Here is a 144,179-nt window from a genome sequence, read left to right on the forward strand (position 1 = left end):
AGGTAAAATTCAAGGACAACCAAAAGCTTAAGCTTGGGGATGCCCCGGAAGGCATCCCCTCTTTCGTCTTCGTCCATCGGTAACTTTACTTAGGGCTATATTTTTATTCACCACATGATATGTGTTTTGCTTGGAGCATCTTGTACGATTTGAGTATTTGCTTTTTAGATTACCACAATCATCCTTGCTGTACACACCTTTTGAGAGACACACACATGATTCAGAATTTATTAGAATACTCTATGTGCTTCACTTATATCTTTTGAGCTATATAGTTTTTGCTCTAGTGCTTCACTTATATCTTTTAGAGCACGGTGGTGGTTTTATTTTATAGAAATTATTGATCTCTCATGCTTCACATATATTCTTTTGAGAGTCTTAAACAACATGGTAATTTGCTTTAATTGTGGAATTAGTCCTAATATGATAGGCATCCAAGATGTGTATAATAAAAACTTCCATATTGAGTTCATTGAATATCGTGAGAAGTTTGATACTTGATAAGTGTTTTGAGATATAAAGGTGGTAATATTAGAGTGTGCTAGTTGAGTAATTGTGAAATTGAGAAATACTTGTGTTAAGGTTGGCAAGTCCCGTAGCATGCACGTATGGTAAAAGTTGTGTGACAAATTTGACGCATAAGGTGTTCTTTTATTGCTTTCCTTATGAGTGGCGGTCGGGGACGGGCGATGGTCTTTTCCTACCAACCTATCCCTCTAGGGGCATGCATAGTAGTACTTTGTTTCGAGGGCTGATAAACTTTTGCAATAAGTATATGAGTTCTTTATGACTAATGTGAGTCCATGGATTATACGCACTCTCACCCTTCCACAATTTTCTAGCCACTACGGTAGCGTGCATTGCCCTTTCTCACCTTGGGAGTTGGTGCAAACTTCGCCAGTGCATCCAAACCCCGTGATATGATACACTCTATCACACATAAACCTCCTTATATCTTCCTCAAAACAGCCACCATACCTACCTATCATGGCATTTCCATAGCAATTCCGAGATATATTACCATGCAACTTTCCACCGTTTCGTTTATTATGACACGCTCCATCATTGTAATATTGCTTTGCATGATCATGTAGTTGACATTGTATTTGTGGCAAAGCCACCATTCATAATTTTTCATACATGTCGCTCTTGATTCATTGCATATCCCGGTACACCGCCGGAGGCATTCACATAGAGTCATATTTTGTTCTAAGTATTGAGTTGTAAGAAATTAAAAGTGTGATGATCATCATTATTAGATCATTGTCCCATGTGAGGAAAGGATGATGGAGACTATGATTCCCCCACAAGTCGGGACGAGATTCTGGACTAAATAAAAAAAGAAAAGAAAAAAAGGAGGCCAAAAAGAAGAGAAGGCCAAAGAAAAAAATGAGAGAAAAAGAGAGAAGGGACAATGTTACTATCCTTTTTCCACACTTGTGCTTCAAAGTAGCACCGTGATCCTCATGATAGAGAGTCTCCTATGTTGTCACTTTCATATACTAGTGGGAATTTTTCATTATAGAACTTGGCTTGTACATTCCAATGATGGGCTTCCTCAAAATGCCCTAGGTCTTCGTGAGCAAGCAAGTTGGATGCACACCCACTTAGTTTCTTTTGTTGAGCTTCCATATATTTATAGCTCTAGTGCATCCGTTGCATGGCAATCCCTACTCCCCACATTGACATCAATTGATGGGCATCTCCATAGCCTATTGATTAGCCGCGTCAATGTGAGACTTTCTTCCTTTTTGTCTTCTCACATAACCCCCATCATTATACTTTATTCCACCCATAGTGCTATATCCATGGCTTGCGCTCATGTATTGCGTAAGGGTTGAAAAGTCTGAAGCGCGTTAAAAAGTATGAACCAATTGCTCGGCTTGTCATCGGGGTTATGCATGATGAGAACGTGTTGTGTGACGAAGTTGAAGCATGGCCTAACTATATGATTTTGTAGGGATAAGCTTTCTTTGGCTATGTTATTTTGATAACACATAATTGCTTGGTTAGCATGTTTGAAGTATTATTTTTTTATGTCAACATTAAACTTTTATCTTGAATCTTTCGGATCTAAATATTCATGCCACAATAAAAAGAATTACATTGAAAATTATGCTAAGTAGCATTCCACATCAAAAAAACTGTTTTTATCATTTACCTACTCGAGGACGAGCAGGAATTAAGCTTTGAGAGACCGAACTCGCCAAGGCTCATCAGAGCGCGGAGACGGCCCGGAATGAGGCCCAGGGCGCCCTCTAGGAGATCCATGAGGCCAGGAAGATCGCGGCGGGTAAGGCATTTAGTATGCAAAGCAAGTGTATGAAGAAGAAGTATTTCTTACTAACCCGGATTCGGAGTTCTCCAGGAGCCTACGCAAATTTGCCGCACAGTGTGTCCGACGCCGCGGAGTTCTTTCGAGACGAAGGAGGGAGCTCCACGGAGAAATTGTTCTAGTCACAGTATCTTGCGCCAGAGCAACCCGTGCCCTTCACCGATCAGCTGAAACAGCTGGTGGAGCTGCATAGGGTGGCCGAACTAGCCATGAAGGATTTGATAATCCGGCTATGGCCAGCCGAAGCTATGCCCGGCAGCTACTTCGGACTCGTGAAGCGACTGGTGAACGCCTCTCCTCGGCTGGACGTCGTCAAGCGGTCGGCCTGTATTGAAGGTGCGCGCATGGCCTTCGCCGGTTGCAAGATGTGGTGGGCGAAGATGGATGCCGTCGAGGTGGCCAGGGCCCCGCCATAGGGCAAGGAGCACCGCACACCCGAGCGCTATTTTGTGGACGTCCTAGAGGGGTCTCGCATTGTGGCAACGCAGTGTGGGCAAGACATTATTTTCGAATGAATATATTCGTGTGTCTTTGCCTTGTATGATGAGTCGGTTTGTAATATAATGCTTGTTATGTTTTAATTTTTTCCTCTTGTGCGGCCGTGTTGTATGAAATCTGAGGTTGGCCAGTCGTCGGCTTCTGCCCCACGTAGGTAGTACGGAGGTGTTCGGGATGGAATCTAAACAATCTTGATCCAATCATATGGTCCTTGAAGGAGTTGTTAGCGCAACGAACCAGGCAATCAGACTATGCGGCTTAAACACCCTCACTTAGCCATAGGAGTTTTATAATAAAACATGGGCGCAGCCCCTGGTATCCGAACCAGAGTGCTATGAGCGTTTGATCGGGAAGTACCGATCCTTCGCGTAATGCGGAAAAAATCTCCAACGATATGCAACCTCCGAACAGCTGACCGGCTCTCGCCGTATCATGACAGTCAGTTTCCGGCTTTCTCTACTGAGGTGCTCCTTTGGATAAACCAGGGCACAATCGCAGCAGTTCTCCCTTTACTACCTTAGCCGATATAGCGGAACGTAAGGTAGCAAGCACAGGAGACGGGCAACCCAACTATTGACCAAAGACATGATTCGGAGCCAATGCATATAATGCTAAATTCGGGGTGCCGAACTATACTGTAAAAGTGTTCGGACTTTTGTTGCCATGTTGTGGGGTGCTATGAAGCCCCTGGCAAGGTAGAACACACTGAGTGTACGGGTGTTATATGATAGAATTACCAGGAAGAAAAAGGCAAAAAGAAAGAAAGAGGAAGAACCGGTGGTAAGCGAAAGCCGTGGAAATTTAGGCCGCAAATTGTTTATACTATAATTTTATTGGTGCGTTAAAGCGTGTTCGTACAACTGGTGCAATAAGCAGAAAGGCTATTTACTATGCCTTCACCAAGAAAGAGCTGCGTATGGGTCCTGAAAAACAGGTAGAGTGATCGTTTAACGAAACCACGTAGAGAAGTCCCCCATATGTCTGCGGCTCTCCCGTGCCGAGCTTGTATAATACCATCCTACTGGGTCAACTGACCGCTCTGATTCTTGCCGTCTTGGTGTGCTTGTCCTTCGAGAGGATCCATGATCAGGCCATCGTATGGGATCTGCGGGATTGAGACCTGAAAGGAAAAAGTGAAAGTTAAAGTATGTGTGTATCCGGTGCGGTTGAGCCGCACCGTGGATCACAAGCTAGCTGTGCCTCTGTCGATGCCCATGGAATTTTGACTGCGTAGTTATGTACGTGCGGCACGAATGCCACCGCTTGATCGGGACTGAGACGGAGGCCGGATTGCTAATCGAGCTCCTAACGAGCCGCGCTGTCCTGCTGCGGGGTAGTTCGGACCCTCTTAACGGTGTCTGTGGGCTTGGCAGCCGCATTAGGGTTCTGCTTGAGAAGGCCGCTCTGTACTTCTGCTGCTAAGGCAGCTGTGTGCTCTTTTGTATGGAGGAAGCGTTCCGTATTTCCGTTAACCGTGATGACGCCGAGTGGACCGGGCATCTTGAGCTTAAGATAAGCATGGTGTGGCACTGCATTGAATCGAGCGAATGCGGTTCGTCCCAGCAGTGCGTATAGCCGCTGCGAAAGGGGACGATGTCGAAGATTAACTCCTCACTTCAGAAATTGTCCGGAGACCCGAAGACAACTTCCAGCATGATTGTGCCCGTACAGCGGGCCTCGACACCTGGTATGACTCCTTTGAAGGTAGTCTTTGTGGGCTTGATCTGTGATGGGTTAATGCCCATTTTGCACACTGTATCCTGATAGAGCAGATTGAGGCTGCTGCCACCGTCCATGAGGACTCGTGTTAGGTGGAATCCATCACTGATTGGGTCCAGGACTAGTGCGGCTGATCCGCCATGCCGGATACTGCTCGGATGATCCCGACGATCAAAAGTGATCGGGCACGATGACCATGGGTTCAATTTTGGGGCGACTGGCTCTATCGCATAAACGTCCCTTAGTGCGCGCTTGCGCTCCCTTTTGGGGATGTGTGTAGCATATATCAGGTTCACCGTTTTGACCTGAGGGGGAAACTTCTTCTGTCCCCCTATGTTTGTCTGTCGGGGCTCCTCATCGTCGTCCTCGCTTTGCGATCACTTTTCCCAGTTCTCGGCGTTTAATTTGCCGGCCTGTTTAAAAACCCAACAATCTCTGTTGGTGTGATTAGCTGGTTTGTCTGGGGTGCCATGTATCTGGCACGGGCGTCGTTACTGTTCTTAACCTCGGAGGGCCCTGCCTCGCTGGCTGTGTTTTTGCTACGTGCCAACCAACTATCCTCATCCGCGCAAAAGCGGGTCATGAGTGCCGTGAGGGCTGCCATAGATTTTGGCTTTTCTTGGCCGAGGTGGCGGGCGAGCCATTCGTCGCAGATGCTATGTTTAAAGGCCGCTAGGGCTTCGACATCCGGACAGTCGACAATCTGGTTCTTTTTAGTTAGGAACCTAGTCCAGAACTTCCCGGCTGACTCCCCGGGCTGTTGAACTATGTGACTTAAGTCATCGGCATCTCGTGGCCGAACATATGTACCTTGGAAGTTGTCGAGGAAAGATTCTTCAAGGTCCTCCTAGCTGCCAATAGAATTCTCGGGCAGACTGTTTAGCCAGTGCCGGGCTGGTCCTTTAAGTTTTAGTGGGAGGTATTTGATGGCGTGAAGATCATCCCCGCGGGCCATGTGGATGTGGAGAATAAAATCCTCGATCCATACCGCGGGATCGGTTGTTCCATCGTATGATTTGATGTTTACGGGTTTAAACCCTTCTAGGAATTTGTGGTCCATTACTTCGCCAGTGAAGCAAAGAGGGTGTGCGGTGCCTCTATACCGAGTCGCATCGCGACGTAGCTCTGATGGAGTCCGTCTGCGGTTTTCGGCCCGGGCGTGACTAGGTTTGTCACGTCTGAATAGGTAGCTGTCCTCGCGCGTTAAAGCACGTCCTCGCGATCTGTAGATAGATCTTGTATGTTCTGCTCTACTGTCCAGGTCTTGACGGAGGTCATATGTATAGCCCCGAGCTGTCTTATCCTTGCCTTTACGGCGGGGTGGGACAGTCTGGTTTTCGGCTCATGTTGCCGTTTTATCCCGACCACGCGGTGGCCGATCAACCGCATTGTGTGATGCTGGTGCAGGGTCTGGCGCCTCATCGTCGAACTGAGGTAGTAATCTGCGCTTCGGGTAACTTTTTGCTGGGCGTTTAAGGCCGTATTCCTCTGCTGCCAGGACATCGGTCCATCTGCCATTGAGCGGGTCTTGATCAGCTTGAAGCTGCTGCTGCTTCTTTTTCAGGCTCCTCGCGGTGGCTATTAGCTGAAGCTTAAAGCGCTCCTGCTCGAGAGGTTCCTCAGGCACAATGAAGTCTTCATTGCCGAGGCTCACCTCCTCCTCGGAGGGCGTACGGTAACTACCGTCCTCCGAGTCTTCTTCTATGGCCCGTTCGTCAGGGCTGACATGCCCTGATTCCCGATTGTCTTGTTCGGTAGTTTGTTCATCGGGTTCTGCTGTGTCTTCGGCACCATCCGGAGTGTTGTCGTCTCCTGTGCTGGTGTTGCTGTCCCAGCTGTGGCGGGATTTAGAGCGGCGCCGCTGACGCCGGCGCTTTGGTTGTGTTTTAGGAGGGTCCTCCTTTGCTGTGTTTTCCTTGTCATCGCCGCTATTATTTTCCGGCGTAATTACCATGTATACGTCATATGAGGAAGTGGTCGTCCATCGTCCAGTGAACGGCGGGTTTTGGGCCTCCTTGTCTTTGGCATCGTCGTCCATACCGTCGATGTCTTCGGAGTCATAGTCAAGCGTGTCGGTTAAGTCTTCGACAGTGGCTATGAAGTGGGTGGTGGGTGGGAAGCGAAATTCTCCCCCATCATCAGCCTCCAGCTCGAACCGGACATAATTCGGCTGTGAGTCCCCCGCCAAGGACAGATTTCTTAATGAATTTAGCACATCGCCCAAGGGCGAATGCTGGAAGATGTCTGCGGCGCTAAACTCAAAGATCGATAAGCGATCAAGTTCAGCATCCGCGGATACACATGGCTCGGAATTTATGACCAGAGACGAGTCCGGAGTTCTAGTGAAAAAGACGTCGTCTGACTTTAGGTCTATCTTCGGCTCCAACGCCGTGGAATCTGTGGCCTTCGCGGTGGGGTTGAGCCTCCCGTCCTTGGATGGCGCAGTATGCTCCGGATCTAGGGCCAGAGCAGTTACAGGAGCTATCTCCTGGATGCGGTCTGACGACAGATTTAGGTCATGTTCATCAAGGTGACGAGGAGTGGTTGCCGCGGTCTCGAATCCGGTGAAGATCAAATCTCCACGGATGTCCGCGACGTAGTTCAAGCTCCCAAATCTGACCTGATGGCCAGGGGCATAGCTATCGATCTGCTCCAGGTGGCCAAACGAGTTGGCCCGCAGCGCGAAGCCGCCGAACATGAAGATCTGTCCGGGGAGGAAGGTTTCTCCTTGGACAGCGTCATTGTTGATGATTGAACGGGCCATCCAACCTTTTGAGGACGGCACAGTGGAACTCTCAATGAAAGCACCAATGTCGGTGTCAAAACCAGCGAATCTCGGGTAGGGGCCCCGAACTGTGCGTCTAAGGTCGATGGTAACAGGAGACGGGGGACACAATGTTTACCCAGGTTCGGGTCCTCTCTATGGAGGTAATACCCTACTTCCTGCTTGATTGATCTTGATGAATATGAATATTACAAGAGTTGATCCACCACGAGATTGTAATGGCTAAACCCTAGAAGTCTAGCCTATATGACTATGGTAATGAGTATCTCTCCGGACTAAGTCCTCCGCCTTATATAGACACTGGGAGGATCTAGGGTTACACAAGGTCGGTTAGAAAGAAAGGAATCTACATATTCGGTCGCCAAGCTTGCCTTCCACGCCATGGTGAGTCCTATCCGGACACGGGTACGGTCTTCGGTCTTCGTATCTTCATAGCCCATCAGTCCGCCCCATGGCTAACAGGCCGGACGCCCGAGGACCCCTTAGTCCAGGACTCCCTCACTCATTGGTATCATGCTTGGGTGGAATAGATCTAAGTTTCAAAGCATCAACATCAAGAGAAATTATATCCACGTTCCTAGCCAAATCATCAATCTTAAGCAAATTTCTTCAATCAAAGCATTGAAATTCTTTTGCGAACTGATAAATTCTTTAACACTATTCTCGAAATCAGAGGGCATCTTATTATAATTTCCATAAGAATTGTTGTAGGAATTATCATAATTGTTAGAGGAATTACTAGGGAACGGCCTAGGATTAAAATTACCTCTATACGCGTTATTACCAAAATTGTTCCTACCAACAAAATTCACATCCATAGATTCATTATTATTCTCAATCAAAGTAGACCAAGGCATATCATTAGGATCAATAGGAGCACTCTTGCTAGCAAATAATTTCATAAGCTCATCCATCTTTCCACTCAAAACATTAATCTCTTCAATTGCATGCACTTTTTTACTAGTGAAAGATCTTGCGGTGTGCCATTGAGAATAATTAACCATAATATTATCTAGGAGTTTAGTAGCTTCTCCTAAAGTAATTTCCATTAAAGTACCTCCTGCGGCCGAATCTAAAAGATTTCTAGAAGCAAAATTCAATCCATCATAAATTTTTTGTATAATTATCCACAAATGCAAACCATGAGTAGGGCAATTTCTTATCATCAATTTCATCCTATCCCAAGATTGTGCAACATGTTCATGATCAGGTTGCTTAAAATTCATAATATCGTTCCTAAGGGAGATGATTTTCGCGGGAGGAAAATACTTAGAAATAAAAGCATCTTTACAATTATTACATGAATCAATACTATTTTTAGGCAAAGATGAAAACCAAGTTTTAGCACGATCTCGAAGCGAGAACGGAAATAGATTCAATTTAACAATATCATTATCCACATTTTTTTCTTTTGCATGAAGTGTTCCGAGCCTCGACCCGCCGCTGCCACGCCGCAAGCCGTTGCTCCGAGCGACGGCGTCCGCCTCAACCGAGGCCTCATGAGTCGCACCTGTCGTGGAGCTGCTCCCTTGAGCCGCCACTCCACCTCAGCTGTGGGTGAGCCACCCCCTGCTCCGTTGACTCGCCGTGACTCGCCACAGTTAAATCACCGTTGCTTGAGCCGCCGCTTCTGACTCACGCTGACGAGCGCCTCCCGCCGCTGCCTCCGCTAGGCGTCGCCCCTGCTATGAGCGTCGCCCACGTTATACCGCGTTGATCTGCCGATTTCTATGCGGCATTGCAAGTTGCAAAAAGATTAGGTCTTGAGGTTGCAAGTGAAAGCTTAAATCGCCAAGGCGTCTATTTGTGTTGCTGCTCTCCACGTTGTCACATAAGGGGTCAGTAGAGTTGCCGCTGGTTACTGATGCCAGTCATGAAGCGTTCGTCTGGAATCAATTGAGCGAAGCTGATTCAGTTACGGAGTAGTACTAGTTGAGTACTGTTTATGTAAAGGCCAGGTTGACAAGACAAGAGGAGAAGATTCCTCCTGATGACTTGGTGCAATCAAACAAAAGATGAGCATGCAATATTAAAATAATGATGGAGAATTAAGGCTGGGACTGCTTTGGTTGATTAAGCAGGACCCCCAAGTACCGCTCCTGGTGGTCGACACAAAGAGACAGTGCCAGGTGATATACATAAGTTCATACGCCGCTGCCTGGAAGTGCTACCAGCAAAACTACATGTGTTGCCACAACAAGATATCAGATCATGCCAATATAAAAGGGAAGCACGCCCTCAATCAAGCGCAAAGGGCAAAGCGATGCACGGTCCATGTTAAGATGACAGAATAAATTCATCGGGGACCGGAGTCCGCAAGAATGAGGGACACGACCCACTTAAAAACTGGATGGATGCGTGGTTATTTGTTTGGCTGTCAAGGCCATCACTGGGTCAAATTGCCGTGCAGTTGTTTCATCCGAAAAATATATCAGGTGATACCCATCCAATCTATTTCATCTGTATACAATAATCTGTCTGCGAACAGTTACTCTGTCTTCAATATTTTATGCGGGATGATTATTTATGACAAACGTGATGTTATACCACGGATATGGAGCGCGCACCAGCATTATTCTGCACTCGTGTTCGTCCATGCTGAACTGTTTAACAGATGTGCACAAGCCGCGGCCTCTGCGGCCCAGTCTACATCAACACGATGCGGCTGACTCGCCCGTCTATGCAGCTTACTGTGCATGTGATTGACTCACCCGTCCACGTGGCTTACCGCGGCTGCAATTGCATCGCCCGTCGGCGCTGGCTTACAACGCCGCGGCCGGCTCATCTGTCTGCTCCCGTGGCCGACTCGGCCGTGATTGATTTCAGCTTCACCGTGGTGATCATCAACTCCGCGGTGGATAATTTCTGGCCTGACATATCAGGTGAAATCCATCCAGTATGTTTTTATATTACATATTGCTTTCTTTAAAAGAGCAATTACTCCGGCTTGCAAGTTCTCTAATGCAGGACAAGTTGTCTACTGCAAAAGGGACCATTATGTCACTGAGTTGTTGAATGACTCATACCGGGAGTATATAACAGTCAAATATGGAGAATCTTAAGCCAACTCCTCGAGTACTCTTAAGACTCGGGGGCTACATGGACATGGCTCAGTAAATGTTGCCAGTTGAAGACGATTCAAGAACTCCGGGTCATTGGAGTAAATGTTGCCAGTTTAAGCAGATTCAAGAACTCCGGGTCATTGGCTACTGTTATATTGATGAAAACTTAAAGGCCATCAGAATATTTCCGGCTTAAAAAGAAGGATTCCGGTTTAATATCCGATTCAAGGGAAATTTGTCTCTCACAAAGCGGTGAAGCTCTCAATATCCGGTTTAAAAATTTGGTTCAAGGGAAATCTGTCTCCCAAAAAGCATTGAAGCTCTCAGTATCCGGTTTAAAATCTGGCTCAAGGGAAATCTGTATCTCATGAAGCTTTAAAGCTCTCAATATCCGGTTTAAAATTCTGGTTCAAAAAGTATTCATCTCTCGCAAGTTCGAGTTCTCAGAAAAATTAAAGGTTGCCAAAGAGAACTTGCTGCCATGATGCGCGGTTCAAACATGGGTATCTTGCCTTATGGGTTGATCTTATTATGATCACTTGGGGGCTTCCTGCTCATTGAGCATAGCTATGACTACCCTCTTGATCCGGCTTGTATGCCATGATTACCAAATACTTGGGGGCTTCCTGCTCATTGAGCATAGCTATGACTGCCCTATTGATCCGGCTTGTAAGCCTGGAATGAAATATTACTTGGGGGCTCTTTGTCAATGAACAAGAGCTTTGTTGACCCGTGTAATAGGCTCGGATGCCATGTGTATTCACCAAAAAATCTGGGTTATCCTACCTTTTTTAAGTCTGCCACTCCGCTCAGGTAATCCTGGAATGACTCGTCGTACTCTTGACAGTCAATATTATACAGACCTTGAACTTGTCAAAGTTAAAACAGGGATTGGTCATGTGAGGCCCGGCTTACAATGTTGAATGAAGGTTTAACTCAGTGGCTGTGCGGCCCTTGAAAAGCACTTGACTTGAAGGCTTGGCAGCCTGTGAAAGCTTTGTTTTGTTTTTTGATTTATATTTGATTTGAACATATTTTGAGGTTCATCTCTTGTGATATGTTAATACATGGTTGAAAACCGATGAGAGCTATGTTGCCTTATGGTTCATATATGAATCTATCCGAAGTTTATTAACCCGGCCTGGCTTTGGACGATAAGTCACTGGTGTGCTTTGATTATGTGCTTGGAGATTTTCACTCTAAGTATTTGGGATGTTACCCTTGCTGCATATGGCGTTGTAGGCCGACAGTATGAACTGATTTCACAGGCCATGTAGCCTTGATTATATGGCTCATCATTGAGCATCTTTGGGTTTGATAACCCGCCCTGATAGCAGACTATTAAGTCGCTAGGATATTTTGCCTTGAGCAATCAAAATGATGATATTTCATGATTCTGGGTTGATATTGGCCCCGGATTATAATTGTCAAGGCATCACCATGGTATTAATCTACAGGTATGTCCTTCAATAATGATATGAATATTTTGGGTTTGATAAACCGCCCTGGCTATGGACTTTAAGTCACCAGTATCATTTGGATTGTGCAATTGGGATTATGCACTTATAAATCATTGGATTAATACCCTCCCTGGATGTGGCGCTGTAAGCCGGCAATTTGAGCCAATCTTCCAGGTATATTTTTAAATTGTTGGATGAATATGCGAGGTTTGATAACCCGCCCTGGCTTTGGACGTTAAGTCGCCAGTATATTTTGGATTGCGCCATTGGAATCATGCACTTATAAATCATTGGATTATTGCCTTCATTGGATATGGCGATGTAAGCTGGCACTATGAGCCAATTCTACACGTATGTTTTCCTGGTTATATAAATATGCGAGGTTTGATAACCCACTCTGGCTATTGACTTTAAGTCGCCAGTATGTTTAGGCTTGAATGGCCTTAATTCAAGTCTTTTCCATAATTGCATAAGACTGTATTGTGTTTGGGTTGTTGCCCACCCTGGCTTTGACGTTAAGTCGCCAGGGCATATGTTGTTTAAACTTTGCGTAGGACATGCAGAGCTTTACACATAAGAATACTGCTATTGGTCATATGAATCATTGCGTTTAAACCCATCATCTGGCCAACTGAAGATATTGCCGGGTTATCCAGCTCCGGGTTATATTGTTCAATATTGAATTTATTGAGGCTATATAAGCCACCAAAGTGATCTTTTCAAAAATTGGACATGACTATGAGCCGCCATGGATGGGGTTATCAATTCCTGATTTTTTGGCGAAGGTTATAAGCCGCCAGGTTGCATCCCGGAGGACAATGGATGCGCATTAAGTCACTATTGGCCAAGAGACACCGGATTACATTATTTCAATCTTTAATAGCCAACTTGGCTGGATTTTCATTATGATATTGAATGATTGAGGTTTTCAAAGTCGCTTCAGCGCAATGGCTATTATTTCTTTTGAAGGAAATATGTCCTAGAGGCAATAATAAAGTTGTTTTTTATATTTCCTTATATCATGATAAATGTTTATTATTCATGCTAGAATTGTATTAACCAGAAACTTAGTACATGTGTGAATACATAGACAAAAACAGAGTGTCCCTAGTATGCCTCTACTTGACTAGCTCGTTAATCAAAGATGGTTAAGTTTCCTAACCATAGACATGTGTTGTCATTTGATGAACGGGATCACATCATTAGAGAATGATGTGATGGACAAGACCCATCCGTTAGCTTAGCATTAATGATCGTTTAGTTTTATTGCTATTTCTTTCATCATGACTTATACATGTTCCTATGACTATGAGATTATGCAACTCCCGAATACCGGAGGAACACTTAGTGTGCTATCAAACGTCACAACGTAACTGGGTGATTATAAAGATGCTCTACAGGTGTCTCTGATGGTTTTTGTTGAGTTGGCATAGATCGAGATTAGGATTTGTCACTCAAATTGTCGGAGAGGTATCTCTGGGCCCTCTCGGTAATGCTCATCACTATAAGCCTTGCAAGCAATGTGACTAATGAGTTAGTTACGGGATGATGCATTACGGAACGAGTAAAGAGACTTGCCAGTAACGAGATTGAACTAGGTATGGTGATACCGAAGATCGAATCTCAGGCAAGTAAGATACCGATGACAAAGGGAACAACGTATGTTGTTATGCGGATTGACCGATAAAGATCTTCGTAGAATATGTAGGAGCCAATATTAGCATCCAGGTTCCGCTATTGGTTATTGACCGGAGAGGTGTCTCGGTCATGTCTACATAGTTTTCGAACCCGTAGGGTTCGCACGCTTAACGTTCGATGACGATTTGTATTATGAGTTATGTGATTTGATGTACCGAAGGTTGTTCGGAGTCCCGAATGAGATCACGGACATGACGAGGAGTCTCAAAATGATCGATACATAAAGATTGGTATATTGGAAGGTTATATTCGGACACCGGAATGGTTCCGAAGTGTATCGGGTATTTTCCGAAGTACCGGGGGGTTACCGGAACCCCCCGGGGGGTTAATGGGCCTTCATGGGCCCTAGTGGAAGAGAGAAGGCAGCAGCCAGGTGGAGGCGCGCCCCCCCCCAAGCCCAAACCGAATTGGACTAGGGGTTGGGGCTGGCCCCCCATTTCCTTTCTCTTCTCCTCCTCTTTCCCCCTTCTCCTTGTAGGAATAGGAAAGGGGGGGGCGAATCCTACTTGGAGTAGGACTCCCCCTCTTTGGGCGCGCCACCCTTGGCAGGCCTCCTCCTCTCTCCCTCCTTGATATATGTGGGGAGGGGGCACCCTAGAACAGACAAGTTGATCTTTTAGCCGTGTGCGGTGCCCCCTTCACAGAAACACACCTCGGTCATATCGTCGTAGTGCTTAGGCGAAGCCCTGCACCGGTAACTTCATCATCACTGTCACCACGCCGTCGTGCTAACGAAACACTCCCTCGGCCTCAACTGGATCAAGAGTTCGAGGGACGTCACCGAGTTGAACGTGTGCAGATCGCGGAGGTGCCATGCGTTCGGTACTTGGATCGGTTGGATTGCGAAGACGTTCGACTACATCAACCGCGTTACTAAACGCTTCCACTTTCGGTCTACGAGGGCACGTGGACACACTCTCCCCGCTCATTTTATGCATCTCCTAGATAGATCTTGCATGATCGTAGGTAAATTTTTTGAAATACTATATTCCCCACCAGTGGCATCCGAGCCAGGTCTATGCGTAGATGTTATATGCATGAGTAGAACACAAAGAGTTGTGGGCGATAATAGTCATACTGCTTACCAGCATGTCATACTTTGATTCGGCGGTATTGTTGGATGAAGCGGCCCAGACGGACATTACATGACCGCGTTCATGAGACTGGTTCTACCGCCGTGCTCTGCACATAGGTAACTAGTGGTCTGTTTCTCCAGCTATAGTTGAATCGAGTTTGACTACGCCGGGTCCTTGTTGAAGGTTAAAACAACACACTTGATGAAAAATCGTTGTGGTTTTGATGCGTAGGTAAGAACGGTTCTTGCTAGAAGCCCGTAGCAGCCACGTAAAACTTTCAACAACAAAGTAGAGGACGTCTAACTTGTTTTTGCAGGGCTTGCTGTGATGTGATATGGTCAAGACGTGATAAGATATAAATTGTTGTATGAGATGATCATGTTTTGTAATAGTTATCGGCAACTGGCAGGAGCCATATGGTTGTCACTTTATTGTATGAAATGTAATCGCCATGTAATTGCTTTACTTTATCACTAAGGGGTAGTGATAATCGTAGAAGCAATAGTTGGCGAGACGACAACGATGCTACGATGGAGATCAAGGTGTCGCGCCGGTGACGATGGTGATCATGACGGTGCTTTGGAGATGGAGATCAAAGGCACAAGATGATGATGGCCATATCATATCACTTATTTTGATTGCATGTGATGTTTATCTTTTATGCATCTTATTTTGCTTAGTAAGGCGGTAGCATTATAAGATGATCTCTCACTAAATTTCAAGGTATAAGTGTTCTCCCTGAGTATGCACCATTGCTACAGTTCATCGTTCCGAGACACCACGTGATGATCGGGTGTGATAAGCTCTACGTTCACATACAACGGGTGCAAGCAAGTTTTGCACACACAGAATACTCGGGTTAAACTTGACGAGCCTAGCATATGTAGATATGGCCTCGGAGCACTGAGATCAAAAGATCGAACGTGAATCATATAGTAGATATGATCAACATAGTGATGTTCACCATTGAAAACTACTCCATCTCACGTGATGATCGAACATGGTTCAGTTAATATGGATCACGTGATCATTTAGATGACTCGAGGGATGTCTATCTAAGTGGGAGTTCTTAAGTAATATTATTGATTGAACTTAAATTTATCATGAACTTAGTCCTGATAGTATTTGCATATCTATGTTGTAGATCAATAGCTCGCGTATAGCTTCCCCGTTTTATTTATGATATGTTCCTAGAGAAAACTAAGTTGAAAGATGATAGTAGCAATGATGCGGACTTGGTCCATGATCTGAGGATTATCCTCATTGCTGCACAGAAGAATTATGTCCTTGATGCACCGCTAGGTGACGGACCTATTGCAGGAGCAGATGCAGATGTTATGAACGTTTGGCAAAGCTCGGTATGATGACTACTTGATAGTTTAGTGCACCATGCTTTACGACTTAGAACCGGGACTTCAAAAACCGTTTTGAACGCCACGGAGCATATATTATGTTCCAAGAGCTGAAATTTGTATTTCAGACTCATGCCCGAGTCGAGAGGTATGAGACCTCGGACAACTATTTTGCCTACAAGATGGAGGAGAATAGCTCAACCAGTGAGCATGTGCTCAGAATGTTTGAGTACTACAATCGCTTGAATCAAGTGGGAGTTAATCTTCTAGATAAGATAGTGATTGACAGAGTTCTCTAGTCACTATCACCAAGTTACTAGAACTTCACGATGAACTATAATATGTAAGGGATGACGAAAACGATTCCCGAGCTCTTCACGATGTTGAAATAAGCGAAGGTAGAAATCAAGAAAAGCATCAAGTGTTGATGGTTGACAAGACCACTAGTTTCAAGTAAAAGGGCAAGGAAAGAAAGGGAACTTCAAGAACAACGGCAAGCAAGTTGCCACTCCCATGAAGAAGCCCAAAGCTAGACCCAATCCAGAAACTGAGTGCTTCTACTGCAAAGGAAATGGTCACTGGAAGTGGAACTGCCCTAAATACTTGGCGGATAAGAAGGATGGCAAAGTGAACAAAGGTATATTTGATATACATGTTATTGATGTGTACTTTACTAGTGTTTATAGCAACCCCTCGGTATTTGATACTGGTTCAGTTGCTAAGAGTAGTAACTCGAAATAGGAGTTGCAAAATAAATAGAGACTAGTTAAGGATGAGGTGACGATGTGTGTTGGAAGTGATTCCAAGGTTGATAAGATCACCATCGCACGCTCCCTTTACCTTCAGGATTAGTGTTGAACCTAAAATAAATGTTATTTGGTGTTTGCGTTGAGCATGAATATGAATGGATCATGTTTCTTGCAGTACGGTTATTCATTTAAGTCAAAGAATAATTGTTGTTCTGTTTACATGAATAAAACCTTCTATGGTCATACACTTAATATAAATGGTTTATTGAATCTCGACCGTAGTGATACACATATTCATAATATTGATGCCAAAAGATGCAAAGTTGATAATGATAGTGCAACTTACTTGTGGCACTGCCGTTTAGGTCGTATTGGTGTAAAGCGCATGAAGAAACTCCATGCAGATGGACTTTTGGAATCACTTGATGCTTGTGAACCATGCCTCATGGGCAAGATGACTAAGACTCCATTCTCCGGAACAATGGAGCGAGCCACTGACTTATTGGAAACAATACATACCGATGTATGCGGTCCGATGAGTGTTGAGGCTCACGGCGGGTATCGTTATTTTCTAACCTTCACAGATGATTTGAGCAGATATGGGTATATCTACTTGATGAAACATAAGTCTGAAACATTTGAAAAGTTCAAAGGATTTCAGAGTGAAGTGGAAAGTCATCGTAACAAGAAAATAAAGTTTCTACGTTCTGATCGTGGAGGTGAATATTTGAGTTACGAGTTTGGTCTTCATGTGAAACAATGTGGAATAATTTCGCAACTCACGCCACCTGAAACAGCATAGCGTAATGGTGTGTCCGAACGTCGCAACCGCACTTTATTAGATATGGTGTGATCTATGATGTCTCTTACCAATTTACCACTATCATTTTGGGGTTATGCATTAGAGACAGCTGCATTCGCGTTAAATAGGGCACCATCTAAATCCGTTGAGACGACACCATATGAACTGTGGTTTGGCAAGAAACCAAATTTGTCGTTTCTTAAAGTTTGGGGCTGTGATGCTTGTGTGAAAAAGCTTCAACCTGATATGCTCGAACCCAAATCAGAGAAATGTGTCTTCATAGGGTACCCAAAAGAGACTGTTGGGTACACCTTCTATCACTGGTCCGAAGGCAAGATATTCATTGCTAAGAATGTATCCTTTGTAGAGAAGGAGTTTCCCTCGAAAGAAGTGAGTGGGAGGAAAGTAGAACTTGATGAGGTAATTGTACCTTCTCCCGAATTGGAAAATAGTACATCACAGAAATCAGTTCTAGTGATTTGTACACCAGTCAGTGAGGAAGCTAATGATGATGATCATGAAACTTCAGATCAAGTTACTACTGAACCTCGTAGGTCAACCAGATTATGGTCCGCACCAGAGTGGTACAGTAATCCTTTCTGGAAGTCATGTTACTAGACCATGACGAACCTACAAACTATGAAGAAGCGATGATCAGCCCAGATTCCGCAAAATGGCTTGGGGCCATGAAATCTGAGATGGGATCCATCTATGAGAACAAAGTATGGACTTTGGTTGACTTGCCCGATGATTGGCAAGCCATTGAGAATAAATGGATCTTCAAGAGGAAGACGGACGCTGATAGTAGTGTTTCTATCTACAAAGCTCGAATCGTCGCAAAAAGTTTTTGACAAGTTCAAGGTGTTGACTACGATGAGATTTTCTCACTCATAGCGATGCTTAAGTCTATCTGAATCATGTTAGCAATTGCCACATTTTATGAAATCTAGCAAATGGATGTCAAAACTGCATTCCTTAATGGATTTCTTAAAGAAGAGTTGTATATGATACAACAAGAAGGTTTTGTCAATCCTAAAGGTGCTAACAAAGTGTGCAAGCTCCAGCGATCCATCTATGGACTGGTGCAAGCACCTAGGAGTAGGAATATATGCTTTGATGAGTTGATCAAAGCATATAGTTTTATACAGACTTGCAGTGAAGCATGTATTTACAAGAAACTGAGTGGGAGCACTACTGCCTTTCCGATAAGTATATGTGAAAGACATATTGTTGATCGGAAATGATGTAGAATTTTCTGGAAAGCATAAAGGAGTGTTTGAAAGGAGTTTTTCAAAGAAAGACCTCGGTGAAGCTACTTACATATTGGGCATCAAGATCTATAGTGATAGATCAAGACGCTTGATAAGTTTTTTCAATGAGTACACACCTTGACAAGTTTTTGAAGTAGTTCAAAATGGTACAGTCAAAGAAGGAGTTCTTGCCTGTGTTGCAAGGTGTGAAATTGAGTAAAGACTCAAAACCCGACCACGGTAGAAAATAGATAGAGAATGAAAAGTCATTCCCTATGCCTCAGTCATAGGTTCTATACAGTATGTTATGCTGTGTACCAGACCTATTGTGTACCTCACCATGAGTTTGGCAAGAGGCTACAATAGTGATCCAAGAGTGGATCACTGGACAGCGGTCAAAATTATCCTTAGTGGAATAAGGATATGTTTCTCGGTTATGGAAGTGACAAAAAAGTTCGTCGTAAAGGGTTATGTCAATGCAAGCTTTGACACTGATCCAGATGACTCTAAGTCTCAATCTGGATACATATTGAAAGTGGGAGAAATTAGCTAGAGTAGCTCCGTGCAGAGCATTGTAGACATAGAAATTTGCAAAATACATACGGATCTGAATGTCGCAGACCCGTTGACTAAACTTCTCTCACAAGCAAAACATGATCACACCTTAGTACTCTTTGGGTGTTAATCACATGGCGATGTGAACTAGATTGTTGACTCTAGTAAACCTTTTGGGTATTGGTCACATGGCGATGTGAACTATAGAGTGTTAAATCACATGACAATGTGAACTATTGGTGTTAAATCACATGGCGATGTGAACTAGATTATTGACTCTAGTGCATGTCGGAGACTGAAGGAAATATGCCCTAGAGGCAATAATAAAGTTGTTATTTATATTTCCTTATATCATGATAAATGTTTATTATTCATGCTTGAATTGTATTAACCAGAAACTTAGTACATGTGTGAATACATAGGCAAAAACAGAGTGTCCCTAGTATGCCTCTACTTGACTAGCTCATTAATCAAAGATGGTTAAGTTTCCTAACCATAGACATGTGTTGTCATTTGATGAACAGGATCACATCATTAGAGAATGATGTGATGGACAAGACCCATCCGTTAGCTTAGCATTAATGATCATTTAGTTTTATTGCTATTGCTTTCATCATGACTTATACATGTTCCTCTGACTATGAGATTATGCAACTCCCGAATACTGGAGGAACACTTAGTGTGCTATCAAACGTCACAACGTAACTGGGTGATTATAAAGATGCTCTACAGGTGTCTCCGATGGTGTTTGTTGAGTTGGCATAGATCAAGATTAGGATTTGTCACTCCGATTGTCGGAGAGGTATCTCTGGGCCCTCTCGGTAATGCTCATCACTATAAGCCTTGCAAGTAATGTGACTAATGAGTTAGTTACGGGATGATGCATTACGGAACGAGTAAAGAGACTTGCCAGTAACGAGATTGAACTAGGTATGGTGATACCGAAGATCGAATCTCAGGCAAGTAACATACCGATGACAAAGGGAACAACGTATGTTGTTATGCGGATTGACCAATAAAGATCTTCGTAGAATATGTAGGAGCCAATAGAGCATCCAGGTTCCGCTATTGGTTATTGACCGGAGAGGTGTCTCGGTCATGTCTACATAGTTTTCGAACCCGTAGGGTCCGCACGCTTAACGTTCGGAGTCCCGGATGAGATCACGGACATGACGAGGAGTCTTGAAATTATTGAGACATAAATATTGATATATTGGAAGGTTATATTCGGACAGCGGAATGGTTCCGAAGTGTATCGGGTATTTTCCGAAGTACCGGGGGGTTGCCGGAACCCCCCGGGGGGTTAATGGGCCTTCATGGGCCCTACTGGAAGAGAGAAGGCAACAGCCAGGTGGAGGCGCGCGCCCCCCAAGCCCAAACCGAATTGGACTAGGGGTTGGGGGCGGCCCCCCATTTCCTTTCTCTTCTCCTCCTCTTTCCCCCTTCTCCTTGTAGGATAGGAAAGGGGGGGCGAATCCTACTTGGAGTAGGACTCCCCCCACCTTTGGGCGCGCCACCCTTTGCCGGCCTCCTCCTCTCTCCCTCCTTGATATACGTGGGGAGGGGGCACCCTAGAACAGACAAGTTGATCTTTTAGCCGTGTGCGGTGCCCCCCTTCACAGAAACACACCTCGGTCATATCGTCGTAGTGCTTAGGCGAAGCCCTGAGCCGGTAACTTCATCATCACTGTCACCACGCCGTCGTGCTAATAAAACACTCCCTCGCCCTCAACTGGATCAAGAGTTCGAGGGACGTCACCGAGTTGAACGTGTGCAGATCGCGGAGGTGCCATGCGTTCGGTACTTGGATCGGTTGGATCGCGAAGACGTTCGACTACATCAACCGCGTTACTAAACGCTTCCACTTTCGGTCTACGAGGGTACGTGGACACACTCTCCCCGCTCGTTGATATGCATCTCCTAGATAGATCTTGCGTGATTGTAGGCAATTTTTTTGAAATACTGCATTCCCCAACATCTTTATCAATGGATATGATTTATTCTGCAATGGAAGGAATTGTCCCGAGTCGCTGCAGGCTTACGACCCGGCACTTGGGGGCTACATTATTCAAATTGAGATCATGCCAAATATGGAAGTCCCATGTCGCTGCAAGCATGCACCATGACACTTGGGGGCTAATGCAAGGTCATTTTTTTACTTGCCTTATTGAAGATCCGACTCATCACATCGTAATGAGCCGGCCCTTGGGGGCTACCAATTTCTCCTGTCAAAAATTCAAAGTACACAAGCCTTAAACCATTATATTGAAAGGTCCATTGCTCAGTTGGTAGAGCACAAGGCTCTTAACCTTGTGGTCATGGGTTCAAGCCCTACGATGGAGGCTACATCATATGATGTTATTTTCAATGAAGTATATATAAAGTCCCAGCTCAGTATTGTCTTGCTGAGCCGGCCCTTAGGGGCTACACATTTCTGTTCAAGTCCCTTCTTATTATTGCATAATGACCCGGCCCTTGGGGGCAACACTGGTTGAAATTTTTTATGAGCATACGGCAATTACAAGTCCCAGGTTGCTGCAAGCATGACAACCCGGCACTTGGGGGCTACATATGTGGGATATTCAGTTTTGACTAGTGACTGAGATGAACAACCTGGATTTCTTCAAGGTTGAGACATTTATATCGAAGTAAGTCTTAAGTTCTTACTACGCTCCCTTCTTAATACTTGGGGGCTACAAGTGACATGCATATAAGGGAGGTACATTTTCAAGCTTGATATGACCCGGTGCCATCAATATTTACAAACCGGCAAGTTCTACATCTTCAAGCCGGCTGAAAATCAGATGAGTATTTCAAGACCAATATTTTTGTTAAGCATTGGGAGCTGAACCAAATGAATTATTCTTCACAATATTTTTCTGTGAGAAACCAATGTTAGCAAATTGATTATGAAGTTGGCCTATTGACCCGGACTTTTCAGAAGAAGTACCTGCATTTTTTGCATTGGCAAAGTTTAAACATATCTGCTAAAGAAGATTTGCTATGAGATCATGGACATGTATATATCAACAAGGAAATGACAAGGACTTAAGGATGATCAGGTGTCGGCTCAGAAGAACCTTCGACCCGGCGGATAATCTATCAAAGTTGGTCTTGTTTTGCAGGATAAGTTTACCATGGATAAATCCAAGCTAAACTGGGGGCTAATGTCGGGGATATACCCCGCGATATGACCCGGCCGGAGGTATGACCCGGCTGGGATTTGGCGTTTCATTGGTAAACCGCCCGGAGCTTGGCGACTCACTGGTGACTTGCCCAGAGCTTGGATACTTACTGGTCGTGGCGACTCACTGATGACCCTGATGGCGGGTCAGATGGATGACAAGGCCCAAGGCCCAGAAGGCCGGCTCATGTTATGGTGGGCCAGCTTAAGAGGAAAGGCATGAGGAATATTTCCCTTACAAGGAATCAAGACCCGGACTTGTATCTGTCTTGTAATAGAAGATAGACTAAGCCTAATCCTACTAGGAATCCATATGTAACCTGCCCCTCCAACTTATATAAGGAGGGCAGGGCACCCCAAGAGGGACAGGCTGAATAATCTCGAGGGCTAGACACAACTAGAGGAGAGCCGGTTTATGCGGCGGCTCCCTCATGAGCATACGGAATACAACCTAGCCACAAACAGCATGTAGGGTTATTACCGAATGATGTTTCCTGGGCCTGAAGCTGTCTAAATCTTGTCTCGTGTGTTAACTCACCTCGACGATCTCCTTGCATCTCTCGGTTCCGACCAACCCCTCTCAAGCTACTACGTAGATGCGTTGGCCTCACGACTAAGTCCTTTTCACGAGGACATCTGCCGTGACAAATCTGCGATAGTTGGCACCCACCGTGGGGCCTGCGCACGGTGGTGTTGAGTTCTTGGAGGGATCTCTCCTAGGGATCAAGAAGTTCACAATTTTTTCGGATGAAGAAAGGCTGGCGTGGGATAATTTCTTGGCAGAACCGGCAAATTCAATGTTTGTGGTCAAGTTATTTATCTTGGAGCTGGCAATATGAGTTTTGAGACCAAGGGAAATTAGGGTCTGACGTTCTTTTGTGCGATGCAACGCGATCTGTCGAATCCGAATAGAAGATCAAAATTTTAATGCCACAACCGCGTATTGCTGAGGCCGTTAGGAGTTTTTCTGTAGCTACCGTAGGCCGGGTCAGATCAATCCTTATCAACACGTGCGTGAGAAGGCAATACTACTTTTTTGCTGCTCCATCAAATACTTGAGTATTGTTCATGATTAAAGCTCAGATTTTGAGGAGGCAACCTGTCCAGAGAAGAAATAATATTTGTTGAAACTACTCCACGTGAGCATGCATGTTTGGGAAAAGGACTACAACACTAGATCGGACTGACGGATCAACAGGTCCAATCTCCAGCACCACACGCATAACGAAACTCGCTGTCAAAACTGCCCTGTCCTCCGAATCGCCCGCAGCACGCAAACTGCCGTCGCTACGCCTCCCCTCAGCGGGCCCAGCTTTGAGACGGCCGGCTTCTACCGTCGCTACCTTGGCCTCACTCTATGTCGCCAGGAGGGCTTTGTTCCGAATTGCTCCGAACCGCCGTCGCCAAGCCTCGGATGGTTTCCGCCGCTGTCGAGCCACCCCGGATGACGAGTTGACTCTGCCGCGGCGAACTGCTGCCTAGGCGGCCTGCACTGAGCTGCCATCTCCACCACCGTGCTTATGCTCCGCCTTCGAGTCGCCCTGTCAGGCCACCCCCGCAACCCTGTCGCACTCCGATCCGCTGCAGTCGCCACCGCGACCTTTGAATTGTCAAGCTGTTGTGAGCCTCCGCTTTCATCTCGTGCTCCCCTATGATCTCCGTCGGGGCCGGTTATTCATCACGGAGTCATGAAGTGTTCCGAGCCTCGACCCATCGCTACCGCACCGCAAGCCATTGCTCCGAGCCACGACGTCCGCCTCAACCGAGGCATCGCGAGTCGCACCTGTCCTGGAGCTGCTCCCTTGAGCCGCCACTCCACCTCTGCTGTGGGTGAGCCACCCCCTACTCCGTTGGCTCGCCGCGACTCGCCATGGTTAAATCACCGTTGCTTGAGCCGCCGCTTCCGACTCACGCTGACGAGCGCCTCCCGCCGCTGCCTCCGCTAGGTGTCGCCCCTGCTTTAAGCGTCGCCCGCATTGTACCGCGTTGAGCTGCCGATTTCTGTGCGGCATTGCAAGTTGCTAAAAGATCAGGTCCTGAGGTTGCAAGTGAAATCTTAAATCGCCAAGGCGTCTGTTTGTGCTTCTGCTCTCCACGTTGTCACATAAGGGCTCAGTAGAGTTGCTGCTGCTTACTGATGCCAGTCATGAAGTGTTCGTCTGGAATTAATTGAGCGAAGCAGATTCAGTTACGGAGTAGTACTAGTTGAGTACTGTTTATTTAAAGGCCAGGTTGACAAGACAAGAGGAGAAGATTCCTCCTGATGACTTGGTGCAATCAAACAAAAGATGAGCATGCAATATTAAAATAATGATGGAGAATTAAGGCTGGGACTGCTTTGGTTGACTAAGCAGGACACCCAAGTACTGCTCCTCGTGGTCGACGCAAAGAGACAGTGCTAGGTGATATACATAAGTTCCAACGCTGCTGCCTGGAAGTGCTACCAGCAAAACTACATGTGTTGCCACATCAAGATACCAGATCATGCCAATATAAAAGGGGAGCACGCCCTCAATCAAGTGCAAAGGGCAAATCGATTCATGGTCCATGTTAAGATGACAGAATAAATTCATCGGGGACCGGAGTCCGCGAGAATGAGGGACACGACCCACTTAAAACTGGATGGATGTGTGGTTATTTGCTTGGCTATCAAGGCCATCACTCGGTCAAATTGCCGTGCAGTTGTTTCATCAAAAAATATATCAGGTGATACCCATCCTTTCTATTTCATCTGTATACAATAATTTGTTTGCGAACAGTTACTCTGTCTTGCAATATTTTATGCAGGACTATTATTTATGACAAACGTGATGTTATACCACGGATATGGAGCACGCACCAGCATTATTCTGCACTCGTGTTCGTCCGTGCCGCAGTGTTTAATGGATGTGCACAAGCCGCGACCTCTACGGCCCAGTCTACATCAACACGATGCGGCTGACTCGCCCGTCTGCGCAGCTTACTGTGCCTGTGATTGACTCACCCGTCCGAGGCGGCTTACCGCGCCTGCGATTGCATCGCCCGTCCGCGCTTGCTTACAACACCGCGGCCGGCTCATCTGTCTGCTCCCACGGCCGACTCGGCCGTGATTGATGCTTCACCGTGGTGATCATCAACTCCGCGGTGGATAATTTCTGGCCTGACATATCAGGTGAAATCCATCCGGTATGCCTTTATATTTCATATTGCTTTCTTTAAAAGAGCAATTACTCTGGCTTGCAAGTTCTCTAATGCAGGACAAGTTGTCTACTACAAAAGGGACCATTATGTCACTGAGCTGTTGAATGACTCATACCAGGTGTATATAACAGTCAAATATGGAGAATCTTAAGCCAACTCCTCGAGTCATCTTAAGACTCGGGGGCTACATGGACATGGCTCGGTAAATGTTGCCAGTTTAAGCCGATTCAAGAACTCCGGGTCATTGGACTAAATGTTGCCAGTTTAAGCAGATTCAAGAACTCCGGGTCATTGGAGGGAAGATAACCTGGTCCCGGAGGTTACTGTTATATTGATGAAAATTTAAAGGCCGTCAGAATATTTCCGGCTTAAAAAGAAGGATTCCGGTTTAATATCCGATTCAAGGGAAATTTGTCTCTCACAAAGCGCTGAAGCTCGCAATATCCGGTTTAAAAATCCGGTTCAAGGGAAATTTGTCCCCCCCAAAGCATTGAAGCTCTCAGTATCCGGTTTAAAATCCGGCTCAAGGGAAATCTATCTCTCACGAAGCTTTGAAGATCTCAATATCCGGTTTAAAATTCCGGTTCAAAAAGAATTCATCTCTCGCAAGTTCGAGTTTTCAGAAAAATTAAAGGTTGCCAAAGAGAACTTGCTGCCATGATGCGCGGTTCAAACATGGGTATCCTGCCTTATGGGCTAATATTATTATGATCACTTGGGGGCTTCCTGCTTTAATTAACAAGAGCTTTGTTGACCCGTGTAATAGGCTTGGACGCCAGGTGTATTCACCAAAAAATCCGGGTTATCCAGCCATTTTTAAGTCTGCCACTCCGCCCAGGTAATCCTGGAATGACTCACCGTACTCTTGACAGTCAATCTTATACAGACCCTGAACTTATCAAAGTTAAAACGGCTATTGGTCATGTGAGGCCCGGCTTACAAGGTTGAATGAAGGTTTAACTCAGTGGCTGTGCGGCCCTTGAAAAGCACTTGACTTGAAGGCTTGGCAGCCTGTGAAAGCCTTGTTTTGTTTTTTGATTTATATTTGATTTGAACATTTTTTGAGGTTCATCTCTTGTGATATGTTAATACATGGTTGAAAACCGATGAGGGCTATGTTGCCTTATGGTTCATATATAAATCTATCCGGAGTTTATTAACCCGGCCTGGCTTTTGACGATAAGTCGCTAGTGTGCTTTGATTATGTGCTTGGAGATTTTCACTCTAAGTATTCCTCCAGTTATGTTGTGACGTTTGATAGCACACAAGGTGTTCCTCCGGTATTCGGAAGTTGCATAATCTCATAGTCAGAGGAATATGTATAAGTCATGAAGAAAGCAATAGCAATAAAACTTGACAATCATTATGCTAAGCTAACGGATGGGTCTTGTCCATCACATCATTCTCCTAATGATGTGATCCCATTCATCAAATGACAACACATGTCTATGGTCAGGAAACTTAACCATCTTTGATCAACGAGCTAGTCTAGTAGAGGCATACTAGGGACACTTTGTTTTGTCTATGTATTCACACATGTATCAAGTTTCCGGTTAATACAATTCTAGCATGAATAATAAAAAATTATCATGATATAAGGAAATATAAATAACAACTTTATTATTGCCTCTAGGGCATATTTCCTTCAGTCTCCCACTTGCACTAGAGTCAATAATCTAGATTACATTGTAATGATTCTAACACCCATGGAGTCTTGGTGATGATCATGTTTTGCTCGTGGAAGAGGCTTAGTCAACGTGTCTACAACATTCCGATCCATATGTATTTTGCAAATCTCTATGTCTCCCTCCTTGACTTGATGGCGGATGGAGTTGAAGCGTCTCTTGATGTGTTTGGTTCCCTTGTGAAAACTGGATTCCTTCGCTAAGCCAATTGCTCCAGTATTGTCACAAAATATTTTCATTGGACCCGATGCACTATGTATTACACCTAGATCGGATATGAATTCCTTCATCCAGACTCCTTCATTTGCTGCTTCCGAAGCAGCTATGTACTCCGCTTCACACGTAGATCCCGCCACGACGCTCTCCTTGGAACTGCACCAACTTATAGCTCCACCATTCAATATAAATACGTATCCGGTTTGCGACTTAGAGTCATCCGGATCAGTGTCAAAGCTTGCATCGACGTAAACATTTACGACAAGCCCTTTGTCACCTCCTTAAACGAGAAACATATCCTTAGTCCTTTTTAGGTATTTCAGGATGTTCTTGACCGCTATCCAGTGATCCACTCCTGGATTACTTTGGTACCTCTCTGCTAAACTTATAGCAAGGCACACATCAGGTCTGGTACACAGCATTGCATACATGATAGAACCTATGGCTGAGGCATAGGGAATGACTTTCATTTTCTCTCTATCTTCTGCAGTGGTTGGGCATTGATTCTGACTCAACTTCACACCTTGTAACACAGACAAGAACCCTTTCTTTGACTGATCCATTTTGAACTTCTTGAAAACTTTATCAAGGTATGTGCTTTGTGAAAGTCCAATTAAGCGTCTTGATCTATCTCTATAGATCGTGATGCCCAATATATAAGCACCTTCACCGAGGTCTTTCATTGGAAAATTCTTATTCAAGTATCCTTTTATGCTATCCAGAAATTTTGTATTATTTCCAATCAACAATAAGTCATCCACATATAATATTAGAAATGCTACAGAGCTCCCACTCACTTTCTTGTAAATACAGGCTTCTCCAAAAGTCTGTATAAAACCATATGCTTTGATCACACTATCAAAGCTTATATTCCAACTCCGAGATGCTTGCACCAGTCCATAAATGGATCGCTGGAGCTTACACACTTATTAGCACCTTTAGGATCGACAAAACCTTCTGGTTGCATCATATACAACTCTTCTTTAAGAAATCCATTAGGGAATGCAGTTTTGACATCCATTTCCAACTTTCATAATCATAAAATGCGGCAGTTGCTAACATGATTCGGACAGACTTAAGCATCGCTACGGGTGAGAAGGTCTCATCATGGTCAACTCCTTAAACTTGTCAAAAACCTATCGCAACGGGTCGAGCTTTGTAGACAGTAACATTACCGTCATCGCCAGTCTTCTTCTTGAAGATCCATTTATTCTCTATGGCTTGCCGATCATCGGGCAAGTCAAGCCAAGTCCAAACTTTGTTCTCATACATGGATCCCATCTCAGATTTCATGGCCTCAAGCCATTTCGCGGAATCTGGGCTCATCATCGCTTCCTCATAGTTCGTAGGTTCGTGATGGTCTAGTAACATGACTTCCAGAACAGGATTTCATACCACTCTGGTGCGGAACGTACTCTGGTTGACCTATGAGGTTCGGTAGTAACTTGATCTAAAGTTTCATGATCATCATCATTAACTTCCTCACTAGTTGGTGTAGGCATCACTAGAACTGATTTCTGTGATGAACTACTTTCCAATTCGAGAGAAGGTACAACTACCTCATCAAGTTCTACTTTCCTCCCACTCACTTCTTTCGAGAGAAACTCCTTCTCTAGAAAGGATCCATTCTTAGCAACGAATATCTTGCCTTCAGATCTGTGATAGAAGGTGTACCCAACAGTTTCCTTTAGGTATCCTATGAAGACGCATTTCTCCTATTTGGGTTCGAGCTTATCAGGTTGAAGCTTTTTCACATAAGCATCGCAACCCCAAACTTTAAGAAACGACAGCTTAGGTTTCTTGCCAAACCACAGTTCATATGGTGTCGTCTCAACGGATTTAGATGGTGCCCTATTTAACGTGAATGAAGCCGTCTCTAAAGCATAACCCCAAAATGATAGTGGTAAATGGGTAAGAGACATCATAGATCGCGCCATATCTAATAAAGTATAGTTACGACATGCGGACACACCGAGGGAGTCCTGGATTAAGGGGTCCTGGGATGGTCGAGTTATTTGACGTGGGCCGGACTAATGGGCCGTCAAGGTACAAGATAGAATGCCTCTCTTCGTGTCCGGATGGGGCTCTCCTTGGCGTGGATAGCAAGCTTGGTGGCTAGTCGTATAGTTTCCTTTCTCTGTAAACCAACTTTGTACAACCTTGGCCCTCTCCGGTGTCCGTATAAACCAGAGGGTTCAGTCCGTAGAGGCGATCACAATCATACAGACTAGACATCTAGGGTTTAGCCATTACGATCTCGAGGTAGATCAACTCTTGTAACCCCTATACTCATCAAAGTCAATCAAGCAGGAAGTAGGGTATTACCTCCATTAAGAGGGCCCGAACCTGGGTAAACATCGTGTCCCCCACCTCCTGTTACCTTCGATCCTCAGACGCACAGTTCGGGACCCCCTACCCGAGATCAGCCGGTTTTCACACTGACATTGGTGCTTTCATTGAGAGTTCCTCTGTGTTGTCGATAGAAGGATCAATTGCTCGCCTTGTCGTCAACGACAAGATCACCTCTGGAAGGGCCCTAGTTCCTGGGCAGATCCTCCAGATCGGCAGTTTCACCATGGGCGCCCGCCCGGCCGTTTAGCCCAAAGCGGTCCACCAGATTGCCAAAAACCATCTCTGCATCAACCCCGAAAGCGTCGATAAGATGGATCCGGCAGATATCTCATCTTTAAACAAGCTGCTAGATCACATCGCCGCCCTAGGGGTCGCAACAGATTATGATCTGATTGGGCTTAAACCCGATCAGAGGGAAATCAGGTCCCCACCTGTCACCCACCTGGTGACCATTGTGGAAGAGCAAGTTGAGGATACCACTCCTCCTACGCTAAAAACAAACTATGTTCGGATCTTCGAGTCCTGCGAGCCGGACACCCATCTTCGAGAAGAGGCCATCTGTCCTCCGAACATAGAATTAGGCGTTGAGCCTAAAAAACCCCAGGACACACCAGATCCTGGGCTAGTGCCTGAGAAATTTTTCAAAATCCGGATTCCACAGTGGGTCAGGGTTCGGATTTAGACCCACCCGCCCACCACAATCAATACTCTCCAAGCAATTCCGGTCCCCCGGACATATGTGACTTAATGTATATACGGCAGCAACCTCAGGAAATAGTCCATCACTTTTGGGCTGGATTCCTACTCGTTAAAAACAAGATTAAAGATTGCTGCGACGACGATGCGGTATCAGTATTTTTCCGCAACTGTATGGACAAGGGGATCCTTAATGCCCTCAACCGACGCTGCATACTGCACTTTGCGGATTTGACACACATAGTACAGAAGTATTGCGCAATGGAGAGCGCCTGGAAAGCCCAGACAGCTTGGTGGGAACCATCGGCCTTTAAGCCATCCACCGGCCAGGCAAAAAGGATGCACCCTCACGGGGCACCTGATCATCGCTTCACGGACAAGAAAATTAAGCCCTTAACAGGACATAGAACTATCCTTGATGAATGGCTCGACAAGCCTTGCTAGATACACACGATGCCGAATTCCAAACCAACACATAGCCTTCGGGCATGTTGGATACTCCGACAGGTGGCTAAAAGCGGTGAGGCCATCCTCACCAACACTACCCAAGTGAGGTACTCCTCTAAGGATAATGATTCAATGTATTTATGGTCTTCGGGACCTTTTCCTCAAATAATCGGCGTAAAAGGGTGCTCCGCGGCCTCTTCGAAGTTAACCAAGTAGCCGCAATGAACCCTTGGAACGAGATGGCGATAACTTTCAACGCCACTGACGAACCACGGGCCCGATCAGTCCGAGCACCAGCCGCTTTAGTTCTAAACCCAATTGTGGATGGCTTTCAGCTTACTAAAGTGCTCATGGACGGGGACAGCGGATTGAACCTCATGTACGAGGACACGCTCGACAAAATGTAAATAGACAAGAGCCGCATCGAGCAAAGCAGCACAACCTTTCAAGGTATTTTCCCCAGCTGAGAAGCGCTGTGTTCGGGAAAAATAAAACTTGATGTGGTATTCGGCACGCTTGAGAACTACAGGTCCGAAGAGTTAATCTTCCAGGTGGCACCTTTCAACAGCGGATATCATGCCCTGTTGGGGTGAGATGCATTCACACGCTTTCAAGCCATACCTCATTACGGGTACATGGACCTCAAAATGTCCGGGCCCAACGGAGTTATCACTATCGCCAGTAATCCGGATAGCACTCCGCGCCAAAAACAAAACCGCATCCCTGGCCCTCGAGGCACTATCCGAGGCCCTTGCGGCCGAGGAGCTCACCGATCTGCGTTCCACAGTGGATAGAGATGACGTAATCCTCGACAAAAGGCCAAAATTCACTTCTTTCAAACCGAGAGACGAAATAGTCAAATTCCAAGTTCACCCGACGGATCCTAATAAAATAGCAGCCATTGGAGCACAGCTGGATCCGACGATCGACACTGCTCTAAGAGCATTCCTGCGCGAGAATTGGGACATTTTTGCCTGGCACCCTTCGGATATGCCAGGAATCACATGCAGACTGGCCGAACACGGCCTTAACATAATAAAGGGGTTCAAGCCAGTTAAGCAAACGCTACGGCGATTTTCTGAACCCAAGCGACAAGCTATGGGGGAGGAGCTAGCCAAACTACTTGAAGCCGGGTTTATTCGAGAAATAAAACACCCGGATTGGCTAGCAAACCTGGTCATGGTGCCAAAGAAGGACAAATCCTGGCGCCTGTGTGTCGATTTTAAAGACCTCAATAAAGCCTTCCCTAAGGACCCCTTCCCACTGCCCGGCATTGACCAAATCATTGATGCAACTGCAGGACACGATTCACTGTGTTTCCTTGACGCATACTTAGGATACCACCAGATTAAGATGAAGGAATCCGATCAGGCCGCAACGGCATTCATTACCCCGTACGGGCCCTTCTGCTTCAACACTATGCCTTTCGGACTCAAAAACGTCGGCGCCACATACCAGCGCGTGATTCAAACATGCCTGGAAAAACAAATTGGCAAGACGGTGGAGGCATATGTAGATGATGTAGTCATCAAAACTAAACATGTCGAATCATTGGTGGAAGACTTACGCCTTACATTCGACAACCTTCGAACATATGACATACGGCTCAATTCGGAAAAAGTGTTCCGGCCGGAAAGCTACTCGGGTTCATTGTTTCCAATAGACGAATTGAAGCAAACCCAGCCACAATCCGAGCCTTGTTACAGTTGGCAATACCAACAAACCTAAAACAGGTCCAAAAACTAGTCGGGTGCGTGGCAGCCTTGAGCCGCTTTATCTCCAGACTGGGAGAGAAGGCGTTGCCGCTATATCGCCTACTTTGATGTACCGACCACTTTGAGTGGACGGACGCGGCAACAGCCGGGTTGGAAGAGATAAAAACTCTGCTCGCAAACAACCCAATCCTTGCCGCACCTAACATTGGCGAACCTATGCTACTGTATATATCTGCAACTCACCAGGTGGTGAGCGCAGTACTCATTGTCGAACGAGAGGAAGAGGGACATAAATTCCCACTCCAAAAACCCCGTATACTACATATCGGCGGTTCTCACACCATGCAAATCCCGATACCCGCACTATCAAAAGATAGCATATGCGGTTTTCATGGCATCTCGGAAGCCGCGACACTACTTTCAAGAGTGCTCGATCACGGTGGCCTTCGAGGTACCACTCAATGACATCATAAATATTCGAGACGCCACCGGCGCCCGTATTGCAAAATGGGCCATCGAGCTCCTACCATTTGAAATAACGTATAAACCACGCCGAGCCAATAAATCTCAGGTGCTGGCCAATTTCGTCGCCGAATGGACGGAAGCCGAACTCCCTAAAGTGTACGGCACATACTCCAACTAGGTGATGTACTTCGACGGCTCAAAAATGTTAGCAGGATTGGGGGCCGGTGTCATCCTAACATCCCCTACAGGGGACACAGTCCGTTGCGTGTTGCAAATCATGTATACGGACTCCAATAACGCAGCCGAATATGAGGCACTACTGCATGGTCTTCGGATGGCTGTTTCTATAGGCATACAACGCCTCGAGGTGCACGGGGATTCAAATCTCGCAATATCCCAAATAAACGGAGAATTCAATGCAAAAGATCCAAAGATGGTAGCTTACCGCAATGCCATGCTCAAAATATCAGCTCGGTTCGAGGGGCTCGAGTACCATCATGTGGCCCGAGACAGTAACCAAGCAGCGAACTTCCTTGCCCGAATGGGCACTAAACGTGACCTCGTCCCGCCTAACACCTTCGTGGAAAGGCTCTTCAAGCCATCCGTGGTATGGCAGGACGAGAGTGGAAACACCAGTCCAGCGCCGATCACGCCCCCAGATGCCGAACACGACTCGGACATCATAGGGGGCTCGGGCACAGAACCAACGCCTTCCGCACATGTAATCATGGCGGTAATCGCTTCATGGACCGAACCCTTCCTGGCCTACCTTAATACGCGGGAGTTCCCTGAGGACCAGAGTGAGGCTCATTGCATTGTTCGACGCTCGAAAGCCTACAAGGTTCATGAAGGAGAGCTCTACAAGAAAAGTACTACCGGAGTCCTTCAATGATGTATCTCCGAAGAGGAGGGGCGGCAGCTCTTGGCCGAAATCCATGCTAGTCTTGGTGGCCACCACGCCGCAGCTCGGGCCCTTGTAAGCAAGGCCTTCCGTACTGGTTTTTTCTGTCCTACGGCCCAAGCAGATGCACAGGACCTCGTCCAATGCTGTGTCGGATTCCAGCTTTTCGCTAATCAAAGCCATATGCCGCCTACCGCCCTACGAACAATGCCCATTACATGGCCTTTTGCGGTTTGGGGGCTGGACATGGTCGGACCCTGATAACCCACAAGTATAGGGGATCGCAACAGTTTCCGAGGGTAGAGTATTCAACCCAAATTTATTGATTCGACACAAGGGGGAGCGAAAGAATATTCTCAAGGCAGCTGAGTTGTCAATTCAACCACACCTGGATAACTTAGTATCTGCAGCAAAGTATTTAGTAGCAAAGTAATATGGAAGTAACGGTAGCGGTAGCAAAAGTAATATTTTTGGGTTTTGTGGTGATTGTAACAGTAGCAACGGGAAAGTAAATAAGCGGAGAACAATATGTGAAAAGCTCGTAGGCATTGGATCGGTGGTGGAGAATTATGCTAGATGCGGTTCATCATGTAACAATCATAACATAGGGTGACACAGAACTAGCTCCAATTCATCAATATAATGTAGGCATGTATTCCGAATATAGTTATACGTGTTTATGGAAAAGAACTTGCATGACATCTTTTGTGCTACCCTCCCGTGGCAGCGGGGTCCTAATGGAAACTAAGGGATATTAAGGCCTCCTTTTAATAGAGTGCCGGACCAAAGCATTAACACATAGTGAATACATGGACTCCTCAAACTATGGTCATCACCGGGAGTGGTCCCGATTATTGTCACTTCGGGGTTGCCGGATCATAACACATAGTAGGTGACTATAGACTTGCAAGATAGGATCAAGAACTCACATATATTCATGAAAACATAATAGGTTCAGATCTAAAATCATGGCACTCGGGCCCTAGTGACAAGCATTAAGCATAGCAAAGTCATAGCAACATCAATCTCAGAACATAGTGGATACTAGGGATCAAACCCTAACAAATCTAACTCGATTACATGATAAATCTCATCCAACCCATCACCGTCCAGCAAGCCTACGATGGAATTACTCACGCACGGCAGTGAGCATCATGAAATTAGTGATGGAGGATGGTTGATGATGACGACGGCGACGGATTCCCCTCTCCGGATCCCCGAACGGACTCCAGATCAGCCCTCCCGAGAGGTTTTAGGGCTTGGCGGCGGTTCCGTATCGTAAAATGTGATGAATCTTTCTATCTGATTTTTTTCTCCCCGAACATGAATATATGGAGTTGGAGTTGAGGTCGGTGGAGCAACATGGGGCCCATGAGGCAGGGGGCGCGCCCAGGGGGGCAGGTGCGCCCCCACCCTCGTGGACAGGTGGAGGCCCCCCTGACGTGGATTCTTCTTCCAGTATTTTTAATATTTTCCAAAAATAAGTTCCGTGGAGTTTCAGGTCATTCTGAGAACTTTTGTTTCTGCACACAAATAACACCATGGCAATTCTGCTGAAAATAGCCTCAGTTCAGGTTAGTTCCATTCAAATCATGCAAGTTAGAGTCCAAAACAAGGGCAAAAGTGTTTGGAAAAGTAGATACGACGGAGACGTATCAACTCCCCCAAGCTTAAACCTTTGCTTGTCCTCAAGCAATTCAGTTGATAAACTGAAAGTGATAAAGAAAAACTTTTACAAACTCTGTTTGCTCTTGTTGTTGTAAATATGTAAAGCCAGCATTCAAGTTTTCAGCAAAGATTATGACTAACCACATTCACAATAACACTTAGGTCTCTTGTTTACTCATATCAATGGCATAATCAACTAGCGAGCAATAATAATAAATCTCGGATGACAACACTTTCTCAAAATAATCATAATATGATATAACAAGATGGTATCTCGCTAGCCCTTTCTGAGACCGCAAAACATAAATGTAGAGCACCTTTAAAGATCAAGGACTCACTAAACATTGTAATTCATGGTAAAAGAGATCCAATCATAGTCATACCCAATATAAATTAATAGAAATGGATGCAAATGACAGCGGTGCTCTCCAGCTGGTGCTTATGATAAGAGGGTGATGACTCAACATAAAAGTAAATAGATAGGCCCTTCGTAGAGGGAAGCAGGGATTTGTAGAGGTGTCAGAGCTCGATTTTGAAATAGAGATAAATAATATTTTGAGCGGCATACTTTCATTGTCAACATAACAACCAAGAGATGGCGATATCTTCCATGCTACACACATTATAGGCGGTTCCCAAACAGAATGGTAAAGTTTATACTCCCCCTCCACCAACAAGCATCAATCCATGGCTTGCTCGAAACAAAGAGTGCCTCCAACTAACAACAGTCCCAGGGGGAGTTTTGTTTGCAATTATTTTGATTTAGTTTGCATAAAGCATGGGACTGGGCATCCCTATGACCAGCCATTTTCTCGTGAGTGAGGAGCAGAGTCCACTCCTCTTGAGAATAACCCGCCTAGCATGGAAGATACGGACAGCCCTAGTTGATACATGAGCTATTCGAGCATACAAAACAGAATTTCATTTGAAGGTTTAGAGTTTGGCACATACAAATTTACTTGGAACGGCAGGTAGATACCGCATATAGGAAAGTATAGTGGACTCATATGGAATAACTTTGGGGTTTAAGGTATTGGATGCACAAGCAGTATTCCCGCTTAGTACAAGTGAGGGCTAGCAAAAGACTGGGAAGCGACCAACTAGAGAGCGACAACAGTCATGAACATGCATTAAAATTAATAAACATTGAGTACAAGCATGAGTAGGATATAATCCACCATGAACATAAATATCGTGAAAGCTATGTTGATTTTGTTTCAACTACATGCGTGAACATGTGCCAAGTCAAGTCACTTGAATCATTCAAAGGAGGATACCACCCCACTATACCACATCACAACCATTTTAATAGCTTGTTGGCACGCGAGGTAAACCATTATAACTCGTAGCTAATCAAGCATGGCATGAGCAACTATAATCTCTAATTGTCATTGCAAACATGTTTATTCAGAATAGGCTGAATCAAGAACGATGAACTAATCATATTTACAAAAACAAGAGAGGTCGAGTTCATACCAGCTTCTCTCATATCAATCAGTCCATCATATATCGTCATAATTGTCTTTCACTTGCACGACCGAACGATGTGAATAATAATAATAGTGCACGTGCATTGGACTAAGCTGTAATCTGGGAGCATTCAATAAACAGGAGAAGACAAGGCAATATGGGCTCTTGGTTAAATCGACAATAATGCATATAAGAGCCACTTCAACAATTTAATTATGGTCTTCTCCTATCGACCCCCAAAGAAAAGAAAAGAAATAAAACTATTTACACGGGAAAGCTCCCAACAAGCAAAAGAAGATTGGGAAATCTTTTTGGGTTTTCTTTTAATTATTACTACAGCAAGAAAGGTAAACTAACTAAAAGCTACACTATTTTTTTTGGTTTTCTTAAGGTTTATTAAACACACAAGAAGAAAGCAAGAAAAAGGAAAATAAACTAGCATGGATATTACAGTGAAAGAGTATGAGCACCGACAACTAGCAATGAGTGTGTGAACATGAATGTAAGGTTGGTGAGAAATACGTACTCCCCCAAGCTTAGGCTTTTGGCCTAAGTTGGTTTATTGCCACGGATGGCCTGGCGGATATCCAAAGTTATAACCGGGGTCGTACTGAGATGCAGCGGTCATTGCATCGTGTGTTGCAGCTTGGAGGCGAGCTATCTCAGCCCTCCTCTTATACTCCTCTGCCTCATCTCTGGTTATGTAATGTCTCCCTTTTTCTTGAAAGTCAAAGAAAGCGGGAGCAGGGAGGACAATATTGACAGCGTGACGCCTGTCAAAGATTAGTGGGTACTGGGGAGGCGGTTCATTCCTCTCAACAAACTGATGGTGAACCATAGCATTAAAGACTATATAAGTAGGAGGCAATTCAATATCATCATCACGTATGGTTACACCAAGAAAATCAGCTAAGCGGGTTGCATAAATTCCTCCAAAGACATCTCCATTAATTTTATTATTATGCAACCTACGTGCAACAATAGCTCCCAAATTATAAGATTTATCTCCTAACACGGCACTCCTTAGAATACTGAGGTCAGGGACACACATGTGACATGCTTCATCCTTACCATTTATGCACCTACCTATGAAGAGAGCAAAATAATGTATAGCAGGAAAATGAATACTCCCTATTGTAGCTTGTGTTATGTCTCTAGATTCACCCACAGTTATACTGCCAAGAAAATCTCTAAATTCAGGTTTGCGAGGTTCATGAGGGCTACCCCATTGTGGAAGTTTGCAAGCAGTGGTAAAATCCTCTAAGTCCATAGTATAAGATTTTTCATAAAGATCAAACAGGACAGTTTGAGAATTGCGTGAAGATGAAAATTCAAACCTCCTCACAAAGGAACTAGTGAGATAGTGGTACTGGTGGCACTTTTCCTCCTTGAATCTCACAAGATCAGCGTTACGCAAATATGCGTTAAATTCTTCCTTGATTCCTGCTCGATCCATAAAGTCTTCTGAAGGCCATTCACAAGGCCGCACTGGAGCGTTCCTTGGTGGATCATCATCGGCATCGCGCATTGCGAGCCTGGGTCCTTGCTTCCTTGAAGGGTCACCTTTGTACATTTTCCTAAACATATTTCTTCCTCTGAAAAATTTCTGAAATTTTTAGTAACTTCAAATAAAAGTGAACCAAGCTCAACAAAATTGATAGCAACTACTCCTACAAGTGCCTAGAAACTTTATCATGCGTTAGAACTACTTGGAACCATATAAATTTGACATGCAAGCTCAAGAACATGGTCACTTAGGCAGCACAAATTTGCAATGAATAAAGCACTAGAACAAAAACAAATTGGACCATTGGAGGAGTCACATACCAAGGAACAACCTCCCAAAGCAGTTTTGTGAGAGGTGCTTTGAGCAAGGAGATTGAAAATCGCAGCAAAATGAGCTAGAACTCGTGCTTGAGCTGGATGGTGATTTTTTTGGGAGGAAGAAGAAGTGTGTGGGTGCAGGAATAAGTGGAGGGGAGCCGCCATGGGCCCACAACCTGTAGGGGTGGGCGTGCCCTGGACCCTCGTGGCCAGGTGCTTGCTCCCCCTGCTGTGTTCTCAGTGCCAGATATTCTCAAATATTCCAGAAAAAATCATATTAAATTGGCAGGGCATTTGGAGAACTTTTATTTTCGGGGTATCTTTATATTGCACAGATAATTCAGAAAACAGACAGAAAAATACTATTTTCACTTTATTTCAACTAAATAGCAGAAAGTACAAAGAGGGTACAGAAGGTTGTGCCTTCTAACTTCATCCATCTCATTCTCATCAAAAGGAATCCACTAACAAGGTTGATCAAGTCTTGTTAACAAAGTCATTCCGACTAAGATGGAAACCGGAGAAATTTCGAATAACACTATGTTACCTCAACGGGGATATGCACATCCCCAATAATAAGAATATCATATTTCTCCTTGACAGTAGGTAGAGGAAATTCAAAACCTCCAAAAATAATTGATGAAAATTTTCCAATAGAATTGATACTGTGGACTTGAGGTTGTTTCCTCGGAAAGTGTACCGTATGCTCATTACCATTAACGTGAAAAGTGACATTGCCTTTGTTGCAATCAATAACAGCCCCTGCAGTCTTCAAAAAGGGTCTTCCAAGAATAATAGACATACTATCGTCCTCGGGAATATCAAGAATAACAAACTCCGTTAAAATAGTAACGTTTGCAACCACAACAGGCACATCCTCACAAATACCGATAGGTATATCAGTTGATTTATCGGCCATTTGCAAAGATATTTCAGTGGGTGTCAACTTATTCAAATCAAGTCTACGATATAAAGAGAGAGGCATAACACTAACACCGGCTCCAAGATCACACAAAGCAGTTTTAACATAATTTCTCTTAATGGAGCATGGTATAGTTGGTACTCCTGGATCTCCAAGTTTCTTAGGTATTCCACCCTTAAAAGTATAATTAGCAAGCATGGTGGAAATCTCAGCTTCCGGTCTTTTTTTTCTTTTATTAGTAACAATTTCTTTCATGTACTTAGCATAAGGATTCATTTTGAGCATATCAGTTAATCGCATACGCAAAAAGATAGGTCTAATCGTTTTAGCAAAGCGCTCAAAATCCTCATCATCCTTTTTCTTGGATGGTTTGGGAGGATAAGGCATGGGTTTCTGAACCCATGGCTCTCTTTCTTTACTGTGTTTCCTAGCAACAAAGTCTCTCTTATCATAACGTTGATTCTTTGATTGTGGGTTATAAAGATGAACAGCAGGTTCAATTTCTACATCATTATCATTGCTAGGTTGAGCATCAACATGAACATCATCATTAATATTATCACTAGGTTCATGTTCGTTGCCAGATTGTGTTTCAGCATCAGAGATAGAAATATCATTTGGATTCTTAGGTGTTTCAGCAACAGGTTCACTAGAAGCATGCAAAGTCCTATCATTTTTCTTTTTCTTCTTTTTAGAAGGACTAGGTGCATCTAAATTATTTCTTTGAGAATCCTGCTCAATTCTCTTAGGGTGGCCTTCAGGATACAAAGGTTCCTGAGTCATTTTACCAGTTCTAGTAGCCACTCTAACAGCAAAACCATTTTTCTTACTATTCATTTCATTGAGCAAATCATTTTGAGCTTTAAGTACTTGTTCTAATTGAGTGGTAACCATAGAAGCATGTTTACTAATGAGTTTAAGTTCACCTTTAACTCTAGACATATAATCACCCAAGTGTTCAATCATATAAGCATTTTGTTTTAATTTTCTACCAAAATAAGCATTAAAATCTTCTTGCTTAACCATAAAGTTATCAAATTCATCCAAACATTGGCTGGCAAACCTAGTAGGAGGGATTTCAGCTTTATCATATCTATAGAGAGAATTTCCCTTTACTACCTGTGTCGGGTTATCAAGACCATGTGTTTCTTCAATAGGTAATGGATCAAGATCATATATTTCTTCAACAGGCGGTAAATTAAGACCATGTATTTCTTCAATAGGTGGTAAATTCTTAACATCTCCAGCATTAATACCCTTTTCTTTCATAGATTTCTTTGCCTCTTGCATATCTTCAGGACTGAGAATTAGAACACCTCTTTTCTTCAGAGTTGGTTTAGGAATAGGCTCAGGAAGCACTACAAAAAAAGAAACATCCGTGACATTTTGGGCCGAACGAAAAAAATTATGTCATGCATATGACACTTCTATGACGATAATTGTGACAAAACCCGGTATCATCATAGATGTGGTGGGCTCCTACTTCTATGACAAAAAATCATGACAGAAAATGGGCTTTTCGTCCTGGGCGGGCCGGAGACGCAGCTGCATGACATTCTTTGGGCCGTCCATGACGGAAAAAACAGTGGTAGAAGCGAGGGGGAGGAAAATTTCGGGGAGTTCCCGGTTACGGTGGGAGGTCGGGGGCCGAGCGATGCGCGTTTCTCTCGTACACGTACGCGCGTGTGTGCGAGGCGTTGGCTCTAACTGAACCCGAGCGAGGCGTTGGGCTCTAACTGAACCCGAGCGATTGCACTGCAGGCTACGCGTTACTGAACCCGAGCGATCGATCGATGGCTATTAACTGAACCCGATCGAGCGATTCCTTCGCTACTGCTGCTAACTGAAGCCAATCGATTGGATGAACAGTGAGTGTTGCGGGGGGGTTGGATGAACAGGACCCCGTGGTGTGGAGGGCTGGATGAACAGTAGACGGTGGAGGGGTGCCCGTGGAGGGGTGGTTGAACAGGACCCCGTGGTGTGGAGGGCTGGATGAACAGTAGACGGTGGAGGGGTGGTTGAACAGGACCCCGTGGTGTGGAGGGCTGGATGAACAGTAGACGGTGGAGGGGTGGTGGAACAGTAGCCGGTGGAGTAGCGCGGTGGAGGCTGGATGAACATGAGCCCGTGGAGGCTGGAGGAGGTCAACGGTAGCCCGTGGAGGCTGGAGGAGGTCGATGGTGGAGATGAACAGTATCCCGTGGAGTCCCGTTTTGCGGTACGCCACACCCCTCCCGATCAACAGGACCCCCGTTTCGACCGTAGCGCTCCAACACAAGTCCGTTTCCTCCGTTTTGCGGTACGCCACACCCCTCCCGATCAACAGGACCCCCGTTTCGACCGTAGGAGGTCCGTTTCCTCCGTTTTGCGGTACGCCAGACCCCTCCCGATGAACAGGCACTACAGGAAACAGCTATTTTGCCGTCTGCCACGGCGGACGGCAAAGGCTCGAACGGCGGACGGCAAAGGCCTTTGCCGTCAGCCGCGGACGGCAAAAGGCTCCGGCAAAGTAGGCTATGGTAAACAGGTCCTTTGCCGTCTGCTTTTTATGGCGGACGGCAAAGAGTCCTTTGCCTACAGCGGCGGACGGCAAAGAGGAGGGACGGCAAAAATACTGGACGTCCGCCAGCGTTAGTCCGTTAGGCGGCTAACGGCGGCCTTTGCCGTCCGCCAGCGGACGACAAATTTGAGCGCCTCTTTGCCGTCCGCCAGTTGACATCAGCAATGTGTCAGCGCCCGCTATTTTTTGCCGTCTCCCACGGCGGACGGCAAAGGCAAAGTCTTTGCCATCAGCTTAGCTTTGCCGTCCGCCACGGTAGGCAAATATGCGAAATGGCCCATCTCTCAGGAAGCACAGGTGGGCGCCACGTGCCCCCTTTGCTGTCTGCCACCGATGGCAAAGGTGTCTTTGCCGTCCGCGACGGACGGCAAAGAGCCTGCACTGCCTCTTTTTATTCTGTTTTTCTTATATCCAACAATTATCACAGGAAATATATCACAGCAAATATATCACAGGAGCCAGCACATATATATCCAACATAATAAATATCCAGCACATATATATCCATACATACATAGTAGGTTGCACATAGTTCCATCGATCCATACATATTACAATATGCAAAGTTTCATCATAGCAATCTAGTTTCATCATAGCAAGCGAGCAGAATACAAGAAGTGCATCAAAGGAAAAAAAAGCAATCCATCATAGAAAGCTGGCTTCCGTGAAGTGAACGAAACCTGCAAAATGACAAATAAGAAAGTTAGAAAAAGAAGACTAGAAGAAGAATTACACTAGAAGAAAAAGAATAGAAGAAGAAGAAGAAGAAGACTAGAAGAAGAAGTATATGCCATTTATTAGCTAACCTAGGTGAAATGGATCGTTTATGAGCTATCTTAGGTGAAATGGATCGTTTATGAGCTAAGTTCGGTGAAATGGATCGTTTATGAGCTAACCTAGGTGAAATGGATCGTTTATGAGCTAACCTAGGTGAAATGGGTCGTTTATGAGCTAACCTAGGTGAAATAGGTCGTTTATGAGCTAACCTAGGTGAAATGGGTCGTTTATGAGCTAACCTAGGTGAAATGGGTCGTTTATGAGTTAACCTAGGTGAAATGGGTCGTTTATGAGTTAACCTAGGTGAAATGGGTCGTTTATGAGCTAATTATGCAATTTTTGACATAAGTTAGCTAAGTACATATCGTTTTAGAGCTAACTTAGGTAAAATGGATGGTTTATGAGGTCAGTAAGCTTATTAAGTCATTTTGGAGGAAAAGAAGCTAACTCTAGGTCATTATGGTAAGCATATTGGAGGAAATAAAGCTAAGTCTAGGTCTTTATGCATTTGTTAAGCAAAACACTAGAGAAACTTACCGTGATCAGGGAGGTGTAGGAGCGGGGTGGCTAGTGCCGCTACCTGGAGAAGGATCGTGCGATGCATTTCTGGAGTTAAGCTGCACCAAAGATCATTTCCAATGTCTCGTTAGCATTATGACACTCAAATGTTAAGACTAGCAAGTAATGTCCATTCAAATTAAACTCACCGTGCTCCCAGGAGCAATCACTGGCATCAGCGGAGCGGGCTGACCGGACTTCTCGCACACAGACTGCACATTTGGTTTTCACAACAGAGTCATACTAGTTAGTAATGAGACTCAAATGTTAAGACTAGCAAGTAATCTGCAGAAGAAACTTACCACAAGGAGCTCGTACATGGCCCTTGCCTGCATGTCATTCCGTGCCCTCTCCTCCTCCATCATCTTTCTCGTCCTCTCCTCCATCTCCCGCTGCATCTCCGCCGCCTCCGCCAGAAGTTTCTCCGTTCTATCTCTCTCAGTCTGTATAGCAGCCTGCAACACCACTCACATGACCATTTGTAATCATTGATGGAAGCGCACACAATGTAATGGAGAAAGATAACTGAGTACGTATCACTAACCTTGATGGCGAGTTGCACTGGCCGTTCACGAGGCCTTATCTCAGGAGCGGAGCTCGACTGGCGCGCCTTGATCTCCGGAAGAGTGCTAGGACAACGGATAAGTCCATCTCCAATGGCTATGGAGCCATGGGACCTCCCTCCACCAGATATCATCACCAGCTCTGGATCAATGGGACCCTGGCTCGGGTTAAAGTCCTCCCCTTTCCTCGCCTTCCCCTCATCTCTATATCTCACGAGCTTGTTGTGGGAGGAGATGTTGGTGAAGTTGTTTGCATCATCGAGGTCAGACTGAGAGAAAGCCTTGACTTTCTTGAAAGAGCCAGTGTGGGCCATGGCATACAGGTCGTACACCTCTGGCACCTTATCTGCCTTATTGTAGCGTGCCTGAAAGAGAGAAACAATGAAAATTAGTAATTAAAGGGCTCAAGCTAGCATGATGAATGAATTGCATGAAGCATGAAGCAAACCACATACCCAGTTGCGCCCGAACTGATATAAGTTGGAGCTGCCTTGATGGTGTGGCACACCTTCCATTTGGGCTCCTTGGCCTCGTTGTGGAGGGCTAGCCATTCTTTTGAGCACCACTCATCGACCAACACCTCCCAACAATCCATCCGATCCGCACACCATCTCGGAGGCGCCTAAGTTAGCAAATAGAAACTTGAGCGCTACGGCTAAGAATTACTAAATGAAGGAACTTAAGTAGAAGGCCTTAAGAATTACCTTCATGTACCGCTCCTTACTCAAGAACTTATCGCGGCACGCCGGCTTGGTCTTCTTGATACCACGCAAGGCGTAGTAGTCTCGAACAGCCTGCACCCGAGCCTCGTGCCGTAAGTTCTGGAGTAGGCGCTTGCAGACGTTCTGGATAACATTTGCCGCGTCCTCCTCGTATCCCTCCTCACACCTGTAGAATGTCTGCAATCAAATGAGAAAATATTGATTAGTACAATTAATAACTAGCTAGTTGAAGATTTTGAAATGTGTAAAGGAGAAATTACCCAGAACGTCCTGATCACCATGTCTGCCCTCGTGTCGCACACGACACCGTCGATAATGACATCCGGCGGGGCCGGGGCAGCCACGTAGTGCTCCTAGCTCAACCCAAGCTCTGGAAGCCGACCCTCACCAGGCAACGTGACAAACCCCGGGAAGTTTTGCCGGCAAAGAACTCCAAGGACGGAGTTGGGCTGGCGGACACTATGATGGTGGTCCCAACCCCTGCAGCATGACAAGGCCAACGCATTAGTTATTTGAAGAAACGTGAATGCAGAAGGTACAAAAAAATTAAATGCACATACGTACCTCTCCCCATCAGGGAAAATCAACCACCTCTGCTCGCGGGTCGCCGGCACGGACGGGAGCCGTGTAGCACCACGCTGGTAGACGGTGCCACCCTCCTCCTCAAGATCAGTCGGCTCCCCGCCATCATCAGCATGGCCACTCGGCTCCTCTGGCTGATCCGGCCAGGTACCCCATCCGGACGTGTGCTCCTCCGGGGTCTCGTGGGCCGAACTCTTGTGGGCCGAAGGCCAGTCGACCCGAGGCTCGTGGGCCCAAGACCCGTGGACCGGAGGCTCATGGACCGGAGTCCGTGTAGCCTCCTCCTCGGACGAGTCCACCCTAGCAGTCACGTGCTCGGGTGAAACAGCTGGGGGTGGCGGCGAGGAAGGCGCCGTAGCAGTCACCCTACCTCCTCTCCCGCGACCACGTGCCCCACCTCCTCTCTTCCTACCTCGTCCCCTGCTGGGCACCGCGGTCAACGAAGAAGGGCCCGGCGGTGTGGACATACTGTCCAGCAACGCTCGGCGGAGAGGTACGTCTGGAATCGAAGACCTCATACCACGCGCCGACGAAGAAGGGGCCTTGGCGCGCTCCCGACCAGCGCCCACCATCTTTCAACACCTGCCATGACAAACAGTAAACGAAATTAGTACAACATAAAAAAAAGACCGACATGAATAATAATATGTGTATCACTTAAGTGTATCATCATCAAGTACAACATTAAAAAATTTAATACCTGACACTACTAATAATCTCGATCAATATCAACAATAAATGCATAATCATCATCATCACTATAATCAATGACGGGCTCATAGGGTTCAGTGGCATCAACATGTGCAAGGCCACCTTGACGTAATCGGTCAAGCAATGACAGGTCATCCGCAGCAGTAACCTCTTCTTGTTCCGGCTCTTCTTGTTCCTCCTCTGGGGTGATGTCGGATTCACTGTCGCTGTCTACTTCAATGTTTTGGGGTGAAGTATAGCGGTTCTTGAAACGCTTTTTGGAAAGACGTGTCTCTTGGAAGAATTCTCCTTCATATGTGTCTGGGTTAATGTGAGGTTCATAATCCTCTTCCTTTGGGGGAGATAGTCTAGCACGTGGCGGCACTTCATAAACGACATCCCAACCTTTCAGATTTGGATTAGTTTGGCAGGCCCACGGTAGATAGAATACTTGGGTCGCCTGTTGAGCCGTAATATAGACATCAGGAACATCTAAATGGGTGCTTTGGTTGATTTCAACTAGCCCTATATGTTCATGAGTCCTTCGAGTCTCCTTCGGCTGAAACCAATAACATTTGAAGACTACGACATTCGGTGGGTTTTCACCATAGAATAGAAGTTCATAAATTGCTTCAACTCTCCCATAATACTCGGTACCTCCTTCGCCGATAGCAGATACACAACAATTTGTAGACTTTCGGTCGGCCATAGATAGCTCTTTGCCATAGGTACGAAAGCGATACCCGTTGATGTCGTATTTGTCAAATGAACGGATCTTATAGTCAAAACCATTAGCGACTTGTCTCAATTCGGCGTCCATAGACTCTGAATTAGCCTACAAGTTTAATATGAAAGGATTGTTGCATTACGCACAAATTAGCGAATGAAACCGGGATAGCCGCCTACAAATTAGCCTACAAGTCTAATAAATTACCGTTTGTTTGAACCAAGAGATGAAACCGGGATAGCCGCTCCTTGCTTTGCGAGAAGCTCATACTCTTTGACAGAACCCTTTTGGATCGCCGCTCCATACGAGAATAAGGCGACGTATCGACTGTATGAAATATCTAGGAATAAGAGCAGTTCAAAGGAAATAGAAGTTGCGAAACTATGTACCGAGAACTTACTCGATGTACGGCCGCACTTCTATCAGGTTGTTGAAGATATACAACGAAATGGTCCGCCATTGTTCGTTATCCAAAGATACTGGATTTGAAACACTGGCTGGTGTGAGATTCCCTTTGAATAGGCTGAGGTTGGATCCACCCTTTTTAGGGTCGTCAGTATTGTACCGAGGCTTCGGATTATGCAAATGACGATTTTTGGCTTCGTAGTGTGCTGTCACGAAGTTTGCCGCCTCCTCAGTGATGAATGCCTCAGCCATCGATGCTTCAATTCTACGTTTATTTTTACATTTTTGTCGGAGCGTCTTCTGCATCCTCTCAGTTGGGTAGCACCAACGATTTTGCACGGGCCCCCCAATCTTGCCTCGGTCGGGAGATGCAAAATCAAATGTTGCATTGGATTAAAGAAGCCCGGTGGAAATATCTTCTCTAACTTGCAGATCAACTCCGGCGCCAACTCTTCCATTTCTTCTAGCACGCCAGGCGATAGTTCTTTCGCACAAAGAACACGGAAGAAATAGCTGAGTTCTGCCAGTACTAGCCATTCATCCTCAGGGATGAAGCCACGCAACATCACCGGCATTACCCGCTCAATCCATATGTGCCAATCATGACTCTTGAGACCAAATATCTTCAATTTATCAAGACTGGCTCCCCTCTGTAGATTCGCTGCATACCCATCGGGGAACATCAACTGCATTTTCACCCACAAGATAATTTCCCTCATAGCTGGCCTTCCAAGATTGAACCATGCCTTTGGCTTCGTCCAGTTCTGCTTTCCTTTCGGTTCTTTCATGTTTTGTAACGGCCTATCACATAGCGCCTCCAGATCGACTCTAGCCTTAGTATTATCCTTTGACTTCCCATCTATGCCAAACAATGTACCAAAAAGTGCCTCGGCGATATTCTTCTCAGTGTGCATCACGTCGATGTTGTGTGGGCAAAGGAGGTCTTTGAAGTAAGGCAGATCCCATAAGCATGTTTTGTGAGTCCAGGCGTGCTTAGCATTATACCCCTTGAAGTACCCTGGACGCTCTGGATCTGGCTCGAGAGTGTTTAACTGATCCAAGGTCTGTTGGCCTGTCAATGCAGGTGGTGCAGAGTTTTTGACAACTCTACCTCTGATGAAGTTCTTCTTGTCTTTCCTGAACTTATGGCGAGGATTCAGGAACTGTCTACGCATGTCGAAGCAAGAAAACTTGCGACCGGCCTGAAGCCAACGAAACTCAAGAGCTCCCTTGCATGTGGGGCACGGGAACCTTCCATGCACACACCAGCCAACGAATAGCGCATACGCCGGCAAGTCATGCGTCGAGTACATGTACCAGACACGCATTATGAAGTTCCGTTTGCTATAGGCATCGTATGTCTTGAACCCATTATCCCAGGCTTCTTGCAATTCGTCCTTAAGCGGTTGCATGTACACATTCATATTTTTCCCCGGATAGTTGGGCCCTGGAATTATCAACGTCAGGAAAATGTTCTTTCTTTGCATAATCTGTCCGGGGGGAGATTGAGTGGAAAGACAAATACGGGCCAACAACTGTATTGGGATGCCGTCATACCAAACACACTGAACCCATCCGTGCTGATGCCGACTCGAGGATGCCTCGGATCTGCCGCTTTGTCACCATGTAATTCATCAAACTTTTTCCACGCAACACCATCCGATGTGTGTACAATCATCAGATTCCCATCTGCATCTAGTTCGGTTCTTTTGCCCGTTTTGTGCCATGTCATCTGTCTGGCCGTCTCTTCGACCATGAAAAGACGTTGAAGTCTTGGTACGATTGGCATATACCGAAGAACACTAACGGGGATTTTGGTCTGTGTCTTCTCACCCATACCGTTGTCTACCACAACATACCTGGAAGACTTGCAAATGGGACAATAGTTCAAGTCCGCATAGTCAAGCCTAAACAAGACACATCCTTTCTCACAGGCATGTATCTTATCATAGGGCATCTTCAGTGCACGGAGGATTTTGTCCGACTGGTACAGGTTTGCAGGCATTACATGGCCTTTGGGTAGAAAGCGTCCAAATACTGTCATCATTGCATCGTAGCATTCTCTGCCCAAGTTGAACTGAGCCTTCAGAGCCATTACTTGTGAGATGGCATCCAACTGACAAAGCTCAGTGTGCTCATGGAGCGGACGTTTTGAAGACTCCAACATTTCATTGAAGGCCTTTGCAGATTCCTCCATCTCCTCGTCCGAATCCCGAGCATCATCAAAGTCTTGCACCATGTTTTCCATCCCGGTACCATGCTCGTCGGTGCGACGACGATCCACCTCAGCTCGGTCACGTTGGGCAGACTCGCCATGAAATGTCCACACCGTATAATCGGGCGTAAAACCACTCTTCTGCAGGTGTTTGCCCATTTCAGCCTCTGTCCTCTTTTCCCAATTGCCGCACCGTAAACAGGGGCACCAGGTTTTCCTCTGGCCATTTGCAAATGCGGCTCACACAAACCCCCTGGTTTTTGTGAACCATTCAGTGCTCCATTTGTTCTGACCAGTGTGACCGGTGTACATCCACGCACGATCACTCATCTTGACTTTCAGAGCTACTAGACACACAACAAATATATATATATATATAATTCACCATGTATATATTCATCAGTTGATCTACTTTGTCAATTTTATTACGTCCATGCAATCTACACTCTAATAGGTAATGATAGGTCCTAATCCCACCCGAGTATGTTTAGATTGGGTTCATTTTCCCATCCTATGCTCCGGATCCTACGCAAAATTTCGGCAGTACCTCCCCGCTGTTCTCCTGATACATGTCTCTGCAATAAACAGAGAGGATGTGTACCCGGAGAACAACAGGGGAGGCACTGACGAAATTTGTGCGTCGGATCCGGAGCAAAGCATATGGGAAAACGAACCCAATCTAAACATACTCGGGCTGTCCATGGATAGCGTTGGACAATTCGAAAGAATCAAGGTTACAAATATGCAAATGCATGCATATTTATAACTATGACGCTTTCGAACGGGAGACACATATTGGTTACGCATACTGATGATTCAAGACACATATGTAGCTAGCTATCAATTTTCATCGGAATAGATCAAATAAATAATGGGGGAGGAGGACATGTCATTTGTGCTCACCCACGAACGAAGGGGCAGAGCTCGTCAAACGCACGGCGAGGTCGTCGAACACCAAACCTCGCAGCGATGAAACAACTGCACATTTAAAACTACCCGATCAACACAATTATATATGATGTTTTTCATAACAAAATCAAAAGATATATGACCTAACTAATAATTCACAAATATATGACCCCCTCGGCTTCTGGAAGGCCAAAGAACACCTTTTCGGGAGGTGTCGGGGGTCGGGGTGTCGTGTCGGTCTCGGGGTGCCGTGTCGGGGTCGGGGTCTCGGGGTCGGGTTGTCGGGTCGGGGTGCCGGGTCGGGGTCGGGGTGCCGTGTCGGTGTCGGGGTCGGGGTGTCGGGTCAGGCTCGGGGTCGGGGTGTCGGGGTCCGGGTCGGGGTCTCGGGGTCGGGGTGCCGGGTCGGGGTCGGGGTGCCGTGTCGGTGTCGGGGTCGGGGTGTCGGGTCAGGCTCGGGGTCGGGGTCTCGGGGTCGGGGTCTCGGGTCGGGGTCGGGGTGCCGTGTCGGTGTCGGGGTCGGCGTGTCGGGTCAAGCTCGGGGTCGGGGTGTCCGGTCGGGGTGCCGGGTCGGGGTGTCGGGTCGGGGTGTCGGGTCGGGGTGCCGTCTCGGGGTCGGGGTGTCGGGGTCGGGGTTGGGGTCGGGGTGTCGGGGTCGGGGTCTAGGGGTCGGGGTGTCGTGTCGGGGTGCCGGGTCGGGGTCGGGGTGCCGTGTCGGGTCGGGGTTTTTTCCTCTTTTTTCCTTTTCTTCTTCTTCCTATTCTTCCTTTTCTTCCTCTTCTTCTTTTTTCTTCTCCTCCTCCTCTTCTTCTTCTTCCTTTCCTTTTTCCTCTTCTTCTCTCCTCTTTTTTCTTCTTCTTCTTCCTCTTCTTCTTTTTTCTTCTCCTCCTCCTCTTCTTCTTCTTCCTTTCCTTTTTCCTCTTCTTCTTCTCCTCCTCTCCTCTGTTTTCTTCTTCTTCTTCTTTCCTCAAACTAAACTAAACCTAAAACTAAAACTAAAACTAAACCTAAAACTAAAACTAAACCTACAACTAAAACTAAATCTAAACTAAAACTAAAACTAAAAAGGAAAAAAACAGAAAAAAAACAGAAAAAAACAGAAAAAAAGGAGGGCTCACCTGGGGGGTGGAGGAGGCTGGTGGAGCAGGGGGGCGGGGCGGTGGAGGAGGCGGCCTGGGGCGGCGGGGGGCCGGGCCCTGGCGGTGGGGCGCGGGGCGGCGGGGGGCCGGGGCGGGGGGGCGACGGGGCGGTGGGGGCGACGGGGCGGCGGGGGCGACGGGGCGGCGGGGGGCCGGGCCCGGGCGGTGGGGCGCGGGGCGGCGGGGGGGGCGACGGGGCGACGGGCCCCCGGGGCGGCGGCGAGCCGGGGCGGCGGGGGCGACGGGGCGGCGGCGGCGGCGGGGTGGGACGAGAGAAACGGCGAGGGAGAGAAGAAGTGAGTAACGGGCGGGGGGTACGGGCCGTTAGGTAGTGAGCTCTTTGCCGTCCGCCCCTCTTTGCCGTCCGCTTTTTTGCCTCTTTGCCGTCTGCTAGCGGACGACAAAGAGGTGGCCCGTTAAGTTTTTCCCAAACGGGCGGGGGGTGGGGGCCACCTCACTCTTTGCCGTCCGCCAGCGGACGGCAAAGATTCTTTGCCGTCTGCTGGCAGACGGCAAAGAGCTGGCAGATGGCAAAGAGCTTCTTTGTCGTCTGCCCTTTCTTTGCCGTCTGCTTTTGGGTAGCTGATGGCAAAGAGCTTCTTTGCCGTCAGCTAGCAGACGGCAAAGAGCTGGCAGATGGCAAATTAGCTGATTCCAGTAGTGAGGATCCCGTTTCGAACGTGGCCGGTCGAACACAAGGCCGTTTCCTCTGTTTTGCGGTACGCCGGGCCTCGTTTCCATCGCCTGTTCCGTCCAAGCCCTCCCGATGAACACGACCACGCATTCTGTTCCGACCCAGCCGGTTGGCTCGCACGTGTTCCGTTGCCTCCCAATGAACACGACGCATTCCGTTGCCTCCCCATGAACACGACGCATTCCGTTGCCTCCCCATGAACACGACGACGACGCTGTTTCTCCGTTCCGACCCAGCCATGTACACGAGCCCTGGCCGTACGTATGCGTGAGTAGGCGCTCGAGACCCTGCCCGTATGTACATACGTGGCCGTATTTTCTTTCTTGCACCCTGGCCGTTGTACGTACGTGTACATGCTACGTGCGCGCCTCTACTACGACACGTGCGCGCCTCTATATCGACCAGTACATATGTACGTACACGTTCGCGACCAGAATGACAACGCTACGTACGCTTCGACCAGGTGGGTCACGACTGTCAGGCACTTCCTTGCCTGCGAAGATGTAGCTGGTGGGTCCCAGCAGTCAGGGGGGCGAATCGTTTTTTTGCCCGGACGCACTTCCTTGCGTGCGAAGGTGTAGCTGCTGGGTCCCAGCAGTCAGGGGGGAATCATTTTGTTTATTTTTTGCCCGGACGCACTTCCGTGCGTGCGAAGATGTAGCTAGTGGGTCCCAGCAGTCAGGGGGCGAATCGTTTTTTTTTCGGACGCACTTCCTTGTGTGCGAAGATGTAGCTGGTGGGTCCCAGCAGTCAGGGGGAAACGTTTTTTTCGCGAAATACGGTGGCCCGTCCGGTGGGTCCCCGCTGTCAGGTGGAGGAATAATTATTTTGCGCGTAATAAGGAGGCACTTCCTTGCTGCGGCCGTGGACCCAGCTGTCAGCCTCTCCACGTACAGTCCATGTCCGATGAAAGCCATTCCTTGACCATGTTGACCACGCCGCGCTGAGAGCACCATGGCGGTGGACGACGGCGAGGCCTAGGAAGGGGACGACGCGGAGCTGGGGAAGACGCGGCAGTGGATGCCCACGCGTAGAGGAGTATGAGGATTCACTCGTTCGGCTGCGGTGTGAGGCTGCCGTCGCCGCAGAATAACAGGGGGTGTGGGTGCGTAGAGGGATGGCCTGGCCAGCGGTGGGAGTAGTAGGGGGTGGTGAGGCCTCCGCGGCATCACAGCCGGCCACGGGCGGCAGGAGCAGGCGGCACGACCGGCGCTGCTTTGGGTGGCTGGAGCAAGAAGACCAGAGGTTGAAGAAGCACTACGGCCGTTGGATGGACATCATACGGTCACTGGAGCTAGAATCGTTCATATATTGACGAAATTGACAAAGGCCTCCGTCCCAGTCAACTTAGTAGGCCCACAAGTCAGCCTCCCACCAAGGTGGGTCCCAGCTAGCAGGGGGTATTCATTTTTTGTGCGTAATAAGGAGGCACTTCCGGTGGGTCCGAGCTGAGAGCGGGGGGAACGTTTTCTCGCAAAATACGGTGGCCTGTCATGTGGGTCCCAACAGTCAGGGGGGAATGTTTTTTTTCGTGAAATACTGGTGGCCCGTCCGATGGGTCCCTGCTGTCAGGTGGAGGAATAATTATTTTCCGCGTAATAAGGAGGCACTTCCTTGCGGCTACCGTGGACCCAGCTGTCAGCCTCTCCACGTACAGTACTCTTCCGATGGAAGTCGGTCGTTGACCACATTGAGCACACCGCACTGAGAGCACCACGGCGGTGGACGACGGCGAGGCCTAGGAAGGGGACGACGCGGAGCCGGGGAAGACGCGGCAGTGGAAGCCCGCGCGGAGAGGAGTATGAGGGTTCACCGGTTCGGCTGCGGTGTGAGGCTGTCGTCACCGCAGAATAACAGGGGGTGTGGGTGAGTAGAGGGATGCCCTGGCCAGCAGTGGGAGTAGTAGGGGGCGCTAAGGCCTGCGCGTCGGCACAGCCAGCCACGGGAGGTGGGAGTAGGCGGTCCCTCCGGCGCTGCTTTGGCGGCTGGAGCAAGAAGATCAGAGATTGAAGAAACACGACGGCCGTTGGATTGACATCCAACGGTTACGTCTGCTAGAATCGTTTGTTGGCGTATATAATAACTAAAAAATCTTGCATACGCGTCAACTAAACAGGCCCACAAGTCAGACCACTCCCTCTTTTTTTAATAATTTATATATAGCTCATGGCAACTTCTTATGCAATTTATTTCAGTCGTTTTTTTTTGGTTGGCCAGGGCCAATTTCGCATATTTCTGTGGGTTCCAAACTATTTTTAATACCGAAATGTCAAGCCAGATTTAAAGTACTTTGAAGATATATTTAAATTAGGTTAATGCCCAGTGAAATAGGAATCTGAAAATGTGAAAAAATTCAGAAATTATAAAGTAATTGCCAATTTGTCATCTGTTTTTATATTTACAACCCATTTCATATTACTTTCAAGATTTGCAGGCGTCTTGAAAGAGTTGCAGCCCAGCAGGGCGTAGAAAAATAAGTAGGCCTGGATTGGGTATTCTTCAGAAAAAATAAACTGGGCTCATTTTCACAAAGAAAAAATGGCTGGGCTGGTCACATGGTGAACATAAAATATAAGCCTGGGCTAGACGGGCCACAGCCCAGTTCAAACCCTGCTCCGTCTCAACAATACCAAACAAAAAAATACTGCTCGAGTAGCTACATCCCAGGTGTCAGCCGATCTTGTGCTGTTCTCTTGTCTATTGACTATATACGCTCACAATGTCGTGGGTCCCAGATGTCAGGAAAACACTAGGAGGAAGCATTTTATTTTTCCATGCGCTGACGTGGTGGGCCCCTACTGTCATCCTCTCCATGTACTTCTGCCGATTCCTGTTGTTTGTTGACCATGTTGACAACGCGAGAGGGCGGCGCCTCGGCGAGCGCACCAAAGCGCGCGGAGGACATCAGCGTTAACGATTTAGGAGACGGTGGGGCAGCGATGCGTGCGCTGAGGCGCAGCCAGCCGTGGGAGGTGGAAGCAGGCGGCCCCGCCGGCGCTGGTTTGGTTTTGGCGGCTGGAGGAAGACAGGACTGAAGAAACACGACAGACTGTAAAAGCAGCAGGAGTACTTAACAACCTTAACTGAAACCAGCAGGGGCACTTAACCACCAAAGCTGAAAGCAACGTGGTCAATAAACATGATATTCGCTTTAGAGCCATGGAAAAGCATGAACATAATCTTCTGTCCTATTCTCCAAGATGGACGGGCCTTCATTATTTGAGACCACCCATGAATAAGTATCTTTTCACCTCCAAGGGGAATTGAGTAGGTCGACATAAACATCATGTTGTGACCAAGTGCAAGTCTGACCCGACCATGGTCAGGCATCTGTATAGGAACAATAGAACTCGGCAGTTCCTGTTTCAAGAAGATCACAACTGTAAAACTGTGTATAAGCAGAAGTTTATGAACAACATATATAACAGAAAACAGCTCGTACCATAAGTTTCTCGACACAGTTGGACCTGTTCAACGAGTGCAGCAGTGGCACACATATCCCACGTGGCCTTCCACCATTGAAACGCCCCACAAGGACCTCAAGACGATCAATAAAGTGTAGGAACTTGTGGATGTCGATCCAGTCAACTTCAGTGCCATTAGTAACAGTCGAGTTATTACAGAGTAACAAACGAGCAGACTGCTTAACTCTGAAAAAACCTACACGTGCCACCAATTATAAGAAAATATTAGTTAGAAGTAGCATCTTCGTGAGAGATTCATTGCTACTTCTAAAGTTAAATTGTGATTAGTTAGACAAAATAGGTGGATTAAGAAGTAATCGAGGCAACAAGCAAGAACCAGATACAAAACTAACATGGATGAACAATTGGAACGACGTCGGGTGGAAGATCGCAATGAAGATGAGACCAGGTTCTGCTATTTCCATCAACATTCGTGCGCCAACTTTCAGTCCGTAACACTTGAGAAAGTTTATCCAAGTTCGGCCATAAAAAAAGCAGCGATCTTCTTGATTCATGAACCCAACCCGGAACTTATATCCATGGCTTGTCTTCACTGTGACTATTAAACTAGTGTATTCAGTTATGGCAAGGCCGAGCATCTTGAGTACATGTGTTCTGGCAGAGCAAATAATACACTGCAGGAAAAATAATATGAGAACACAGCATGTTCAAATAATCCCCACCCTCCCGGATAGAAAAGAGGATTCTAGGAACATACTGTGCGTGTTTCAAAATGCTGTGTTAGGATGAGAAGGAACAAGTGTGGCGTCTCGCCGAGGGCGCAGAAACCTGTAGGGTACTCGCACTTTGGGCACTGCAAATGAAACACACTAGATTCAGTAGGAAGAAAAATGCATCAACGGCGGCGGCTGCCATCCTAGGATTACCTGCGACCAAGGGACTTGGATTTATAGGGGATGGATGAAGAATTCGTACCTGGTTCTCCATGAGAAAACCCTATGCAATCGCCGAGAGGGGGTTTTCTTTGAACAAGCAGACGAGGGAGAAGGGGATTCAGGCGCAGTGAAATATTGCCGCTTCGTCTGTCCAGCTTACTGCTAAAGCTGGAAAGGGGGGTTGTGATTTGACGGCTCATTGGGCATTACTGCGGCGCTATGACTGAGGTGTGTCTACCGTGAAGTTGTGCACTCTAATTTGTGCATATGGCACGTGGACCCCGTTGCCGGTTGCCCCACATATCAGCGAAAGGAAGTAGAAAGACAGGAGTAACTAGTTACACATAAATATATATCTTGACAGAGAGATGCTCCCTCTGTAAAGAAATATACAAATCTTTTATATCACAGGCTCACCTTGCCGAGAAATATACTCCCTCTGCAACGCACGGGCATTATGGGGGTTCAGCTTTTTTTATGGGGGTCCAGCTGAGAATATAATACTCAGATAGGCTCACGGTTCTGGACTTTGGGCCGCAGGCCGACCCTGCATGTTTGGGGGCCCATGTGTTCTACCTCAGCGCTTTTCATATTGCAAGCGATCAGTACGGCGCTGGTTTTAGATGCTGTCGCAAGGCGAATACACAAAATTGAATAAAGCACGGCAGCTATTGGAATGAAATCGAACGACAGTTCCTAACCAGCAATCAGAGTTGCAATTCTTGTGATAAATAATACTGTCATACTACTTATACACACATGACACTTGTTTCACCATGCCAGATTATTACATCGAAATCTCTCGGAGGATAGATCAGTTTGGCAGTTGCGTGCTGCTACTGAAGAATTTCAAAGTTGATTTGGACCAGCTCTCCTTGCCGAGAAAGTTCGATTTTGACATCATCCCCTACCGCAAGATATGATTTAGATTTGAACCTTGACCATCCTTTAGCATCAATCATCATGCGACCATCCTTTGTACTTACGGTATATTGAGCAGGTTCATTCACACCAAGGCTGCGCATGGTAAGAGAAACTTGGCCGCGGTCGCCCGGATTGTTGGACGACTCCCTCGTTGCTCTAGGAATTCTCTGTTTGCAAACAAGAAGACATACCCAAATAGTTAGATCAACACAGTGAATCATGTGAAACAACATGGAAAGAAAAAAGAACGAAGCACTTGGGCGGCCAATGCTTACCAAGAAGGTGTACATGTCGGTTTTTATAAGGACTTTGGTATATGAAGTGCGAACTGCAGCCCAGTCTGTTGCCAGTGCAACTGCACGGGCCGGAGCAGATGCAAGTGCAAGTGTTGGTGCAGGTGCCGAAGCCGCTGCTGCTGCCGGAGATGGTGCTCCTTGTAGAGCTGGTGCCGGTGTCGGAGCAGGTGCCGGTGTCGATGCCCGATCCTCCGGTAGATCAGACTGATCCGCTGACGCGGTCGGTGCCCAGTCCTCAGCTGTATCAGACTGAGCTGCTACTGCTGTCAGTGCTAGAGCAACTGCCGGTGCTCGATCTGTGCGAGACAGCGGCGATCGTGTCTGGTCTGCTATGATCAGCTTTCTAACTTGACTAGGATCCGTGACCGTGATCCAGTTTTTTTCTTCATTTCTTTTAAACGCGAGAAGGACTAATTGTGGCGTTTTTGTTAAACCAAACTGCAGTTCATCATAGGGATTCAGCTTGTACTCAGACAACAGACTGATCCAATTTTTTCCAGTAATATAAGTGATGGACAGTGCCTTCGTTACTGACACGACATAAGAAGTGAAACCTGCAAAAATAGCCATCGTAGAGCAAACCAAACGGTTTATTCTATGATGAATGTCACATGGCAAAACCTGCATCGTAAAATTGCAGGAAAAGAAAGAAAACATGGCATTAAATCAATAAGATTTAGACAGTAAATCAATAAGATTTACTTGATGTGACACGAGTGAATCCTTACCAGGAAATCACTATGTTGAAGTACTAAACAGAAGATTGATCGTCCAACTACGCGTGGCATGCAGGGGCCCCGCCTACTCCCACAAGCAGGACAGTCCAAAGGTCGTGACAAATCATATGGACCGAACATCCACGGGACTGGAAATCCTGGTGGGTGCGATAAACCCTGCAATGCATACAGATATTGCAGTGTAACCATAATTGATAAACCGTCCTCACAAAAAATATGATCTAGATACTTCAAAATATACAGACTGAACTGAGTGGACAAACATTAACATAGACCGTTCACACACCAAAAGCGGCAGTACTAATAAACAATACAGGGTTCACAAACACAAATCAAGTACTGAACAATAGTACTTACTACAGACAAGCAAAGATGCACTAACTAAACTCTGCAGACTATTTCTTGCCACCGACCTATGGGATGAACCCCGCATAACTGACTAGGCCATGGACTTCGTGTGAGATGTCTACATGCACCATCACCATCTTGTCAACCTTGGAGAACCTAATAGAGTGGTCTTTCCACTCATAAACATGATGATGAAGACAGGCCGCATCAGATTTGTTGGGAAGCTTTACAAGAACCACACCCTTCGTAATCGAAGGCACAGCCAGGAAATTGTTGTGGTCAAGTATAGCCTCAAGAACATGCCTGACAACAATGCTACAGGAAAACACTAGTTCAGGACACGTGGCGACAAGGACACAGCAGCTGGATAGTTTAGCAGTAGAACTCATCATCAGGTCTTCCAGTTCACACGGCATGACTTTGAGAACTTCATCTCCACCGCGGACCTGGTTCTAATTCAAACAGAAACCATATTTTATTACTACCTCCGTTCAGAAATATAAGATGATTTTCAATATTATACTCCATATATGACTACATGTACGCACAGAAATGAGTGAACAAAGACACTAGAACATGTCTTCAAAGGCATGCGAGCAGAGGGATTACATGCAATATCCATAACACAAGTTACTGAGGCAAATATACCCTCTTAAAAGGTAGCATTGATGTTCATAAAGTACTCCCTCCGTCCCAAAATTCTGGTCTTACATTTGTCTAGATACGGATGTATCAAGTCACATTTTAGTATTAGATACATCCGTATCTAGACAAATCTAAGACAAGAAATTTGGGACAGAGGGAGTAGTTGAAAGTAATCTATAAGAAATCAGTGTCAACCTCTTGCATCTTTTGGTCAAAAGAGGAATTTAGAACCGTCATTTGGCACACTAAAATCACATGCAAGATCACGAGAAAGTTGTACTACCAGTACTAGTACTGCGTGTTAGATGAAAAAACACGATCAAGATCGAGAAAAGATCGTCAACAAGAGACATTACCTGGACTTGCTTAATGAGGGATCCCGGAGAGGGGGGCTTGGACAGGGCGATGGCTTTGAGCTTGTCTGCAGTAGTCTCGGCAGGGTGCTTGCGCATCTTCGTACCATGAGCCTCGACGGTTTTGGCCAGAGCCATAGACATCACGTTGGCCGGTGCTCCGGCGTCCATCCAAGAGAGGAAGCTGAGAGAGAAGAGTGAAAGGAGGAATGAGATGAGGGAGAAGCGAAGCGAGTGGGGGTTTTCTTCAAGAGAGGAAGCTGAGAGAGAAGAGTGAAATGATGGTTGCTTTGTCCGTCCAACTTACTGCTGTAAAGGAGGGGGTTTTGTGATTTGACGGCTCATTGGGCATTACTGCGGCGGTTCGATCGGGGTAGTCTACCGTCACTCTACTACGGAGTAATTTAGTGCATGGCTGGTGGACCCAGGTGCTGGCTGTCCCACACGTCGGCGAAAGTGAGTAATTTAGTGCATGGCTGGAGGAGGATCCGCACGGTAGAGCGCGTCCACTGTTTTTCTGAAGAAAAAAATGATTACAGCAAGCGTTTCCACTCTTACGACGGAGCAGTGTGAAACACGGCAGCCACTTGAACATACACAGTGCTCCTACTACTAGGCATGTGCAGTGGTTCATACGTCAGTACTACACAATCTTGTTGCTAGTGTAGTAAGATATGAGGATAACAAATGATGTTGTGCGCATGTCAACTACTCCTATATGTAACATAGTACCGCTTTTTCGACTGTCCGGTCGAGAATGAACGGTGAGATCAATGTTAACAGAACTAGGTCCACAGCGCACGGAGAGTACGGTGCTACAGTACTCCACGAAACATGAACCATATGAAGCACGAATAGTGTTAGGCAGGGTGTACGAAGGGTGCACGGGATGGGAGCAAAAGTTCCCTTCTCGACCCACTTTTGGGTGTTTGGCAGAGTGCATGAAGGGTGCATGAGTCCACACTAGTAGGTTGACAAAAATACACGAAGAGGAAACAACTATATTGAGATGAGAATGCAACCAAACACACCCACACGCTTTGTGCTACAGTGACTGATCTGCACCGTCTGAGTTTGATCCAACGGTCATGTTGCGCCGAGACATGGACATGCCCATGCAGAGGGCGCCTAAACACCACCGAAGTCCCTTTGCTTCTCGAGACACACGACGTTGGAGATGCAGGGTGCAACCGCCCGCAGAGCCCGCTCCCGGTCGACGGGAGCCAGCTCGTCAAAGACGGCGTCCAATGGCACGAATGGATTCCGGTGACGGAGCCCTGAAAGGATTCGCCCGCCAACGGCGACGGCAGCCCGCAACCCCTCCTTCTCCAGCTCAGCCCCCACCATCGCGCGGAGACGGCTCAGCTCCTCAGAGATATAGGTGAAGAAGGAGACCAGGTCAGGAAGCTGCAGCTCGTTGAAGTCGACCGGGTGGTCGAACGGGTTTAGCCCGACGGCCAGCGGGATAAAAGTGTAAAATCACTTGTTTGAAACATCTAAAAAATAGAAATAAAGAATTGTTCCAACCTCGGCTCGGGGTCTATCTGGAAATGGAAAATAGTTCTCTCTCTCATCTGGTCTCGCCACAGTGACAAGACTGGGAATATATTAGCTCTTAGCTCTGGCACTTTCTTCTTCTTTATTTGCCAGATTTTAAACGCATTCATCTTTCCTTTTTCTTGAACAGCTCAGTCAATACAAGCAGTGAGTTGTAATTGAGCTTGATTTACTTGCTCTTCTATTTGCATTTTTTGCGCAGCTGCAACACGTGCGTGGCAACTTGGTTCACCAAGTGGCTGAGGCGATGCTGGACCTCGTCACGATCGGCCCGCTCGCGCTCCAGCCGGCTCACCTGACGGCCTATCGTATCTCCCGCTTTCTGCAGCAACGCCGCCGACGCCTCGAGCATCTTTGTGGTGGACGCCTGCTGCTTTTGAAGCTCCGTGAACTCCCGCACATAACGGAGGAGCATGGCACTCCTCTCCTCCTTGAGCTCATGGAGCTCCACGTCCTTGGCCCTGAGCTCCGCATCCTTGACATGGAGCTCCAGTGTCAGGCGCCTCACCTCGGACTCCGTGATCTGCTGCGCCGCCATGGCACCAGGTAGAAGCAATGGGGAGAGGAAGCAAAGGGGGTGAAACGGCTGAAAGGCAATGCAATCTACGGGAAGGCGGAGGGAGCGGGGAATCTTTTGGTTTTCACCATGGTAAAACACCAGTCGACGACTTCTCACATCAGGGAGGAGTGGGTTCTTACAGGCGGAGTCATCGTGACTAATTGCTGCCGCGCCTGCTCCCGTCAATCAAAAAATTAAAAATCCTGCCGCGCCTGCTCCCGTCAATCCAAAAATTAAAAATCCTGCCGCACCAAAACACCATAGCAACGCCGCAGTGGATATTTAAATTTACCTGCCGGCAAGTAGATAAAAAAAGGGGTGAAAAAACAAATGTGGCGGCGGCCTAGCTAATCGGTCGAACTAGCCCAACTAGCTAGCCACCGTGCTTCACTGATGTACTCGGCGGGAAAGGTGGTCTTTCGTGATTTGACGACTCATTTACTTGCTTCGGCGCTACGACCGAGGAGGACCCAGAAAACGCGCGGTAGGGCGTCCCACGTCAGGAAGAATATATGCGTGCACCACCCGGGAGGGCCCCGAAACCGCGCGGTAGGGTGTGCCACGTCTCGGCACGGAGGAAAAATGTGCGTGTAAAAATATACTGTATCAGACGTAGTACCTATGGTTCGACCTCGGGACCCAGCCAGTCGGTCGAAAACACCCCACTAGCCACACAGCTTCATCATGCAAACGTGGCACGGAGGATAGATGTGGTTAGCTCCGTCTCGACCAGCCACAACGTCTCTTGTTCTAGGCGATTCTTCTCTTTTCCAAGCTTTTTTTAGTTGTAATAACACCACGGCAAGCTAGCGCCGCTCTTCGTGTGTGCCCGTGCAAAGGTTAGACAATGGCGAGAAGAGAGATTGAGATCGCAGACCTGGGACCCACCAGTAAGTGCGACAACGGGCATGCATGTGTTGACGAGGCACTCCCTCTAATCTACTCAACGCAAGTACTGTATAAAATCAAGTTATGGGACAAAGCCAACAACCGTTCATTTTTTCAGGCTATCGACTTACGCTTTGTAGTCCAGGTTGCCAGTTCGAATCTCGTCTTTCAGATTTGTTAGTTTTAGGTCCAAATTTGATTAATGACAAGTGGGACCCCCGTGTGTTGTTCCGATATTTCAGTGTAGGATGTTTTAAAAAAAAACACTTTGCGCGGTTAGACAAGTAACGGCACGAGTTACACGTATTTTGCAAGTTTACGAACAAAAATGACAGCGGCATAGAATATCACATCCACCCCGCAACTTAGATACTACGGTGATACGAGTTTTTACACCGTTGGAAGTGAGATCCAATGGCTTGGGAGTAGTCTTTGTAATTATGCGCAATTTCCAAACTCTCCAAAGGTTTTTTTGCAAATAAAACATTCAGGCCTCTTGTGTGCCGCTGCATCTTTGATTCAACGGCTCCCCGGTGCTCATATTAGGTGCTCCCCGTAGCTTAATTACCCGCTACGGTGGTATGAGCATCTAGGTCGTATGATCAGTGATCAGATGGCACATGCGTAGTACTTGTACTTTCTGCGCATTTCCCAAACTCTATCAGTCGTATATTGCAAAAACATTCAAACCTCCTACTGTGGGCTGTTAGATCTTAGTGAACTCGTACCACCATAGAATCTACGGTGCGGGAGCACCTCATACTCTCCCATGCAAGAAAACATAAGGTGCTATCGCAGCTTGGATGCTACGGTGATACGAGCTTGGAGGTTGTTTGATCTGAGATCCAATGGCATCTGAGCAGTCTTTGTGCTTGTAAGCAGTGGCCGAACTCTTTTGGGGCTTTTCTGCAAAAAACCATTCGAACCATCGAGGAGGTGTTGGGTCACAAATCCAACGCCTCCGAAGAGCTTGTATCACCAAAGCATCTAAGGTGTGGTAGCACATGATATTCTTACATACAGGAGAATATGATGTCCTCCTTCATCTTAGATGCTACGGTGATACGAGCTTCGAGGTCGTTGGATATGGGATCAAAGGGCATCTAAGTAGTTTTTGTACAAATTGTGTGCAATTCTCAAACTCATCAAGGTTTCCTGCAAAAATATTAAGACACATCATGTGAGCTGCTATATCTCAGATCTACAAGCTCCAAGCAACTCGTATCGGCATATAGCATCTAAGGTATGGGGGCACATGATATTCTCCCGGGGAGGAGGGGTGGGGGTGCACAACCAATCGGTGGAAGGAGGGTGGGGACAAATATAATCTAAACAACCCTAAACAGAGCTCCACAATTTTATCTAAGGTCGAGGGGTTGACCCCCGACAATCATAGCTCCGCCTAAACACAACATTTGCATGTACTGTAGTACTAGACTTAATATTCATGTTTCAGTTTCATGTTCATTTTAAATATTGAACTAAGGACCATGGATGTCTTACATTTTACTCCCTTCGTTCCTAAATATTAGTCTTTTTAGAGGCTTCAAATGGACTGGCACATACGGATGTATATAGACATATTTTAGAGTCTAGATTCGCTCATTTTGCTCCATATGTAGTCACTTGTTGAACTCTCTAAAAGACTAATATTTAGGAATAGAAGGAGTATTTTTGAATTCGTGTCATACATGCATGGTTTGGAAAAATAGATGCACTATACTTATTGGATTGTTGTTGTGTTCGTGCGTGTGTGTCTCTGTGTGCGTGTGTGTGTGTGGTCATATGCTTGATACATACAAAGTTTTCTCACCTCCATATTGTTCATCTTTTAAATTTGAATTTGCATTGGAAAACTTACTAGGGATACCATGAAATGTGGAATCCACGTTGAGATCACTATATCACAAACTCACTCTAATTCAACAACTCGTCATAAATCAATTACCACGTTGAGATTAGTTTTTTCAAGGAAAATACGGGTATTGTAATACACATAGATTCGTTCGGCAATTTAAAAGGTTCCTTTCGTATTCTCGATGGTAGGACCCAACGGCGTACCAGCCAGACCTTGGCTCATGTTGATCCTAAAAAAACCGGGCTCGTGTCCTTCGGTGGCGTGCGTGGTACGCACATTAGGCAACCCCAACCAGTCGAGCCTCAGCGTTTCAAGTCGAAATATCTGGCGGCCAGAATTCTAGCCCTAGGAAATTCCCCTCATGTCCCCGGTCCATAATGACTACCGATGAACAACGGAGGGATGCTTTAGTAACTAGACAACGTTACCTACCGTGCCGAGCACGGTTCAATTCCCTCGGTCGCCGCTCGTCAAGGTCACCCGTCAACTGCATTGCCTAGTACTACTACTACACCAGGATGAGCACAGAATTGAGCCCGTTTGTTCGTGCCTAGTACTTGAGTTAATATATCAGGCAATGCACTGGTACGGAGGGATTATCCTTTTACTCTGCATATATAACTTGTCTGAAGTCTAACTAAGCAAAATGTTTGACCAAATCCTTTCTTAAGAAATACAACAGGACAGATGTATGGCTTGAAAATTTATTGCATGATGCAGGTTATGATATTGTTTCGAATCCTGGATCATAAATTTCAGAAAATCCAAAAGTGAGCATAAATTCTTGAAACTAAGCATGGTCACGTGATATGGCACAAATATTACTTCGTAAGTTTTTTCTTCAATTTGAGACAAGCTGCTTATGACAAGTTGCAAAAATGAAGAGCCAACGTATTTTGGAACAAAGACCTGTCACGTTAAGGCGAACGCTTTCACTATTGAAACCGTGGGCGCTTACGTGCCGCCATGAGTCCCCGCTTCTCATCGGCAGGTGCCGTCCGAGCAAGCGTGTGAGTCGACGGGAGGTGTGCGAGCAGACCGCTGCGCCGGCTGTCAGGGAGGCGTGCGAGCAGACCACTGTGTAGGCTCACTGGGAGGCGAGCCCTTTGACCAGGCTCCGCCGCCCACCGTCGTCCCAACTGCTCCCACTTTTAATGTTGCCGGCGCCGCAGTTTAAAATCAACCCCGCACTACCCGGTATCGCTACAATCCTCTCTCTTCCTCTCCGATTCTCCTGTCGTCTACCTCCAACTAGCCTGACCTAAACGTACGCCATGCCGCATCACGATGGTCTGCCCTTAGTGTTCCAGTTTCCTGAGGAAGACACCCAGCCGGAGTCTCAAGAACATAAGGCGCTTTGGGAAGAGCTTGAACAGGCCTTGCGGGAAGACGCCGCGCCTGTCCTCGCTCCCGTTCCGGCTCCCGTCGGCCCGACCGTGCTAGCGCCCGTCCCCGTGGCATTGATGGGCTGGGAGCCGCACATTGTCGCCGAGCTTGATCCCACGGGGTTCCACAAGGTCCCCGCCGACTTTCACGCGCCCGTGCACCTGCCAGCGCATGCGCCTGTGCGTGCACTGACGCGCACGGCCGTGCAGGTGCCCGTGCACCTGCGAGCGCATGCGCCTGCGCGTGCACTGACGTGCGCGCCCGTGCCGGTGCCCGTGCACACGAATGTCTCCGCCGCGCCGTTGACAGCGCCTGTCCACACACGGGTGCCAGTGCCCCCCTCAGCGGCATGGATGGCCGTCGTCGACCGCTTCCTTGCACCAACGCCAGTCGCCTCCTCCCGCCAGTTGACTCGCTCCGAAGTCCAGAACATTTTGGCCTTCCTTGAAGCTAGGCCAACGTCCTGGAGTACGCCAACAACGGCGCAAGACGCCGCCGTCGCCGTCGGTCAGTGGCCCGAAGACACACAGAGCACGGCAGAGGAGCCGCTTCCCACCGCGAGACGCCCCCGCCGCGTAATCTAAATTTGCCATGAAAAACGTTCGGATTGCCATGCTTAAAATCTGAACGTTTATCATTTCCGTTTATTTTATATCGATCGTCGTATAATTTAAAGTCGGAGTCAGACTGAACGAAATGTACGGTTTGATCGATTGAATGTTCTGCTAGAGCCGTATCAAATTAAATATAAAACGTCATCAAGCCACATGTATTCCTTGTCATCCAACGACCTAGACTGCTTCAATGTCGAGCGCTCAACACGTTTAGCGTGCAGTTAATTTCATGCCAAAAATAGTGCTAATCACATGACAACATGCAAATAATATCCTAGTAGTTAATATCCGCATGCACTTAATATACTTCCAAATTAACGTGCATTGCATGTACACACTGACTAGTGTTGCTAGTACGTGAAACTGGTGCTGTGACTTGTGAACGCGTCCAGAACTGGTCAACGGCAACATCGCCCGCGAGTTCTTCCTTTTTGCCCGTGCGTCTAAACGCAGAAGGGGAGGAGAGAGAGAGAGCACACATGGAACCCACCAGTAAGTGAAGGCGAATAGTACTAAAAATAATATTACATGTTATCCATTAATTAGGCTGTGGTAATATAAAAACATTATATGAACAAAGGGGGTACAACAAACATTGCTATTCTACGTATGTTGCCTATTGACGTGCAGCTTGAAGGCCCGGTCGCATATTCGATCCTCGTCCTTTATTTTTTAATTTGTATATGGGTCCAAATTTGTTTCATGACATGTGGGCCCCTCGGTGTGTAGTTTGTAGCACTTTAATTTGTGGGTCGAAATTTGTTCCATTCCAAGTGGACTATCGGTGTGTAGTTTTGTAGCTTATTTATAATAATTAAAGAGAACAACATAGTTTTTTCAATAATACCATGGTGCGATGTTGAAGGCGAGAAAGGACGTGCGAGAGAGCGATGACCGAGCCAGAGGGAAATCAACTAGGGGAGTTGAGTGGGTTGCAATGGTGTTTGGAGTAGTTGTGGGCCGAATGCTACGAAAATATAATCTAAACTGACCGGAATAAATGCCTACACAAATTAATCCAAGGTTGGAGTGCCCCTCGCAATGTAAATAGCTCCGGCTTTGAGAGGGATGGAGAGGTAGTAGCTTCAATGCGTGGAAGATACGGTGCGAGAAAGCGAGGTCAATCGAGAGACATATAGATAGAGAGACAAAGTGAGTGTGGTCCGACATTCATTGAACAAATATATATGCTCTGGAGAGATATTGTCTGATTGAGCTTTTTGGCAAGGGTGAGGGCTGTAAGTGTTGGGGAACGTAGCAGAAATTCAAAATTTTCCTACGTGTCACCAAGATCAATCTATGGAGTCATCTACCAACGAGAGAGAGGGGAGTGCATCTAAATACCCTTGTAGATCGCGCGCGGAAGCATTCAAGAGAACGGGGTTGATGGAGTCGTACTCGTCGTGATCCAAATCACCGATGATCCTAGCGCCGAACGGACGGCACCTCCGCGTTCAACACACGTACGGAGCGGGGACTTCTCCTCCTTCTTGATCCAGCAAGGGGGGAGGAGAAGTTGATGGAGATCCAGCAGCACGACGGCGTGGTGGTGGAAGTAGCGGGATCCCGGCAGGGCTTCGCCAAGCGCAAGCGGGGAGGAAGAGGTGTCACGGGAGGCAGGGAGGCGCCAGGGCTTGGGGTGCTGCTCCCATGCGCCTCCCCACTATATATAGGGGTGGAGGGGGCTGGTTTCTTTCCCTCCAAGTCCATTGGGGCGTTGGCAAAGGTGGGGGAAAGAAATCCCATCATTTCCCTTCCCCACCGATTGTTATCCCCCTTTTTTAGGGATCTTGATCTTATCCCTTCGGGATATGATCTTATTCCTTCTAAGGTGGGATCTTGGTGCGCCTTGACCAGGGGCGTGGGGCCTTGCCCCCACTACCCACGTTCATGTGGGTCCCCCCATGCAGGTGGGCCCCACTTCGGAACCTTCTAGAACCTTCCTGGTACAATACCGAAAAATCCCGAACATTTTCCTGTGGCCAAAATAGGACTTCCCATATATAAATCTTTACCTCCGGACCATTCCGGAACTCCTCGTGACGTCCGGGATCTCATCCGGGACTCCGAACGACTTTCGGATTTCCGCATACTAATATCTCTAAAACCCTAGCGTCACCGAACCTTAAGTGTGTAGACCCTACGGGTTCGGGAGACATGCAGACATGACCGAGACGACTCTCCGGTCAATAACCAACAGCGGGATATGGATACCCATGTTGGCTCCCACATGTTCCACGATGATCTCATCGGATGAACCACGATGTCGAGGATTCAATCAATCCCGTATACAATTCCCTTTGTCAATCGGTACGTTACTTGCCCGAGATTCGATCGTCGGTATCCCAATACCTTGTTCAATCTCGTTACCGGCAAGTCACTTTACTCGTACCGTAACGCATGATCGCGTGGCTAACTCCTTAGTCACATTGAGCTCATTATGATGATGCATTACCGAGTGGGCCCAGAGATACCTCTCCGTCATACGGAGTGACAAATCCCAGTCTCGATTCGTGCCAACCCAACAGACACTTTCGGAGATACCTGTAGTGCACCTTTATAGCCACCCAGTTACGTTGTGACGTTTGGTACACCCAAAGCATTCCTACGGTATCCGGGAGTTGCACAATCTCATGGTCTAAGGAAATGATACTTGACATTAGAAAAGCTCTAGCAAACGAACTACACGATCTTGTGCTATGCTTAGGATTGGGTCTTGTCCATCACATCATTCTCCTAATGATGTGATCCCGTTATCAATGACATCCAATGTCCATGGTCAGGAAACCATAACCATCTATTGATCAACGAGCTAGTCAACTAGAGGCTTACTAGGGACATGTTGTGGTCTATGTATTCACACATGTATTACGGTTTCCAGTTAATACAATTATAGCATGAACAACAGACAATTATCATGAACAAGGAAATACAATAATAACCATTTTATTATTGCCTCTAGGGCATATTTCCAACAGTCTCCCACTTGCACTAGAGTCAATAATCTAGTTCACATCACCATGTGATTAACACTCAAAGTTCACATCGCCATGTGACTAATACCCAAGAGTTTACTAGAGTCAATAATCTAGTTCACATCACCATGTGATTAACACTCAATGAGTTCTAGGGTTTGATCATGTTATGCTTACGAGAGAGGTTTTAGTCAACGGGTCTGCAACATTCAGATCCGTGTGTGCTTTACAAATCTCTATGTCATCTTGTAGATGCAGCTACCACGCGCTACTTGGAGCTATTCCAAATAACTACTCTACTATACGAATCCGGTTCACTACTCAGAGTCATCCGGATTAGTGTCAAAGTTTGCATCGACGTAACCCTTTACGACGAACCCCCTTTCCACCTCCATAATCGAGAAAATTCCTTAGTCCACTAGATACTAAGGATAAGTTCGACCGCTGTCATGTGATCCCTTCCTAGATCACTATTGTACCCCTTGACTAACTCATGGCAAGGACACTTCAGGTGCGGTACACAGCACAGCATATTGTAGAGCCTACGTCTAAAGCATAGGGGACGACCTTCGTCCTTTCTCTTTCTTCTGCCTTGGTCAGGTCTTGAGTCTTACTCAATACTCACACCTTGTAACACAGCCAAGAACTCCTTCTTTGCTGATCTATTTTGAACTCCTTCAAAATCTTGTCACGATATGTATTCATTTGAAAGTACTATTAAGCGTTTTTGATCTATCCTTATAGATCTTGATGCTCAATGTTCAAGTAGCTTAATCTAGGTTTTCCATTAAAAAACACTTTTCAAATAACCCTGGATGCTTTCCAGAAATTCTACATCATTTTTGATCAACAATATGTTAACAACATATACTCATCAAAAATTCTATAGTGCTCCCACTCACTTCTTTGGAAATACAAGTTTCTCATGAACTTTGTATAAACCCAAAATCTTTGATCATCTCATCAAAGTGTTCATTCCAACTCCGAGATGCTTACTCCAATCCTTAGAAGGATTGATGGAGCTTTGCATACTTGTTAGCATCTTTCAGGATTGACAAAACCTTCTGGTTGTATCACATACAACCTTTCCTCAAGAAAATCGTCAAGGAAACAATGTTTTGACATCCTATCTGCAAGATTTCATAAATAATGCAGTAACTACTAATATAATTCTAACAGACTCTTAGCATCGCTACGAGTGAGAAAGTCTCATCGCAGTCAACTCCTTGAACTTGCCGGAAAACATCTTAACGACAAGTCGAGCTTTCTTAATGGTGACACTTACCATCATTGTCTGTCTTCCCTTTAAAATCCATCTGTACCCAACAGCCTTACGACCATCAAGTAGTTCTTTCAAAGTCTATACTTTATTTTCATACATGGATCCTCTCGGATTTTATGGCCTCGAGCCATTCGTCGGAATCCGGGCCCACCATCGCTTCTCCATAGCTCGTAGGTTCATTGTTGTCTAGCAACATGACTTCCAAGACAGGATTACGTACCACTCTGAAGTAGTACACATCCTTGTCGTCCTATGAGGTTTGGTAGTGACTTGATCTGAAGTTTCATGATCACTATCATAAGCTTCCACTTCAATTGGTGTAGGTGCCACAGGAACAACTTCCTGTGCCCTGCTACACATTAGTTGAAGTGACAGTTCAATGACCTCATCAAGTCTCCACCATCCTCCCACTCAATTCTTTCGAGAGAAACTTTTCCTCGAGAAAGGACCCGTTTCTAGAAACAATCGCTTTTGCTTCCAGATCTGAAATAGGAGGTATACCAACTGTTTTGGGTATTCTATGAAGATGCATTTATCCGCTTTGGGTTCGAGCTTATCAGCCTGAAACTTTTTCACATAAGCGTCGCAGCCCCAAACTTTTAAGAAATGACATCTTAGGTTTCTCTAAACCATAGTTCATACGGTGTCGTCTCAACGGAATTGCGTGGTGCCCTATTTAAAGTGAATGCGGTTGTCTCTAATGCCTAACCCATAAACGATAGTTGTAATTCGATAAGAGACATCATGGTATGCACCATATCCAATAGGGTGCAGTTATGATGTTCGGACACACCATCACAATATGGTGTTCCAGGCGGTATTAGTCGTGAAACAATTTCCACAATTTCTTAATTGTGTGCCAAACTCGTAACTCAGATATTCATCTCTATGGTCATATCACAGACATTTTATCCTCTTGTCACGACGATCTTCAACTTCACTCTGAAATTACTTGAACCTTTCAATAATTCAGACTTGTGTTTCATCAAGTAAATATTCTCAGCATCTACTCAAATCATCTGTGAAGTAAGAACATAACGATATCCACTGCGTGCGTCAGCACTCATTGGACTGCACACATCAAATGTATTACTTCCAACAAGTTGCTCTCTTGTTCCATCTTACTGAAAATGAGGCCTTTCAGTCATCTTGCCCATGTGGTATGATTTGCACGTCTCAAGTGATTCAAAATCAAGTGAGTCCAAATGATCCATCTGTATGGACTTTCTTCATGCATATATACTAATAGACATGGTTCGTATGTCTCAATCTTTTCAAAAACGAGTGAGTCCAAAGATCCATCAACATGGAGCTTCTTCATGCGTTTTATACCAATATGACTCAAGTGGCAGTGCCACAAGTATGTGGTACTATCATTACTATCTTATATCTTTTGGCATGAACATGTGTATCACTACGATCGAGATTCAATAAACCATTCATTTTAGGTGCAAGACCATTGAAGGTATTATTCAAATAGATAGAGTAACCAATAACCGTATTGCGATAAACATAATCCAATCATGTCTATGCTCAACGCAAACACCAAATAATAATTATTCAGGTTTAACCCCAATCTCGATGGTAGAGGGAGCATGCGATGCTTGATCACATCAACCTTGGAAACACTTCCAACACATATCGTCATCTCACCTTTAGCTAGTCTTCGTTTATTCCACAGCTTTTATTTCGAGTTACTAACACTTAGCAACCGAACCGGTATCTAATACCCTGGTGCTACTAGGAGTACTAGTAAAGTACACATTAATATAATGTATATCCAATATACTTCTGTCGACCTTGCCAGCCTTCTCATCTACGAAGTATCTAGGGTAGTTCTGCTTCAGTGACCGTTCCCCTCATTTCAGAAGCACTTAGTCTCGGGTTTGGGTTCAACCTTGGGTTTCTTCACTAGAGCAGCAACTGATTTGCCGTTTCATGAAGTATCCCTTCTTGCCCTTGCCCTTCTAGAAACTAGTGGTTTTACTAACCATCAACAATTGATGCTCCTTCTTGATTTCTACTTTCGCGGTGTCAAACATCGCGAGTTGCTCAAGGATCATCATGTCTATCCCTGATATGTTATAGTTCATCTCGAAGCTCTAATAGCTTGGTGGCAGTGACTATGGAGAACCATCACTATCTCATCTGGAAGATTAACTCCCACTCGATTCAAGTGATTGTAGTACTCAGACAATCTGAGCACATGCTCAACGATTGAGCTTTTCTCCCTTAGTTTGCAGGCTTAAGAAACTTGTCAGAGGTCTCATACCTCTTGACATGGGCATTAGTCTGAAATCCCAATTTCAGTGTTTGGAACATCTCATATGTTCTGCGACGTTTCAAAACCGTCTTTGGTGCCACAATTTTAAACCGTTAGCATCACACACTGAACTATCACGTAGTCATCAAAACGTGTATGTCAGATGTTTCGTAACATCTACAGACGACGCTCGAGGTTCAGCACACCGAGCGGTGCATTAAGGACATAAGCCTTCTGTGCAGCAATGAGGACAATCCTCAGTTTACGGACCCAGTCCGCATAATTGCTACTATCAACTTTCAACTAAATTTTCTCTAGGAACATATCTTAGTAGAACTAAAGAGTAAGCTACGACATTATTTGCAAAGACCTTTTGACTATGTTCATGATAATTAAGTTCATCTGATTATTTAATGAACTCCCACTTAGATAGACATCCCTCTAGTCATCTAAGTGATACATGATCCGAATCGACTAGGCCGTGTCCGATCATCACGTGAGACGGACTAGTCATCATCGGTGAACATCTCCATGTTGATCGTATCTACTATACGACTCATGTTCGACCTTTCGGTCTCTTGTGTTCCGAGGCCATGTCTGTACATGCTAGGCTCGTCAAGTCAACCTAAGTGTTTTGCTTGTGTTCCGGGGCCATGTCTGTACATGCTAGGCTCGTCAACACCCGTTGTATGCAAACGTTAGAATCTATCACACCCGATCATCACATGGTGCTTTGAAACAACGAACCTTCGCAACGGTGCACAGTTAGGGGGAACACATCTCTTGAAATTTTAGTGAGGGATCATCTTATTTATGCTACCGTCGTTCTAAGCAAATAAGATGTAAACATGACAAACATCACATGCAAATCATAAAGTGACATGATACGGCCAATATCATCTTGCGCCTTTTGATCTCCATCTTCGAGGCGCGGCATGATCACCTTCGTCACCGGCATGACACCATGATCTCCATCATCATGATCTCCATCATCGTGCCTTCATGAATTTGTCTCGCCAACTATTACTTCTACTACTATGGCTAATGGTTAGCAATAAAGTAAAGTAATTACATGGCGTTTTTCATTGACACGCAGGTCATACAATAAATTAAGACAACTCCTATGGCTCCTGCCGGTTGTCATACTCATCGACATGCAAGTCGTGATTCCTATTACAAGAACATGATCAATCTCATACATCACATATATCATTCATCACATCCTTTTGGCCATATCACATCACATAGCATACCCTGCAAAAACAAGTTAGACGTCCTCTAATTGTTGTTGCATGTTTTACGTGGCTGCTATGGGTTTCTAGCAAGAACGTTTCTTACCTACGTAAAAGCCACAATGGTGATATGCCAATTGCTATTTACCCTTCATAAGGACCCTTTTCATCGAATCCGATCCGACTAAAGTGGGAGAGACAGACACCCGCTAGCCACCTTATGCATCAAGTGCATGTCAGTCGGTGGAACCTGTCTCACGTAAGAGTACGTGTAAGGTCGGTCCGGGCCGCTTCATCCCACAGTGCCGCCGAATCAAGATAAGACTAGTAACGGTAAGCAAATTGAACAAATCGTCGCCCACAACTACTTTGTGTTCTACTCGTGCATAGAATCTACGCATAAACCTGGCTCATGATGCCACTGTTGGGGAACGTAGCAGAAATTCAAAATTTTCCTACGTGTCACCAAGATCAATCTATGGAGTCATCTAGCAACGAGAGAGAGGGGAGTGCATCTACATACCCTTGTAGATCGCGCGCGGAAGCGTTCAAGAGAACGGGGTTGATGGAGTCGTACTCGTCGTGATCCAAATCACCGATGATCCTAGCGCCGAACGGACGGCACCTCCGCGTTCAACACACGTACGGAGCGGGGATGTCTCCTCCTTCTTGATCCAGCAAGGGGGGAGGAGAAGTTGATGGAGATCCAGCAGCACGACGGCGTGGTGGTGGAAGTAGCGGGATCCCGGCAGGGCTTCGCTAAGCGCAAGCGGGGAGGAAGAGGTGTCACGGGAGGGAGGGAGGCGCCAGGGCTTGGGGTGCTGCTCCCATGCGCCTCCCCACTATATATAGGGGTGGAGGGGGCTGGTTTCTTGCCCTCCAAGTCCATTGGGGCGTTGGCAAAGGTGGGGGAAAGAAATCCCATCATTTCCCTTCCCCACCGATTGTTATCCCCCTTTTTTAGGGATCTTGATCTTATCCCTTCGGGATATGATCTTATTCCTTCTAAGGTGGGATCTTGGTGCGCCTTGACCAGGGGCGTGGGGCCTTGCCCCCACTACCCACGTTCATGTGGGTCCCCCCATGCAGGTGGGCCCCACTTCAAAACCTTCTAGAACCTTCCCGGTACAATACCGAAAAATCCCGAACATTTTCCGGTGGCCAAAATAGGACTTCCCATATATAAATCTTTACCTCCGGACCATTCCGGAACTCCTCGTGATGTACGGGATCTCATCCGGGACTCCGAACAACTTTCGGATTTCCGCCTACTAATATCTCTAAAACCCTAGCGTCACCGAACCTTAAGTGTGTAGACCCTACGGGTTCGGGAGAAATGCAGACATGACCGAGACGACTCTCCGGTCAATAACCAACAGCGGGATCTGGATACCCATGTTGGCTCCCACATGTTCCACGATGATCTCATCGGATGAACCACGATGTCGAGGATTCAATCAATCCCGTATACAATTCCCTTTGTCAATCGGTACGTTACTTGCCCGAGATTCGATCGTCGGTATCCCAATACCTTGTTCAATCTCGTTACCGGCAAGTCACTTTACTCGTACCGTAACGCATGATCCCGTGGCTAACTCCTTAGTCACATTGAGCTCATTATGATGATGCATTACCGAGTGGGCCCAGAGATACCTCTCCGTCATACGGAGTGACAAATCCCAGTCTCGATTCGTGCCAACCCAACAGACACTTTCGGAGATACCTGTAGTGCACCTTTATAGCCACCCAGTTACGTTGTGACGTTTGGTACACCCAAAGCATTCCTACGGTATCCGGGAGTTGCACAATCTCATGGTCTAAGGAAATGATACTTGACATTAGAAAAGCTCTAGCAAACGAACTACACGATCTTGTGCTATGCTTAGGATTGGGTCTTGTCCATCACATCATTCTCCTAATGATGTGATCCCGTTATCAATGACATCCAATATCCATGGTCAGGAAACCATAACCATCTATTGATCAACGAGCTAGTCAACTAGAGGCTTACTAGGGACATGTTGTGGTCTATGTATTCACACATGTATTACGGTTTCCAGATAATACAATTATAGCATGAACAACAGACAATTATCATGAACAAGGAAATACAATAATAACCATTTTATTATTGCCTCTAGGGCATATTTCCAACAGTAAGATAGAGCTTGAGAGATGATCCAGTCACAGACGTGTAGATATATTTTGTGCGTGGGAGGAAGCAAGGTCAACCGATCACATAGGGTCGCCGTGCGATCGAAAGAGTGAGACGGGTAGGAGAGAGTGACCTAGATATACGATGTGCGTGAGAGAGTATACAATGTGAATAGGTCGAATTGGGCTCAAACATGGTGATATATCGTCTTTGTCCGAGAAAGAGCGAGGTCAATCGAGACATATGGACAGAGAGAGAGAGAGAGAGAGATTGAGTGAGCGTGGCCCACCATGAGGTCGAAAGAGTGGCGGCGGCTTGGATGGACTGACCTAGATAGACAATCTGCGTGAGAGAGTATAGAGTGTGTCGATCGAGGCCCGAACAGGGAGATATATCATTTGTGTGTGAAAGAAAACGAGGTTAAACTAGACTCAGATAAAGAGAGCGAGACTGAGCGAGTGTGGCCCGCCGTGCGGAAGAAAGAGTGAGACGGTCTCGAGGAGTGACCTAGATATACAACGTGCGTGCGTGCGCACGAGAGGTTGGGGGGCTAGATAGGCAATGCATGTATTTAGCGCGAGAGGGTGAGAGGGAGAGGGGAGAGAGAGAGAGAGCTCGGCATGGGGTGCAATGGCGGGTGTGTGAGGTAAATACATTTGGTAACAGAGTGAAAAAAGGGGTTGTGTAGTTGAGAGACTTAGAGATCGAAACATGGAGAGAAAGAATGAACATGTGTTGGAAACCGATAGCTTCCTAAGGTGGTTAGGAGAGGAAGATTGACCGATACAGGAAGTATGTAGCGTTTGTGCGAGGGGGGGGGGCTAAAAACAACATTTGAATGTACATAGTACGAGACTTAATATCGATGTTTCAATTCGGTGTACATTGTAAGATTTGAACCGAGGACCAGGCATACGGGTAATTATTTCGAATTCGTGCCATACTAAGTTTCGAAAAGTTTACATTGACTCAGTTTGTTGTGCTATTTTGTAGGTCATATGTTTGAATCCATCCAAAAGTTTTCTCACTACCATGGTGTTCATCATATACATATGAATATGTATTAAAAAAGTAGCGTGGATACAGTGAAATGCAAAATCCACGTTAGAATTGGAGATCGCTACATGACACACACTCTAATTCAAATAACTAACTACGTGACACACACTCTAATTCAAATAACTAATTATGTGACACACACTCTAATCCACGTTAGCGTGGGTACCGTTTCAATTTTTTTCAAATAACTCCTCATTAATTAATTTATAGTACTCCCTCTGTTCGCTTTTATAAGACCTTGAAGACATTTCAAACAATGTGCAAAACAGTTCATTTTAAGTTGTCTGAAACGACTTACAAAAGTGAACGGATGGAGTATCTCGTTTTGAATGACTAATTATTGCAAGGAAAACACGGGCATGGTAATACATACAAATTCGTTTGCAAATGAAAGAAGATTCGTTTGCATTCTCAAATGTAGGCGCACCAGGCAGACCAGGGTCGTGTCGGGGTGGACGCTGCTTCGGTGCCTTAAAGGCAACTGCCTTTGGGTCACTGACATGTGGGCCAGCCACCTGTTGGGCCCACATGTCATGGACACAAAGGCATGTGCCTTAAGGCACCGAAGCATAGTCCTGTCGGGGTGGTCGCGTGTGTTGGACGGACGCGTAGCACCCAGCCACCCACCCCCCTCCCCCCAAAAAAAGGACGACGACAATATAAGTTCGCGCTTCCACGTTTCGGATTGAAATATCTGGCGGCCCCAATTCCAGCCCTGCAAAATCTCTCTTCTCCACCGTCCCCTTCCGCGCCCAGATTGCTCAAATCCCTAATTCGCCGCCAACCCTCGAATCGCCCCTCGTCTCTTCTCTTTCCCCACCGTTCCCCACCTATGTGCCGGACGACGACGATGAAGACAACGGTCGCGCTTCACCACCGCACCGGAGCTACCTCATCTACGCCCTCGTCCACCGCACCGGGTGGTCCACCGACAACGTCGGCCGCCGCAACTGACGTGCCTCACGGACACCGAGTTCCAGCGCATCAGGTGCGCTTCACCGACGCCGTCTCCCAGCTCACCGGGGCTACTTCACCGAGCACATCGTCGCACCTCCGCCGCCCGAGGCCGTTGGGGCTTCACCAACGGTCTCATTCACCGCATCGTAGTGCTCCGCTGCCACTCAAGATCTGCATCCGTGCACGGCCAGCCAACGCCGGTGCATCACCCTCAACGGCTCTGAAGTGACCCGCACTCTAGCTAGGCGAGCATGCCCAAACGCCGGCCCGAACTAGGTATCCACACATCACTCCCTTGTGCACTATTCCGACGATGTTTGGATATCCTTTCACTGCTCTCTTAGCTTACACGCCTATGCAACTCTGACTTTAACTCTTATTTCTTCTGGAGATATCATCTGAAACAAGCAAATCCATTTTTTAGAGAAGCATGACGGCTCTACGGGATCTGGTACACATCCTGCACACCCGTATAACCTTGTAAGTATCTGTCCTCTGGTACAACATCAAGGTCGATTCCTCTTATTTGATCAACCATTCGCCGTGTCAAAAATGCAGAGGGGGATGCAAGGAGCACAAGGCCTGCACATCCAAGCAAGTGGTAACATGGACTTGTACATGGAACATCCCAAGCGCAAGCAGAGCTGCAGTGAGCCTGTACACCGAGCTAGCGTAAGTCCCTGCATTTCATTTAATTCGTACTGGCATTCGTGTATGATTTGTGTGTAGTGGCTGATCCACGAATTCAAGTTACCAGGGGCGAACATTTAACTTAAAAAATACGAAGGCACTTGCACTCCGGAAATCAACATAACTTGAGAAATGTGAAGCTACATGCACTTTGAAAACCAGCTAATGATCCAAAGTAGTTCAGATTATAAACACTAAATGATGCAAGCACCAAAAAACACAAAATGCAACATGGTGTACAAGGACTACAAACATGGTCTGTACCTGCTTGAATTATTCATTCTCTGGCTAAAAATATCGAAGTGTAATTGCACGTATAACCAGTGCGCAAACTGCATATCAATATATCTATCCTGCACAAGTATGGCAATAGTTTGAAACAACAGATTAGAAAAGTATTTATTCTATGCTGTCATGATACGGGGACTTTCTGGTAGATGGCCTCGACGTTTCCTCAAGCTATGAAAATGCACTATAATTTGCCTGTCATCAATGCCTACAAATCTCTGTCTCTCTCAACATAGTAGATCATCATTAGACACTAAATCCTTCAATGAGCTTGCAAAATGCTTGCATTAGATCCCTCATTAGACACTATATGTTCATCACCAGGAGCATGTAAAATGTTTGCATCAAATCCTTCATTAGCAGTCTGTTCATTAGACACTTCAGGCTCAAGAACAACATGAGCTTGTATGTTTGCACCGGAAACTTGATTAGATACATCAGATTCAGTCAGTTCAGTGTTGATTGCAGGAGTTATAAAATAAGTAGAAATTGGTTTCATTTTCTCATAGATTCCCTACATACAAGCAGTTTTACAACACCGTCGGGTTTAACTATTGGCCAGAAATTGAAGAGTTGAATTAGATACAATCAGGGATGTGATGTACCTGCTCGTTGCGCATGCTACTCTTGCAAGCTGCGACTGTCCGTTTGCGCAAGCTCGATGCCATGCCCGTGCTCCCGCCGCTGCCTCCCACGCAGGCTACACCCGGGGTTGGATCTTCATCTTCTTGTCCTTCCGTTCGCTTGAAGCCCAGTGACCGCCCTCCAACAAGGGCGCGAGGAAGTGCTGTGTCGGTCTGTCCAGCGGCGGCTAGGTTAGGAGCGAACCAGACTGGAGGCTGGAGCGAATGAATTGGGATTTTTCCTGCTGTCGATCGATATGGGAGGCGCTCGTTTGGGCCGCGAGCCTGCTATAGGGCCTGCCTTGCACTTATGTTATTGGCCCATCCAAATTGAAACATTTTTCTTCATTTTTTACATTGCCTGCTCGTGCGTTGGGACGAACATAACTAGCATGGGCCAACCTGGATGACTCAAACTAGGTGCACACTTTCCAGCCACCTGAGGCGGCCGCCCATACCAGCCCCTATGGTGGCGTCGCCCCTTTTTGCGTGTATGATTGGATAGTGAAAAATATTCCAGTGGCGCTTTTGATTTACCCACAGAATGGTTGAATTGCTTGTTTCTATGAACTGAGTTCGCCAATAATGTGAAGGATGCCAGTCTTTTCATCCTATTGTAGATGGCTTAGATCTCGATATGCCAAAAGTAATCACATGAAATATACAGTAAAAGCCAGTGTGATGTGTTTGGCTACAACTGTCTGACTACACGTCCTCATATAACATATCAAGGACGCACCATCTTACCAGATTAACCATTCGACTTACCCATGCAGTGTGGGAAGAAAGAAGTATTGGGAGTGCGTATCCAAGCAATTGATGCCATGGACTCCTTCGTACAACCTTGTAAGCGAAAAAGAAGTTGCAGCGTGCCTGTACAAAGAACTAGCGTAAGTTCAGTTACCTACTTCTCATAATTTTAGTTAGCCACTTATTGCAAAATTGTTCAATTACGTTGCTTGGCTTAATTTAGTTTGCTACTGATTACATAATGGCACAGCCTGTTAATCATATTATAGACTGCGCCTATATATGTGTTTGATACTTACTGTTAAGAATTACCTGTTTGCCTTAACTTAAATATCTACTTGTTTGTTTAACTGCTTTGCTGCTGCAACAGCGGGTTACAATGATGTTAATAACTACTTTTCAGCATCCAATTGAAACTCTTTAATTCCTTGTTTGTTTAACTGGTTTGCTGTTATAACTCCCAGTTGAGATGTTTTGCTAAGTTCAACTTTTCTGGATCCAATCAGAACTTTAATGGCAAAACAGGTTAGCCCAAGATCAAAGAGCGAGGTCCCCATGGACGTTGCATCATCCCACAGCAGTGGCACCGGCCCAATCCTGCATTATGAATTGCCAACTGCTGATGCTCTAGAGGCTAAACTAGTGGTAGAAAGAGATTCTGCTTCTGCACTTAGAGATGAAGTTGACATGTTGAGGAAGCAAACAGCACAATCACACGCAGTACTCAAGACAACCATTAAATATTTGGTGGATTTCAAAACGAAGCAAGCTAAGACTGACCAGATTGTTAAGGTCCTGAAGGAAAAAAGGAAATTAAATTCCTACTTGGTAAATCATAGGTGAAATGTTCTTTCCATAGTTGAATAACCTTTGTGTTGTCTGTTCATGTAATCAATCAAACCATTTGTTTTAGAGATCATGTAATAATCGTTTTTTTTTGTTTTTTGGTTTGTAATTTTATTTGAGCACAAGTATGTATCAATTGATAAGACTCGGAGACATTTCATTTGGATTGTTGTGCCAGACCTACAAATATGCCAATCGGGTTGAATGTGCATTCAGCAATAGTAGTAGTATAGATGGACCATAAGTGGCACGCATTGGAAAGGGCCAAGATGCTGGCTAAAAAAAGGATGCTGTTGTAGCCAAAAAAAAGTATAGCGGCCTGACTTATGTATGTTAGTTGATATTATTGATCCATATACTCTATAAGTGTTTATATGTCTGTTAGTTCTGTACATTCTTGGTTGATTGACTCGGTATTTGAATCTTGATACATCGCTTGTGTACATATCTAAATGGGAGTACACATTATGCTGCGTGTGACATTTGAGTTGGACATGAAGTGTTCCAAATATTCGAATTCACCTTAAACTGGATTCTAGTTTCTGAATTTGAGTATCGGCATTTGTAAACCATATTCATATATGACAGTGGAATACATCTTTGTCGTCCTTTTGAAGATATATAAAAACACATAGAATGATTTATAAAGATTCATATAGGAATAGAAAATGGATTCGAATTTAGTTGCCAGGGTAAATGTGGATGCTTATTGTCCCAAAATTCGAAAGAAGCAGCAAAATGTCCACTCCCACGTCGGCTGCCCGAAGCCAAGTGTTTGGGAGATGGAAATTACTGTCTACCCATTACACGGACAATCCATCGGCCCGATTTCCACTGCTCTAAATAGGGGTAGGTTAGTAACTTCAATTAGACGTGACACGACCGCCTCTGAGCCCATTCCGACACGGTGGGCGTCAAACATGGGCGGCAAAACTCATTTGATTCAAGCTCGTCCGAAAGACCTCTGTTTCTCCCTCCATTCCCCATTCATACACGGTGGGCGGCAAAACAAACTCGACTCGGCCGAAATCGATGTAGGCAAATATTTTCAATAGGGGCAGGTTTGTAACTTCACTCAGACGTGACACAACCGCCCTACCTATCAGCCCCGTTCATACATCGTGGTCGCCAACCATGGGTGCCAACCACCCTCTCCTTGCCCGAAATTGCTCTGGGCAAATATTGGCGAGATGCGAGATTACCGTCCTATCCCCAACCGACGAGACGTCCAAATTTTAAACGGGGGCTAAGTTCGTAACTTTCCCATATTTTAGACAGGCGCGTCCCAAAAACATGGTTCCCCGCACCTCTCCCTCCATTTTCCCATTCATACACCATCCGCGCTAGAACACCCCATCCCCACACCAGCGTCCGTCCGCCACCCCGTCCATCGCCGCCGTCCTCCACCACATCCATCGCCACCGTCCTCCACCATGCCGAAGCGCCTACCAAGACCGCGTCGTCCACTGCTAGAGATGGACGTTTCTCATCCACGGCGACGGACCATAACCTTGCATCGCGTCCTCTCGCTTCATCAGCGCCGTCGTCCTCTTTGTCGGGGCCGCTCACAAGACCTTCTCTTCCACCGCAACGGGACTTATCCCCCGATGCACCGGTCTACCGTCGCAGATCTGCTTCAACGCCACCGACAGCCATCGCACCCCCGATGCCTACACGGCGCCACAAGAGAGGTGGTACTTCATATCTCCTCAACTTTTTGATCTCAACCAGAAAATAGATCTTAACTTGGTTACTCTACTTTCTTTTCAGCTCTTAGAATTTAGTTCTTAGTTCGAAGCAAACAATGGATGCTAAATATCATTTCTCCGGTTTGCAGCTTCAAATCTGCCATGGCACAGCCATAATACGGTTTAATTGATCATGCTTAGGATTTAATTGATCATGTTGGTTCCATGGTGGTTTCTTTAATAGAAATCGGAGGGGAAACCCTCTTTTGCTAAAAAAATATGCTTAGAGTTTCCCCCTTTTATGATCACTATACGATCAGAATACGTGCTTCGTGTCATAATAACACTGCTCCACCCATCAAGCTAAACAAGCTTAGTTGTACAAATACGAATCTGATATTATTAAAACAGAGTTGTTTAATTGGTCAGCTAAATGTTCCTAAATTAGTTTTGAAAATGCAAGTTCGCCGCTCGGGTGTGTATCTCTACAGGGTGCCCACGGTGGGCCGGCCCTCCCTGGAATTTTGGGTCATCCCAGGCCCCGATTCCCCTCTGTTCTGCTGCGCGCTTCCGATCTCTACTCGCCCCCAGCCGCCTGCCTCCCCGGCGACTTGCCGTCCCCGGACGACATGACTCTGTTGGGAATCGTAGCAGAATTTTAAAATTTTCTATGCATTACCAAGATCCATCAATGGAGTTTATTAGCAACGAGAAGGAAGGAGTGCATCTACATACCCTTGTAGATCGCGAGCGGAAGCGTTCAAGTGAACGGGGTTGATGGAGTCGTACTCGTCGTGATCCAAATCACCGATGACCGAGCGCCGAACGGACGGCACCTCCACGTTCAACACACGTACGGAGCAGCGACGTCTCCTCCTTCTTGATCCAGCAAGGGGGAAGGAGAGGTTGATGGAGATCCAGCAGCACGACGGCGTGGTGGTGGAAGTAGCGGGGATCCCGGCAGGGCTTCGCCAAGCGCAAACGGGAGGGAGAGGTGTCACGGGAGGGGGAGGGAGGTGCCAGGGGCTAGGGTACTGCTGCCCTCCCTCCCCCCCACTATTTATAGGGGTCCTGGGGGGCGCAGGCCCCCTGGAGATCCCATCTGAAGGGGGGCGGCGGCCAAGGGGGTGGCTTGCCCCCCAAGTCAAGTGGGGCGCCCCCACCCCCAGGGTTTCCAACCCTAGGCGCAGGGGAGGCCCAAGGGGGGTGCACCAGCCCACCAGTGGCTGGTTCCCCTCCCCACTTCAGCCCATGGGGCCCTCCGGGATAGGTGGCCCCACCCGGTGGACCCCCGGGACCCTTCCGGTGGTCTCCGTACAATAACGATAACCCCCAAAACTTTCCCGGTGGCCGAAACTGGACTTCTTATATATAATTCTTCACCTCCGGACCATTCCGGAACTCCTCGTGACATCCGGGATCTCATCCGGGACTCCGAACAACTTTCGGGTTTCGGCATACTAATATCTCTACAACCCTAGCGTCACCGAACCTTAAGTGTGTAGACCCTACGGGTTCGGGAGACATGCAGACATGACCGAGACGACTCTCCGGTCAATAACCAACAGCGGGATCTGGATACCCATGTTGGCTCCCACATGTTCCACGATGATCTCATCGGATGAACCACGATGTCAAGGATTCAATCAATCCCGTATACAATTCCCTTTATCAATCGGTATGTTACTTGCCCGAGATTCGATCGTCGGTATCCCAATACCTAGTTCAATCTCGTTACCGGCAAGTCTCTTTACTCGTACCGTAATGCATGATCCCGTGGCTAACTCCTTAGTCATATTGAGCTCATTATGATGATGCATTACTGAGTGGGCCCAGAGATACCTCTCCGTCATACGGAGTGACAAATCCCAGTCTCGATCCGTGTCAACTCAACAGACACTTTCAGAGATACCTGTAGTGTACCTTCATAGTCACCCAGTTACGTTGTGACGTTTGGTAGACCCAAAGCACTCCTACGGCATCCGGGAGTTACACGATATCGTGGTCTAAGGAAAAGATACTTGACATTGGAAAAGCTCTAGCAAACGAACTACACGATCTTTGCCCTATGCTTAGGATTGGGTCTTGTCCATCACATCATTCTCCTAATGATGTGATCCCGTTATCAATGACATCCAATGTCCATAGTCAGGAAACCATGACTATCTGTTGATCAACGAGCTAGTCAACTAGAGGCTCACTAGGGACATGTTGTGGTCTATGTATTCACACATGTATTACGATTTCCGGATAACACAATTATAGCATGAACAATAGACTATTATCATGAACAAAGAAATATAATAATAACCATTTTATTATTGCCTCTAGGGCATATTTCCAATAGACTCTAGGAGGAGATGCCGGACTAACAGGAGGCCAGGAGCCGCTCGCCCAACAGCGTCAACGCTGCCCGGGCGCGCCACCGTGCCTACCTTCCCAGTCCGTTTAGGGCTCAGGCGTGCAGCACCCACCAAGCCAACCCGATTTATCCTGAGATACGTCCTCAACACTCAGCAGCCACTCCTCATCACACATTTTCTAATTGATTCATTACTCATTAGGCAGGACTGTCATTAGGGTTTGTTGTGTGCTCAGTGCTACCTACACTTAATGGTTCAGATGTATTTCGGTAATCTTTAGTACCTCTAAAGTTCACAGGGTTTTCAAAATTCCGGCCCTCGGAACAGAAACTAGTCATTTTGGATTGTTGGTCGTAGTGACATTGACCCAGATTACTACTGCTAGCCAGGTTTGTTGACAATTTTACTTGTCTTTCTTAACTTGTCTTTGGGACCGCCATTGCTTCTTCATAGTTCGAAGGTTCACCGTTGTCTAACAACATGATTTCCAGGACAGGGTTGCCGTACTGCTCTGGTGCGGAACGTGTCCTTGTGGACCTACGAAGTTCAGTAGTAACTTGATCCGAAGCTTCATGATCATCATCATTAACTTCCTCCCCAGTCGGTGTAGGCACCACAGGAACATCTTCCCGCGATGCGCTACTTTCCGGTTCGGAAGGGGTGACTATCACCTCATCAAGTTCCACTTTCCTCCCACTTATTTCTTTCGAGAGAAACTCTTTCTCCAGAAAGGACCCGTTCTTGGCAACGAAGATCTTGCCTTCGGATATGAGGTAGAAGGTATACCCAATGGTTTCCTTAGGGTATCCTATGAAGACGCATTTCTCCGACTTGGGTTCGAGCTTTTCGGGTTGAAGTTTCTTGACATAAGCATCGCATCCCCAAACTTTTAGAAACGACAGCTTAGGTTTCTTCCCAAACCATAATTCATACGGTGTCGTCTCAACGGATTTCGATGGAGCCCTATTTAAAGTGAATGCGGCAGTCTCTAAAGCATAGCCCCAAAATGAGAGCGCTAGATCGGTAAGAGACATCATAGATCGCACCATATCCAATAGAGTGCGATTACGACGTTCGGACACACCATTTCGCTGAGGTGTTCCATGCGGCGTGAGTTGTGAAATGATTCCACATTTCCTTAAGTGCGTACCAAATTCGTGACTTAAATATTCCCCCCACGATCTGATCGTAAGAACTTTATCTTTCGATCACGTTGATTCTCCACCTCATTCTGAAATTCCTTGAACTTTTCAAAGGTTTCAGACTTGTGTTTCATTAGGTACACATAACCATATCTACTCAAGTCATCAGTGAGAGTGAGAACATAACGATAGCCTCCGCGAGCCTCAACACTCATTGGACCGCACACATCAGTATGTATGATTTCCAACAAGTTGGTTGCTCGCTCCATTGTTCCGGAGAACGGAGTCTTGGTCATCTTACCCGTGAGGCATGATTCACACGTGTCAAATGATTCGTAATCAAGAGACTCTAAAAGTCCATCTGCATGGAGCTTCTTCATGCGCTTGACACCAATGTGACCAAGGCGGCAGTGCCACAAGTATGTGGGACTATCGTTATCAACTTTACATCTTTTGGTATTCACACTATGAATATGTGTAACATCACGTTCGAGATTCATTAAGAATAAACCATTGACCAGCGGAGCATGACCATAAAACATATCTCTCATATAAATAGAACAACCATTATTCTCGGATTTAAATGAGTAGCCATCTCGAATTAAACGAGATCCTGATACAATGTTCATGCTCAAAGCTGGCATTAAATAACAATTATTGAGGTTTAAAACTAATCCCGTAGGTAAATGTAGAGGTAGCGTGCCGACGGCGATCACATCGACCTTGGAACCATTCCCGACACGCATTGTCACCTCGTCCTTCGCCAGTCTCCGCTTATTCCGCAGCTCCTGTTTTGAGTTACAAATATGAGCAACCGCACCGGTATCAAATACCCAGGAGCTACTACGAGTACTGGTAAGGTACACATCAATTACATGTATATCACATATACCTTTGGTGTTGCCGGCCTTCTTGTCCGCTAAGTATTTGGGGCAGTTCCGCTTCCAGTGACCACTTCCCTTGCAATAAAAGCACTCAGTCTCAGGCTTGGGTCCATTCTTTGGCTTCTTCCCGGCAACTGGCTTACCGAGCGCGGCAACTCCCTTGCCGTCTTTCTTGAAGGTTTTCTTACCCTTGCCTTTCTTGAACTTAGTGGTTTTATTCACCATCAACACTTGATGTTCCTTTTTGATCTCCACCTCCGCTGATTTCAGCATTGAATATACCTCGGGAATGGTCTTTTCCATCCCCTGCATATTGAAGTTCATCACAAAGCTCTTGTAGCTCGGTGGAAGCGACTGAAGGATTCTGTCAATGACCGCGTCATCCGGGAGATTAACTCCCAGCTAAGACAAGCGGTTGTGTAACCCAGACATTTTGAGTATGTGCTCACTGACAGAACTATTTTCCTCCATCTTACAACTGAAGAACTTGTCGGAGACTTCATATCTCTCGACTCGGGCATGAGCTTGGAAAACCATTTTCAGCTCTTCGAACATCTCATATGCTCCGTGTTTCTCAAAACGCTTTTGGAGCCCCGGTTCTAAGCTGTAAAGCATGCCGCACTGAACGAGGGAGTAATCATCAGCATGTGATTGCCAAGCGTTCATAACGTCTTGGTTCTCTGGGATGGGTGCTTCACCTAGCGGTGCTTCTAGGACATAATCTTTCTTGGCAGCTATGAGGATGATCCTCAGGTTCCGGACCCAGTCCGTATAGTTGCTGCCATCATCTTTCAGCTTGGTTTTCTCTAGGAACGAGTTGAAGTTGAGGGCAACGTGGGCCATTTGATCTACAAGACATATTGTAAAGATTTTAGACTAAGTTCATGATAATTAAGTTCATCTAATCAAATTATTCAATGAACTCCCACTAAATAGACATCCCTCTAGTCATCTAAGTGAAACATGATCCGAGTCAACTAGGCCGTGTCCGATCATCACATGAGACGGACTAGTCAAACATCGGTGAACATCTTCATGTTGATCGTATCTTCTATACGACTCATGCTCGACCTTTCGGTCTTCCGTGTTCCGAGGCCATGTCTGTACATGCTAGGATCGTCAAGTCAACCTAAGTGTATTGCGTGTGTTCCGAGGCCATGTCTGTACATGCTAGGCTCGTCAACACCCGTTGTATGCGAACGTTAGAATCTATCACACCCAATCATCACGTGGTGCTTCGAAACAACGAACCTTCGCAATGGTGCACAGTTAGGGGGAACACTTTCTTGAAATTATTATAAGGGATCATCTTACTTACGACCGTCGTTCTAAGCAAATAAGATGTAAAACATGATAAACATCACATGCAATCAAATAGTGACATGATATGGCCAATATCATTTTGCTCCTTTTGATCTCCATCTTCGGGGCGCCATGATCATCTTCGTCACCGGCATGACACCATGATCTCCATCATCATGATCTCCATCATCGTGTCTCCATGAAGTTGTCACGCCAACGATTACTTCTACTTCTATGGCTAACGCGTTTAGCAATAAAGTAAAGTAATTTACATGGCGTTATTCAATGACACGCAGGTCATACAAAAAATAAAGACAACTCCGATGCCTCCTGCCGGTTGTCATACTCATCGACATGCAAGTCGTGATTCCTATTACAAGAACATGATCAATCTCATACATCACATATATTTCATTCATCACATCCTTTTTGGCCATATCACATCACAAGGCATATGCTGCAAAAACAAGTTAGACGTCCTCTAATTGTTGTTGCAAGTTTTTACGTGGCTTCTATAGGTTTCTAGCAAGAACGTTTCTTACCTACGTAAAACCACAACGTGATATGCCAGTTTCTATTTACCCTTCATAAGGACCCTTTTCATCGAATCCGTTCCGACTAAAGTGGGAGAGACAGACACCCGCTAGCCACCTTATGCAACTAGTGCATGTCAGTCGGTGGAACCTGTCTCACGTAAGCGTACGTGTAAGGTCAGTCCGGGCCACTTCATCCCACAATGCCGCCGAAACAAGATAAGACTAGTAGTGGCAAGAAAAATTGACAACATCTACGCCCACAACAATCTTGTGTTCTACTCGCGCATAGTAACTACACATAGGCCTGGCTCATGATGCCACAGTTGGGAATCGTAGCAGAATTTAAAAAATTTCTACGCATTATCAAGATCCATCTATGGATTTTACTAGCAACGAGAAGGAAGGAGTGCATCTACATACCCTTGTAGATCGCGAGCGGAAGCGTTCAAGTGAACGGGGTTGATGGAGTCGTACTCGTCGTGATCCAAATCACCGATGACCGAGCGCCGAACGGACAGCACCTCCGCGTTCAACACACGTACGGAGCAGCGACGTCTCCTCCTTCTTCATCCAGCAAGGGGGGAGGAGAGGTTGATGGAGATCCAGCAGCACGACGGCGTGGTGGTGGAAGTAGCGGGGATCCCGGCAGGGCTTCGCCAAGCGCAAACGGGAGGGAGAGGTGTCACGGGAGGGGGAGGGAGGCGCCAGGGGCTAGGGTACTGCTGCCCTCCCTCCCCCCCACTATTTATAGGGGTCCTGGGGGGCGCCGGCCCCCTGGAGATCCCATCTGAAGGGGGGGCGGCGGCCAAGGGGGTGGCTTGCCCCCCAAGCCAAGTGGGGCGCCCCCCACCCCCAGGGTTTCCAACCCTAGGCGCAGGGGAGGCCCAAGGGGGGCGCACCAGCCCACCAGTGGCTGGTTCCCCTCCCCACTTCAGCCCATGGGGCCCTCCGGGATAGGTGGCCCCACCCGGTGGACCCCCGGGACCCTTCCAGTGGTCCCGGTACAATACCGATAACCCCCGAAACTTTCCTGGTGGCCGAAACTGGACTTCCTATATATAATTCTTCACCTCCGGACCATTCCGGAACTCCTCGTGACATCCGGGATCTCATCCGGGACTCCGAACAACTTTCGGGTTTCGGCATACTAATATCTCTACAACCCTAGCGTCACCGAACCTTAAGTGTGTAGACCCTACGGGTTCGGGAGACATGCAGACATGACCGAGACGACTCTCCGGTCAATAACCAACAGCGGGATCTGGATACCCATGTTGGCTCCCACATGTTCCACGATGATCTCATCGGATGAACCACGATGTCAAGGATTCAATCAATCCCGTATACAATTCCCTTTATCAATCGGTATGTTACTTGCCCGAGATTCGATCGTCGGTATCCCAATACCTTGTTCAATCTCGTTACCGGCAAGTCTCTTTACTCGTACCGTAATGCATGATCCCGTGGCTAACTCCTTAGTCATATTGAGCTCATTATGATGATGCATTACTGAGTGGGCCCAGAGATACCTCTCCGTCATACGGAGTGACAAATCCCAGTCTCGATCCGTGTCAACTCAACAGACACTTTCAGAGATACCTGTAGTGTACCTTCATAGTCACCCAGTTACGTTGTGACGTTTGGTAGACCCAAAGCACTCCTACGGCATCCGGGAGTTACACGATATCGTGGTCTAAGGAAAAGATACTTGACATTGGAAAAGCTCTAGCAAACGAACTACACGATCTTTGCCCTATGCTTAGGATTGGGTCTTGTCCATCACATCATTCTCCTAATGATGTGATCCCGTTATCAATGACATCCAATGTCCATAGTCAGGAAACCATGACTATCTGTTGATCAACGAGCTAGTCAACTAGAGGCTCACTAGGGACATGTTGTGGTCTATGTATTCACACATGTATTACGATTTCCGGATAACACAATTATAGCATGAACAATAGACTATTATCATGAACAAAGAAATATAATAATAACCATTTTATTATTGCCTCTAGGGCATATTTCCAATAGACTCTAGGAGGAGATGCCGGACTAACAGGAGGCCAGGAGCCGCTCGCCCAACAGCGTCAACGCTGCCCGGGCGCGCCACCGTGCCTACCTTCCCAGTCCGTTTAGGGCTCAGGCGTGCAGCACCCACCAAGCCAACCCGATTTATCCTGAGATACGTCCTCAACACTCAGCAGCCACTCCTCATCACCCATTTTCTAATTGATTCATTACTCATTAGGCAGGACTGTCATTAGGGTTTGTTGTGTGCTCAGTGCTACCTACACTTAATGGTTCAGATGTATTTCGGTAATCTTTAGTACCTCTAAAGTTCACAGGGTTTTCAAAATTCCGGCCCTCGGAACAGAAACTAGTCATTTTGGATTGTTGGTCGTAGTGACATTGACCCAGATTACTATTGCAAGCCAGGTTTGTTGACAATTTTACTTGTCTTTCTTACTCATTCGATATAATATCCAATTATTCACGTCGATTAGTTGCAAATAATAAGTGCTAGACAAACTTCTCATTCAGATTTTGGGCGGTCTCTTACTGCAGTTACAATTCTGCATACTTGTCCTAGTAAGCTCACAAGTAAATGATTGATTCACTACATCTATGCTTGCCTTGTCATATTTGTTGTCAATATTCTTTTAGGGTGGACCACCCTGTTTCTAAATACTGGAACCGTAGAAATGAGTGAATAGTATTTCTCTATGTGATCTCTTCCATCATGTGTGGGTAACGAACACTGCATTGTATAGAAAGAAAGTGTCATTTCCAGCTTTTACATAGGTTTCGATCTTTTACATGGAATACAATCTGCCTAGTTGCTTTGTGTCGCACTACCAACACTCCACCCTTGAAGCTAAACATTACGCCACTCATAATTGCTTAGTTTATTTGTTCAAATACGAATTTCATATGATTCTAATGTTCCTACTTCAGTTTTGAAATGTGTGCCTGCCTGTTATAGAGACATAAGGGGTTTGTATTTTTGTGTGTGGTATGGTCAGCACGGTTGGGGAGGTGAACTTTGCATATGCAGGGGTTTATAGGGAGACACTCTCCGAGTTGAATCCGCAATGCATTCCATAGATAATCTGACTACTTTTTATGTTTTCATGAATCTCAGATTCTGAACAACATCATAATGATTATGAGCTTGCGCGCATGAAAAGAATAAAGCAGAACAATGCCATGGCTGTCAAACTTGGCATTAAGGGACTGAAATCAAGTCTGGATGCAATGCAATGCAAACGCTCTCCACCTACAGATTCATGCTCAGAATATGATCCTAACAGTGATTCTAAGCTAGAGGGAGACCTAAGTCAATGTAGCTCCCTAGTGGAGGAGTCAGAGGAAGATGCCCTATCTTATTCACCCATCAAGGTACTTTCTCTAACTTTCCAAGGTTACATTGCTCGCACATATCTTGCAAATGATGCTTTGCATTGCTTCTACTTTGTTGAACTGACATTAGCTTAGTTTACACGTCGTGTGTGTGAATACGCCCTGCCTATCCATTTTCAGTACATATTCCATCTGTCATCATACCATATTTATCCATTCAAATGTTGTTCTGGTGTATCAGACGTTCAAAAGGAAGAGGGCGATTGCTGATCATGGACGAGCACAAGCAAAGTATTTGGAAAAGGTAGTGGCACCTGATAAATCAAAAAGCCCATTAGGTGTAGTTGCAATATCACCTGACCCACAAAATACCCCAACCCTAGCAGACTCTAGCCCTACCACACTGGTCATTTCTGATGCCCCAACTCAGCAGACCCCAACTGCAGCAAACAATATGATTATGCCAATTGACATAGCACCAGCTGTACGACGCAAAACCCCCATTCCAGCAAAGAGTACACCAAATCCAGTTGCCAAATCCCTTTTCGAACCAGAGAGAGCCCCAATTGCAGCAAATAGGACCCCTGTTCCATTTCTTCCCAGTTTAGAAGACGAAGCTTATGTTGTTGTCATGAACTTTGTGCGCATCTTTCCTTCATGGAAAGATTATACCACAGACACAGAACAATTTCCAGTCTTCCTCCGCAACTTACGCGTAAGTAATGTACTAATGTTATTCATGGTCATTACTGCATATGTTTCTGCTGACAGAAGACACAAGATTTCATTCTTTTAAATAGGCGAGGAGCAAACTGGATTGTGATGACGAGCAAGGGTTGGTTGCGCTTTTCAAGCACTCGTTGATGAAGTATCGTTCCTACCTGAGGCAAGCGCACTTCGATGGCAAGCCTCTGAACGAAATTTTTGTAAAGTCTCCGGTGCTACATTTATCCGACGGTGACTGGAATAATCTTGTTACACATTGGTCTCGGCTGCAGCGTAAGGTACTGTCTATGATATCACATCACAATTTGAACTACATTTCTGCATTTGCCTTAATGTCTCACTTGTACTAAAACTGTTAGTAGAAGAACATTCATTCTCAAGGGACCACAGAATCTCGCAACTATACTGCACACTGCATTGCTCTTGTGAGTACCTCTTGCCCTGTATGACCATACTTACTTTCATAGTTGTTTGATTATGTAGCATCACTGCACATGTTAGCCTCGTAATCGTCCATTTGGTGGACATTATAAGATCCGTATGGACTCTTACATAAATTTAGAATCAACCCAATGCTTTTGAATAGGTTTAGCTCTGCAGTCCTCTTGTAAGGACTGAACGTGGTCTATCACTGTACTTACATTAACAGCTACTCCCTCCGTCCCATAATATAAGAACGTTTTGTACAGTACACCAGTGTTCAAAACACTCTTGTATTATGGGAAGAGGGATTGGTTCATTTTGTAGCATTCTGCATCTTATCTCCCTCGCCCACCATTTACTAAAAAAGATCAGATCTATATTTAATCTTACCAACAAGTAGAATACACAGACAATGCCAGTGCAGAAGTGTAGCCCATTGCTCTTGTCAGTACATTTTGTCCTGTAACGCTTGTACTTCCAGGGATTGGTAGTTGATTATGTAGCATAAATCTGCATCTTATCTTCATTATCCTCTATCCCTTCCAGTATTATCATATCTATAATTACTCTCTAAAAATGTGGAGTACAGGCAATGCTTATGAAGAAGATTATGTGCTGAAATTCTTGAGTAATCCTTCCCTTGACATGGAGAAGGGCATTATAAAGCCGGTGTTAACTGTTAACGTAAGTGAGTCCTTCTAAAGCCTTTATCCTCAACTGCTGTTTAATTTGCTCATACTCCCTATCATTTACTGCTGTTTAGTTTGCTGTTTCTACCAAAATGCATGTTCGTAAGAACCGTAAGTTCTAGGTTTTACTTGTAAAACCAAATTCCTTATTCATACCATGCACATTACTTAATACTCCCTATATATATGCTTGTTTTTGTGGATCTATAATCCAGTGTGTGGTGAAGCAGCCCACGTTTGCACCTTGTCATCTCCTGTTTTATCTTACTGATGTGGCTGATGATATGAACAACATGCCATGCACATTATCCAAAATAGATACAATGAATTTCTTTGCCCTTCATCTATGCTTGTTATGTTGACATGGTAATCCAGTAGTGTGGTGAAGCTCCCCGCATTATGAACAATGCCAAATTATGCTATTGATATTTTGAACTTACTCTTTATTTTCTAATTTGAAATTGGATAGAATTGACAGAACAGTTATCATCTTTGTTTATACACGTGCAAAACCTGTCATCTCTCTGCTTTGTTTCAGGATGATATGCCTGATGGCATGCACAAGTCTGCTGAAGGCTGTGGGACAAACCCAACATATATTGCAGCAAAGAAGGCAAAACATCTTGAAGATAGCGAGACAACCCCAAAGTCTTGTCTTGATGTAGTGTTCAAGTAACTTGAGACTAACAGTCGGACAAGCTCACAGAATTCGTTGTCTGAATCAGTTCAACTTCTTCAGTCCCAAGTTCTAGCAGAAAGGCATTCTGCAACTCAACTTCGACTTGAAGTCCTATCTCTAAGAAAGATTGCGGAGAACACTAATGAGAACCTCATAGCTAAACAGCTAAACCTGGAAGCTATGACCGACATGCTAGGCCGGTCTCACAGCCTTGCTCAGCAGCTTGCGCAGCAGTTCCCCCGCAAGGCTAACCTTTCTTGAACTGTCTTGGAAGTGGTCTCAGTTCAGTATTATTTTGTTACGCTGCAATGGTGCCCAGTTTTTGTAATCTGCTTCTTCGTTGCGCTTTATGATCACTGGTGGCGAACTTTGATGCCCAGTGGATGTAATATGTGTAATACTCCGTGATAGCCTAGCATAAGTTGTTTGCTTATTTATTTCCTTGTTGTCTTGTTTATTTGTTTGCTTGTAGTCAGTGCAGTTCTTTTTCTGCGATTTGCTAGTGTCTGCAATAACCTATTTTTTAAAACTAGGCCACAATAACCATGGGCTAATATTTACTGTAGTGACACTGGGCCTCCTACGGGCCGTAGAAACAGTGGGCCTTCTACGGGCCGTAGAAACAGTAGGCCTTCTACGAGCCGTAGAAACAATGTGCCTTCTACGGGCCGTAGAAACAATGGGCCTTCTACGGGCCTATCATCAATGGGCCTTATACGGGCCGTACGATCGATTGGCCAAACATGGGCCAATAACAGGCTGCATTATGGCCGTAAACGGGCTAGAGTTGGAATCATCCGTTCATGGGCCGACCATAACGGGCCATCGTTAATAGGCCATATTTGATGACGCTATGAAAACGGCCCTACGTATTAACGGACCACAAACGGGCCGACTGTAACCACGGGCTGAGTTTGGCCCACAAGCAGAAAATGACAGTAACGGGCCGTAAGTAAACGAATGCTGGAAATGAGCCCAAGAATAAATGGGCTCTGAGAAGGCCGAAAGATAACATGGGCTGGAAACGGCCCAACGGAATAACGGGCCGTTAATGGGTATAAAGTGATACACTGTTCATTACGGGCCAGTTTCACCACGGGCCGTTAATGGGTGTAAAGTGATACATTGTTCATTACGGGCCAGTTTCACCACGGGCCATTAATAGGCCAAGAGTTACATAGGGCCTCATATGGGCCAAAAGACGTAATGGGCCATACATGGGCCAGAAGTGAAAACGGGCTGGAATCATATTGGATGGCCCAGATGACGCTATTGGGCCTAATCCGGATAGGGCGTAACGGGCCTTGGGTTAGCGGGCTGTAAATGGGCTATATGCGAACAGGCCGTTAACAGGCTTTCCATGGGCCGGCCCGCCACCTTTTGACCAAGTCAAACGGGCTGGCCTTTTCACAGGAATGGGCCTCTGTTGGGCCGTGCCACGTGTCGATGTATCATAGGCGCCTTCTGTCCAATGAGTGGATGACATCTGTCCCAACGATGAGCCGACACGTGTTTCCTCCAGCCAATGATGATTTTACACGTGGAAAATCCCCATTGGTCGGGGCTATTAACGGGTTATCGGATCCAACCTGACCCGATAGCTTAACGGCGTTCCGTTACGGTGGATGCCACGTGTCGGTCACCCTTGACGAAAGCACTTCTGTGACGCGCGATTTATCGTCATGGAAGTGGACACTTCCGTGATGATAATTTTGGTAATGTCATGGAACACTTCTACGACAGCACAGGTATGACTATCTTGATTCTGTCATAAATTTGTCATGGATGTACATGCATGACAAAAAACGCGACCTACTGTGACAAACACATATCATCACGGAAGTGTATTTTTTTTATAGTGAAGTGGCTCAGGAAGCGTCCAATTATTTTCATTGGTCAACATATTATTCAATAGAATTTCAGCTTCATCCGGTGTTTTTTCCCTGAAAACAGAACCAGCACAACTATCCAGGTAATCTCTGGAAGCATCGGTTAGTCCATTATAAAAGATATCAAGTATTTCATTTTTCTTAAGAGGATGATCAGGCAAAGCATTAAGTAATTGGAGAAGCCTCCCCCAAGCTTGTGGGAGACTCTCTTCTTCAATTTGCACAAAATTATATATTTCCCTTAAAGAAGCTTGTTTCTTATGAGCGGGGAAATATTTAGCAGAGAAGTAATAAATCATATCATGGGGACTACGCGCACAACCAGGATCAAGAGAATTAAACCATATCTTAGCATCACCCTTTAAGGAGAACGGAAATATTTTAAGGATATAAAAGTAGCGAGTTCTCTCATCATTAGCGAACAGGGTGGCTATATCATTTAATTTAGTAAGATGTGCCACAACAGTTTCGGATTCATAGCCATAAAAAGGATTAGACTCAACCAAAGTAATTATATCAGGATCAATGGAGAATTCATAATCCTTATCGGTAACAAAGATAGGTGAAGTAGCATAAGCAGGATCATATTTCATTCTAGCATTCAGAGTTTTTTGTTTAAGCTTAGCTAATAATTTATTAAGGTCACTTCTATCATTGCAAGCAACAAAGTCTCTTTTAGTTTCTTCATCCATAACATAGCCCTCAGGCACAACAGGCAATTCATATTTATTAGGGGGAGAGTCTTCATCATCACTATCTTCAATATTATCAGTTTCAATAATTTCATTCTCTCTAGCCCTAGCAAGTTGTTCATCAAGAAATTCACCAAGTGGCACAGTAGTATCAAGCATAGAAGTAGTTTCATCATAAGTATCGTGCATAGTAGAAGTGGCATCATCAATAACATGCGACATATCAGAATTAATAGCATAAGCAGGTTTAGGTGTCGCAAGCTTACTCAAAACAGAAGGTGAATCAAGTGCAGAGCTAGATGGCAGTTCCTTACCTCCCCTCGTAGTTGAGGGATAAATTTTTGTTTTCTCGACTTTCAAGTTCCTCATAGTGACCAGCAGATATAAATCCCAAGTGACTCAAAGAATAGAGCTATGCTCCCCGGCAACGGCGCCAGAAAATGGTCCACCAACCGATACAATGGCAGCTAGTTCCAGGGAAGCTGCTTCAATGGAAGTTGGATTGCCTAGTTGCTTTTGAGTTCGATTTGAACTAGTTGATAACCCACAAGTATAGGGGATCGCAACAATTTTCGAGGGTAGAGTATTCAACCCAAATTTATTGATTCGACACAAGGGGATCCAAAGAATATTCTCAAGTATTAGCAGCTGAGTTGTCAATTCAACCATACCTGGATAACTTAGTATCTGCAGCAAAGTATTTAGCAGCAAAGTAATATGGAAGTAACGGTAGTGGTAGAAAAAGTAATATTTTTGGGTTTTGTAGTGATTGTAACACTAGCAACGGGAAAGTAAATAAGCGGAGAACAATATGTGAAAAGCTCGTAGGCATTGGATCGGTAATGGAGAATTATCCCGGATGCGGTTCATCATGTAACAATCATAACATAGGGTGACACAGAACTAGCTCCAATTCATCAATATAATGTAGGCATGTATTCCGAATATAGTCATATTTGCTTATGGAAAAGAACTTGCATGACATCTTTTGTCCTACCCTCCCGTGGCAGCGGGGTCCTAATGGAAACTAAGGGATATTAAGGCCTCCTTTTAATAGAGTACCGGACCAAAGCATTAACACATAGTGAATACATGAACTCCTCAAACTATGGTCATCACCGGAAGTGGTCCCGATTATTGTCACTTCGGGGTTGCCGGATCATAACACATAGTAGGTGACTATAGACTTGCAAGATAGGATCAACAACTCACATATATTCATGAAAACATAATAGGTTCAGATCTGAAATCATGGCACTCGGGCCCTAGTGACAAGCATTAAGCATAGCAAAGTCATAGCAACATCAATCTCAGAACATAGTGGATACTAGGGATCAAACCGTAACAAATCTAACTCGATTACATGATAAATCTCATCCAACCCATCACCGTCCAGCAAGCGTACGATGGAATTACTCACGCACGGCGGTGAGCATCATGAAATTGGTGATGGAGGATGGTTGATGATGACGACGGCGACGGATTCCCCTCTCCGGAGCCCCGAACGGACTCCAGATCAGCCCTCCCGAGAGGTTTTAGGGCTTGGCGGTGGCTCCGTATCGTAAAACGCGATGAATCTTTCTCTCTGATTTTTTTCTCCCCGAACACGAATATATGGAGTTGGAGTTGAGGTCGGTGGAGCAACAGGGGGCCCACGAGGCAGGGGGCGCGCCCCCCACCCTCGTGGACAGGTGGAGGCCCCCCTGACGTGGATTCTTCTTCCAGTATTTTTAATATTTTCCAAAAATAAGTTCCGTGAGTTTCAGGTCATTCCGAGAACTTTTGTTTCTGCACACAAATAACACCATGGCAATTCTGCTGAAAACAACATCAGTCCGGGTTAGTTCCATTCAAATCATGCAAGTTAGAGTCCAAAACAAGGGCAAAAGTGTTTGGAAAAGTAGATAAGACGGAGACGTATCAGACCCCTTAAAGGCGGAAGCCATAAGAAAAAATACCTGCTGGTTATGGTAGATAAATTCACTAAGTGGATAGAGGCCAAACCAGTTAAAACGGCTGAAGCTGGACCAGTGATAGATTTCATATCCGGTGTCATACACCGTTATGGCGTCCCAGACAACATCATCACCGACAACGGCTCTAACTTTATAGCCGACGAGGTAAAAACTTGGTGTGCTAATCTGGGCATCAAGCTCGATTACGGCTCCGTATATCACCCTCAAACAAACAGTCAAATCGAACGGGCCAATGGCCTGATAATGAGCGGCATTAAACCCAGACTAGTGCGATCCTTAAAGGAGTTGGATAAACACTGGTTTGAGGAGCTCGAGTCCGTACTCTGGGGGTTGTGGACCACACCCAATCGCACGACCGGATACACACCGTTCTTCATGGTGTACGGCGCAAAGGTTGTCTTGCCCTGCGATATTATTCATGACTCACCTCGAGTGCGCATGTATGAGGAGAGAGAGAGGCCGAGATCAATCAGCAGGACGACTTAGACAGCCTGGAGGAGGAGCGCGACATCGCCAAAGCCCGTTCCGCATTTTATCAACAACAAGCTCGAACATACCAAAGCAGAGAAGTGCGGGCTAAGACTTATAATGTCGGTGAACTCGTTCTACGCCTACCAGAGAAGAAAAAGGACAAGCTCAAGCCCAAATGGGAGGGTCCCTTCATTATAGATGAAGTTCTCACTAGAGGAGCCTATCGCCTTCGCAATGCATCGGACAATCGCTTGGAGCCGAACCCATGGAACGCTGCCAGACTCCGAAGATTCTACGCCTAAGTCCGGACACATTGTTCGTTACCTTTTTCTCCTTTTTTTTTCTTTTCTCCCCTTTTCCTTTCGTCTCTTTCATGACTTCTAGCGTGTGTTCGGGTAAGCCGCACACCTGAGGGGTACACATCCTTAAATGTACACACCCCACCATAACTGGGGGGCTTCCTTTAATAGAAGCCTATTATTATTTCAAGCATAAAGCTCACCATATATATGGGTATTGTTTACTCATACACGTCCTGTCTTCGCCATTATATGCACCTCTATGACTTAAGTTTTTGCCAAGCTGGGTTGCCTGGCTCTTGTTCTTATGCCCTACGTTCCCACTTGTTCGGCTAGGGCATAAAGGGAGCACCTCTGCGATTGTTACAACCGGGTCATCCCGACATGTACCTCAGACGGGTGAAGCCGAAAGCTAGCGTTCTTAAGGGAATAATTGGTCGGCGGACAAACGACGAACTGCCTTTATAGCAATATAACCTACTGAAAATACACGGACTCCCGTGATTCTTTTGCATCATAGCTTAGTCATGCATAAACGCATGCCGATCCAGGGAGAGGAACCCTTAACGGAACTATTCTTCCTGGAAGATGTTTCTTACATGAAAAAGTAATATAACATAACTCCCCGAATACAGCTTGTCTGTTCAAGCATTATGACCGGATCGCCTGGTTTCTGAACATACTTGGTGTTTTCCACTGGTATAGTATTCAGAAACACTCCACCCTTGGGTTTCGGAGGCTGAAGCGGAAAGTCTGCCATGGCAATCTTTTACAATTCGGTCGGAGATAAGTTTGCTGATTAAGTGTATTGTCACATAAAATCGCACGCCTACTCTTTATCTATGTCATCTATCAGGTTGTCTAGTTTACAGTCCTGCTGTCAAAATTTGGCGGCTATCTTTACTTAATCATCCACCAAGCTAACCGGAATTTCTTGTCCGTCCGGTCCCCGAGGTCCGACCTAGGCCATATAATTCGGATCAAGTCCAGTATACCGCATTTTCACCATGGCCCAGGCCTCTCGGGCACCCTCCCAACATGCTGATGCCTTCCACAACTCAAAACGAAGATGAGCTCCTTTGAATAGCTCCGCAAGCTCCCCCATTAGTCCTGGAGGAGAATCGGATGGCCATAAAGCCTTAGCTGTATTCCTCATTGCTTTCCGAGCTCACTCGTGCACCTTGGATAACTCTTGCAGCAAGTCGCCTTGAAATCCGGACACTTCTCCTTCAGGCCGCCCAGTTAACAAACCTACAGGAACAAATCTCGTAAAAATTCTCCATCAAGGGATCATATGAAAGTAAGGTTCAGGGGCATACTAAATATGTCGCCTTTCAGCCTTCGGTTCTCCTTCAAAGCATCCGACAGTTGGGCTCTTATGTCCTTTAGCTCCTCGGCTTGCTTGATGTTGGCATCCTGTAGTTTGTTCTTCTCATTGATGGTCCGTGTTAATACACGTTGACCAGCAGCTTCTTGTCCTTCGGCATGTTGCTTGTCCGCCTGAACGGCCTTTAGCCTCTCCTCGAACTGATCTGTCGATCCTGCTGCCGTAAATAAAACAATGAATATTCAAAAATCATTGTCAGCACAGGATCGTATTTTCCAGACACTATTGTGCTTACCATCCGAAGCCTTCTGGGATTTCTTCAAATCTTCCAGTTCGGCGGTAGCGACAGCTAGCTTGGTCCAACATTCTTCAAGCTCCTGAGACAGCGTGTTATTTTTTGTCGTGAGTACCTGATAACATTAAACGACCCTTAAATCAGTTGGGTCAACTGCTTCAAGTCTCGGGGGCTACTGGCATGTGATTATTTAATCCACACTAAGTTTTTACCCGCATATCTTTTGAAAGTTGGTGAGTGGCTCTAGCAAGTCCATCTCGAGCAGCTCGGATGTACGCATCCGCTGAGCTGAGGACATTGAACGCCTCTTCGGTGAAACTTGGGTCGCGCATGGCCTCTTTCCTCCGCCGATGATTCATCGCGCTCTCCACTTCGGAATTGGTGACTGATACATTATCAGAATCCTCTTGGAGATGACAATCCGGCATTTTACCCGTATCGACCGTAGTCCTTACGGCAGGGTCCGGGGACGGATTAGTCGATGCATGGCCGGCGAGGTCCCAGGACATAGTCCAGCGTATGCTCTTCCTGCGTGATGGCCCAACGAAAAACGTCACGATTCGATTTGTCCACCGGGTACGTGTTAACAACTATACCTCTTCGATGACAGCGAGGGCTCGGTAGTATCACCCTCGGCCTTTATTTTCAAAGACTCGCCTCGCGCAGGTGTCACCTTCTTAGAAGACACCTTTGATACAGCTCGGCAAGACAAACGTCGCCCCTTTGGAGCACGAGACAATGAGGTGGGTGAGGCGCAGTGGGAAAAATCTTTTGGAGGAGACGTCTCCTGGGTACTTACATGGGAGGAAGGGAGAAGGCCGGGGTAATCGGCTGTAATGGCTACCTCCATGCCATCATAACTTGCCTGATAAAAAACTCCCTCCTTAAGCTCTATAAATATGTTTGGATCTTCTTCATATCCGGGATCTAAGTCCCGAATATGGTCCTCTGGCTGCGGAGCAGGGCTGTAGATCCCCTCGACGATCGTTCTCCATTCCTGTCAAAAAGCAACCGAATTAAATTCGACTAGCATAGACTCTGGAGAAATGTTGAGTAAAGCCAATAATTGAAAAACTCACCCAGGGGATGGGGTTGTACATGGAAAAGCCTTCCCGACATGTTAAACGAGCGAAGTCTTCCTTCTCCCCTCTGTATAGATCGGCTAAGATGGCGGCCAGGGCAGCAAAATTATCTGGACCTTTGCGCAGGCAACGGGACGCATCGTCCTCCCCATTATAATTCCACATGGGGAGACCTCTAGATTAGAGCGGCTGAACGCATCGGGTTATGGAAATTTCCATTACCTCAATAATAGACAGCCCGGAGTTGGCAAGTACTCTGATCTTGCTTGCTAGTCTCGAAACCTCTGCACTATCTTCTTCTTCGAGGCTTCGGGGACACCAGCTGGCGCGCTTCTTTAAAGGAGCGCTCGAGAATTCGGGAAGACCATGCCAGATTGGGTCCGGAAGAATGACCTCTTCAATACAAAACCACTCCGAGGGCCATTCTTTGGATGCTTTCATCGGAGTGCCGGACAGGTATCCAGTCCCGGCTATGCGCCATACTTCAGCGCCGCCCACCTCGAATATAGATCCCTTTTGGGAGCGGGGGACGAGGCAGAAAAACTTCCGCCATAGCTCGAAATGGGCCTCGCAGCCCAGGAACAGCTCGCAAAGAGCAACGAAGCCCGCGATATGCAGGATGCAGCCCGGCGTCAGATTGTGCAGTTGAAGGCCGTAATACTCTAGTAGACCTCTGAGGAAAGGATGAATAGGAAATCCTATGCCTCTCAAGAGGAAGGAAACAAAGCACACCCGCTCCTCTCTAGAAGGATTGGGGAAATTCTCCGCCAAGGCTTCATCGTCGATGGAAGTTAATCCAGCCCGAATGGAGACTAGATCCGCGGGAGGAAGGTACCCCTGTGTCTGAAGTTTGCTCAGATGGGCGTGGGATACCGAACAACTTTCCCAGTCGCCTTTTTGAGGGCCATTGGGGCGCGAGGAGGAGCTAGGGGCGCTGGCCATGTTTGGGCGATTTCCTATGGCAAGCTCTAAGGTTTTCCGCGTGGTGGGGAATGGTTGCTAAGATCCAATCTCTTTATATAGGCGCCTTTCCCGCCTGGCCAAGGGGTTATTGTAAAAACACCAAGATCGTTCACATTCATTTAACACGTGGAAGCCGAGGCGACGGCAGTGAAGAAACGGTATTTAATGGGTAGCCGAACTATCGTCAATCCGAAGCACAGTGGAGAACCTGCCTTGCAAAGCTGAAGACATAAAACCGGATAATGCATCGTCATTGAAGGCAAGTTCGGGGGCTACTGAGGGAGTCCTAGATTAAGGGGTCCTCGGATGGTCGGGCTATGTGACGTGGGCCGAGCTAATGGGCCGTGAAGGTACAAGATAGAAGGCATCTCTCCTTGTCCGGATGGGGCTCTCCTTGGTGTGGATAGCAAGCTTGGCGGCTAGTCGTATAGTTTCCTTTCTCTGTAAACCATCTTTGTACAACCCTGGCCCTCTCCGGTGTCTATATAAACCGGAGGGTTTAGTCCGTAGATGCGATCACAATCATACAGACTAGACATCTAGGGTTTAGTCATTATGGTCTCGAGGTAGATCAACTCTTGTAACCCCTATACTCATCAAAGTCAACCAAGTAGGAAGTAGGATATTACCTCCATTAAGAGGGCCCGAACCTGGGTAAACATCATGTCCCCCGCCTCCTGTTACCTTTGATCCTCAGATGCACAGTTCGGGACCCCCTACCCGAGATCGGCCGGTTTTGACACTGACACACACCATTACGCTATGGTGTTCCAGGTGGCGTGAGTTGCGAAACTATTCCACATTGTTTCAAATGAAGACCATACTCGTAACTCAAATATTCGCCTCCAAGATCAGATCGTAGAAACTTTATTTTCTTGTTACGATGATTTTCCACTTCACTCTGAATTCTTTGAACTTTTCAAATGTTTCAGACTTATGTTTCATTAAGTAGATATACCATATCTGCTCAAATCATGTGTGAAGGTCAAAAAAATAACGATACCTGCCGCGAGCCTCAACAATCATAGGACCGCATACATCAGTATGTATTATTTCCAATAAGTCAGTAGCTCGCTCCATTGTTTCAGAGAACGGAGTCTTAGCCATCTTGCCCATGAGGCATGGTTCGCAAGCATCAAGTGGTTCCAAAAGCCCATCTGCATGGAGTTTCTTCATGTGCTTTACACCAATATGACCTAACTGGCAGTGCCACAAATAAGTTGCACTAACATTATTAACTTTGCATCTTTTGGCTTCAATATTATGAATATGTGTATCACACTACTGCAGGATGCTGCTAACGCGACACTACGATCAGAGACCCTTCGAGAAACTGTGTGCGATGCAATAATCGCAAACAGTGCTATATGAAAACCGTCAGAAATGATGCAAAACATTTGCGATGAATGATACATCAAACATGGTTCATATTATAGTTGCATGTGCGATGAGGGGCATACGGTTGATCTGTACGAACTGTTTGTGATGGGACAGAACAACAGAAACGGGCAGCCAGATCAAGGTGTGTGCGATATACGGCATACAGTTCACTCCGATGAACCGTTTGTGATGAGTGAGGTGAACACAAACGATTCGGCGTAACAAGATGTGTGTGATACCCGGCAAACAGGTCGGTAATCAGAATTGTGTGTGATCATTATAGACAGCCCATACGGTATTTTTTGTGAATTGTGTGCTCGTCAGGGCACACAGTTCAACAAACCAACCTGTTGGCGATAATGTAGAAGATCTCTGTCGAATACATATTACTAACCGTCTGCGATTGACAGGATAAACAGAGATATATACAGTCCGCTTAATTTAGTCCTTCTTCTTCTTGTTGTTCTTGTTGGATGGCCCTGCCACATCGTCTTGGCGAGGACGCTTCTTGCCACTGACCATTGGCTTTTCATTGTCGCCGCCGCCGTCATCGTCGTTGCTGTCGTCATCCTGCTCCTCCTCGTTCGACCATTCCTCCTCATCATAATCGCCATCCTCTTCTTCGTCCTCCGGCGGCTCCTCGCCCATCTGGTTGTCATCTGACGACTCCGGAGGCGGCGTCCCTTCCATGAACCGGATATAATCGAGGTTTGGGCTCGACGCCGACTCATGGAAGACGAGCGGGATGATTCCGATGTTGACCTATCATCGGGCGCCAGACTGCTGGCCGAACTGTCGTCCTCGCTATCGCTCGACATGGCTGCTGAGTGTGTGCCAGTGTGTAGCGCGGCCTGCCGGGACGATGAAGATGGTGGACACTTAAGCAGGGTATGCAGAGAAGAGGAACTGCCAATTGAAGCGGGGATTGAAGCGGGGGTTGACGTATTAGCTAACCGCTGATACAATCAACCGTAATTATTTGTACCCAGTCACTCCAAATTCCCGGGGTTGCGCAGGACTCCTATTGGCTATTTGGCTGGTTTCCTTTTTCAGGACAAAAACAAGGAACAAGTTTTGGGATTATGCACCGGTACCAGTACGAACGGAGTAGGACAGTTGGCGAGCAATACATTGAGCTCTTCTTATTGATAAAGCCAGTAATAATCAAACTAGAAAGGAAAAGAAAAAAGACAAAGAAAAATATCTGCACGAATCTTCGCGTAACATCAATGGCATATATAGGACCTAGATGTGCATTACTTAGAGCGCATCTAGATGTGCTTTAGCAATACTGTCAAACAAAACCCCTAATCATCATTGCAAACAGCGCACAGAACATGGCTAATGCGACAACCACAACTACACATGCTAGTTCCTTCTTGTCTCTTGCTTTCATCTATTGCCTGTGATTGATTCTTTCTTGCTTCATCGTACTGATTGTACATTCTAGATCAGCCAGTTTCTTCTTCAGCTTTACGTTATCTTCCGCGAACTTGGTGATAACACTCCGAGCCCTGCCATGCCATTCTTCATCCAGCCAGTTAACAAAGGCACAAGCCTCATATCCCTGCCAATGTTAAATAGTATTATGGATGAGGGGTGGCATTAACTGAAGTAAAATGATGAACTTAATTAGCACTAACCTCTAAGGGGCAACTGAGAAACCGCCTGCCAATGTCGAATCCCTCCGTGCATACACGTCGAGCAGGAGTGTGCCCGTGCACACAACTCAGCTTTTGGTACTTCTCGGTGGCGCGAAACTCGGAGTCAAACTCATGTTGCGGGAGTCTGGAGTCAAGCTCCGTATCCGGCGGCAGATCGCTTTCCTGGGGGGCATTCAGGACAGATTCAGCACGGAGACATACTTTGGACATGGTAAAAAAGATCGGGATAGCTTGGAACATGACAGGACGATTCAGATCCGTAGTACACCTGCCTTCTGATGACCTTAGGCAAGTGCTCAGCGGCGACCGCCGTCGTGGCGGCGATACGAGCAGGAGAAGCCGCACCGAAACCATCAGCACCACTCATCCGCATTCCCCAATGTCAGTGCCACGCGAGGGAATTTGGAGGCTATGTAGGGATTTGGGGGAAATGGGGAAATTGTGGAGATAAGCTAACGGTCGGGAACTACTAGTGGCACTATATATATGTTGTATACGGCACACTGTTTGTACATGTCATTTGTGTTAGGTATTACAACGTCACACATGATTTCCGCACCAAGCCGTGTGAGAAGACAACGTAGGTTAGACACGGTTGCCGTTACATAACCGTATGTGATGTACTACCCTGTCCATATAATTGAGTTACGGTGAGATACCGTGTAAACAGCCGCTCTGCATATAGAGATGGCGGCGGCGGCCTGCGCAGCAGCTACCGGAGAAGATGTCAATCCTCGGTCAGTGGGCGGTGGCGGCGTCATAGGAGGTCAATCCTGTTCTGCGGCGGGAGGTAGGAGGAGCTCAACTATCGAGGTCGGCGGCGGCGTGATTCGAGCACATCCATCGCGGTCGATGGCGGGATAGTGGAGGTCGAACTTCAGGCGGTAGCCGCACTAAGCTTTCCTCCTCGACCCTGCTGTCTCGGCGTGCCGCCGCATCGCGCTTGTCTGTCTGCTGGGTGGAGGTCACCGCGCGGCTAATTAATTAAGGTATTCTTTTCGTGAGTGGCTAAATTTAGGTATTCAATTCCTAAGTGTAGTGTTGTACTAGTGCTCTGCGTGTAAATTGACTGGCCATTAATTTTTGTCATAGCACATCTGGATAACAACATAGAGCGCCCTCAGTAATTATTAAAATAAAACCTTGTCATTTATGCACGCATCTTTGGACAACAGTTAATCCGTGTATTAATGTTGTTGTTTTGTTTTTAATTACCATTCTTGTGCTGCAGATGGAACGGTCTCGATGGATGAAGAATCGGAAAACCGCAGATTTTATCAGTGGCGTGCAGAGTTCATGAATTTGGCTGAAAGTACAAAGAGGAGAATTGGTGATGCAGATTACATCCTATGTCCATGTACTAATTGTGCCAATACAGAGTCACATGAAGTTGCAGATGTCCAGATGCACTTAGTCTCTAGGGGATTCATGTTGGGGAACGTAGTAATTTCAAAAAAAATCCTACGCACACACAGGATCATGGTGATGCATAGCAACGAGAGGGCAGAGTGTTGTCCACGTACCCTCGTAGACCGAAAGCGGAAGCGTTATGAAAACGCGGTTGATGTAGTCGTACGCCTTCACGATCCGACCGATCCAAGTACCGAACGCACGACACCTCGGAGTTCAGCACACGTTCAGCTCGATGACATCCCATGAACTCCGATCCAGTAGAGCTTTGCGGGAGAGTTCCGTCAGCACGACGGCGTGATGATGGTGTTGATGATGCTACCGGCGCAAAGCTTCGCCTAAGCACCGCTACAATATTACCGAGGTGGAATATGGTGGAGGGGGGCACCGCACACGGCTAAGAGATCAATGATCAATTGTTGTGTCTCCAAGGGGTGCCCCCCTCCCCGTATATAAAGGAGTGGAGGAGGGGGAGGGCCGGCCCTCTCTATGGCGCGCCCTAGGGGAGTCCTACTCCCACCGGGAGTAGGATTCCCCCTTTCCTAGTAGAACTAGGAGCCCTTCCAAGTAGTAGGAGTATGAGAGAAGGAAAGGGAAAAGAGAAGAGAATGAAGGAGGGGGTGCCGCCCCTCCCCCTAGTCCAATTCGGACTAAGCATTGGGGGCGCGCAGCCTCCCCTCTCTCTTTCCCATAAAGCCCAATAAGGCCCATATACTCCCCGGCGAATTCCCGTAACTCTCGGGTACTCCGAAAAATACCCGAATCACTCGGAACCTTTCCAATGTCCGAATATAGTCGTCCAATATATCGATCTTTACGTCTCGACCATTTCGAGACTCCACGTCATGTCCCCGATCTCATCCGGGACTCCGAACTACCTTCGGTACATCAAAACACATAAACTCATAATACAAATCGTCACCGAAAGTTAAGCGTGCGGACCCTACGGGTTCGAGAACTATGTAGACATGACCGAGACACGTCTCTGGTCAATAACCAATAGCGGAACCTGGATGCTCATATTGGCTCCTACATATTCTATGAAGATCTTTATCGGTCAAACCACATAACAACATATGTTGTTCCCTTTGTCATCGGTATGTTACTTGCCCGAGATTCGATCGTCGGTATCTCAATACCTAGTTCAATCTCGTTGCCGGCAAGTCTCTTTACTCGTTCCGTAATACACCATCCCGCAACTAACTCATTAGTTACAATGCTTGCAAGGCTTATAGTGATGTGTATTACCGAGTGGGCCCAGAGATACCTCTCCGACAATCGGAGTGACAAATCCTAATCTCGAAATACGCCAACTCAATAAGTACCTTCGGAGACACCTGTAGAGCACCTTTATAATCACCCTGTTACGTTGTGACGTTTGGTAGCACACAAAGTGTTCCTCCAGTAAACGGGAGTTGCATAATCTCATAGTCATAGGAACATGTATAAGTCATGAAGAAAGCAATAGCAACATACTAAACGATCAAGTGCTAAGCTAACGGAATGGTTCAAGTCAATCACATCATTCTCCTAATGATGTGATCCCGTTAATCAAATGACAACTCATGTCTATGGTTAGGAAACTTAACCATCTTTGATTAACGAGCTAGTCAAGTAGAGGCATACTAGTGACACTATGTTTGTCTATGTATTCACACATGTATTATGTTTCTGGTTAATACAATTCTAGCATGAATAATAAACATTTATCATGAAATAAGGAAATAAATAATAACTTTATTATTGCCTCTAGGGCATATTTCCTTCAGTCTCCCACTTGCACTAGAGTCAATAATCTAGTTCACATCGCCATGTGATTTAACACTAATAGTTCACATCACCATGTGATTAACACCCATAGTTCACATCGTCATGTGACCAACACCCAAAGGCTTTACTAGAGTCAATAATCTAGTTCACATCGCTATGTGATTAACACCCAAAGAGTACTAAGGTGTGATCATGTTTTGCTTGTGAGAGAAGTTTAGTCTACGGGTCTGCCACATTCAGATCTGTATGTATTTTGCAAATTTCTATGTCAACAATGCTCTGCACGGAGCTACTCTAGCTAATTGCTCCCACTTTCAATATGTATCCCGATTGAGACTTAGAGTCATCTGGATCAGTGTCAAAATTTGCATCGACGTAACCCTTTACGACGAACCTTTTCTCACCTCCATAATCGAGAAACATATCCTTATTCCACTAAGGATAATTTTGACCGCTGTTCAGTGATCTACTCCTAGATCACTATTGCACTCCCTTGTCAAACGCAGTGTAGGGTATACAATAGATCTGGTACACAGCATGGCATACTTTATAGAACCTATGGTTGAGGCATAGGGAATGACTTTCATTCTCTTTCTATCTTCTGCCATAGTCGGGCTTTGAGTCTTACTCAATTTTACACCTTGTAACACAGGCAAGAACACTTTCTTTGACTGTTCCATTTTTGAACTACTTCAAAATCTTGTCAAGGTATGTACTCATTGAAAAAACTTATCAAGCGTCTTGATCTATCTCTATAGATCTTGATGCTCAATATGTAAGCAGCTTCACCGAGGTCTTTCTTTGAAAAACTCCTTTCAAATACTCCTTTATGCTTTCCAGAAAATTCTACATTATTTCCGATCAACAATATGTCATTCACATATATTTATTAGAAATGATGTAGTGCTCCCACTCACTTTCTTGTAAATACAGGCTTTACCGCAAGTCTGTATAAAACTATATGCTTTGATCAACTCATCAAAGCATATATTCCAACTCCGAGATGCTTGCACCAGTCCATAGATGGATCGCTGGAGCTTGCACATTTTGTTAGCACCTTTAGGATCGACAAAACCTTCTGGTTGCATCATATACAACTCTTCTTTAAGAAATCCATTAAGTAATGTAGTTTTGACATCCATTTGCCAGATTTCATAAAATGTGGCAATTTGCTAACATGATTCGGACAGACTTAAGCATCGCTACAAGTGAGAAAATCTCATCGTAGTCAACACCTTGAACTTTGTCAAAACCATTTTTGACAAGTCTAGCTTTGTTGATAGTAACACTACTATCAGCGTCTGTCTTCCTCTTGAAGATCCATTTATTTTCTATGGCTTGCCGATCATCAGGCAAGTCAACCAAAGTCCACACTTTGTTCTCATACATGGATCCTATCTCAGATTTCATGGCCTCAAACCATTTCGCGGAATCTGGGCTCATCGTCGCTTCCTCATAGTTCGCAGGTTCATCATGGTCTAGTAACATGACTTCCAGAACAGGATTACCGTACTACTCTGGTGCGGATCTTACTCTGGTTGACCTACGAGGTTCGGTAGAAACTTGATCTGAAGTTTCATGATCATCATCATTAACTTCCTCACTAATTCGTGTAGGAGTCACAGGAACAGATTTCTGTGATGAACTACTTTCCAATAAGGGAGCAGGTATAGTTACCTCATCAAGTTCTACTTTCCTCCCACTCACTTCTTTCGAGAGAAACTCCTTCTCTAGAAAGGATCCATTCTTAGCAACGAATGTCTTGCCTTTGGATCTGTGATAGAAGGTGTACCCAACTGTCTCCTTTGGGTATCCTATGAAGACACATTTCTCCGATTTGGGTTTGAGCTTATCAGGATGAAACTTTTTCACATAAGCATCACAACCCCAAATTTTAAGAAACGACAACTTGGGTTTCTTGCCAAACCACAGTTCATAAGGTGTCATCTCGACGGATTTAGATGGTGCCCTATTTAACGTGAATGCATCTGTCTGTAATGCACAACCCCAAAATGATAGTGGTAAATTGGTAAGAGACATCATAGATTGCACCATATCCAATAAAGTACTGTTATGACGTTCGAACACACCATTATGCTGTGGTGTTCCAGGTGGCATGAGTTTTGTGAAACTATTCCACATTGTTTCAATTGAAGATCAAACTCATAACTCACATATTTGCCTCTACGATCAGATCGTAGAAACTTTATTTTTCTTGTTACGATGATTCTCTACTTCACTCAGAAAATCTTTGAACTTTTCAAGTGTTTCAGACTTGTGTTTCATCAACTAGATATACACATATCTGCTCAAATCATCTGTGAAGGTCAGAAAACAATGATACCTGCCATGAGCCTCAACACTCATTGGACCGCATACATCGGATGTATTTATTCCAATAAGTCAGTGGCTCGTTCCATTGTTCCGGAGAACGGAGTCTTAGTCATCTTGCCCATGAGGCATGGTTCGCAAGCATCAAGTGATTCATAATCAAGTGATTCCAAAAGCCCATCAGCATGGAGTTTCTTCATGCGCTTTACACCAATATGACCTAAACGGCAGTGCCACAAATAAGATGCACTATCATTATTAACTTTGCATCTTTTGGCTTCAATATTATGAATATGTGTATCACTACGATCGAGATCCAACAAACCATTTTCATTGGGTGTATGACCATAGAAGGTTTATTCATGTAAACAGAATAACAATTATTCTCTAACTTAAATGAATAATTGTATTGCAATAAACATGATCAAATCACATTCATGCTCAATGCAAACACCAAATATCATTTATTTAGGTTCAACACTAATCCCGAAAGTATAGGGAGTGTGCAATGATGATCATATCAATCTTGGAACTACTTCCAACACACATCGTCACTTCACCCTTAACTAGTTTCTGTTCATTCTGCAACTCCCGTTTCGAGTTACTACTTTTAGCAACTGAACTAGTATCAAATACCGAGGGGTTGCTATAAACACTAGTAAAGTACACATCAATAATATGTATATCAAATATACTTTTGTTCACTTTGCCATCCTTCTTATCCGTCAATTACTTGGGGTAGTTCTGCTTCCAGTGACCAGTCCCTTTGCAGTAGAAGCACTTAGTTTCAGGCTTAGGTCCAGACTTGGGCTTCTTCACTTGAGCAGCAACTTGCTTGCCGTTCTTCTTGAAGTTCCCTTTCTTCCCTTTGCCCCTTTACTTGAAACTAGTGGTCTTGTTAACCATCAACAATTGATGCTCTTTCTTGATTTCTACCTTCGTCGATTTCTGCATCACGAAGAGCTTGGGAATTATTTTTGCCATCCCTTGCATATTATAGTTCATCACGAAGTTCTAGTAACTTGGTGATAGTGACTAGAGAACCTTGTCAATTACTATCTTATCTGGAAGATTAACTCCCACTTGATTCAAGCAATTGTAGTACCCAGACAATCTGAGCACATGCTCACTGGTTGAGCTATTCTCCTCCATCTTGTAGGCAAAGTACTGTCAGAAGTCTCATACCTCTTGACATGGGCATGAGTATGAAATACCAATTTCAACTCTTGGAACATCTTATATGTTCCGTGGTGTTCAAAATATTTTTGAAGTCCCGGTTCTAAGCCGTAAAGCATGGTGCACTAAACTATCAAGTAGTCATCATGCCGAGCTTTTGTCAAAACGTTCATAACGTCTGCATCTGCTCCTGCAATAGTTCTGTCACCTAGCGGTGCATCAAGGAAATAATTCTTCTGTGCGGCAATGAGGATAATCCTCAAATCACGGATCCAATCCACATCATTGCTACTAACATTTTTCAACATAGTTTTTCTCTAGGAACATATCAAAATAAACGGGGAGCAACATCGCGAGCTATTGATCTACAACATAGATATGCTAATACTACCAGGACTAAGTTCATGATAAATTAAAGTTCAGTTAATCATATTACTTAAGAACTCCCACTTAGATAGACATCCCTCCAATCATCTAAGTGATCACGTGATCCAGATCAACTAAACCATGTCCGATCATCACGTGAGATAGAGTAGTTTTCAATGGTGAACATCACTATGTTGATCATATCTACTATATGATTCACGCTCGACCTTTCGGTCTTAGTGTTCCGAGGCCATATCTGCATATGCTAGGCTCGTCAAGTTTAACCCGAGTATTCTGCGTGTGCAAAACTGGCTTGCACCCGTTGTAGATGAACGTAGAGCTTATCACACCCGATCATCATGTGGTGTCTCGGCACGACGAACTTTGGCAACGGTGCATACTCAGGGAGAATACTTTTATCTTGAAATTTAGTGAGAGATCATCTTATAATGCTACCGTCAATCAAAGCAAAATAAGATGCATAAAAGATAAACCTCACATGCAATCAATATAAGTGATATGATATGGCCATCATCATCTTGTGCTTGTGATCTCCATCTCCGAAGCACCGTCATGATCACCATCGTCACCGGCACCTCACCTTGATCTCCATCGTAGAGAACCATATGGCTCCTGCCAGTTGCCAATAACTCTGTTACAAAACATGATCATCTCATACAATAAAATATAGCATCATGTCTTGACCATATCACATCACAACATGCCATGCAAAAACAAGTTAGACGTCCTCTACTTTGTTGTTGCAAGTTTTACGTGGTGCTACGGGCTAAGCAAGAACCGTTCTTACCTACGCATCAAAACCACAACGATTGTTCGTCAAGTTAGTGCTGTTTTAACCTTCTCAAGGACCGGGCGTAGCCACACTCGGTTCAAATAAAGTTGGAGAAACTGACACCCGCCAGCCACCTATGTGCAAAGCACGTCGGTAGAACCAGTCTCGCGTAAGCGTACGCGTAATGTTGGTCCGGGCCTCTTCATCCAACAATGCCGCCGAACCAAAGTGTGACATGCTGGTAAGCAGTATGACTTGTATCGCCCACAACTCACTTGTGTTCTACTCGTGCATATAACATCTACGCATAAAACCTGGCTCTGATACCACTGTTGGGGAATGTAGTAATTTCAAAAAAATCCTACGCACACAGAGGATCATGCTGATGCATAGCAACGAGAGGGGAGAGTGTTGTCCACGTACCCTCATAGACCGAAAGCGGAAGAGTTATGACAACGCGGTTGATGTAGTCGTACGTCTTCACAATCCGGCCGATCCAAGTACCGAACGCACGGCACCTCCGAGTTCAGCACACGTTCAGCTCGATGACGTCCCACGAACTCCAATCCAGCAGAGCTTTGCGGGAGAGTTCCGTCAGCACGACGGCGTGATGACGGTGTTGATGATGCTACCGACGCAGGGCTTCACCTAAGCACCGCTACGATATTACCAAGGTGGAATATGGTGGAGGGGGGCACCGCACACGGCTAAGAGATCAATGATCAATTGTTGTGTCTCCAAGGGGTGCCCCCTCCCCGTATATAAAGAAGTGGAGGAGGGGGACGGTCGGCCCTCTCTATGGCGCGCCCTAGGGGAGTCCTACTCCCACCGGGAGTAGGATTTCCCATTTCCTAGTAGAACTAGGAGCCCTTCCAAGTAGTAGGAGTAGGAGAGAAGGAAAGGGAAAAGAGAAGAGAAGGAAGGAGGGGGCGCCGCCCCTCCCCCTAGTCCAATTCGGACTAAGCATTGGGGGCGCGCAGCCTCCCCTCTGTCTTTCCCCTAAAGCCCAATAAGGCCCATATACTCCCTGGCGAATTCCCATAACTCTCCGGTACTTCGAAAAATACCCGAATCACTCGGAACCTTTCCGATGTCCGAATATAGTCGTCCAATATATCGATCTTTATGTCTTGACCATTTCGAGACTCCTCGTCATGTCCCCGATCTCATCCAGGACTCCGAACTACCTCCGGTAGATCAAAGCACATAAACTCATAATACAAATCGTCACCGAACGTTAAGCGTGCGGACCCTACGGGTTCGAGAACTATGTAGACATGACCGAGACATGTCTTCGGTCAATAACCAATAGCGGAACCTGGATGCTCATATTGGCTCCTACATATTCTACGAAGATCTTTATCGGTTAACCGCATAACAACATATGTTGTTCCCTTTGTCATCGGTATGTTACTTGCCCGAGATTCGATCGTCTGTATCTCAATACCTAGTTCAATCTCGTTACCGGCAAGTCTCTTTACTCGTTCCGTAATACATCATCCCGCAACTAACTCATTAGTTACAATGCTTGCAAGGCTTATAGTGATGTGTATTACCGAGTGGGCCCAGAGATACCTCTCCGACGATCGGAGTGACAAATCCTAATCTTGAAATACGGCAACTCAACAAGTACCTTCGGAGACATCTGTAGAGCACCTTTATAATCACCCAGTTACGTTGTGACGTTTGGTAGCACACAAAGTGTTCCTCCGGTAAACGGGAGTTGCATAATCTCATAGTCATAGGAACATGTATAAGTCATGAAGAAAGCAATAGCAACATACTAAACGATCAAGTGCTAAGCTAACGGAATGGGTCAAGTCAATCACATCATTCTCGTAATGATGTGATCCCGTTAATCAAATGACAACTCATGTCTATGGTTAGGAAACTTAACCATCTTTGATTAACGAGCTAGTCAAGTAGAGGCATACTAGTGACACTATGTTTGTCTATGTATTCACACATGTATTATGTTTCTGGTTAATACAATTCTAGCATGAATAATAAACATTTATCATGAAATAAGGAAATAAATAATAACTTTATTATTGCCTCTAGGGCATATTTCCTTCAATTCATGGATGGATATGCACGTTGGACCAAACACGGTGAAGAGGAGGTCATGGATGAAGATACCCAGGGCAGTGAGATGCCAAACCCCGATCTGTGTCACATGGATGTTGAATCTAACGTCGGGGCAGAGGTGTCAAGCTACCAATGGAACACCGGAAAGCCGAAACGCCCACTGGAAAACCAAGATGTCCACGAAGATGACGACGATCTTGATATGCCAGATTTTGCTGCTATGATTGCAGATTTCGAGGGCCCAGAAAAGGATATGATTGGGTACAAGGATCTGCCAACCATTGATGCGGACTCCAAGAAAGAATTGTATCCAGGTTGCAAAAAGAAATATTCTAGGTTGAGTGCCACCCTGGCGCTTCTCAAATTTAAAGCAGCAAACGGTCTATAAAACAAGGGCTTCACAGATATCTTAGGTATTTTCAAAGATATTCTTCCGGAAGATAATGTATTCCCCAGTAGCACGAATGAAGCGAAGAAAATTGTTTGCCCGTTGGAACTTGAAGTACAGAAGATACACGCTTGTGTGAATGATTGTATATTGTACCGTGGTGAGTACAAAGATTATCGTGCATGTCCCACATGCAAGAATGCACGATACAAGTGCAGCAGAGCAAAGGACAGATACAAATTGGACGACGAGATCAAGACAGGAGTCCCGTTCAAGGTTGTTTGGTACTTGCCTTTAATTCCAAGGTTGAGGCGTTTGTTTGCAAACCCTAGAGAGGCAAAGAGGTTGCGGTGGCATCATGATGAGCGAATTGCGGATAGGTATATGAGGCCCCCGAAAGATGGGGCTCAGTGGGAATTAATCGATAAAAAGTTTGAAAATTTTGCCAAGGATCCTAGAAGTATAAGGCTTGGGGAGTGTACTGACGGGATGAATCCTTTTGGCGATATGGGCACCAATCACAGCACATGGCCGGTGCTTCTGTGCATATATAACCTAGCTCCTTTGTTGTGTATGAAGAAAAAATACATTATGATGTCAATGATTATCCAAGGCCCGAAGCAACCTGGAAATGACATCGACATTTACTTTCAGCTACTGGTAGAAGAACTGCTGACAGTGTGGATAGATGCGCCTGCTGTAAAATGTTATGATGCTTACAGAAAGGAGATTTTCGATGTACATGCCATGCTGGTGCACACCATTCAAGATATGCCGGCATTAGGCAACACATCGGGGCAGAAAACAAGGGGAGAAGTAGGGTGTGTCACATGCATGGATAGGACAGCTAGCAGAAGACTTCCCAACTCGCACAAAATAGTGTATTTGCGTCATCGTAGGTTCTTACGGAAAAATCACCCATACCAAAAGATGAAAGCTGAATTTGATGGTACGGCAGAGGCAGCTGCAGCCCCAAGACCCTATGAAGGGGTGGTGGTCCACAACATGGCTAAAAAAATTAATGTTGTGCTTGGCAAGAACCACCCTTTGACGGTGAAACTAACACCCAAGGATCAAGTGTTTAAGAAGAAATCGGTGTTCTGGAAATTACCTTACTGGGAGATTCTACGTGTACGTCACTGCATCGATGTCATGCACGTAGAGAAGAACGTATGTGATAGCATCCTTGGTACTCTGCTCAAGATTAAAGGTAAAAGAAAGGATGGTGACGGTTCACGGCTCGATATGCTTACTGATCAATCACAACGCAAGAGTGAACCAGAAGATGATGACAAATTCATCAAAGTTGGCCAGAGTTACAATTTCAGTACAAAAAAGCAACACAGTTCTTCACCTATTTGCTGTGAGTTAAGACACCCTCTTCCTACTCCGCAAACATCAGAAGTCTCGTGGATGTGAGCTCAGGTAAAATGAAGTTGGGACACATGAAGTCACATGATTGCCACATAATGTTGACACAAATCCTCCCGGTGGCCATCAGGAATCTGATGGACAAAGATAGAAGAAACACACTCATTGACCTCTATGATTTCTTCAACCAACTATGACAGAAAGTTGTAGATCCTGAAGAGTTGGATCATATGCAAGATGATATTGCAAGAATATTGTCCAACCTAGAGATGTTTTTCCCACCGTCATTCTTTGATATCATGGTCCATCTCACTGTGCACCTTGTCTACGAGATAAAGTATTGTGGTCCTGTGTTTCTTCGCAACATGTATCCCTTCGAGCGGTTCATGGGAATCCTGTAGCGCTTTTGTTGGAACCGAAACCATCCAGAGGCAAGCATCCTACAAGGTTATACCGCGGAGGAGGTGGTTAAGTTTTGCACCGAATACATGAAACAAAGACCTATAGGTTTGCCCCTCTCTCGCCATGAGGGAAGGCTGAAAGGTAAGCTAGTCCTTGCTGGCACGCAAATGGCTGCACCCGGAGAATTGGCAAAGAAAGCCCATTTGACGGTACTGCTTAATAGCCCAGTTCTCATCGCTTATGCCGAAGAACACTTGGCGGAGATACGCCAAAGATTCTTACCAATGGTGCCTTCATCAGAGGTGGAGATGAAGGAGCACACTAAGAACTACGCCAAATGGCTGAAGAATTGTTTGGCACAAGGATCCATCGATGACATTGCTACGTGGTTGGCACAAAAGCCATCACCTACGGTGCTCAAGCATATGACATAAATGGATACACGTTCTACACTGAGGAACGTGATAAGAAGACCTCGTATCAGAACAGCTCTGTTCGAATAGAATGCACGACCGTAAATGAAGCTGATAAAAGGGTATACTATGGAACCATCAAAGAGATTTGGGAGATTGACTATGTGAAAGTTAAGGTGGCATTATTCAGGTGCGCATGGATCCCTCTTGGTCAGGTAAGGATTGATGAGTACAGGAAGACCTGTGTTAACAGGACAATGATGGCATATCACACTGACCCATTCATTCTTGCCAGCGATGCTACCCAGATTTTCTTTGTGGAAGACCCCTTGCATAAGAACGGCCACTTAGCGATGCATGGGAAGAGAAGGGTACTGGGTGTCGACGATGTTGCCGATCAGGACGAGTACGATGAATTTGATGAGTTGCCAGCCAAGGGATCATGCACCAGTGAAACAGAGAAGAAGTTTAAAATCATCAAAAACCCCAAGTTCATTCGGGGTCAACTTAATGATACCAGTTCCCACATGTACATGGGAATTAAGCTGTAAGACTAGTCTTTATGCCTACCCTGCAACTTAATTCGTTCAATTTAGAACTGTCGCGTGTACTGAATTTGTGAGTTATGCCCGGTTTTCTGTTGATGTAAGAACCGTTAATATGTTGACCTTGATATGCTGTTAGCTCAGGCAATGAATATGAACTGTTTTTTGTTATTATTATTATTATTATATCATAGAGGTAGCACACTCAATCGATCTCACTAGAGTATGTGTGAACAAAAATATGCAATCTGGTTTGCGAATAGCACACGGTTCGTTGATGAAAGCCGTGTGCCGACCAAACCCCGCCACCACCCCACCCATGATCTGAGTCGTGCTTTCTGATTGGCCAGAACCCAAACCCCACGGATCGTACGTCTGCACCGTTGGATGCTCCCAGATCGAACGGCGATCCTCATCACTTTCGACAGCACATGCAGTTCCAGTTGTAATTTTATTTTTATGCACAAAATGCACGTTAATATCAAAAAATGTCTTAAATATAGCTAACGATACCTGAAATGCGCCAGAAAATCAAACCCAGGGTATAATGGTGATTGCGTACCGTGGAAATTTTTATAAGGCCAAACGATGAAGTCACCGGCCACAGGAGTTTGAATTGAGACGTCTCCTTTTGGAAAACCATGATCCTTCATGTGAGATGCTCCAGTTTGGAAGGAGCGGTCATCAAAACTTGTGCCAAACTTTACCACTTTTTTTCCACGGGGTCATGAGAGCACGCCCTAGGCACACATTGATTTTGATGATGTCCGAACTCCATCTGAATTTTATGTAATTAAAATACCAACTAGGCCTACGCCAGTGGCCGCACCTCGCGGCCGAAATGTTTGAAACTTCTCCCCGCTTCTCGAACAAACGGATGAAAACTCACAAAGTGACGCACAAATGATCTGTACACCTTTGCTAGGCTGATAGTAAGGGGGTATGATAGCTAGTATATATCATGCATGCCAACTAGGCAATTTTGATGAGCTGTCATGGAATTAATTAAATGAAGAAAGAGAGGGTTAAGTATCATATCATGAAACCGTATCATAATAAATGTTATGCTACTATGTGCCATGCATGACAATATAAATAAAGTACTACATATGATACTAGCTACTCTATGATACTATGCATTATTAGAGCAAGTAAGTACACAATAGAGTGACATAAGACTAGCCACAATGGGTAGTAACATAGAATGTTACTAGTCTATGTTACTAACATATGTGTAGTAACATGCAACACTTTGTTTATTAGACGACCCACAGTGGGAGTAACATAGGTAGTAACATCACACATATCTAGGTTAAATAGATGATGTGGCATGCAATAAATGAAGAAAGAGATAAAAGTGGTAACATAGCTAGTTACTACTAGTATGAGTAACATCACACATATCAAGGCAAGATGTGTCTATAGCCTAATAAATGAAGTGCTCCATGTTACCACACATATGTTACTCCCCACTATAGAGGTAGTAACATAGACTAGTAACATGGGCATGTTACTACTCTATGTTACTACCCATTGTGGCTAGTCTTAGGCTATAGACTCATCTTGCCTTGAGATGTGTGATGTTACTCAGACTAGCCACAATGGGTAGTAACATAGACTAGTAACATGCCCATGTGTTACACTAGTCTATGTTACTACCTCTATAGTGGGGAGTAACATATATGTGTGGTAACATGCAACACTTCATTTATTAGGCTATAGACACATCTTGCCTTGATATGTACATGCGATGTTACTCATACGACTAGTAACTAGCTATGTTACTACTTTCCTCTCTTTCTTCATTTATTTCCTGCCACATCATCTACTTTATCTAGATATGTGTGATGTTACTACCTATGTTACTCCCATTGTGGGTAGTCTCATACTATAGTAAGACTATACCCACTGTGGGAGTAACATAGGTAGTAACATCACACATATCCACTTTCCTCCATTTCTTCATTTATTGCTTGCCACATCATCTATTTTATCTAGATATGTGTGATGTTACTACCTATGTTACTCCCACTGTGGGTAGTCTGGCTAAAAGGAATAGAATAATATATATGTGCTTATTAGTTCGAGGAAAGAGAAGAGAAGCGGGCTCTTGGTTAGTACAGCCAGCTGCAACAGGAGACCCAAGACACTTTGTGAGGATGTAAGGTCGGCCAACTATTGATAAACTAGTATGTATATAAAACTTATTATTGTACATACCCGCTAAGAGGTTAGCTGTATATGACATGTCAACTTCTTATAGCCGACCCTTGGTTGTGTATTATTAACCATGCTCTTAGTGAGGTAGCTAGTATATCATAGACGACTAGCTAGTATCAGACTAGCCACAGTGGGAGTAACTTCATCAGTAACACCGACTCCAACTCAGCAAATTTGTTTATGTGGCAATAAGTTAATGAGGAGAGAGATAGTTTCAGTAACTTAGATAGTTATTGTAGCATCACATGTCCCAATGCAATATGAGTCTGTAACCTAAGAAATGATGCTTTGCATGACACTACACTTATGTTACTACCCACTATGAAGGTAGTAACACATATAGTCTAGGGATATGTGTATGTTACCAGTGTACTACTCTCCATTGTGGCTAGCTAGTCTCATACTCCCTCCTTTCCGGTTTAGCTAGGCTGGTTGTAATGGTATTATCATAAGCGGTATCATGCATGCCAACTAGACTTTCTGGATGATGCTATACTACTTTGTGTCATGCATGGCCATAAATACGGTCATCTATGATATATACTCCCTCCGTAAACTAATATAAGAGCGTTTAGGTCACTATTTAGTAATCTAAACGCTCTTATATATATATATTAGTTTACAGAGGGAGCTAGTACTATTCTATGATACTATATATGCACTATGAAGGTACGTACGTAGTATCGTACACTAGTATCATATGCATGATACTATATATATATTACTATATGATACTCCCTATATAAGGCTGGCCATAGTGGTGGTATCATATAGCCGACGATGTCATGCACTCGGCAATAGCAAGTATATATGCTGATGTGGCAAAGAATTAAATATATATAAAGAGGGTTAGAGTAACATATAGTAAGTAGATACCGTATCATGTTAAATGCGATGCTAATTTGTGTCATGCATGGCAATAAATATGATATGTATATATATATGATATACTATACTCTATCTATTATACTATGCGCTATAATTAATTAAAGGTAGTATCATATGTACTGTATATTCATGATACTAGTATATGACACTCTCCACTATACTCATGATTTCTTACCGTGGAAAAAAATTGGAGGCGAAACGATGAACTCATGTTTTCATTCGAACAAAAATATGATGTTAGGTAATGTAAATGTTTTCAAAGAGCACACGGTTCACTCACGAAAGCCGTGTGTCCACTAAACCGTGGCCGATGCACCCCCCACCCCTCTGCCACGCGCGCGATCTGAGTCGTGTGTTCTGATTGGCCAGAACCCAAACCCCACAGATCATACGTCTACACCGTTGGATTCTCCTTGATCGAACGGCGATCCTCATCCCTTTCGACAACACATGTACATGTTTTCAAATAGCCCTCCCAAAAAATGTTTTCAAATAGCACACGGTTCACACACGAAAGCCGTATGCCTACCAAACCGTGGCCGATGCCCCCCTCCCTGCGCGTGCGTTCTGATTGGCCAGAACCCAAACCCCACGGATCGTACGTCTGCACCGTTGGATGCTCCCAGATCGAATGGCAATCCTCATCCCTTTCGACAAGGAAATGCAGTCCGGCTAGGAATTGATTTATATGCAAACATGCACAGTAAATGCCAAAAAATGTCTTACATATAGCACACGAGACCTGAAATACGCCAGCAAATCAAACCCATGGTAAAATTGTGATTGGTTTACGTGCGAAAAATTTAGATGAGAAACGATGAACTCACGTCTTCATGTCAAAAATAGTACATCTTCATTTCAAACGAAATTATTCTGTTTGTGCACACGAGCGCTTAGAGGCAACCGTTTGCATAGGCCTTTTCGCGCGCGCGGCGACTAGGGATATTTTTCACCCTTTTCACCTAGGCCGCCAACACCCCCCCCCCCCACCGTCCGCCCGTGTTTCACTCAACTAGTCCACCCAATCTCCTTCGCCAGCTCCCCCCTCCCTCAGATCCACAACAGAAGCCTCTCCGGCGCCTCCGCGCTCACCCCGGCCGTGTGCCCGCTCTCCGGCGTCAAGCCTACCTCCACTGTCGTTCCCAACACACGGCGGCCCGCGCCTCGCCGTCTTCGTTTGCTCGCTAGCCACCCTCGAGCATATCGATGCAGTCCCTCGCCTATCCTGTGGTCCGGCCGGGTTTGCATTAAGAAGCCTGTTAGTTACTCCTCTCCATCGCGGTGAGGTATATTTCCTCGCAATCCCTCTTCCAATTTCGTTCCATATGTTCCCAAATTGGCTATAAAATAACAGAGAGCGTATATATGTTCATTATCTACCTTCCTTACTACATATAAGTTGTATTTGTTCCAATAAGTTACTGCCTATTTACAGATCGCGGGTGCCCAAGTCACACAAACTTAACAAATTAGTCGTACATTTTCTAAATTATTGCATGGCATGTTTAGAAAGCTTGATACCAAGTTGTTAGTTTTCTGCTTATCCTCCTTTCCTGAGTTTCGCATGTGTTCTCTGTAGATGCAGAGTAGCAACGACAGCACTCATTCAGGCCATGTATATTCATCTGATTCGGACAACCCTAGGTCTTCAGCAGATTGTGAGGGATCAAGTAGTCTTGAACGGGATAGAGATGCAGCAATTATCCTTCCGGCTAGGACACGGAGGAATGCTCCAAGGAAGCCCACACACCAGCCTAAAGGTGTATATGAAGTAACCGAGATTGATTTAAAGTCCTGGGCTCCAACTGAACCAGATAAAGCACGCATGAGGTTCAGGAGTGTGTGTGGATTTGTTGGCAGGGCAAGGCTCAACATTAATCTGCCTGGGTTTCGAAAGGCTGACACGGAAACATGGCGAAGGATAGTCCGGGAGATCATGGATCACTTCAACGTTCCAGAGTAGTGGAGAATGCAGGTGGAACACGCTGCACTGAAGAAGGCTAGGGATGCTTGGAGAAACTAGAAGCACGTGTTGTACAAGAAGTACTTGAGTGAAGGCAAGGACCCAATCCCCGCATACCCCCAAATTACAAAGGCAGACCGGGCAGAATTCAAAAGGGTCAGGGCAACTCCAGAGTTTGCTGCGAAGAGTTTCAAGCAATCGAAACTTCAGAAGAAGAACATACACCCCTACCGTATGGGTGTGGCAGGATACTACGTCATGAAACTGATATGCGAATAGGAGGACAAAGAAGCAGTAGCGGCGGGTGGGAGTCCGGCCTTTAGTGAAATCAAGGGCGAACGCGCCAGAGACTACTTGCGGGCACGTGCAAAGAGGCGTGATGACGGAACTTATTACTTTGAAAACGCACGTGACACCAAACTGTATGAAGTGATGGTAGAGGCTTCCAAGATCCCTGGAAGGTTCTACAGGAACTCAGGGCCATGTGACATTCTGTCCATTGCTCTGGACACAAAAGAGCCCCCTGGCCGTGCAAGGGGTATAGGCGTTAATGTCCCGCACAAGAGGGCTTTCACACTCAGCAAAGAAGAGAGGCTCAGCATGAAAAAAGCGAGGAGTGAAATGAAGCAGAATGCATTGTTTGAAAAGTTGAAGAAGGAGATTTATCTGGCTGTTCGAAAGGATGTTGAGGAGTCAATGATGATGATGCAGAAGACTCTAACACTAACAGATAGCCAGCAAATGGGAGGGGAGGCGGGCATGGATGATGCTGCTTATTGTGCGACAACACTGCACAAGAGTAGCTGTGCATCAGCTGACCCCAGCGACACTGAGACTGCAGCTGCTCGTGATGATGCTATATCTGATCTATCTGGAATGAAAGACAGACTGGAGGGCGTGCTTACACATTATGAAGGTACATTAAAATGTGCAACAGCCTGGGTTTGCCCACCCTTCTTGGAGGATGGCCTCTTCTTGGACAATGTACCATTGAAGCCGGGCTGTGTGAAGTGCTACGTGAATGGAGTAAAGCCTGGATTCAATGAATTTGCCCTGAAGAATGTCCTAGGAGACTTCGATGAGCAAAGGACCTTGGGAGAAACACTGTTACATCACATCCAGTGGCCACGAAAGGAAATAGAGTTCATCGATGAGATTCCTGAATCCCCGCCAAGAGCAACCACTGTCGCCCCTCAACCGGTGACGCTCTCCTTGCCAGAGCAGCTCTCGTGGGCTGATGCATCAACCTGTGATCAGCCAGACCGACTTTGTGGCGTACAGGCCATGTCATCCTCTGCCCCAAAGCAGCCAGTGGCAAGGCCTACAACTACTGATGACGCACCACTGGTTCAGTTGCCGGCCGCTGAAGTAGCGGGGGGAGACCCAGCTGCAGCACATGCTCAGTAGACCAACCTGGTGGAACAGACTGCTAAGCAGTCTGATGCTTCGGAACCGCCTGCTAAGCAGTCTGTAGGTCCAGAACCGACTGCTCATTAGTCCGTCGGTACGGAGGCGCGTGATCAGCATACCAATGCGTTAGCACTTCCTGCTCAGCAAACCAACGCGTTGGCACGGCCTCCTCAGCACACCGACAAGTTGGCACCACCTGCGCAGAAACCCGACATAGCTTCAACGCATGGTCAGCAGTCTGATGCCTCTGCTCCTACAGCCCAGCAGTCCGTCACTGCAGCACTACCAGCTCAGCGGTCCGGCATAGATAAACAGTCGGCTAAGAAGTCCGTCCAAGCTTCACCGTCTGCTCGGCAGTCTACCGTGCAGGCAACCAGACGTTCTGCCAGAAATGCTTCAAGTACCAAGAAGGAAGTGGCCAAAAAGGCTACACCCATGACCATGAGGAAGCGCAGCGGGAAAGTGAAGAGGAAAGAGAACGATTGCCTCTTACTTAAATCACTCATCGCCCAGAACCAAATTAATAGCAGCTTGTTCGAATCAGGGAGTAATATTATTTCTGACGCCATGGATGATGAGCAAGTAGAATTGTTGCTTGCTAAAAGAAAAGCAGACGTACTTGAAGCACGCAATTACGTCCATGGTCAGCCATTTCTTGTTGGCGAATACTTTGATGAGTGCAGCTCCAGTTGCCGCGAGTTACATGAATATTGCATGGATCAAATGTCAGAAGGTCATCACCATTTGCTAGTCCACTACAACAGAGATCATTTCCGCCACGATGCTGGTTCCATCATTGTGAGTTTCGAGGACTTACATCTCTTCTTCAACTTCAACGTGCTCGATGCCAGTCTTGTTAGATGCGTGATTTTGTAAGTACTTAACAAACTCTGATCAACTTCTCCATACAAGGCTACAAATGATAAATAGCTAACTTCATTTTATTCCTCTCAGGGGATTGAACGCGTAGAGAAGACAAAGTGAGAGTGTGTATTTCATAGATCCTGCATTAGCAAATGGCACAGCATTACATGAAAAGGACCGAAGGGACTGGGCTGTTAACACGGTCGTCCGTATCTTCGAAAACACGTCCCATGCAGAATCATTTCTCTGGCCATATCATGAAGGGTAAGTCAAGTAAACAACCACGCATACACTGATTGTCTTTCAGATTTCAACATCATTCGTAAGTTCATGGCTTTCTAAATATGTAGCAATCACTGGATATTGGTATTCATTGTTCAAAACAAGAACACAGTTTACTACATGGATTCTCTCAGAGAGCCAACAAACGCTCAGGATCTGACGCATCTTCAGCAATTCTTGGATAGGTATTGAATTCTATGATGTTGAAATTAATTTGCATTCATATCTGGTTCAATAATTGATGTTGTCAAAATTCATCATCATTTGCAGTGTGCTCGCATTGTGGGAAACTAAAACAGGGAACCTGTTTTAGAGGAAACTACCTCTGCAGCACGAGATCATTTCTCCGGTAACACACCGAAATCCATGTAGATATTGTCTCTTCTGATGATTTTTCCCAGGTCATTAACTTCAAATCAATGCAGTCCGCTCATCGTTGGACTCTTGTTAACGTTTATGGTCCCTGTCAGGGCAAGCAGAGAGCAATGTTCATTCAATGGCTTTTTCAATTAAACATTCCAGACAATGAAGATTGGCTATTAGTCGGGGACTTTAACTTCATCAGAAGCCCAGATAACCGCAATAAACCAGGTGGTAATCTTAATGACATGATAACCTTTAATGATTTCATCCGATCACAAGCCCTAATTGAACTCCCCATCAAAGGCCGCTCGTTCACATGGAGCAATATGCAAACTGATCCTCTTTTAGAGCAACTTGATTGGTTCTTCACTAGCTCTAATTGGACTACTTCCTACCCCAAGACCATGGTTAAACCACTTGGCCGACCAGTTTCAGACCATATTCCTTGTGTTGTGACAATTGAGACCTCCATACCAAGATCAAAGGTGTTTCATTTCGAATCCTATTGGATACAACACCATGGTTTCTTTGACATTGTCCAACAGGTTTGGGCCAGGCAGATTAGGTCAGATAAGATGGCCACAGTCCTTTGCAGAAAGCTCAAAGCTCTTTGACATGCTCTCAAGGGTTGGAGTAAAGGAATATCTCGACTATCTATTGCCATTGATAATTCAAATAAGGCACTTTTTGAAATTGATGAATTGGAAAACAAACGCCCACTCTCAATACCAGAAGCAAACTTTAGGAGGATTCTTAAAGCACATATATTACGCCTCCTAGCTTATCAGCAACAATACTGGAAAAAAATGTTGCACTATATGGTGGGTCAAGTTCGGAGATGAAAATTCAAAAAATTTCCAAGCAATGGCCTCAGAAAGGATGAGAATTAACAATATTGCCTCCCTGACAACAGATGATGACACTATTGTGGAGGATCAGGCTGGCAAAGAGGCAATTATTTTTGATACATTCAAGCAACGACTGGGCTCCTCCTCACATCATGAAAAGAAATTCAATCTTGAGAGAATCATTAAACGAGTGGATGGATTAGAAGAGCTTACTGTTCCATTCACCACGGAGGAGATCGACAATGTTATCAAATCAATGCCAGCCGATCGTGCGCCAGGCCTGGATGGTTTCAACGGAGCTTTTCTCAAATCTTGCTAGCACATAATCAAACATGATTTCTACAAGCTATGCAATCAATTCTTTGATGGAAGGCTCAACCTTGAAAGCATAAATGATGGTTTTATCACGCTGATTCCCAAAAATAATGCCCCATCATCAGTAAATGATTATCGTCCGATCACCTTGCTCAACTGTTGTCTCAAAGTGCTAACTAAGCTTCTGGCCAACCGCCTGCAAAGAGTGATCCTACGTATAATTCACCGAAACCAATATGGATTCCTCAAAGGACGCACAATCCAAGATTGCCTTGCTTGGGCATTTGAATACATATACCAGTGCCAGGCCTCTAAGAAAGAAATTATTCTTCTTAAGCTCGACTTTGCCAAGGCGTTTGACACTATTGACCATGAGGCCATGCTAGTCATAATGAAAAATATGGGATTTAATGATAAGTGGCTCGGCTGGGTTCAGTGCATTTTTGAGTCGGGCAAATCTGCAGTTCTATTAAAGGGTGTACCTGGACGCCAATTCCATTGCAAATGCGGTGTCCGCCAAGGCGACCCCTTCTCGCCCCTGGTCTTTGTCCTAGCGGCTGATCTGCTCCAAGCAGCAATTAATGATGCCTACTCCAGAGGATCAATTCAGCTCCCTTTTCCCTCGACCAACCAAAAAGACTACCCAGTGATCCAATACGCGGACGACACTATTCTAGCCATGCCAGCCCGCCCAACGCAAGCAATGATCGTCAAAGATATCCTCATGAATTATGCAACTTTGATTGGCCTCAAAATAAATTTCCATAAGTCAACGCTGATCCCCATAAACTGCCATGCTGACACATACAACCACCTTGCAACCATCTTTGGGTGTGTCATTGGCAAAATGCCTTTCACCTACCTCGGTCTACCTATGGGAACGACCAGGCCATCGGTTCAAGATCTCTTCCCTCTCGTTTGTCGAGTGGAACGAAGGCTTTCTGCTACACTCAACATGATCTCCTATGGGGGTAAACTTTCACTCCTCAACTCGGTTATTACCTCCCTCATCATCTTTGCATTATGCACCTTCAAGTTGCCCGTAAGCATCATTGAACTGCTGGACAAAATCAGACGCAAGTGCTTATGGACCAAAAAAACTGAGAATGGAGATTCATGTAACTCCCTTGCAGCTTGGGATATGGTCTGCCAACCCAAGGTCTCTGGAGGCCTCGGTGTCATTAATCTTAAGGTACAAAGTGATGCACTTTTGCTCAAATATCTTCACAAATTCTATAACCGTTGGGACCTACCTTGGGTGGAACTCATATGGAACACATACTATGATCACAAGATCCCCCATGCAGCTGATCCCTGCGGTTCTTTTTGGTGGCGAGATGTGATGAAACTAATGCCAATTTATCGAGGGATTACCAAAGCCCAAGTTCACACGGGGGACGACGTCCTTTTTTGGAAAGATCATTGGCTAGATGGTATTCTATCCAAAACACATTCGCGGGCTTTTTCGTTTGCCATCCAGGAGGATATTTCTGTCAAAAACTTCTTGGGGACCATGACACTGAGTGAAACGTTTCACCTGCCGCTCTCGGTCCAGGCACATGCTGAGACCAGGGGTATTCAAAGACTGGCCAGTGGCGTTGAACTTCACGACAGCCTCTCTGGGACTGATAAGTGGACCCGCACTTGGGCTACTCAGTCGTACTCGGCCAGCAAATACTATAATTTCTATTTCAGGGAGATCCGGGCCCATCAAGCATACACCTGGCTATGGAAGTCAAAGGTTACAATGAAAATAAAGGTTTTTGGCTGGTTCCTTCTCTCCGACAGGCTCAACACCAGAAACATGTTGAAGCAAAGACATTACAACATCGACAATGACTATACATGCCCCCTTTGCGAGACCAATGTGGAAGAAACAGTTGAACATCTTTTCTTTGCTTGCTCCTTCAGTAAAGAATGTTGGTCTGATATTGACATATACTGGAGCTCTCAAGGATCCCGTTTGGATTGGCTGAACACAGCTAAAATAACGTGGAACAAGCCAATGTTCATGGCAATTTTCCTACAAGCTGCTGGGAGCATCTAGAAGGAAAGAAATAATAAAGTCTTCAGAAGAATAACACCCACGAAAGCATCCTGGAGCTCAAGACTAAAAGAGGATCTCTCTCTCCTAACTCATAGGGTTGGAGAAAAACAAACCTCCTTTCTGAACTCTTTTGTAACAACTATTTAGTTTCTCATCCCCTCTATCCTTCCCCAAAGGGGAAGACATATACAGAACCATATGTAACTTCACCCCATTCTATTAATTTAATTACACAGTAGGAGGCTCTCCTACTGTTTCAGGTGTCAAAAACACACACCGAAATCCATTATTTCCGGAAAATTTATCCAACAGTCTGCAAATACCTTTCCTTAAGCTAGTCAAATGTTCAAGCTTCTAAATAAACCTCTTTCTATTTTGTCCAAAGAAAAAATAATACATCTAACACCGGTTAGGTTGTTCCTAATAGGACAAATACATGACTAATTTTGTACAAAAAATTTCAGTGTCCTCAGCAAGAAGCAGGGACCAACCTTTGTGGATGCTATGTTTGCAGACACATGATCTGCATCTGCAAATCTGCTGATAGTTATGACGATCCTCACGAATTAGTACCAGTAAGTCTATCTTAATAAATATCTTCTACTCCACTCATATGGCACATTCTGATCTTAAAAATACTGCAGCTCATCTTAAAAACGAGGACCCCTGAACCGCTCCTGGCTGGTGAATTGCTGATGGTTCGGAGATTTATCAGCGACTTCTTCCTGGATCACTACATCAATCCCACTGGTGATGATGAAGATTTCAGCATGGTTTCTCCTGAAACATTGAGTAAGAGTTAGTCGCTAAACATATAACGCATGGATCCATTATTTTCCATCTGATGAGGTCTTCGTATTTCGTACACTATGATTAATTATGTAATGCATATATGTGTGGAAAAATCATTGGAATTTAGCTACCATATGTTCAATTGCAATTGTTGCAAAATCTGATGAATGTTCTTCCTGTGGACACTATTTGTTCAATTGAATATTGTGGCAAATTTGCTTTTTGCGTGCCGATTCAAAATGGGATATTTTTGTTTATTTGTTCAATTGAATATTGTGGCGAATTTGCTTTTTGCGTGCCGATTCAAAATGGGATATTTTTGTTTTAACCTGGCAATTGCTCCGCACACGGTTCAACCAAATGAGTGTGTGCGATCCACATCGGAAAGCATACGTCAATCGTATTGGAACCGTCGGTGATACACAGCAGATCGCAAATGATTCGTAGCGCTACTACGTGTGCGTAGGTTCTCCAGAACTGTTTGTGATATCGCGTTATCGCACACGAGAACCGGGAGTAAACCGTGCCCAATGCAAAATACAATCCTAGTCGTATTTTTCAGGAAACGTGTGGGATCCCAAACGAAAAGCACACGTCACTCTTGCGGCAACCGTCGGTGATACCTAACAAATCACAAACGGTCTGCAACACTTGTATGTGTGCGAAGGGGCTCCTGAACTGTTTGTGACAGAACATTATCACAGACGGTAATTGTTGGAAAATGTGTGCGATGGAGTCTAGCATGGCAGACGGGTTACGCAGAAAACTCGTGTGCGATAGGGCACAAATCACACACAGTTCATATGTTGGCCCATGTGCCTTACATACTGTTTACCAAACGGTTCGTTAAGATAGATCGTATGGTTTCACTGCGTCATTAGAAACGCTTAATCACCGATACCACACGTGCGAAAGAATTTAGTGTGTGCTGCATCACACACGATTACATTTTGGAAGGCCTCTGGATCACTGTTCCATATACCCGACGGTTTCTGGGTCGTGTGGGAAGGACCCCCTATCGCACACACTCACTTGGCGACGGTTCCGAAGGCCGTCGCGGAAAGGGGTAAAAAACGTTTGTTTAGGACCGACGCGCACCAGTGTCACTACGATCGAGATTAAACAAAAATATACCACTCAACAAGGGTGCATGACCATAAAAGATATTACTCATATAAATAGAACAACCATTATTCTCTGATTTAAATGAATAACCGTCTCGCATCAAACAAGATCCAGATATAATGTTCATGCTCAACGTTGGCACCAAATAACAATTATTCAGGTCTAAAACTAACCCCGGAGGTAGATGTAGAGGTAGCGTGCCGACGGCGATCACATCGGCCTTGGAACCATTTCCGACGCGCATCGTCACCTCGTCCTTAGCCAATCTTCATTTAATACGTAGCCCCTGTCTTGAGTTGTAAATATGAGCAACAGAACCAGTATCAAATACCCAGGCGCTACTACAAGCATTGGTAAGGTACATATCAATAACATGTATATCAAATATACCTTTCACTTTGCCATCCTTCTTATCCGCCAAATACTTGGGGCGGTTCCGCTTCCAGTGACCAGTCCCTTTGCAGTAGAAGCACTCAGTTTCAGCTTAAGTCCAGACTTGGGCTTCTTCCCTTGAGCAGCAACTTGCTTGCTATTCTTTTTGAAGTTCCCCTTCTTCCCTTTGGCCTTTTTCTTGAGACTAGTGGTCTTGTTAACCATCAACACTTGATGCTCCTTCTTGACTTCTACCTCCGCAGCCTTAAGCATCGCGAAGAGCTTGGGAATTGTCTTTTCCATCCCTTGCATGTTATAGTTCATCACGAAGCCTTTATAGCTTGCTGGTAGTGATCGCAGGACTCTGTCAATGACACTATCATCACAAAGTTAACTCCCAACTGAGTCAAGTGGTTATGGTACCCAGGCATTCTGAGTATATATTCACTGACAGAACTATTCTCCTCCATCTTGCAGCTATAGAACTTGTTGGAGACTTCATATCTGTCAACTCGGGCATTTACTTTAAATATTAACTTCAACTATTGGAACATCTCATATGCCCCATGACGTTCAAAGCGTCTTTGAAGTCCCGATTCTAAGCCATAAAGCATGGCACACTGAACTATCGAGTAGTCATCAGCTTTAGCTTGCCAGACGTTCATAACATCTGGAGTTGCTCCTGCATCAGGCCTTGCACCTAGCGGTGCTTCTAGGACATAATTCTTCTGTGCAGTAATGAGGATAATCCTCAAGTTACGGACCCAGTCCGTGTAGTTGCTACCATCATCTTTCAACTTAGCTTTCTCTAGGAACGCATTAAAATTCAAGGGAACGGTAGCACGGGCCATTGATCTACAACAACATAGATATGCAAAAACTATCAGGACTAAGTTCATGATAAATTAAAGTTCAATTAATCATATTACTTAAGAACTCCCACTTAGATAGACATCCCTCTAGTCATCTAAATGATCACGTGATCCATATCAACTAAACCATGTCCGATCATCACGTCAGATGGAGTAGTTTTCAATGGTGAACATCTCTATGTTGATCATATCTACTATATGATTCACGTTCGACCTTTCGGTCTCAGTGTTCCGAGGCCATATCTGCGTATGCTAGGCTCATCAAGTTTAACCCGAGTATTCTGCACGTGCAAAACTATCTTGCACCCATTGTATGTGAACGTAGAGCTTATCACACCCAACCATCACGTGGTGTCTCGGCACGATGAACTGTCGCAACGGTGCATACTCAGGGAGAACACCTATACCTTGAAATTTAGTGAGGGTTCATCTTATAATGCTACCACCGTACTAACCAAAATAATATGAATAAGGATAAACATCACATGCAATCAAAATATGTGACATGATATGGCCATCATCATCTTATCCTTTGATCTCCATCTCCAAAGCACCGTCATGATCTCCATCGTCACCGGCTTGACACCTTGATCTCCATCGTAGCGTCGTTGTCGTCTCGCTAACTATTGCTTCTACAACTATCGCTATCACATAGTGATAAAGTAAAGCAATTACATGGAGATTGCATTTCATACAATAAAGCGACAACCATAAGGCTCCTTCCAGTTCCCGATAACTTCTACAAAACATGATCATCTCATACAATAACTTATATCACATCATGTCTTGACCATATCACATCACAACAAGCCTGCAAAAACAAGTTAGACGTCCTCTACTTAGTTGTTGCAAGTTTTACGTGGCTGCTACGGGCTTCTAGCAAGAACCGTTCTTACCTATGCATCAAAACCACAACGATTTTTCATCAAGTGTGTTGTTTTAACCTTCAACAAGGACCGGCCGTAGTCAAATTCGATTCAACTAAAGTTGGAGAAACAAACACCCGCCAGCCACCTTTATACAAAACAAGTTGCATGTCTGTCGGTGGAACCGGTCTCATGAACATGGTCATGTAAGGTTGGTCCGGGCCGCTTCATCCAACAATACCGCTGAATCAAAATAAGACATTGGTGGTAAGCAATATGACTATTATAGCCCATAACTCTTTGTGTTCTACTCATGCATATCATCTACGCATAGACTTGGCTCGGATGCCACTGTTGGGGAACGTAGCATTCAATTTCAAAAAAAAATCCTACGACCACGCAAGATCTATCTAGGAGATGCATAGCAACGAGAGGGGAAGAGTGTGTCCATGTACTCTCGTAGACCGAAAGCGGAAGCGTTAGGTTAACATGGTTGATGTAGTCAAACGTCTTCACAATCCAACCGATCTAGTACGGAACGTACGGCACCTCCGAGTTCAGCACACGTTCAGCTTGATGATGTCCCTCGAACTCTTGATCCAGCAGAGGGTCGAGGGAGAGTTTCGTCAGCACGGCGGCGTGGTGACGGTGATGGTGATGTGATCCGCGCAGGGCTTCGCCTAAGCACTATACCGCTATGACCGGAGGAGTAAGTGGGGCACCGCACTCGGCTAAGAGAATAACTGTTGTGCTTTGGGGTGCCCCCTGCCCCCGTATATAAAGGAGGGGAGGAGGAGGCCGGCCACCAAAGGGGGGCGCCAAGGGGGGGAGTCCTACTAGGACTCCACTCCTAGTAGGTTTCGCCCCCTTTTTTCCTTTCTCATGGATGGGAAAGAGGGAAGGAGAGGGAGAGGGGGAGGAAAAGAGGAAAGGGGGCTGCGCCCCCCTCCCCCTTGTCCTATTCAGACTCCCTTGGGGGGCGCCACCCTGCGGGCTCCCCACTTTTTCTCCCCTATGGCCCATGAAGGCCCATTACTTCCCTGGGGGTTCCGGTAACCCCTCGGTACCCCAATAAATATCTGAAACGTCCCAAAGCCATTCCGGTCTCCGAATACCTTCGTCCAATATATCAATCTTTTACCTCTCAACTATTTCGAGACTCCTCGTCATGTCCGTGATCTCATCCGGGACTCCGAACAATCTTCGGTCACCAAAACACATAACTCATAATGCAAATCGTCATCAAACCTTAAGCGTGCAGACCCTATGGGTTCGAGAACTATGTAGACATGATCGAGACACATCTCCGATCAATAGCAAACAACGTAACCTGGATGCCCATATTAGTTCCTACATATTCTACGAAGATCTTTATTGGTCAAACCGCAATAACAACATACGTTATTCCCTTTGTCATCGGTACGTTACTTGCTCGAGATTCGATCGTCGGTATCCTCATACCTAGTTCAATCTCGTTACCGGCAATTTTGTTTACTCGTTCCGTAATGCATCGTCCCGTAACTAACTCATTAGTCACATTGCTTGCAAGGCTTATAGTGATGTGCATTACCGAGAGGGCCCGGAGATACCTCTCCGATACTCGGAGTGACAAATCCTAATCTTGATCTATGCCAACCCAACAAACACCTTCAGAGACACCTGTAGAGCATCTTTATAATCACCCAGTTACGTTGTGACGTTTGATAGCACAAAAGGTGTTCCTCTGGTATTCGGGAGTTGCATAATCTCATAGTCAGAGGAATATGTATAAGTCATGAAGAAAGCAATAGCAATAAAACTTAACGATCATTCTGCTAAGCTAATGGATGGGTCTTGTCCATCACATCATTCTCCTAATGATGTGATCCCATTCATCAAATGACAACACATGTCTATGGTCAGGAAACTTAACCATCTTTGATTAATGAGCTAGTCTAGTAGAGGCATACTAGGGACACTTTGTTTTGTCTATGTATTCACACATGTATCAAGTTTCCGGTTAATACAATTCTAGCATGAATAATAAACATTTATCATGTATAAAGAAATATAAATAACAACTTTTTTATTGCCTCTAGGGCATATTTCCTTCAATTCCACCTCCCAAAAATCACATATATTCCAAAATAATTCTCCGTAAATTTTTATTGGATTTGGACTTTGTTTGCTATGGATATTCTGCGAAACAAAAAACATGCAACAACGAGGAACTGGCACTGGGCACTGGATCAATATGTTAGTCCCAAAAAATAATATAAAATGTTTCCAAAAGTATATAAAAGTTGTATAATATTGGCATGGAAGAATAAAAAATTATAGATACGATGGAAACATATCATGCAGCGGAGGAACTTCTAATCTAAGGTTATTTCTGGGGGTTTCTGTATTTATAGGATTTTTGGCATCGGTCTCATGCTGAGATGGGCCACAAGGAGCCCACTACCCACCAGAGCGCAAGAGGGCGGTGGCGCGCCCTGGTGCCTAGTGGGCACCCCTTCCCTTTATGGTCCTCTCACGAAGCTTCTAGTGCCTATTTTGTTCTGAAAAAATCATCAAAATGTTTCGCTGCATTTGGAGAACTTTGATTTTTGCACAAAAAACAACACCACGGTAGTTCTGCTGAAAACAACGTCAGTCTGGTTAGTTCCATTCAAATCATACCAAAATCATATAAAAATGTTGTAAACATGGCATGAATACTTCATAAATTATAGATACGTTGGAGACGTATGATGACCCACAAGTATAGGGGATCTATCATAGTCCTTTCGATAAGTAAGAGTGTCGAACCCAGCGAGGAGCAGAAGGAAATGACAAGCAGTTTTCAGTAAGATATTCTCTACAAGCACTGAAATTATCGGTAACAGATAGTTTTGTGATAAGGTAATTCGTAACGGGTAACAAGTATCAAAAGTAAACAAGGTGTAGCAAGGTGGCCCAATCCTTTTTGTAGCAAAGGACAAGCCTGGACAAACTCTTATATAAAGGAAAGCGCTCCCGAGGACACATGGGAATTATTGTCAAGCTAGGTTTCATCATGCTGATATGATTCGCGTTCGTTACTTTGATATTTTGATATGTGGGTGGACCGGTGCTTGGGTACTGCCCTTCCTTGGATAAGCATCCCACTTATTATTAACCCCCTCGCAAGCATCTGCAACTACGAAAGAAGAATTAAGGTAAACCTAACCATAGCATGAAACATATGGATCCAAATCAGCCCCTTACGAAGCAACGCATGAACTAGGGTTTAAGCTTGTGTCACTCTAGCAACCCATCATCTACTTATTACTTCCCAATGCCTTCCCCTAGGCCCAAACAATGGTGAAGTTTCATGTAGTCGACGTTCACATAACACCACTAGAGGAAAGACAACATACATCTCATCAAAATATCGAACGAATACCAAATTCACATGACTACTTATAACAAGACTTCTCCCATGTCCTCAGGAACAAACGTAACTACTCACAAATCATATTCATGTTTATAATCAGAGGGGTATTAATGTGCATAAAGGATCTGAACATATAATCTTCCACCGAATAAACCAACTAGCATCAACTACAAGGAGTAATCAACACTACTAGCAACCCACAGGTACCAATCTAAGGTTTTGAGACAAATATCGGATACAAGAGATGAACTAGGGTTTGAGAGGAGATGGTGTTGGTGAAGATGTTGATGGAGATTGACCCCCTCCCGATGAGAGGATCGATGGGGATGACGATGGTGACGATTTCCCCCTCCCGGAGGGATGTTTCCCCTGTAGAACAGCTCCGCCGAAGCCCTAGATTGGTTCCGCCAAGGTTCCGCCTCGATACGGCGACGCTTCGTCCCGAAAGCTTCCTTATGATTTTTTCCAGGGCAAAAGACACCTTATACCAGAAGATGGGCATCGGGGGGCTTCCAGGTGGCCCACGAGGCAGGGGGGCGCGCCCAGGGGGTAGGGCGCGCCCTCCACCCTCATGGACAGTGGGTGGCCCCCCTCTGGTGCTTTCTTCGCCCAATATTTTTAATATATTCCAAAACTGACTTTCGTGGATTTTCAAGACTTTTGGAGTTGTGCAGAATAGGTCTCTCATATTTGCTCCTTTTCCAGCCCAAAATTCCAGCTGCCGGTATTCTCCCTCTTCATGTGACATAATGTGAAGTAATAGCCCATAATGCAATAAATATCGATATAAAAGCATGATTCAAAATGGACGTATCAACTCCCCCAAGCTTAGACCTTGCTTGTCCTCAAGCGGAAGCCGATATCGAAAAATATGTCCACATGTTTAGAGATAGAGGTGTCGATAAAATAAAATACGGACATGAGGGCATCATGATCATTCTTAGAATAGCAACATATATATATTGTCATATGATTTCTTATGTTGAAGTAACAATCTATTCACAATGTAAAGTATGAATCAGAAACTTCATTGAAAAACTAGCAAACTAAAATCTCAGTCATTGAAGCAATTGCAATTTATCATAACATCGGAAAGAGTCAATATAAGAGCTTTTCAGCAAGTCCACATACTCAACTATCATTTAGTCTTTCACAATTGCTAACACTCACGCAATACTTATGGGTATGAAGTTTTAATCGGACACAGAGAAAGATAGGGGTTTATAGTTTTGCCTCCCAACCTTTTACCTCAAAGGTCATGTCAACAATAATGCTTTATGAGAACCCACATCCAATTGGATATATATATATATATATATATATATATATATATATATATATATATATATATATATATATATATATCAGGATCTTTCCAACACATAGTGCTTGCCAAAGGATAAAGTGTAAAAAGGAAAGGTGAAGATCACCATGACTCTTGTATAAGGTATAAGATAAAAATAAAAGATAGGCCCTTCGCAGAGGGAAGCAGAGGTTGTCATGTGCTTTTATGGTTGGATGCACAAAATCTCAATGCAAAATAACGTTACTTTATATTGCCACTTGTGATAGGGAGCTTTATTATGCAGTCCGTCGCTTTTATTTCTTCCATATCACAAGCTCGTATAAAGCTTATTTTCTCCACACTAATAGATCATACATATTTAGAGAGCAATTTTTATTGCTTGCAACAATGACAACTTACTTGAAGGATCTTACTCAATCCATAGGTAGATATGGTGGACTCTCATGGCAAAACTAGGTTTAAGGATATTTGGAAGCACAAGTAGTATCTCTACTTGGTGCATAGAATTTGGCTAGCATGAGGGGGGGAAGCCAAGCTCAACATGTTGGATGATCCATGACAATATAATTTATTTCGGATATAAGAAAACATAACCCATTACGTTGTCTTCCTTGTCCAACATCAACTTTTTAGCATGTCATATTTTAATGAGTGCTCACAATCATAAAAGATGTCCAAGACAGTATATTTATATGTGAAAACCTCTCTTTCTTCATCATACTCTTTATATGTGAAGTCATTACTCTCCATAAGATCAATATGATCTCTTTTTTTCTTTTTTTTCTTTTTTTTCCCTCAAGATCATAGCAAGATAACCAAGCCCTCGACTCAAGACTAATCATTATTATATATAGCTCACGGACTCGATTACATAGATAAGGATCAACACAAAAACTCAAAGCTAGATCCTACTAAACTTTATTCTACTAGATCAAGATATAACCAAAAGGATCAAACTAAGAAAAAGGTAAAGATAGAAGTGTGATGGTGATACGATACCGGGGCATCTCCCCCAAGCTTGGCAGTTGCCAAGGGGACTGCCCATACCCATGTGTTTATGTCTCTTTCTTCGGAGGTGGTGATGATGGAGTTGTTGATGATGTAGGCATGTCGTCCATCTTCCAAGGCATGGGATCACCATCATAGAAGGATGATCGAGTCTCTGGGATCTTCAAATCTGCAGCCAAACTCATCCTCTTGAATCTATATTCATACTCACACTTTTGGTTTTGCAGGTCATAGATTTGGGCTTGGAGGTGCTCGATTTTCTCGTGAAGCTTGAAGATGGTCTCCCCAATGTTCTTGGCATCCAGCTTGTGGTTGTTGGTGAACTCCACGATCATCATGTGGTTGGTGTTGAGTCTGTGTTCCACCATCCCCTGGCACTTGAAAACGTGTTGCTCCATTGCTTCGAGTCTTGTCTCCACGCTTCCGGTCCTCCTTGGTGTCGGTGTCAAAACCGGCGGATCTCGGGTAGGGGGTCCCGAACTGTGCGTCTAGGAACGATGGTAACAGGAGACGGGGGACACGATGTTTACCCAGGTTCGGGCCCTCTCTATGGAGGTAATACCCTACTTCCTGCTTGATTGATCTTGATGAATATGAGTGTTACAAGAGTTGATCTACCACGAGATCGTAATGGCTAAACCCTAGAAGCCTAGCCTATGTGAATATGGTAATGAATGTATGCTATCCGGACTATGCTCTCCGGCTTATATAGACACCGGAGAGATCTAGGGTTACATGGAGTCTGTTACATAAGAAGGAATCTTCATAGTTGGTCACCTAGCTTGCCTTCCATGCCAAGGAAAGTCCAGTTCAGACACGGGTATAGTCTTCGGCCTTCATATCTTCACAGCCCATCAGTCCGGCCCAATGAATTAACAGGCCGGACGCCCGAGGACCCCTTAGTCCAGGACTCCCTCAGTAGCCCCTGAACCTGGCTTCAATGACGAGGCGTCCGGCACGCAGATTATCTTCGGCATTGCAAGGCGGGTTCCCTCCTTCCGAATTCTGGAATAGTATTCGGATGTAGTAGATATATTCGGACCTGTGTATATGTAACGCCCGGATAATTAGGCTACAGTAAAACTCTCATGATGATGCCATGTCATCTCTGTTACTGTTGCTAATCAAGTGTTAGTTCAAAACATTTCAAATTCAAAAAAAAAATGAATTAGTGACAAACACCCAAAGTTTTCAAAAGTCAAAACAAAAATGTTCGGTGGGTGCCAAATATTGCACTGGTAATTATTGTGGAGAAAACATTTTTTAGAAAGTGTCTAAATATTTTAAAGTGAAATAAAACAGAAAAGAAAAATAAAGAAAAGAAAAGAAAAAGACCCCTCCCCACTGGACCAGGCGGTCCAGCTCACAGGCCAGACCGGCCCACCTGGCCCAGCTTGCCAACCGCCAGCCAAGCCCCCCTGCCTCGTCTCCCTTCCCTGTTCCCCCGACCCGGGTCGGAACAGGGGCGTGTCGCCACCGGACCCCCCCCCCCCTCGCCGGCTTCGAGGAGAGGATAACGCCGCCACGCCCCCGCCTCCTCGATTCCGCCTCCCACTCGCCCCCACTCTTGCCCTCGGTTCATGCGCCTCTCCCTCTCCCCTCGGATCCACCTCGCCACTCCCCCTCGTTCCCCCACCGCAATCGAGCGCCGCCATGGCCTCGCCGCCGTAGAACTCGCGGCCACCGCGACCTCCGTGCCTCTCCAACGTGTCCGCTCGCTCCGCCTCCCTCGACTACGCCTCCCCGTCAAGCCGCGGGACGCCGGGCACCCTCGAACGCTACCCCGGCCTCGTCTTCTTCCTCGGATCCCCGGCGTGTCTCCGACGAACGCCGTCGACTCTGAGCTCCTAACCCCCCCCAAGGGCCTTTCGTGTGTGCCGCTCGGTGAGCTCCACCCCTCCTGCTCTCGATTTGCTCTCTCGCACGCCCTAGCTAGCTGCCGCCGAAGCGCCCGAACGCAGCGTCGCGGAGCTCGTCGTCGACGAGTCTCCGGTGACCAAATGGTCACGGGCGTGTTGCCATTGAACTCGCCGCGTCGAGTAGGGCCCGACTAGCCCTCCCGTTTGCCCAATAGAGCGCCACATCACCGTTGCCGTTGCTCGCCCG

This window comes from Aegilops tauschii, chromosome 6, assembly GCF_002575655.3.
Source record: "Aegilops tauschii subsp. strangulata cultivar AL8/78 chromosome 6, Aet v6.0, whole genome shotgun sequence".
NCBI classification, from domain to species: Eukaryota; Viridiplantae; Streptophyta; class Magnoliopsida; order Poales; family Poaceae; genus Aegilops; species Aegilops tauschii.